The sequence below is a fragment of the Orbicella faveolata genome, unplaced genomic scaffold, assembly GCF_042242905.1.
Source record: "Orbicella faveolata isolate gen_17 unplaced genomic scaffold, um_ofav_v1 contig_47, whole genome shotgun sequence".
Taxonomy (NCBI): domain Eukaryota; kingdom Metazoa; phylum Cnidaria; class Anthozoa; order Scleractinia; family Merulinidae; genus Orbicella; species Orbicella faveolata.
Window position 1 is genome coordinate 16,092,501 of NW_028301577.1, and position 117,500 is coordinate 16,210,000.

Below are 117,500 nucleotides of genomic sequence, written 5' to 3' on the forward strand. Positions count from 1 at the left end.
ATGCAGTTTTACACAGATCGCCAGCTGATGGTGGAGGTGTTAAAGACAGCTGAAAAAGCAGGCTTCAAAGCTGTTTTACTTACAGTTGACATTCCAGTCTATGGCCAACATAGAAAGAGAGCGAATTTCTTTCTTCCCGAGCACTTGAAGTTTGCGAATTTCCTGTCTTTGAAAAAGAAGAAAGGACTTCGAAATAACAGAGAGCTGAATAAATATATAAGTGATACCGCCGATAGCAGCGTTGATTGGGAGACGTTTGATTGGCTTCGTTCCACCACGTCACTTCCGTTTGTCGTCAAGGGAATATTGACGGCAGAGGATGCTCACCTCGCTGTACAACATGGGGCCCAAGGGATCATGGTGTCTAATCATGGAGGGCGGCAGTTAGATTGTGTCCCGGCCACTGTATGTGTACTAATTGTAAAGCTTTCCCAGTTTCTTGTTATTATTGTGAAATAGTAACGATCACAATGAATCCTTTAAAACTGTTTTGACAGATTGAAGCGTTACCCGAGATAGTGGAGGCGGTCCGAGGAACTGGAGTCGAAGTGTATATGGACGGTGGCGTGAGACTGGGAACTGATGCTCTTAAGGCCCTTGCTCTGGGAGCTCGGGCAGTGTTTGTTGGACGGCCAGTCATCTGGGGACTTACTTACAAGGTAGAAAAGTAATGAAATGTTTTTTAAATGAAAATATACAGCTAAAAGGCACGTGCAATTATGTAGTTATTTTGTTTTTTAGTTACATAGAATTAATGCTTTTTACACGTCACATGTATTTTAGTTGCATAGATTTAAAAAATATTTGTCACAATTAGATTTAAGAGAATTTATTCAGTCGAAGTATCCCGCCTCAATTTCACGCTGTATTTAATTTCTTTCAGGGAGAGCAAGGAGTTTTTGAAGTTCTTCAGATGCTCAGGGATGAGCTGAAAGTAGCCATGGCTTTATCAGGTTTAACAAATTTGAATTTAGTTAACAAATATATTGATCGAAAAGGGCACTTTCGTACGTTATGCAGTTTTTTTAAACCCTAGTGAGCACATTTAACCACAGTAAACACGAGACTATCTTAAAAAGGCAATGGAATACAATTGTTTGATAACTATTTTTATTTGTCATGAAGTTGGAGAGGAGCTGAATGTTTCAGTTTGAAAAAAAAAATTGTCGGTGAAGTCAGCAATATGTGGCATCAGTCGTGTTGTTCCTTTTTTTCTTAGGATGTGCGTCTCTCAAGGACATTACCCCCTCGCTTGTGACAAGACATACAGCCAGTCATCTCTGAGTGCCGGTCATTCCACCACATCAAGTTTTTAGCAACCATCTCTTTTACTGCAAAAGATTGAGGATTTTGTGCCTGGATGCCAAGTTCCATTACACTTTGTTAACAACGAAATCTGGAGCACTTCAGCTTGATTTCGAATTGGTTTTTACCAAAAAGTAATTTTAGATAGTTTATTTCCGTCATATATATGGCCTAAAATTTCCGCTTCGCCTAAAGTGCGGCGAAGAAAATAAAGGACGTCCAAGTTTTTCTTTTTCATATTTCCACATTATGCACTTCACTGTGGATTCAATCAAGCAAAATAAAGAATTTTATGTTTTTCTCAGTTAGTGAGCGGGCGAAATTCAACAAATCCTGCAATCTGATTGGTTCCGGGAGCGGGCGGAATTTTCCCATCCAGCCCGCCAGACCTTTACAGAAATATCCAGATATTTGGGGGGATATTTAGAAGTTTCCGAGATATTTAGAAAATATTAAGATCTTTAGAAATTTTAGGGATATTTAGAAATGTTTACAGCTTTTTTTGGCTGAGCCCTGTGTTTTCCTCGCTATTCCCTTGAAACAATACTCAGTTCTATGCCAGAAACATCATCGATTTCCCCCTCAAAAAAATGTATTCCACATCACTAACAGCGCTAACGCAGCAATTTTTAAAAATGGTGGATGCTGGTAGCATCTAAGCGCCTTAATCTCCCCAACTTCCACTACCGCAAGAAATTTTTGAGAATTTTTGCCTAGGTAATTCAAAATCGGTTTATTTTTAACAAAAAATGAGAGATATTTAGAGGGTTTCTCGAGATATTTAGAAAAATTTTTGTGATATTTAGACAATGTTTTGAGAAGTTCCAGAAAGATATTTAGAGGATTATGCGTGATATTTGTGGAAAGACGGCGGGCGGAATTGTCGTGTTGATTTATTTTCGTGAACGAATTGCCGGTAATCGCCTTTTTTACACTTCTACCGACGATTAATCAACGCAAGTTTACCTCTGTTCACTTTTCAATGACAAGGAAAGTCGCGCAAATTCAATTAAGCGTTTTCAAGTTGTGAGAGTTTGTTTGGTTGTTTGCATCTTGGCGCTGTAATGGCGCGTAATCCTGTGCTTCTCTCGCAGTGCAATTTTGAGTGAAAAATGTCTCAATTAAGGCAAGTTTGCTCTATTTCTGTGGAATACACTTGACGAATTTACTCGCTTTCTGCCGTTCCATATATCGTAGAAAAGTCTGATTTCAAGTGACTCGCAACGACTGACAGAAATTGTTTTTGTAGTACAACTTCAAACTTTGCGCAGAAATAATTCCACATTGGCAAAACAATTTTGGAGAACTTAACCGGTGAGCTAAATGCAACTAACATAGAGAAGTTCGAAATAAATCTGTTCTGAGTTTCTCGCTCGTTGCGAAGATTTTCTTACGAATCGTTAGATTCAGAGACAAAGTTGCGCAAACAAACCCATATATAATTAAAGCCAATTTACTGCAGGAAAAAAAAAATAAACATGTTATTTGCCGGCCGGAGGGTCCGTATTGGGAAAGACTGCGCCCTCTGTCTTGAGTACAGGGCGATTACTCAAGACCTCGGGCACAGTTTTTTCCAGTATGGACCTCCCGGCCGGCAAATAACATATATATCCTTCATACACAACTTAACCGTTTACTTGATAGATCCTAAAAGTCAGTCATTATGGTCACCTAGGGCTATGTATGGTTGAGTATGGCGCTATTAAGTGCTATTTACGTCCCCTCGGGGGGTGTCCTCCCAAACGTTTTTGGTGCGTTATAAAGGGCTATATATGGCCACGTAGGACCTTGCACATGCGCAGATTATGACACTGCCCCTTTAATGAGAAAAACGTATCAAGAGCTGTTAAATTTCTCATCGCTTACTTTTATTTCAACTCAACAAATTACACCAAATTGTATTTTTTCATAACATGGGAAAATCGGAAACTAAAAAAGCTATTTACATTTTTACAACGCTTAAATATGATTTTACTCATTTTCATGTACGTTTAAATGGCGTGCTTAACAACATGAGCAGCTTCCACTACAGTAGGACCTGACCGCTTGACACGGGGGTCAGACACCGGTACAGCCAGCCTGAAAATGGGAAGGAGGGTACGTTAGTACAGGGAGCAGATGGAAGCTAGATTCCGTACAGGAACCACGCAACTGAGGTGGTGATACAGAACACCAAATCATGGAGCCAACACCTAAAGGCAAAGGAGATGTCTGTGCAACTATGTACTTTGATTTACCATAAGTGAATCTAATCGTTGCCGTTACTGTTTTCTCTTTTATCGCTTGCTCTTCGTCTTGCCTAAGATTTAATTCCGACGCAGGTTTTTCAGAGGATGGATAATGTAACTGGATAATCCACTAGCCACTGAATAAGCTCGAATGGCGCATTCAGTTTTGTCAACATGTTACAACTGGATGGTAAATTATTCCGGTTGTGGATGGTGCTATACACCTTTGTAACAAACAGCACGAGAAGTGTACGATTTTTATTCACCAAGCGTCTCATGAATTAACTTCAATGCGACACTAATGCAATAAAGCTGAGTGCTAATTTGCAAGGAGGAACATCAAATTGATACCTTGTAGCTGAAGGCTGCTTTTCTCTTGTAACCTATCTGGTAATTGATATCACTTGTGTAGCAGGAAAGTGTTTCCTTGGAAGCTTACCTTACATTAGTTTTGCTATTGACAATAAACAGTGGGTTGTACTGACTAAGGATCTCATCGTTAACTGAAATACCTGAAAATCAAGATAAATACTTCAGAACAAAAACCACACGATTATTTGACTTCAAAGAAATCAACGGGTCTCCACTGGACACATTGTCGATTTGTTGACAATTTCTACTTAAACATTGAGAAAAAAATCACGATATAGTAGAAGTAATAATAATTGCAAAAGTATAACGATCGTTGTAGAACTATTACAGAAGCCAAGAAAAAACAGAATAGAACAAATTAAAAAGAAATAATACTCCAAGACTACTTATACGGTTAACCTCTTGGGGTATAGACATGAACCGCCATTGACTGACTTTCATTTTTGCCTTCTCGACGATAACGATTAAATTTCAACTGATATTAACAACAAACTGTACTCAGAATGTCGGGATGTAGTATGATACCATACGTTAATTACATGCAAGTGATACAAAATTTAAATATTTTTTTAACCATAGCATTAGAATGAATGTTTAAAAAACTACAACGTGTGTAAACGCAAAAGTTAAGGATGACAGTATGTAAAAGCGAAAGTTCTGTTGTAACTAATTTTAAGAAACATGGGAGACACTGTTCTCGGGAATCGTATGAACTGTAGAGAAGCTGGGATCGGCAATGTTCATGTACTTACCATCTAGGTACTGTTTGAGAATAGCTCTGAGTTGCTGGTTTTCTTGAAGAAGGGTGTGTTTCTCTTTATCAAGAGCTAATTTGTCGAGTAAAACCTGCCAATTCAAGAAATACATTGACGAGTTAGCATAATTTTAAAAACTACCGATGTTATTCTGCATCCAATTGTTAGATACAAGGTAACCTGATGCGAAGTTTATTTTATGGGTAATTTGATGATAACCTTTGTTTAACCATACCATAAATTTAACCTCATTTGTTTTCTTAGCTGATATGACTACTCTGTTGATGACTTTGTATATAATTTGGAACATTTAGTCCATGCTCACAACGAAGCATTGAAACTTACATGGTACAAAATGGGGCACTGACAGACAAACAGGATTGACCAACAGTTGTCCTACCTTGTTGTATCTCTTCCAAAAGTTTTCTAGAGCAGAATACTCATGTAGAATCTGAAATAAAATACGTAAAAGAGGATATCTAAGACATGGTTAATCTCACAGTGAATTGAGCCAGCCACCTGCAGAAACATCTTACACAAACTCTATATATTCGCCATGTCAGGAGTTTCAAACTCTCGAGGTGGTGAATGATTACCAGATGGTCGGTGACCCCCTCTTTTTTCCTAGATCACTTCCTAGATCATTTCGTTTATTGATTTTCACCATATGTTGAACAACATGAGAAGTTAAAAATATTTCGCCTTTTCTGCTCTCGTGTGGCCGAAATTTTCATTTTAATGTGGACGAACAAGGCTAATATGTATGCTTTTTCAAGGCCTATTCTAACTTGAAGAACGACAACAGCTGCAAAAGATTACTTAATATACTTGGCTGTGCTGAATTGAGTACGTTTTCACTAAAGCTTCTAAACACGCTGGTCTTATTTCGAACGCGAGCATGGCGAGCCTCTTCCCCATTTTTTCCCTTTTTGGCAAAATTTGATCTTTGCCCTACTGCATGGCAAGTTTTAGAAAAATTGGTACGTAAGAACATTTTGGGCGCGAATGTCCTTGGGCCCCACTCCACTCTCCCTTTGATTTCACAGACGAGCAAATTAAGTCAGATTGTATTACCAGTGCATTTTTATTGACCAATTTAGCCACAAAAAATGAAATAAATCCAACATTGATCCATGAACCAGACAAAACTGGCCGGCACTAACACTAAAAATCGCACTAAATCAAATAAGCCCCGCCCCTCTCTCAAATGAGCTTAAATAAATACCCCAAGGATCTAAGGAGGATCTAAGGATCTAAGGATCTAAGGATCTAAAGCTCCAAGGATCTAAGGTAGCTCTTAGCTGACAAGAATTTGCCTTCCTTTCATCTTTTCTTTTCGTTTCTGGTATTACTGTTGCTCAAGCTCAAGTGTTTCAGAGGGTGGTGGCAAGGGGAAGGGAGGGGGGGGGGGGGGGGGAACGTTTATTCACCTCAGCCAGTGGTTCGGATGGAGCTTCCTGCATAGCAGCGGCCACATCATCATCTTCCTCAGGTGCTAAAGAGGATGCATAAAATGGCAACACCTTCTCTGTCTCTGTTTCCAGTTTCCGGCACATCTCGGCTAGTTTAAGGATACTTTCGCCCTAGCAAAAGAATGAGGAATTTCAGCGATTTAAATAAGTGGCAACTGACATAATTCAATATTCTTCTGCTTCAGCCCGGTATATGTTTTACATGAAAGGGAAAAGTGAAAAAAGAAGTTTGCTATAAAAAACATTTTTTTGTGTTTTAACTAGCATTTAAGATCGACCGCTTGTTAATACTTAAAAATTGCAATTCCATTTGACTGTTAAAATGCCTGTTTTTAGATAGTTACCTTATCATTAGTGCGTTTAAGTTCTTTTATGGCTGCATTACTTTGAAGTGTCAGCTGGGTTAAACGTGATCTACAAAATAAGACAACAATTTCAAAGTTAGTAAGTCTAATTCAATGGTACTGTCCGTGGTGGTGTGCACAAGGTGGCCACCACCAACACAATATTGAAGCAACTCGATTATGTAAGGTTTTCTTTTTTGTTTTTCAAAGCTCTGTCCTAAGAAAACAAAATTTGGCCACCCTCTTGTGAAAATTTCTTCCACAGTATAGGTCCCTAAAACCAGTATTATCATATGTTATATTTGAAAGCACTCCATGTGGTATCTCAAAGCAAAAGGACATTACTACTCTAAACTGCTCTGACAGGATACACTGCAAAACATGCCAGTCCATTGCATCACAGCTAGAAGCCAGGCACTCTAAATTCCATTGTAACACAAGTGACATGATGTGTGGAAAGAGTTCATATTTTAGTGCACGAAATGCCGAAAAAAGAAACTAATTTCAGTAACAACAAAAGCAAATAAAAAGTTCATCATTAAGTTAATCAACTTTCACATGGCAAAAATTAACAAAACTGTTCTTTCATTCTAGTTTAATGATATGTGACCAATGCAGTCAATGGGGTTCCAAGGTCTTGGCTAGTTATTTGCATAAAACTGCAACACACTTTTCTTTCTTTAATTATTAACCATTATTATTTCACCTCTTAACTGCCTGTAAGTACATCCATACACACCTGGGCTGGTTTGCTCAAAAGCTGGTTAACGCTAACCCAGGATTAAAAGTTAACCGAGGTATTAATGTTTTTCACCTCTTGTGTTTAGTGTAGCTTGATCTCAAATATTCTAACCCAAAACTGAAGGACAGACAATGTAATCAGAAAACCTCACCAAAAAGTTACAAAACTCAAAGCAAAATTCTCGCTAATCCTGGGTTAGATTAATTGGGCTTTGAACAACCTGGCCCGGGACAACATGAGCTGGCTAGCTGTTAGAGTAGTATATTTTACAACAATCACTGACACAATTTGACCAGACCATCACAACATGTGTTCTGCAGTGGGATTAGGATCTTTTGGTGGAGTGAGAGAGAGGAGAGGATACTTTGCATGATCTTGTGGGGATGATGAGTAGTCCTTCATCTTTCTTAGGGTTAAGTTGGGTGGTTTTCCCTGCCCCTATGCAGTAATCTGAGTTCACTTTCATCAAAAAATGACTACTGTCAGGCTGTCAAAAAGTCATGTATCAATAATGGGCCTTCTGGGCACTACTGGTACTCTGACATAAACTATTGAATCCTTTGAAACTCAAACACAAAATGTGTTTCTTTAAACCAACACTGTACCTTTCCAAGTCTCTCATCTTGTTCATTTCAGCTTTTAATTCATGAAACTGGGTTGCAACCACCTCCCTTTGCTAAAGAAAAAAAATTGAAGACTGTTGTGTGTTACCCTCATTAAACAAAGCTAATTTATTTATTTATTATTTTATTTAACCTTAATGTTCCTTCTTACAGTGAATCTTCATTTGCAGACATATGAAAACGTACCCTTGAGACTGAGGCAATAGTCATCTTGAGCAAGAATGTGTCAGAATTTCTTTTATAAGGATACTTTGGTCAAAATATGATGAATGATTTGATTGTGATAGCAAACTGTGACCTATTACTGAACAGATGCATGGGAACAAGGAATCTATTTGTTAAACTTTGAATGGCTTTAGTTGCAGACATTGCAGAGTTAGTAAGGCCTGATTTCCATTTACCACATTCAAATCAACTAGTCATGTCACTGTGATAAAAAATGAAATTACACTGCATTCATTTCAGCTAGTGTGCAGGATTCCTCAGTTACTAGTTTTGTATTGGTATTAAGTTTTAATATATCTCACCTCCTTGATAAGTCTGTTTCTTTCATCACATTCTTTAGCATTACTTGCCATTTTGGCTTTCAGCTGTGAAATGCTGTCCTGAAAAGCAGGTAGATTTGTTTTAATGTGTACATGTAAATGTTTGGTTGTACAAGGTAAACAATCATGCATCTACTTGCAATACACAATGCTAACTAATCCATGATTTAATAGGTTCACCCCAGCTGAAAGTTCAAACTTTTTCAGACTGATCTATATACTATCTATTTCCCTTGTTACAGTCAAATAAGACCAATGAGCTAAGAAATGGACAGGTCATGGAACAAGTGACCTTTTCTTTTACATTAAAGAGACACTGAACCATTTCTTAATCAACTCTAAAGTTATCTATTAATGTGCAATACATGGACAATTGTTCTACACACTGGGCTATACAATGTAGTTGCCCTTGGAGGATGAGTCCACTCCTAAGAACAGGCAGCAGACAAGGCAGCAGACAAGACTACAACTTTTTTTCCTGTGAGCCCTTGACCCTTTTGAAACTTGCAAAAGAAGTCTGTGAAGGCTAATATGGCTTGCTCAATAAAGTCATGACTGTGAGACCCCTGAAATGTAGCCAAAATTCTGCAGAACACAGCTTTTTTGGTTACAGAGTAGAGAATGCAGTGCTACCTAGAGGCAGTAGAGGCTGTAGAGGCTCAGAAACTCTACGCTAAAATTCTATCATTTTTTGGGACACATTTGTTAAGTGTTGTTATTTTATTTAATAGGCACCAATCATCAAAATGATGTTTTAAAATTGCAAGTCTAAGGATGGACAACTTTTAGTTTCAGTCCTTATGTTCCAGATTAAGACTAGTATATAAAAAATATTATGATACCCGAGTGTATGGTCTCACCTGTATTCTCTGTAGCTTTCTCATTTGGGTTTCTATTTCATAAGAACTCTTCTCATCTTTTGCTTTGAGATTTTCAAAGGCCAATTTTCTTTCCTCTGTTGTTTCATTGTAATTCTTCAGAGCCTATCAAATATTAAAAAGTGACAATAATTTTAACTTATGATTATCATGTAAACCTAATAAAAAAAGTATTACAAGGAACACCGATCAGTAACTTTACAGCAAACAAATTTGTTTTTTTTTTCTAATTCTTACTTGCTGAAATTGCCTCCAGAGATCCTCCACTGTACCTTCCAATTGTATTCTCAAAGCATGCTTCTCTTCAAGATTCTATACAAGAAAAACAGAATGAAAGGTTTGCTAAATGCTCATGAATGAAGATAGAGAAGAATGATAAATAAAAATACAGGAAAAAAGCCTTAACCATGCTGTGACTGTGTGAGAGAGAAATAATTACTGCCAGAGAGCATATCTTAAAACTGTTGTTTATTTGTTAAATAATACATTACTTTATTCTTTATTTCATCTCTAAGACTTTGAAAATCTTGTTTAGCTTCATTTTCTAATTCATTCCACTCTTCCTCCATTGCAAACATGATGTCCTGAATATCATGCATCTCCCTCCTCTGCTGGTTTACTATCTTCAATCTAAAAGAAAGATATTTTCAAATAATATATAGCTAAATGTATATTTATGTGTTAAGGAGAAGACCTAGTGGATAATGTCTCTTGAGACGGTGAAAATTGTGAAAAAAAACCCCAACCCTTTCAAGATGTAAGAAATTATCTTTTTTTGTAGGCATGGCTCAAATTAGAAGTACCAATTCTACAACAAGAAATTAAATGAACTAACAATGAAACCACAATAACTCCACTGGTGGTCATTTTAGTTTTACCCACTAAAAGGCATGATGGGCAGCCTGAGGGATGCCTTAGTGAGTTTATAAATTTTAGAATTTTCATAGAGGGCATGAGCCATTTACCTTTGAATCCACTAAGCTTACTGTGTACCTCCATATAACAGGATGTCTTGAATGCAGCTTTATAGATGCAGTGTGTGTGAATGAGATGTAACTAGTACACTTTGGTTATACAAGTTATTTGGTTCATAGTGGTACAAGCTAATCCTTGTATATTCACCTTTCAGTGTCAAATTCTTCTTTTAAGATCTCTTGTTCTTGATCATACTCATCTTGAGCCTCATGTAATCGTCTCTGTTGTAAATCTTAAATTAAATTTTTCATGAGTAGTTTTTTAGCGGAGCTCTGGCAGCCCAAACCGCCAAGCAAAGCCCCATACTCATATAGGAAAGAAAAGGAAACTCATGAGTTGATTTCCTCATGGTTATCATGGCTAGCAGTATTGCTCATGGGCATGTACGCATGACGGCGACAGTGATGACAGAGTCGCGCAACATGGCAGCCATACTCCAAATAATAGGTTGACAGAGACATGCAGCCTTGGTTTACCATGTACTTCTTTGGTATTGGACATCCATGTTATGATCACCTGACACCTGTTAAAACAAGGTATCTGCTGACCAGTATCATGTGACCATATCACGGGCTCAAGTTTAGAGCTCATCAAGATCACGTGTTTTTTTATGAAGTTGACCACTGAGCAAGTGCTGGTTTTCAATGGGATCGCAGGCTTATGTCAGGTTAACTTGTTGAAAACAGGGCAGGATTGTTCGGAAGCCGGTTAACACTAACCCAGGATTAAAAGTTAACCGAATTATAACTTTTTCTTCTATACAAATGTTTTTTGCTGCTTTGTTTTGTGTATATGGTGATTATTAAAACTCAAAACAGAAGGCCAAAAAATATATAGAAAACCTCACTGCAAAGTTACAAAACTCAAATCAAAATTCTACCTTTTCCTGGGTTAGCTTAATTGGGCTCTGAACAACCCGGCCCAGGAGCTTCGCTTTTAGGCAGAGTGGCCTAAATCTATGTATTATGAGAAATGACTGTTTTAGTGTACAAGGCAAATCTAACCACATTGGGTAATCCGGTGTAAATGCTAACATTATTATAGTAATCGGTCTGATACTATTCAAAGATATCTCAGTCTAGACAAATTGTTAGATAAAACCATCAGAAGGGAAAATACTAGTCCTGGCTAATACATTCAAAAAGTGCATGCAACAAATTGAATGCATTGTCTTCCCCCCCCCCCCCTCCCCGACCACCCATCCCTGAGTAAGAATATTTTCTGCACCTGTACAATATGTGAGAATTTTAAGAGCTGACTTCACTGCTATGCTTGAAAATACTACTTTCAGTGCTGCAATCAGTGATAGACATTTTTAAAAGGGTTTTTGTAATTGGATCTGTTTTTCTCTTATAAATTTCTGGTGGCTTCTGTCCACCTGTCAATGTTTTTTGTTGCTATTTTTTTTCTCTTTACAGTAACTGTATATAAATATATGTAGCTAGGTATACATTACTTTATATCTCTATCATGTCACAGGGGCCAAGCTACAAATTATGTATAATAAGATATAAGTTACCAATGTACTTGATAAATATTTATTAAGAGCCATTTTATCCATGTGCATACATTTACCTATTAGCCTATCAACATTTTGTAAGTGACTTCTGAGTGCCATTTGGTATTGCTCCTCAGCTTCTTCAATATCCTTAACCAAAGACTTGATTATAGCTTCTTTTCTATCTATTACCCGTTCAAATGTCTGACTCAGTATCTCTATATCCTTCTTCAACTCCTGGGATTTAGCTGTGAAAGAAATAGATGGAATCCAAATTAACAAATGGTAGCCAGGGTAATGGCAAATGTGTTGTTCCCACTAAGTGTTTTTTTAATTTGAACCCCCTTCCTCCCCCCAGTCCCTCTGGAAATTCATACTTTTCTTTTAAACATTAAATATCCGGCTTTAGAGACCCACCCTCTCTCTTGCACTTTCCAATAACCCTCCTTGGGTTGGGCATGTATGGATATTTTCTGGAGCCACACAATGTTATATTGTAAAAATGCAAGACTTTTTATATGGACAAGGTGTAGAACATTCATACACCAGAAGCAAAACAAACATGTTGTGTGTTGTTGCACATATTAATTATACATACATACATATATTAGTAATTTGAAAGCAAATTTACCATCATATTTAATATGAAACAAGTTCAAAGAGTAATGTAAGTTATTTTAGCAAGAGGTTAACCAACTAAGCACCCTAAGCACCCTTTGAACAAAATATTCTACCCTCATGCAGTTATATAAATGCTTATGCAAATCTGTGGTTTAGCACTTTAACCTTCAGTAACAACTTTTATAACCCAAGTGTAGACTATCCAATCCAATGGACCATCCCTCAGTTTATACATGTTATTTGCCAGACAGGAGGTCTGTATTTAGAACAACAGTGCTCAAGGTCTTGAGTACGGCCTAAGGCCACAGGCCGATGGTAGGACTCAAGACTCAAATACAATGTGTTTATTTTTTTCTTTACGTTATTGCTTTCAAAACAATTCAATTAACGCCATTCAGTTCAAATGTGGCGCATGCATGCGTTTGACATTTCGGGCACAAAAAGCAATACTGTTTGCATGGAATCCATAGTTGTATGACTCTTTGTTGAATGTTTACCTTTTTGTTGTTTTATGGCATAACAAAAAGCTTGAAAAGTTGCCAAAGTTGGAAATTTCAGAGCAGTCCGTAGTCGGGGTCACATATGAGAAAATCCGGACAGCTGGAGCATGCATGATTAGCCAATCAGATTCAAGGATTTAGGATAATTCTGGATGCTGAGAAGCTGGAAAAAATAATTATACCAGTTATCATACCTTCTCTCATAATGACTCTCCATTGGTTTTGTAGCTTGTTTAAATTAAATTTTGTACTCTTTTCTTCCTTCATTAATTTATCCTGAGAACGAAACAAAATAAAACTGTGATTTTTCTTACATTAATCTAATCACATGATAAAGTATATCCTATGAAAAAGAAAACAAAAATATAATCACTGTGCTACTGTGTAACAGCTGGGAAATCTGTTGCTTTCAGCCATTGCTTTTATAGTCACCCCAAATAGCACAATAGTGCTAAATACCATGACACTCAAATAAAGTGTTTTTTTTTAATTTTATGTACAGTTGGCTAGGCCAAAACATTTAGCAAAAACACTTTGCTTATTGTTTTGCTATAATTAATACTTTCTAGGCAGACTCAACACTGAATCAACTGGTGTTAATTAAAATATTTAGCATTATAGGAGGGTTCCCTATATTTTCTTCATGACGCGTGAATGGGTGTTTTCTCTTTGCGTGAAGCGTGAATGAGGATTTATTTTTCCATGATTCGTGAATCTATATTTTTCCGTCCTCAGGAAACTGGTTTTCGATTTTTTCGTCATCTGTGAAAAATGCATTTACTTTCGCGTGATTTGTGAACCATTGACTTTTGTGAGAATAGTTTTTCACATTTTTGGAGATTTTAGCATCATAAATGCTCGTAAACTACACCAAACTGGATGTAAAAAGCGTGACGGCCTGCCTTTCTCGACATCTCTCGATGCGCGTGAGGATGGAGGACTGAGAACTAACCACAGCAACAGTGAACCAGGAGGGCCTAGAATCTAGTCTGTCACGCTGTGTCACACACGCGGGTATCATGCCATTTCGATCGAGAAAAGGCAGAAAATGGAGGGTTCTGCGGAAAAGGTGAATTAATCTGTCAGTATCCACACTCTATCCAGCCTTAACTGATGTCTGCTCAACCATCGCTTCGATGTCATAACCGAAATATGTCAACAAAGTGTTAAGAGTCCCTGTCCATAAAAATGGAAAATAACTCGGCAAGGGTCGAAAATTCGATTTTGCTCATATTTTCATGGTAGATAGGCTAGGGCATGACAAAAACTACTGGATAGTTTTTTTGGCAAAATATCCTTTTATTTCAAAGAAATATGCAAATTACCAACTTCCGTTAAAATCGTCATTTGACGCACCATTTTCTTAAGCAAGTTTGAGAGCCTCGCATGCAAAACCACATCATTCTTCCGTCTTTAAAACACTCAAATATTTTTGTCCAATGTTTAAATGTGTACTGGGTTGGTTTTAGGGAATGTTGCATTGTCTTTTTGGGTGCAAAATAATAATTATTAAATTTCGAAGACATGGATTTCATTCACTTAAAAGTACTTCATGAATATAATTGATTTTCACCATGTGCAAAACCTTCAAATGGATTAAGCTTCTGGTGGTTGAATCGCAGAAGGATGATCTACAGATTCCTGTAAAAATTTCTTTGGGCAAATGATTGTGAGCGACGCGAGAGCTTTTCAAAGTATGTCAAAAATGCAAATATTTGACCATCCGTCGTCAAATTTCAATTCACGGGTTAGACGTATATTTTAGCATGCGCCACATGACTTGACCAATGTTAAGTTGAAATAGACACAGAGCTGATAATTTCGAGATGTTCTAACCTTATTTGCTGTAAAAGGCAGGTCCAAAGCCGATTTGACGTGTTTCTCTCACCATTCGTTGCACCTAAAGTAGAAGTTTGCTTTTGTTTACATAACGTCCGATGTACATCGCCAACTGTCAAATTATTTAATTGTCGAATACCATGAATCTGTGACCCTCTTTCGACACATATGATTACCACTGCATCTAAGTCAAAAACGGGTAAGTCATTTGTAGATAGTTGCTTGCTTTGCACTACACCAAAATATTACGTTTGATCATCACGGTTTGATGGCTTGAATCCTTGCTTGCAGCGGTTCCTTTTTCGTCACACAATACTGTCATCCCATTTTAGGGGGTAGGGGTAGGACAATTTCTATCCTAATACATAAGGCTCCGTAAAGCTGGGAACCACTGGGAGCACACAATCGTGTTGAGTAGGAAGAGATTAAATTAAGAAATGAGAAGAATGAATAGTTTACCATTGCCCCTGTTGATATCTTTTACTCGACCACCACTACCTACATGGCCTGCGTAATACTGTAACGCTAAACTCATACCTAGGTCTTTTCGCGCTGTGCAATTATTTTTGATTTACATGTGATACAGTGGGCTACCCCCAGGGAAATGGGTGGTGACCGCTTACTATGGGGCTAGCTGCTTAAATAGAGGTGTACCCTGAATATTTAATTTTTCACTATTGGGTTATAAATTTCTTGGTGAATGTGGAGTCAATTCAAGACAATCATGATAGACGTGTATCTGAATTATCACTCGTCATGCACCTTCAATTTTGGACCCTTATCTACCATCGCCCTTTCCAAAACAAAGTGTTTAAATTTTGGGTGGCCGCTGAATTGTCTTTACCCCTATGATAGGGGTAAAGACAATAGTGAAACCCTTATCGGAACGACCAAATGGTGGCCGCGGAGGTAACTGGTGAATAGGTGTTTTATTTACAATATTTTACTGACAATAATTTTGGACTGTATTGACAACAGTCCTCTATTTTCTGTTACAAACATACTGATGCCTCACCACTAGGCAAACAAAATACGCCAAATAAAATGGCATGGCCAGGGCTATGTACTCACGTAATTACTAATTAAATTTAGTCTGTTTTTCTCATGAATTAGACACGTTGTGATCTCCTATTTTCATTTCAACTAGTTCTTGCTTCATTGATCTATAATTTGTTTCATGGCGATTTTTTTAAAATTCTAGTGAGTACTGGCACTAGCTTTATCAGCTGTTGTCTGAAACATCAAAACGTACAACAACCGTGATTTGGACTGAGGCCACGTACACTACAGAATACGATTATATAAATATACACATATTATTATATATATGAACAAACAGATGAACAATGATTAAATTGTTTCATTTATCCTGAGAGTGCTCTATACAAAATGGATCAAAATGTGCAGCATATGCTGTGACAGCACTGCGTGACGAACAAATAACGGCTGTAAAATTGTGCTGCGCCGACACGCTTATCAGTAATGGTCAGCAATCGATCAAATGTATTATTTTGGTGCAGTGCAAAGCAAGCAACTATCTACAAATGACTCAGCCATTTTAGATGCAGTGATGTTCATATGCGCAGAAAGATGGTCACAGATCCATGGTATTCGACGAATAATAGGTTGACAGTTGGCGATGTACATCGGATGTTAACCTTGTGTAAACAAAAGCAAACTTCTGCTTTATATACGACGAATGGTGAGAGATCGACTAGAAACACGTCAAATCGGCTTTGGACCTGCCTTTTGCAACAAATAAGGTTAGAACATTTCAAAATTATCAGCTCTGTGTCTATTTCAACTTATTATAGGTCAAGTCATGTGGCACATGCTAAAATATACGTCTAACCTGTAAATTGAAATTTGACGATGGATGGTCAAATATTTGCATTTTTGATGTACTTTGAAAAGCTCTCGCGTCGCTCACAATCATTTGCCCAAAGAAATTTCTACAGGAATCTGTAGATCATCCTTCTGCGATTCAACCACCAGAAGCTTAATCCATTTGAAGGTTTTGCATATGGTGAAAATCAATTATATTCACGAAGTACTTTTAAGTGAATGAAATCCATGTCTTCGAAATTTAATTATTTTGCACCCAAAAAGACAACGCAACATTCCCTAAAACCAACCCAGTACACATTTAAACATTGCACAGTACTAGTTGAGTGTTTTAAAGACGGAAGAATGATGTGGTTTTGCATGCGAGGTTCTCAAACTTCCTTAATAAAATGGTGCGTCAAATGACGATTTTAACGGAAGTTGGTAATTTGCATATTTCTTTGAAATAAAAGGATATTTTGACAAAAAAAATATCCAGTAGTTTTTGTCGTGCCCTAGCCTATCTACCACAAGAATATGAGCGAAATCAAATTTTCGACCCTTGTCGCGAAATTAAGAATTTGTCTGATTTTTACAGGCAGGCACTCTTAATATGTCTTTTGGATTCTTTCTTTTGTCTTCACGAAGGTAGCATTTGCATAGTGACTTTCTCTCTGAGAGCCCACTTAAATACGGCTCAATACGGACACCCCGATAATACGGACACTTTGGCATGTCCCCTTGGTGTCCGTATTAATGGGGTTCCACTGTACATGCATAATACCCAAATCACAAAAGATCTAGACATGCTGACGAAGAGAGAGTCTGAAATTATCCATATATGGCCATGTGCAGCTATATCTACTGTGGTACATTTCAGTATTGCCAGATACATTTTTGTAATGATTGTATTTGTATGTTGTGCGAAACTTGAATAGAATTTGCATTTTTAAGTGAAACATGATTTAGCCTTTGCATTTTCGCGTGAAACGTGATTGCTTACTTTTTTCTGTGAACGTGAGGCTGTTTTTCGAATTTTCCGTGATGCGTGAAAAGGCCAATTACTTTTGCGTGAAACTGTTTTCAGAAGAGGTATAGGGGACCCTCTTATAGCAACAGACAACTTGATTTGGGATAATAAATTTGTTATTTACAATCCAATCTTAGGCCCTACTTCAAGACCAATGATTTAGCTTAAAATGGGAGGAGCTGAAAAATGTGCAGTTGACAATATTCACTACACAAAATTGAACAGCTTTATCTTGAAACTTAGTTTAAATATCGTGTTTCAATATTGATAAGGTTATCCAGCTGATCACAAGTCCACAACGTACCTTCAAAAACTGTGTCAACATATCTTCTTTTTTCTTCTTCATTTCTTCTTCTGCTAACCGTTTCTGCTCCATGTACAGAAGCTTCTCTTCTTCAGTCATCTTCGCAAGTTTTTTCTTGCCTGATTTCTTTTTCTTTGGAGGCATATTCTCTCAGAAATTGTACCAAACTGGAAAGCTCGTCAAGATGGAGGTTGAAATCGTGATTGATAATGTTGCTATTGACAACGCTTCCGCTGGACATTAGAACAGTGGCTCAAAACACTGCTGAATCGGTAGTATATACTTCATGTGAGAATGCCACGAACCGGCGTTCTCCTCGCGCTCTGTCCCTCTGGCTCAGTTCGCTCTGTATTAGTAGTTAATAAAGGCACCGAACAACATGAATAATGAAAACGGGAAAAGACGAAAAGTTGGAGTTGTAGGATATGGACACTTAGGTGAGATATTTTTAAGATATTTGTTAATATTTCCTGTAGAAGTCATGCCATGTGACGAGGCAGACTACCGTACTCTGGTCTACTCTTGCTCGCGTGATCGCGCCGTATAACTTCCAAGATCAATGTAAGATCTACTGGCCAGGTTAATTTCCAGCTAACTCCATACTAACAGTTTGTTTCAGTTTTGAAGGTTCTTTAAAAGAAAATTGATTCATAGTTTAATTATTGGGGTGTGTATCTTTCGCTTCCCTTCCGTCCAGAAAAATGGTCACGCGGGTCACACAAACGTCTGTCTGCAAAATTGGGGCAACTCTATGGTATAATTTGTTATGTCTCTGCAAGTCCATGGTTGTTTTTATAAACACTGTATTTTAATTTGGTTTAGATTGTTGGCATAAAATAACCCAAAAAAATCGGTTGGGAGGGTTGAGCCCAGGATCGAAGGGGGATGAAGTCCCTTGTAAAAAGGCCGGGCGGAGGGGGTGGGGGTGGGGTCATCGTACCTTTTAGGGTTATTAATGGGATTTTGGTACCTCTTAGGGTGTTCAGCCTCAAAAGGTGCACAGTGGGAGCCTTTGTGGTTCCTTTTAGGGTATTGGGGCAAAAAAATATAACAAGAGATAATGTGTTGTTTTAGAAAAAGTACCTCTCGGGGGTGAAAAAAAAGTCAAGCCACACAATCAAAACAGGATTTTGTAACCTCTTAGGGATTATTTTCAAAATTTCCAATGAGCACCCTTATCCTTTTTGAGTTATTTTTTTGTATAAAAATACCTCTTAGTCGGCGCGTCAGGTATGTTATGGATGGGTCAATTGGTGAGTGAGTGAGTGAGTGAGTGAGTGAGAGATGTATGTATGTCACACCAATCAGATTGGGTCTGCTATAAACAGCCAATCAAATTTCTTGTTGTAAAGGTAAATGGTATGGTATTTATTCTTCTATAAAAGAGGAGGAAGTATTCATATATTGGGTTTACTTCAACATTTTCTGTGGGTTAGGCTGAGGATTTTAGTTAAATGAACGAGATGAGCCTTGAGGTTTGAAACAGTTCATCAGTTAGTAGTATGCAAATGAACGGGATATTTTCATTTTTAGTTACAAAGGTAACTTGATACTTCTGCTTTTCACAAGGAGTCAATTCAATCAGAGGTCACAAATCGTCGCTTCTAGTTCTTAGGACATGTTTTAGAGGGGACGAGACTTCAGATTTGAAACAGTTCTAACGTTTACAATAGTAAGTGCGGGTAACGATTGTTTTGTTCTTGTTGCATGCAAATATAACGAGATATTTTTCTTTTTAGTTACAAAGTGTAATTTGACACTCTTGTTTTTCACAAGGGAGTAAATTCAATTAGAGCGGATGAATCGTCACCACTCTTTCCCACGAGATGTTTGCTATCTTTAGTAACAAATGGTAACTTAACACTTTTGTTTTTTATATGGGAGTAAATTCAGTTAGAGCTGACAAGTTATCGGCTATTGTTCCCAGGATATTAAACAAAAAAACTTTCATTTCTGGACGGTTTTTACATCTCTGCAGTAGCAGTTTAATAGTTTTATTTGATGACATTCATTTCAGTCCGATACTTTTACATGTAAAAAGTATGAAAACTGGTCAAATGTTCTTTGAAGACTGCGCAGCACCAATTTAAAGTGCAATTTAATTAAATCAGACTTTCAACGTGTCAGAGGTTTTTTTCTCTTTCTGTCTATTTTCAGTGAAGTTGTGTCGTGTTGTGTTGTGTAAAAAGGGTAAACATACGACTCGTATAAAATGCGAAAGTCTCTAAATTAACTTGAGTATTTTTGAGCAAAAATTCCTCTTGGGGGTTGGAAGGGTTGTGTGATCGGTGAGTCAGGGAGTTATGCATGTGCGCGTGTCACACCAATCACAGTGCAGGTTGTATCAAAGAACGAATCAAATTGCCTGTTAGAAAATAAGATGGTATCTACATTAATCTGGAGACGTGTCAGATTACTTTAGTTTGTTCAGTCAAACATTTTATGGGTTACTATTTAGCTATCTTACCATGAAGGATGTAACATCGCATATACATCATAAATTCCCAGTTTGTTTCTTGCTGTATATCACAACCAAAAAAACTTGTCAAATTAATCAAACCGTTACTGTAAACAGCTCCATGAATGCTCCTATCTCCGACACTTCACACAAAAAAACTAACTCTTGCACGCCTTGTGTGCCTATGTTTATATTGAGGGGGGAGGGATTGGAAGGAATGTGCTGTTGAGGTCTAGACTAGCAAAAGGCTCTTTAACACTTAAAACAGGACATCATTTGCATATGATTTTCTTCATTGACTGAATAAATGCTTTTACGTTTTATTGAGTGGATTGACTTTAACATAAGATTCCAGAATTTTTCCTGAAATTCATGGGGATATGCAGTCATCTGGGAACAATTAAGACATTTTTAAAACCAATTAATGGAAGAAATCCGTTTACAGATAGAACAAAAGTGTTAACCACTTATGGTTGACTGTATGTTTTTGTGAGGTCACCGTAGTTCACTGGATGTTTTATATATTGTCAAGTTTAGAGACAACTGAGTTGTCTCAAGTGATCTTTTTTACAAGTACAAACCTGTAGCTTTTAGCAAAGAGGCAAAGATGATTGATGTTTGTAAAAGCTCAACTTTTTCTCAAGTGGGATCATTGATATTAGCCCATGGGCTTAATGAGAGGAATGCATCTTGTAGGAAAGAATTTTGGGTCTGAGATTTGGAGGTTTAGGTTCTGGAGGGCTTATTTTTTGGTGGGCTTATGATTGAAAGTTTGTGAGGTATAGTCTGCATACAATATAAAATGCTGACATACTCTATTTTCAGGACAATACTTAGTAGAAGAAATACTTCAAAGAAATGATCTAGAGCTTAGTTTTGTTTGGAACAGAACTTTGGAAGTAATCAGGGGCAAAGTAGAGGATCGTTATATTTTGGAAACTCTGTCATCATTTGCAGAAAGGTACCTAAATTGTATTTAGACAGTGATGTCATTTTCAACAGCTTAAATTATTGTTCCAAAGTTGAAGTGTCAACCATATTAATTTCACTTAACCAAGATGCTTAATCTATCATAACACAGGATATCTGTTAGTTAATTGTAAAACTCGGAAATACAAATAAAAAATATATATTTATGACCCCCTCTTTTTGAATTTTCTGGATTCAGCCCTGCTCACCTTCTGTTGCCAATTTGTTTGGCCTTGTACCTGACTAGGGTACCTGTTCACAGTCTAGTTAAAGTTAGTATTGATTGAAACAAAGGTACTAGAGGTTTCCTTGGACCTTGGGGTCCAATGTTTATACAGGGCTCCAGATTTGATTGTAGAAGTTGCACATCCTTCAATAACTGTGGATTATGGTGAAGTTTTCCTTGATGTTGCTGATTACATGGTATGTGACAGGAAAATGAAATCTGGACAAAAACCTTGTACCAGAATAATTTTAGGTATTTTAGAGTTCTTTTTACTTTTTTTGTAAAGCTAAAGATATATCAAATAGTTGCCTGAAATAACACTAAGTAACACGGGAAAATAAATTTCAAAGTTCAGAGAAATTGTGTCAAAATAGGTAAATTTCATTATCAGTTTCATTTCACCAGTACTTTTAAGTGTTTCATATGAAGTTCAAAATTTGTTTTTGACATTTGGTGTTGTTAGAAATGAATTTTTTTTTTTGGAGAAGATAAAATAGTCGAACAGAAGTTTGCAATAGGACATAAATAATCTCAGTACAAAGTTTTTGTCTACTTGTTAGTAGAACATGTGGTGAAATCCTTCTTAGAACTTCTGGTGGAATTTTTCTCTAATGGGACATGTCAGTTTAAATGTGAAAAAAAGTTGTTGTCAACTACCTGGACTGTCTCTGGAGACAAAAAAGAAAGTCATGCTATATTTACTTTTTTGTGCTACTCCACTGACAGAATTTACAATTAATATCCACTTGCGTATCAGGCTCACAGTATAAATGGCTCATTTAAAAGTTATCAGGCTGGTATGAATGGCTCATTTTGGATGCCTTGTTCTGGTAGATTGGTTCACCAACTGCCTTGGCAAACTTGGATGTTGAAAACAAGCTGAGACAGAAGGCTTCCAATGGTACTCATGGCATTTACATACCAAGTGGAGCACTTTGGGGTGGCAATGATATCAAGAAAATGGCAGACAGGAAAACATTAAAGGTTTGGATACTCTGCTAATAGTTTTGATATAACAAATTATATGACCTGATATAACATATTTGTAGCTTCATCTGGAAGGTGTATTAAACAGTGGAATGTATTATGTTTGCATATCAAGTCTGCTACCAAGAATTGCATGGTCTCTGTAAATTGTTTTGAGTTGTTTCATGAGATATCGTTGACTGACATATTGACAACCCCAGTCCTGGTATTCTTTTGTTGAATAATGCAGTTGACTACACTATCATTTTTCAGGGACTGAAAGTGACCATGAAGAAACATCCATCTTGTTATAAACTGAATGAACCTCTTAAGGCAAAGAATGCACAAGTACACTCAGAACCTGTGGTCCTATATGATGGTATGTATAATATGCAGAAAACACAAATTAGAACATGAGTGATCAATGCCATAACTTGGTTTTGAAACAAAAATTCTTAGAGAGGCTTAACCTTGCAATGCTTTCAATCTCTAATTGTTTGGAGTCAACACTTATAGAATGAAATTATTGGCATATGATTGTTGTTTTCCAGCCAGATTGATCACATGATCATACTAATGTCCTGCCTGTTTCCTGAACCCATAGTTCACTTACTCTCAGTGTATCAGGACTTTATAGTTCAGTTGCTAGAGCACTACATTTGTATCATTGAGGCAATGGGCTCAATTTCTATAATAATATTGTAGCCTTGAATTTTTTTCTAACAGGTGATGGGTCATCAGCTGATATTTATTTGGATCAATACTACCACTCTTAATCAGTTGATGCTAAAACAGTAATATTGTATCAAAAGAATCTTTGATCATATTGGTGATGAAGTAGTGGTGATCTTCTTGACATATTACTAGACTGTCGGCAATCTGTTTTTCTCTCAGAATGAGGTCTGGATTATGAGGCGAGACATTACAGACTAGAAGGGATCAGGATGAAAAATAAGTGCGGCACTCTTGTCTCATTCCAGCCCCTTTTCATCCATACTGCCCTTATGCATTTGTGAATTCTGCGAGGACTTCCTGCGACTACTGAACTTCAACCAGAAATGGCACAAGGACCGGGTTGCCTAGCCTCGTTGGTGATACCAATAGCGGCAAAGCGAGTCTATTCCTGACAATCCTCGCGTTAGTTCATCATACCAAACTAGCAACCGTTAGGTTACTATTGGTAGGTTACTGTCAATAGGTTACCGTTGGTAACCTATTGTGTCACAAAAATGATAACAACGTGTTTACCAATGATTGGGCAGTTTTTTGATGCCATGATTGTAGCATCAACTGATAAAGAGTGGTTATAATGACCCATGAAAATCTAAGTCTGAAAATTGTTTTGAGCCATAACTCAGCATCATATATTAGCATCAGCATGTGATCAAATTGAGTATATAGATGACCTGTGTGTTGGTGTGCCAACAAGTGTTCTTTATGTTTTCAGGACCTATCCGTGAACTTTGTTCGCTAGCTCCAAATAATGTTAATACAATGGCAGCTGCAGCCCTTGCAGCTCACAATCTGGGATTTGATAAAGCACAAGGATGTATTGTAGCTGATCCAGGGTAACATAAAAACAATATTTTGCCTCTCTGTCATATTGATTATTAATGGTAAATGGATTGGAGCAGTTTTCACTTGACTATTAAAATTAACTTTAAAATTAACTTAATGGTTTTGCTTTAGTATGCTGCACAATTGGCTTAACAAAATTGTGCACCATTTTGTCATCCAGTCAGAAGCAAACCAATATTTATCACACATGTTTTCTTGTGCTTCACATCAGCTACATATATTTGCTTTGAATTTTGTTTGGCTCACTGTATTCCCTGTGTGCTTTGTGCTTAACCACAGTGCTTGCTCAGTGACGGATCCAGATCTTGAGCTAAGTGGGGGAGGGGGGTGGGCTTGCTTGCCCTGCTGGCTTTTCCTCCCTGTGTGAGTTTTTTATTTTTTACCCAAATTAGGGGGGGGGGGGGGGGAGAGGGGGATTGGGCCCCCAGGCCCCTCCCCTAGATCTGCCACTGTTACTTTGGTTTTGGTTCCATGACTCTCATTTGTAAAGTGTTCTAACAGCACTATCCAAGAGCATATTAACCCGATGTGATGTAAAAAAGCTATTTACTGGTTGCTGGTATTAGCCATTAGATAGTTTATTTCATATTTGTGGTGTGTTTATTGTAGTAATGATTTTTAACATTTGAAAATGTGTTAGTCTCAATGCCCATATTGTGGAGGTGGATGTCTCTGGACCTGGAGAAGAACAAAACCAATTCACAGTCAAGACAGTTCGTCATAATCCTGCAAAATCAGGGGCCATCACAGGGAGTGCAACATATGCATCATTTCTGAGTAGTATGCTGGGTGAGTAACATTGTTGATATCAAAACAGTTAGTAAATACGTTAAGGTTAATATTTCAGCCACTCCTAAATGGTCCCAGATGACTTACTTAAGATTTTGTTTGCTAAGATTTAGTGACTATTTCAAATTTGGTGTTTTCTTCAAATTTTGGCATAAGGTTAGTGAACTCAATTGAAACTACTAAGTAGCTTTTACATTTGACTGGACAATTATTTTTCGACTTCGCTGAATTTGCTAAAGTCGATTGTCACTAAAAAGGGGGAAGTGAGATATGTTTTTGCTTGCAGTGAGAAGTTCTAGTTATTATTCGTTTGCCCTGTTGGAAAGCACTCTACGGTTACCATTACCATGTACCTTCAAGTGTGTCTCCACATAAAATGATGTACTGCATCAAGAGTACAAACCCCCCAGAATAAAACTAATAATTAACATAGAATGCTAATCACTCAGCATTTTCTTTGGTCAGTGACTAGTGAACACGTTCTTGACCATTCAAATCCCTGTGTTAGATGCCATATTCCAAAAGTCAGAATGTGTGCAAATATCTCACTTCTCCATCGATGTTTCCCAGGATTTTTCTTTTAAGATAGAAAAAGTCCATCATGTAGACTACATCTTTTAAGTGAAGAATAATTCTGACCTTGTGAGGAGAACTGAAACCTTAGGGTTTGTCATTTCTCTTTGTAACTTCACTTGTCACTAACTTTATTTCAGGAGCACACAGTCAAGGTCCAGGAGTGCATCTTTGTTGACATATCTGTAATAAATGTATGTTTTTGGTAATAAAGTTGTAAATTCTTTACGAAAAATGGTCTAATTCTCTTGTGCTTGCTGGTTGAATATTATTATCGTCCGCATGTTTTTCTTAAAACAAAACAAAGAAAAATACAAATGTCGTTAGACTGTGTTTGTATCTAACGTATGGATTTTGAGACAAAAATACTACTTACGTCCACTATGGCGTTCCTCATCTGGGGCCGGATGGTAAGTCGGGATACCATGAGATGCCTAATGTACCGGGCCGTGGAAGGGCAAATTGCCACACGGACATAATGTTGCGTCGCCCTCAAATATCACTATACTCATTTCTCGGATTTTACGGTGCGAGTTGTGGGTAGCCGTACTACGCGTATAGAAACATTACGCCAGTTTTACTGCCATTCAGCCTCCCCTCCTTCCCAAGCTAAGGAGCCTTTAATGTTTTCATCGCAAAAAGTCAGCTAAAAATTCTTCCAAGTCAGCCGTAAATAAAGCTAAATTCGGTAAATAAAGCTAAATAAAGGACGATATGTAGGGAAAAACGATAATTCCAAATGATATTTCACGTGGAGAAAGAGAAGGAAGAAGAAAACGAAGAAGAAGAAGATGATGATGAAGAATGTGATGATGATGATGATGATGATGAAGAATGTGATGATGATGATGATGAAGAATGTGATGATGATGATGATGAAGATGATGATGATGATGATGATGATGATGAAAGCGAAGAGGATAACGAAGAAGAAGAAAAGAGGCTTAAGGAAGGGAAGAGGAGGCGGAAGAACAAGCAGAAGGAATAGAGGTTCAGGAAGGGAACGAGGTAAAAGAAGACAAAGGGATGGTTAAGATGGCTAAGAAAGAGAACGAGGAAGAAGAAGACAAGGAGAAGTGCTTGGAAGGAAAAGAGAAAAAGGGACAACGGAAAGTGCTAAAAGAGCTATCGAAAATCAATAGAACACGTAGAAGACGGAATATCCTAGCAGGATGACTGTGCAACAAAATTGTTAAAGCTTTCGTTAAAAAGAAAGTTCTTTTTTTAACGCGTTATTTAGAAACTCGACTTTTTAATCCAACCCGGTAGACCTTCTCAAGTCCACTGTTTTGATATCATGTTATCTACTCAGTGTATCTTCATAAATAAACTAAGTTTAAAACGAAAAAAGTGTGGTAACTATTTTTCTTAGCAGCCTCTCCCTCTATTAAGTTCTTCTTTTAATAACAGCCTATCTCAGGGCTACAAATACAAATAACGCCCCTTGGATTATGAGAAAGCCTAAACAACGACGATAGTGACATAGCGTGTCTATCGGTTAAAAAACCGACTACACCTGAATATGTAAAGATAGATTAAAATTAGCCTTCGGGGTTTTACATGTTGTTTTGCAGAGGAAGGCTAAAAATGTACCGTGATGTATAAACGATGTGCAGAGCCCTTGTACTATTGACTAATTGTACTTTTGTGTGGTTGAGCTGTCCATTACGTTCTACGCCAGCCCCCCCCCCCCCCCCTCCATCCCCACCTTATCCCAGCTTTAACGTGAATTTTTGTAAATCTCAACCAAAGGCAGGAAAAAGCCTGTCATTTTTTTTGCCCTGATTTCTTTTCCAGCCCTCTTCTCCTTCCTTCAGCCCCGCTTACCCGGAGCCGCAATTTCTCCAGTGATGTAAACTCCAGTAGCGTTTTCCAGGCGTTCAGTTAGTTGGGGTACAGCGCGAAAAACGGCGCGCTTCTGCCTTTTTTTTCGCGCTGTTCACCAGCTAACGAAACGCCTGGAAGAGGCTAAAACTTCAGTAACTTCTGTCGAAAAATACCAGGACTAAAACCAGCTTCGAGCCGAGAGAAATCACTCAAATAAAGCAATCCATATTTCATACAACAACAACATCTTTTATTTAAACATGGTGGGTTTTAAAGCTAATATAGCGTATGGGACCGTGTAAAAAATGTCAATAGGATAATAAAAAATTGTAAAAATGCAAAAACGATATGAATAAAATCAATAAAAGACCAAATCACTGTCAATTTGGAGACCCATTTGCGGTGACTCTTCACTAAAGTTCAAGTTTCTGAGGGCGGGAGACTTTTTCAATTTGTCCTTTTAGCATAATCTCTGGCCCTGACAGTGGATGGTTCTAAAAGATTCCAAACGATGGATCCTCTGTATGATATAGAGTTTTTCACATAATAAGTTTTAAAACGTTGTACGCTAACACGATGTTGATGACGGAGGTCATACTTAGACTCTTTCCTATGGATTAAATGTTCCAAGCAGGATGGAGTGTGTGTGATTATAAATTAAGGTGGCTATTTTAACCTTATAAGTGTCGAATAAAGAGTCCCACTTAGCTATTTTTCTTACATCTACAGATGGCATGTCGCGCGGGAGGTTATATATAACACTGCCAGCCCTGCAATGTATGGATTCCAAAGCGTTAAATTCGTTCTTATTTGTGCAACACCCCCAAATTGGTAGCGCATATGTAACCGTGGGTAAAATAACTTTAACATATAGATGTAAAGTCGAATTTCTATAGGTAAAAAGCGACTGCGTTTGATCAGATCAGATTTTATTGTTAGACATGCGTCTGTATATGTAGTTAACTCTGACAGGATTTCGAAATTTATAGAGACAGAAATTTTATAAAACCAGGAGCGATAAAACATAATTTAAAAATTAAACGAGACTTACCTGTAATTTGAAGTTTGATTGGAATTCTACCCGTCACCAAGCATTGAGGGATTACATGCCCTCCCTTCTCAAGCCCTCACCCTTATTTTGACTCCACTGCACACATGGTAAGTGCTTTAAAAACTGAGTTCGCGCGGGCGCAATGCTATCTCATGTAAGCCCTCAATGCGGTGACGGAATAGAATTGGCTGATATTCCGCACCCCATACATGGCTTATAATATAAGATAAATGCGCGCCTACTACCTCTCTGAACGAGTTACTTCGTTGGTTCTTGAAACAATAGTTACAGGTAGTAACAATCCCTCAAACCCTAGAAAACGATGGAGGTAGTGCTAGCAACCCGCGTCTAATTAACAATTAGACCCGTAGCCCGCAAGGGCTACGGGTCAATAGCCCATGAGGCGAAGCCGAATGGGCTATAGACCCGTGGCCCTTGAGGGCGAAGGGTCTAATTGTTTTAGTATCACCCGACTAGTCGGACAGAAAAGGCAACAATAATGTTAGCAAATGCAAGTTGAAGAAATATTTATTTGAGAACAGGGAATAAAACGAAAGAAAGCGTCAAGCTCGATCGCGCCAATTTCGCTACTCGAGGACTATTACTAATAGTCCTCTAGTAGCGTAGCCAATTAAAATGCAGGATTTGCATTAGTCCACTAGTTGGGTGATACTAATAGACCATAGTCGTATTCTCGGAATTGGACTGGAACTAGCTTTCAATGGAGGCTCATGCGGAGTACCTTCATCTAGTTTCCCCTCCTTCCACCACACACAATAGAAAACTCTGTACACCGCAAATGAGATATTCACGGTAGCCATGACAGAACATTGCAGTATGGGCATCCTTGGAGACCCAGGACCCGGGGGATACTCTTCAAAGTTCTATACGGGGAGGCTTTTACCTTTTCGTCCCACTCATATTTATTCTCGCTTATGCGGTGGGATGCTTCGGAAGAGCTTCGGGTCCAACGAAAGCCAGCCGATAACGTCGATCGCTTGACCGAAACGTCGCCATTACCATTTCTCGAATTTGGCTCAGGAACGGGAGCAAATCCGAGCAATTTTAGAAGGTCTGATAGCATGAATAGATTAGACATATATGCAGGTAAGATTTACGAATAACCTCAAAGAATAGATTTATTACTTCGCCGTGTCTTGATTGTGATCGCTATGAGTTTAGTATTCCATACTTAGGAAACGGGGCGGTACGTAAGCCTAAGACTTAAATTTGAAATGTGAATGCAAGTTGGAATTCTCCAAGTCCCAGAATGCATTATACAGGACTCTCGTTAGTTATTGTCATAAAATGTATTTTGGACTTTCAATGTTCTTCCACGGACTACACGCAGTGACTGTTTTCAGTCTTTTATGTGTTGTTGAGTAAGAAGCCACTGAATTCAAAACAAGCGAGCGAGATAAAATGGCCGTGCGTGCAGGCGAGGCTCAGTCGCTCTTTCCTGGAAGTCTGTCAACGATGTTAGGCTTTGTCAAAGACTTCAGTTTGTAGAGAAAGCTGATAAACTCGAGCGTTGTTTATTCAGGTTTCAGTAAATATTGTCGCGAACCAGAAAGTCCTTCCAGGTTTATTAAATAGTCTAGTACTAGTGATGTACTAGTGTGGAGGCCATGATACGGTTCGTCTGGGTGAGCGGGAGACTGGGGTCTGTGTGAAATAACCCAAAGCCAAATATTTCTTCATCTGGTACCACTCAACTCAGTCAATAAGTATTTTATGATGCTACCTTTATTGAGTTTGCTTCATTTGGAAAAGTCGTGAAAATGAGACAAAAGTATATAAGAGTCTAAGAGTCATGAGTGAATGAGTCATGAAAATATGCTCTGCAGACCTGATCTGCTCTGAGAAACAAACAGTTTTCCAAGAGTGAAGTTCATGGTAAACTGTGACCTTCGAGGGACAGATAATATCCAACAACAAATATCCGATCATATTTGTAAAGTCAAATAGGCGCTATTGCATTTATTGTCCTTCAAATAGTTTTTGCATTACACAAACCAAGGAATGTCATCCAGATATTCCCCAGTTTTAGTATGTGATGCATTTCAACTAGTCACGAGCAAGTGGTAATATTTGATGAACAATAACATGGCTTAGTATAGACCACCATTAGTGTGAAGATATCATTTGTAGAAACCAAGATCTTGGTATAACTGGAGTGGCTGCCTTCTCATATGACGGATCAAAATTTTTATAAAGCTGTAGCACCAATAAGTCATTCATTTTTCTTTCTTTGACTGAAGCTTAAAATATCAGATGAACTGGGGTCACATGTACAATTTACCTTATCAAATGTAAATCTCAATGAACACTGATCTTTAATTTCGAGATTGTTGATACGATTTTTGTCTGCTATATTTTTCATGAACTGTTTTCCTCTAAAGATGCTGTGAGCTGGTGAGTAAATTTATGCATATTTGTTTGTTTTTAGTGCTTTTTCTGACTAATAACTCCAACTAGTAAGTTACACTATATGTTTCTACATGTGAATCACATGGTAAAGGCATGCCACATTTTTAGGTCTCTCCCTGTATAACTTCTTCTCAGTTTGCTAGATGATAACAAAATGCAAATGCATCTCTGATAATTCCAGATATGAATAAGTTATTAATACCTTTGGAGCGAAAGGAATAACAGATATATACTTGAGCTATTGTCCTTTGTGTTATACAAATATGTTTTTCATGACATTTCATGACACCTTTGCTTATTTGTGTTTAATTAGAATGTTAATGAATTTCTTGCAAAAGAATATTAGACAAAGTATTAACCACTGATTTATAGTATTGAGACTTTCATGGTAAAATCTGTCAAAGATCCTAAAAAGTAAAAATCTTTAAAGAATCCTTGAAGGATTCTTATGAGGATTTTAGAAGATGAATGATGATTTTATCATGAGCAAAGATCCTAGCAAGACCTGATGCAAGGATCTTTTAAGATCCTCAAGAATTTGGTACTTAAGATTTTAATACCATGATCTTCACGATCCAATAATTGATTGAAGATCCTGCAAGATTTTGGAAGATTCTTGAAGATTGTTAAGGATGGGTCAGTGCAAGAACCCAGTAAGATCTTTTAGTTTAGGATTGAAGATGATCTCCAAGGACCTTATGGTTGCAAAGATCTTTGTTAAAAATATGTCACCAGAGATGGCCACTCATTCATAGGTTTAACTTGGTGAATCACAATTCACTCAGCATTTTCTTGGTGCAAATCTTTTAGGTTAGAGGAAGCTGTTTGTGAGAGTCAAAAAAGAGACCATGTTAATCTTGACATGTTGATTTGCAACTGTGAAAATGCATCCCATTGTGTTCAGATGCTCATACCAATGGAGGAAGATTCACTTAAGTTGGTAAGTACTGTGTGTACTATAGTCTCACTTCACACTTTTTTTTTACAGACTACGTGGCCACAATTTTGTTAACAACTGCACTCTGCTAGCCTAATTACTGTCTACTACAGAATAGATAGTTAGTAGCTTAGCCAATCAGAGAAGGGCATTCGTGATAGAATGCTAGTAAGTTTATACTTAGTCAGTGAAAGTTGTTTTTCATATTACTTGATTTGATATAAGAAGTGACTTTGTACATAGTATTGTTAATAGGGTAATTATTCATGCCAGTTTTGTTGTACATGTAAGCTGTTTTCATAGCAAATCAACAAAATTTTACATTTGGAAAGTTTTGCTGCATATGCCAAAATGTGAGATATCAAATGAACATAACAGACTGCAAGCTATTTTGAAGTATGTTTGCATGGTTTCTCAGGTTATGAATTCTGTGAAAACAATTCTTTAATGATTTGAAAGGATGAGCTGGGTATTCATTTGTGAAACTATTGAGGTGTAGATGTATATAAAGCTGAAAGTGAATTAAACATGCTGTCAGCATACCTGTCATTTTATACTCATTCAGAGAGACATAAGCAGTTCTTTAAATCTGGGGTTTTTCCATGCTATTTATTTTCAGCGTAGAATTCTGGGGGCGGGGGTACTCCCTCAAAGGGTATGGTTTTTCAGCTGTTTTGGTCCCAAATGGGGTATCAATTTTGACCATTTTGGTTTTAAATGGGGTATGGTTTTTGTACTCTAGTCTTGAATTGGGTATGTTGTTTAGAAGAAGCTACTTTTTCATTATTATCGATAAGACCGGAAGCAAAAGCCCTTCAAACGTTATGTTTAGGGCAACTGTGTTGGGCGCAACTGTCATAAGCAGGGTATCGCATTTTTGGTCAAGTCATAAATAGGGTAGGGAAAATCACAGATTTTGGTCATAAATTGGGTAAGGGTTTTGGGAAGTGGGCTGCACACCCTCATCAAATTTTTCTCGGAGTACCCCCTCCTGCCCCCGTGTGGGTAGAATTATTAGGAATGTGGCTAACACATTTTTTTTTTAAAGTCCAGACAAAATTTATGTATATATTCTTAGGGAGCTCTTGATGAATTGTCTGTCTCCCTTGAAAGTTGTCTTGAGACACTTTGTAGCAAGAAAAGGCAGCTTGATTGTGGAAATACTTCTGACTTAGGTATGTTGATGATAATTGATTTGCAATCATCAAAATGGTCTTAAGTTGTAACTGACCTTTTACTTTTTAGCTCACCAGAAAATCTTGTATGTAAGTTAAGCCTCTCCTTTGACATTCATCAAAAATGATTGCCAACGTTATGTACTATTATTGTTTATTGCAAATGCTGAGTACTCAGATCATAGTACTAAAGGCGTCCATGGTTGAGTGTTGATCAATACCCCTAATTGTTACCCTCAGTCAATACCCTCGATCGACCCTCAATTGACCCTTGATTGACACTCGATTGATGCTTGATTGACACTCCATTGACACCTCAGTTGACACTCAATCAACATCTCAGTCAACAGTTCATTAATTTTCAATCAATTTATATGAGTCAGCCGACATTCGACCAGCTATCAACAGACTGTCAATCAAGTGTCAATTGAGATGTCGATTGAGTGTCAATCGAGTGTCGACTGAGTATCAATCAGGATATTAATTGTGTGTCTATTAACATGTCAATCAAGTGTCAATCGCAGGTTGATTGATGGTATCGATTGACACTTGATCACGCATGCCTTTAGTACACATGATCTGGATACTCAATGGTTTGCCGAAACGTCTATAAAAAGCATTAAACCTTTTTCCCTTAGAAATGGATCCAATAAAGAGTGAAAATCATCAGTGTAAAAGGTTAGCTTATTTGGTAACAATATTTAGTTCTTCTATATAAAGTCTAAGAGATGCAGTTGAATACTGTTACCTTCTTTTACCATGAAAAGTCCATCACTGTAGCTGTTTCTTTCCCAGAGAAAACAAAAAAATCTATTTTTGGATTGAAAACCCCACAGTTAAGTTAACATTGTCATTGTTGTCGTTGTAAGTCTTGAGTTAACAGTGGAGGTGCATCAGGCCATGCTATTCCACACTATATTGATAGTTTATATTCATCTTAGTATTCTACCATACTTTTTTATTGAAATGGTTTGTAACTGAGTGTCTGTAAACAGTAAACAAATATTTCATTATGCAATGTGTAATCTTGTGTGTGCTTTTTGATCTCAAATAATTATTTTGTAAGGTTTCAATGAGCTGTTCTCTGTTGAACCCCTCCTCACCCTCAATAGACATAGCAAAGCCGTGATTTCTTAGAGCACTTTAACAATCCAAGACGTTGTAAGTTTGTTTTGATTACCTTAGGCGAAAAATTGCAATTCAAGACACAGTTGTTCAGAAGGGTAGTATTAAATTTTGTGATGTTGTGGGGCTCAACGATGCAAAGCAAGCATTGAAGGAAGCCATCATTATGCCACTACAGTTCCCACATCTGTTTACGGGTAAGATATTGTCTCAGTTCATTAAATGGAGACAACTGAATTTTCTTGTAACCAGTACATAATAGAAAATAATGTAGAAGCCTAATCTATAAGAAAACCCCAATTAGTGTACTGTTAAGCACCTACAAATACTCGATCTTCTGAACCTATGATGTTTTAAGTCCTCCTTGGTTAGTTTGTTTTGTAGTTATGTTTTTGATTACTTTTCATGCAGCAGTCATCATCTATTAGAGGCTATGATGAAGAAATGAAATGAAGAAACAAAAACACTATTAATAACCATATTAATCCCATGCTTGCTTAGTTCATTTTGTCTGTTGCGGATCATTTGATAGGTGGCCGACAACCTTGGAGAAGGATACTACTGTATGGACCACCAGGAACAGGTGGATATAAATGATGTCTATCATAGCTAGTAAATATAGTAAAATAAAGAACAGCAGGGTACGGTAAATCAGACTGTATCGAGGCATGTGGGTAATTGTGTTCCTTTCTTCCTCATAAACATTAAGAATGATTATATAGAATGTCATACAATATCAACAATATATATATTTTTTTATATCTTTCATTTAAAGAAAAAACCACTTCTGTGGATCACTTTATCATGCCGTGTCAAATTTAGTAAATACAGTACTAGTGTATGCAAAGTTTCATAAGAATCCTGTGGACACTCGACACATAAAAATATGGGTCCCCAAAGCTATTTACTTTGCATACTCACTAACTTTGGCAACATGAATTGAGTGGTGAGGCTTACTTTTTGGTTAAATGAAGAAATCGGAAAAGGGTGACATCAGTAAAAAGGTCCGTTGAGATTCAAGTTTTTACTTTATTTACAGGTAAAACAAGGTTGGCACAAGCAGTGGCCTCAGAGATCAACTCTATATTTTACAGTGTGTCCAGTTCTGATCTAATCTCCAGCTGGGTTGGGGAGAGTGAAAAGTATGTATGACAAAATAGGTTTACATGTAGGGTGCTGATGAACATCTTTATCAATCATTCGATGTGCACTGGCCTACAAAAGGATAAACAGAACTTTACCTGAATACATGAACACATCTTTAAGGAAAAACTCTGACATCCATTCGAGAAGTACTAGAAATTGTAATTTAAATTTATTATGCCCCTCTCACAGAAACGCCTCTGAGGGAGGACGCACTTTCGCCGTCAGAACTATTAAAGATTGGAACAGTTTACCCCGGTCTTTAAAAACAGAGAAGTCCGTTAAATCGTTTAAGGCTAAATTATGTAATACTATTCTTAACTCTCAGAAAACTAATGGAACTTTTTAACTCTTATTATTCGTAGTATGTTTGAAATTGTAAGTCCAGTTTATTATTTGTAACCATTTTTAATAGTAACTTAATTAAGTATTTTATTGTAAATAATATCGTATTTTAGCATTTTATTGTAAATAATATATTTTTAGCATTCTGATTACTTTTAAGCTGAGGGCCCCAAGTTTATCAGTAACTTTAGTTACTGTCACGGGTCACCCTCATTAAATAAAGTCTTTCACTTCACTTCACATCATTACAATTCTGCATGCAAAGTTACTAAGGTCACCCAAAAAAGTGTGGAGACAATCCAGTTACAAAGCCTTGCAATCAGCAGTTGTGGTTTACTTTCAGAGCTGTTTGGAACTGGCATGGTAAGAACTCCATTCCCAAGGGCTCCTCACTTTCTGTCCAACTTTTTTTTTGCTGGTTTTTCTTCACTTAAACTTTTTCTCGCTTCCTTAGACTATAGTAGTCCCTCTTTTGCTTAGTCCGTCGAGCGAGACCGGAAATAAACCACAATTCACAATCCACTCGGCTATCACCCGATGGATCAACAGCTACTTCGACAATGTTATGATGAAATTCATCATCAATAACAGGACAGATGCATGAAAAACTGATGTCAATTTGTTAAGTGTTATTGGAAACAATTCTGACATTGATACTGTGCTTTTATTTTAGACTTATTAAAGAGTTATTCCATAATGCAAGGAATCAGCAAGTACAATCTGTGAGTATAATGTCCTTTTACACTAACCGTTGTTTCAAATTCAAGAGATTAAAATACAATTCCTTTTTTTTCAATAAGATATCTATTGTTTTAACTTAAATGACTTGAGGTCTCGGCAAAAACAGCTGGTTATTAAGATCAACAATGAGCTTTGTAACAATGGATTTGAAACTTCTGTGTCCACAGTATGGGGATACTGTAAACCACGGCTTATAAGTCCCCCTCCCCCCGCTTATAGGCCCATCTACCTGTAAACAGAATATTTCTTTCGATTATAAGCCCCTCCCAGATATAAGCCCCCTCTGATTTAAAATGAAAAGAATTAGATTTGAAATGAATTTAAAGCTTAATTTAAAACTAGTATATGAAACACGTATTTTGGTGAACACTGTGGAGCTCATTTCAAAACGGTTTTTTCATGTCGCTTTTAGGTCCTACTGGTTGTAATCCCTTCAGTTTATAGGCGCATGCAAATCCCTCTTATGACACTTCACGGTGCTGTTATTTGTGATGTGGGGATTTTATGAATATGGTTTCCCAGGAACCAGGTGATCTTACTAGTCCGAGATATGAAGGTGTCCGTATTATGGAGGTGTCTATAAGGAGAGGTTTGACTGTAATAAAATAGATATTCATTTCCTTTCATTTTATAGGTAATATTCATAGATGAAATTGATAGCATCTGTAGAAAAAGAAGTTCGCGTGAAGAAGAGTACACACGGAGAATAAAGACTGAGTTGCTGAAACAGGTCAGCAGAGTTTGTTATATCATTTAAAGCCTGATTCTCCTGAGTGCAATAATGCTATATGTAGTTAAATCTGAGAACACTTGATTTCAAGAGCCAAGGTTTGTATGCCACAGTACGTTTTTAAGAACAACAAACGGCTCCCGGGAGGTACTCCCTTATTTGGTCTATACGGAGACGTGCCGCTGGACGGAGTATTGTTTTTTAACCTTGCTGTCCTGAACAGGGTATACGATTTTACTCGCCTCTGTCCTAAACGGGGTCAGAACCTGTCCTAAACAGGGTATGGTTACATGACCTATACAAGTTTAGCCTGCGAGCAGCCTCATCCCACGCGCGAGCGACGAAGAGCGAGTCGGTGAGCGAAGCGATCCGGTTTAAATTCCTTTAAATATGAAGAGGGTGTGAATTTTGTCTAATAGGGTCTTAAAATAGAGGGTGTTGTCTTACACAGGGTAGGGTTTTTAGAGTATTTTTTGTCCTAAACAGGGTCAGGATTTCAAACCCTTCAGCGGCACCCCTATACCCAGACATGGATCAGGTACCCCCCGGTTTTGTTTTCCCTGTTTCTGATTGACGCCCTTGTTTTAAGATGAACTACATTTATGCCTTTGCAAACGATGGAAAGAAAATTAATGTTCAGAATGATATAGTTTCGATACATACTGGCTGGGGTAACTTTACACTGTTAACACTGTCATTGGTACTAAATTTTGACCTAATTCTAGAGTTTTGTATTGGACTCTTGGACTGTTTTCGTTTTGAAATTTTTTGGCTAAGTGTTTGTTGTTCTGTTGATAGATCAAGTTAAACGAGACATTTTGTTAGTGTTTATGAGCTCATTAGGGCCTGTTTAGCCAGTACAACTTTGTCGCATGTGACAAGCTTATGTCTCGACTTGTTTCGTTTAAATCAAGCAACTTTGTGACGACTGTCGCACACGACACGAAGAATGCCCTGACATTTTGAAACATGTCACAAAACCCTACGATAACCGCAGAGTCAGACCATGTCACGTTTTACCGAGATAGTTATTGCTACTATATTCGAGTGTGACTATGGACTTTTGGTGTTTGTTGCTAATGCAATATGACAAATCTATAGAGATTTAGCCACCATGCATGTGGTCACACTTGATAGCATGATGGAGTGTTTCTCTTGGTACGTTTAACAGGTTGATTGACGTGAAATCAACTATGCCATAAGGACTTTCTCAAATAACATCAGCAGGTGACATACATTGTGTGATGTAACTGCAGTCCTTTGAACACACAGCCTGTCTATGATATAATTGAAACTTGTCGGATTTGTCTCTTAATGACCAAAAAAAGTAAAGAACTTTATTAATGTGTCAAGCTTTTAGCCAGCCTATGAGGCTCACTAATCGGGGTCACATTCCAGATCGAATTAGATTTGGAGTGTTGGTTTTGAGGAGGGAGGAATTAAAACCAGAGAACCCGGAGAAAAATCCTCGGAGCAACGCGAGAACCAACCCTCTAATGACGTGGTGGCCGGCTAGTAATCTCACCCACTGCACCACCCTGCTTATCCCGGTTGACCACCCAACTGACAAGACTCTTTTGAAAACTGTAGATGGAGGAGGCTGATCACAATTCACCTCGTCAACACTTCATTCTGCTGTGTGCTACCAACTGCCCCTGGGAACTAGACACTGCCTTCCTAAGACGATTTCAGAAAAGAATATATATTCCACTACCAGACAAGTAAGTTATATGAAGCGGATCCTAGAATTTTCTAACATAGATCATGGAATCTCGTCATGGAATAGGCACAGTTCTAATCTTCAAAAGACATTGACTATCTTTTCGCTCGTCCATCTGACTCTTTCTGAAAATTGCTTAGTCTGTACTATAAATGTAGCGTTGCTGTGCTAATTGTCAATCCACGGCAGTCATGTTTGTTCAGTAAAAATGAAAACATGTTTATCTACAGGTGCAAATTATGTCCATTTTAAACTTGTTTCCGGCTTACAGTTTTTTTTCAATGTCGCTGGTCTGCGTCTCTCTGATAAAACGAAGTAGGCTTTGCTTCATTTTGTTTTGTTCCGCAAAATTAAAATCCTGCTCAAGAGACTAAGTGACAACTAGGCATTTAAAGAGTTGTATAATTGACTTTTTACAGAGAGGCACGCATCACACTGATAAAGATGCACTTGGCAGCCACCCCTGCATCACTGACCATAGAGGACTGGTGTTTGCTAGGTCAGAAAACAGAGGGTTTCTCAGGGAGTGATCTGTCAAACTGTACTTCAGACGCCATGTTTGAACCAATCCGTGAACTTGAGAAAAACGCTCACTGGAAGCTTAATGAAGGTCAGTAACAGGAACATGGTAAATTGTTGTTAACTTGAGAAGTGTGCCTGCAAGTCGAAGAATAGACGTCTTTAGCTTGGGCGGTTTGTTTCCCATTGTAGACCACTGGAGAATTTTTCTTTTATCCATCTTAAAGGGTTCAGTCACGGTATTTTGAGATATTTTGGCCACATACAAGATTACCTTTAAATGGTAGGAAACCTGAAAATAACAGTTTAATGAGATATAAAAACAACAAAGAGATAATAATAAACCATAACGGAACAAGGATGGCTAAGGATGGAGAAGATTAACACGGATTACAAACGACGAATTTGAAAAATTGAGGCTAAACTTTTCAATATACGCAAACCGTGACTGAGCTCCTTTAAAATTATTCACTCATATACATGCGACTATCTAAAAATTTGAAAGGAAGAATTCTCAAGAGTATCATCACGTGGTCTGCAATGGGAAAACAAATCGCCCAAGCTAAAGAGTTGTGTTTGCGTAGCTGTGTAACTGAATGAAACCGATAAAACTTACGAATAGCCCTGTAAACAGCATCAGAATGGGTAAAACGGAATTACAAATACTACTCGCTTCCAGTAAATAAACCGACAAACTATTCGTACATACTTCTTATCCGTACATTGACATCCGGTTTGACAGACGTTTCTACAAAATGGAATAATAAACCATTTTTTTCATATCCTCAGGCCGGGACTGGACTGGAGCTAGCTTACAATGGAAGCTATTGTGGGAACTACCATAAGAAATAGTTATATTATACGACAGTTACATAATTATATGATAGAGTTTCCGCATCATCCGCTATTGCAAACAGTAGTTCCGGTTCAATTTGAGAATACAAAAATTGCACATCTACGAAAAAAGATTGCCAAACCACGGGTGGCGAAAAGCAAGAATTTTCAATTACTCCTCAATGGCATTAGATATATAAGAGAGATTTTCAGTGCTATTGTTGCATCTTCATTTTAACTTTTAAAAGTTGTTGTATATTGTTTCGGGATCTGTTATTCCTTGTGATTGTTCTTGCATTTTCCAGATCTGAATAACGAATCTAGGAAAAGATAAAGGGGCTTAGGCCTGAGGTTACAAATATGTTTTTTTTTTCAGATTTGTTTTATGTGCCTTGCCAAGCGATCGACGAGAACTGCATAAACTCATCTATGAAAGATCTCCCACCGGGAAAGGTATGTTGACTGTTAGAGGCTGAGTGTGTCGTCCACTAGAAAGCAAATTGTTTCATTTCGATGCGGAAAGTTCACTAGGAGAAGTTCAATGGCCGTAATTCAATCGCACACTTCTTTTGCAAAACTACGATTCAAGTTGATAAGGGAAGGGGGTGAGTGGTTGGAACGCCGGAGAATCGGGTGGCTGTTAACACCTTTTCTCCGGCAAGCTTGTACAGCATCAAAGAAATAGGGAATAAACCCAGTTTGTAAAAGTATCAAGTTTCGTGTCTAGTTCTTCATTTAACTTCGTGCTGTAATAAAGGGTATTGCGTTGGAATTGGCTCCTTTTCTCATTGAAAACAACAACAACAACAACAAGAACAGCAAAAACAAATAAAAAAAAGACTCGTGCTGTTTACTAGAGTCTAACTCTGACTCGTCTATTTTTTTCAAATTTATGATAGTTGTGCTAATTTGACGAGGGGGCCTCTTCGGTCTGCGAAAGAATATCAGGCGATCATGTATTCGTTTGTTGTTTTCAATATAGATTCAACCTCGCCCCGTGAAAGTTGATGATTTCCTGAACATATTGTCACACCATACCAGCACTGTAGCAAAGGAAGACCTGCAAAGATTTGAACAGTTTACCATCAATCTTGGGCAGAGAGGATAGTTCTCAACAGCAAACCTGTCTTGATGGTCTGTCACAACAGGGCGTTAAATGAGTGTCCCAGTCGGATTGGAGTCCAGGGGCCCGTTTCTAGAGGGTCCCGAAAAGTTCTCGCACCCGGAAAGCCGTAGCAAAATCTTAAAACTTATGATTACAGCCGCGCTGTTTTATTCACAAATTCTTCATATGAACAGAGGCTCTCTTCACACAAGAAGTTTCAGGCACATACACACCTCTGTTTTTAGGGTTAGGCTTTGCGGAAAATGGCTTTGCGGACCCGAAAAGTTTCCGGGGCTTTCGGGAAACGGGCCCCAGGTCCATTTATCTTTCAGTGAGACTGACCACAAACAGTCCTTTGCGCCCTTTGAGATCCTTCAATCCAACTTCCACTATAACACGGATAGTGTTGGAATCTTGATAAACTGATCATATTTTTACCAAGTTTATTTGGATGAAATGAACGAAATATGAAAGTGGTAGTATATAAATAAGAATGGTACCAGCGTAAAATAAAACCATATTTTACCTTCATCTTTGATCTTACATTTATATTGAGTACTGTCAGCGTCCCTCTCGCGGAGTTTTCAACTAAGAATAAAGTTATTTACAGTGGAATTTACTATGTACACAATTGTCAAAATGTGCCGAGGTTTACCAGAAAAGTAAGCATTCCTTTGCGCGTTTATTACTCCGTGGAACGCGGCCTGAAAAGACGGAAAGCTCAACTTGTCAAACTGGTGTTACTCTTCTTTCCATAAATAAAGTGATGTTGCCAAACTTTGAAGTAGATAGTGGGCAATAAAAACTACAATTTTATTCTGTGAGTTCTGCATTTTTTGCTTCACTGAAAGATTCCGGCGAGAAACAAATGTTAAACAAATATTGGCTCCCTTCTATCGTCCAAACGAGGAGGTACCGAGAATCTGGTCTTTGGTCTTTTATTTCTCGGACTAACTTTTGTCTAGCGCAATCTTCATCTCTGACTTTTGCTACTTCTACTTCTGCTACTTGACTGACAAAAACGGCGCACACGCACTTAAATAGAATATCGGTAGCTATGTGTGGGCCACACGGGACGACTGACGTTGGAGGACTGACCTTGGAGGACTAAACTTCTTTACAGGACACTAACCTAAACACTTTCATGCGACTTCCAGAAGCGAACGATAAAGTGCAAAACCCAAGCAAGACCTTTCGTGGGAGATCCAGACCAAGGCCAGTAGACAAACCCAAACATGACCACCGATGGGGTATTGTTCAGAGCTTAGTGCTCTCCACAGACCTTACGATAAACAACTTGAAGTCACAAGACTCTCTGTGTGGGCAGTCGAGCCCTAGACACAAGACTAATGTGCATTTTGGCCACAAAATGATAAAAAAATTGATGATCACGAACCGAAAATATAGTAAAAAGCTGCGTGTAAGAGCCTAGTAGTTTACGAACCTATCTTCTTCATGGAAATTAAGAACCTAATTTGGAACCTTCTTATAGCCTAAATCGCCAATGACTACCTCAAAATACAAGAACCTATTTTGCCTGACTTAAAAAAAAAATGTAGGTTCTTAATACACGCGGGTTTTTATTGGGCTCAATTCTATAGAGATTATTGAATTTCATAACGCAAACGTTGACTGGGCAAAAAACGAGTTGAACTTTTCACCATACCGCATTCCGTTTTCCTGTATTTGTTCTTCAGTATTTGCTTGTTTGTTATGTATATATTCTCGAGCACAGGTTATTTACTAAGTAACTGATTGAGAATAAAAAGTTTTCTACAATGCCAAAAGAATGATACCGAATGTGCATGGCTGCATGGACAAGTGTATTTGATACTTTTGCGGAGAAGGTCCGCTTTTTTGGAAACCCGCCTCAGACTGAACGCCGAAGAGCGCTCAGCAAAGAACTCTGGGACTACCGTGATGTAGTTGATGACGTCATATTGACGGACTGTTGATCGGCCATGTTGCCATATTGATCACAATTGATTGATCAGTGTTCACTCCAATTCAATGTATTTTGAAAGTACTTTTCGTAGGATGATAGGTTTTACACGTTTAGGTTACTCCTGACCAAGATTTGGACAATGTCGGTGTTGTTTGACCCGCATGAAGTCGGTATAAATGGTCAGGCGAGTTTGCGAAGGGTGCCGAAGATTAGAAGAAAGGAGGATGACTTACTCGTGTTCGGATACGCGTGCAAGTTTTTTGAGAACAGCGGAAAGGGTGCGTTCTTTGATGAAGAAAAGAGTCTGATACCATGGATGGGCGACGAATCCCTTCTTATCGACAGGTCTGTTTAATATTTGGTAGATTAAGATTAAATAAAACTTGCTTGTTGACGTTGGAACCACGTTTCATTTGTTGTTTGTTGTTATTGTGAGTGGAGGAATACTCCTCAGTTTATTTCAGAACTGCCATTTGCTGACTTACCCTCAAAGGGTATTGGAGATTAAGCTGTGAAATATTTTTCCCGGAACTTAAAGAGTAAGACGATTAGAACTTTTGAAGTTCACAATATTTGCCAATATATGGAGTCAAGGGTATGAGGTCTTTTTAGAAATACATTTTATATTCCCCACTGCGGCGAAAACCTTTGGAGCGCTGTTGGCAGAAGTTAGGAATTGAACATGGTAAGTTACTTGTGTCGATCAGGACGGGAAAAGTAATGCACGTAAGTAGTGTAATTTACAAAATTAAATGTTAATTTTGTTGCTCAATGTACCTGATGTTGTGAACATAATTTTCATGTTGATATTTTATTGTAAACTGGACACAAGGGGGAGAGATTTTAGAAACATTTCATCTGTGAATGAAAACTGAAAATTATTATTGTCATAATTAGACGCATTAGACAGTTCGTTTTGTACCAGGTCAACTGCTGGCGTTGCATGTTGGTATAACCTGTTGACAAGTGGTATGTGGCTTTTCAGGTTTGACGCACGTCTGTATTTTACTGACAAGGCTCAGTTTATACATAAACCTACTGAAGTGGCACCGTCCCTCACTCCAGAGGAGGAGGAGATGGAGAGACACTGTGATGAAGAAAGGTACATAGATCTCCATCGAGACTCTGCAGAGTATGACATACAACAGGGTAAGATCCAGCAAACCAAACTACTTATTATGTTGATACAGAAATATCCATACCTTGTCCAGGGACCTTCTATAGCTCTGGGAGAATAGTATATGAGAAAGTTTACCATTGCTGTAAAACCTGCCATTTTCTTGTGCTACTTTAATGACAAAATGACTGTCCATTTAGTGATCCTCAAAAAATCTGAAAATTGTAAAATGTGTTGTAATAATAAATATTTTTAAGTTCATATTCATTTGAAAGTATAATGACATGGAAATAGAAGTACTCTTTAACAGTCATGGTATTCTCTCTATTCAGAGGAGGAAATGAAACGTTTCCAACAAGAACTCCGTGAAGATGGTGCATATAATTCAGTGGCATTCAACTATCAATACAGTGCTCCAGAACATCACTTTCAGCATCCACAAACTTCTTCCACTTACAACCCAACTTGGACTGAAGGTATGTGAATATATGTATCGGGGGGGGGGGGGGGGGGGAAGGAATCCCATATAAAAAGGATAGGAGTGCCCTTTGGAAATTTTGAAAAGAACCCCTAAGAGGTACCAAGATCTTATTTTGTGAGCATGGCTTGAAATTTACCAATTCTAAAACAATACTTTGACTTACACTTTCATAAAAATTATTCTTAACAGCAATAAAGATGATTACCGTTGTAAATGAAACAAAATTTTTAAAATAGTTGATTGTCAAATATCTCCTGACATCTTTTTTTTTTAGGCACAATACAATAGAAGGTATTGCAAAAGCTCCGGCTGGAGACCTTTTGAGTCTGAACACTCCCACTTTGTGGGAGGCACGTTGGCCTCATGGTTAATGCGCTTGACTCTGGAGTGAGTGGTTTGGGTTAGAGCCCTAGCCTGAGACATTGTGTTGTGTTCTTGGGCAAGACACTTTACTCTCACAGTGCCTCTCTTCACCCAGGTGTATAAATGGGTACCAGCGAATTTAATGCTGGGGGTAACCCTGCAATGGACTAGTATCCCATCCAGGGGAGAGTAGAAACACTCCTGGTCGTTTCATGCTACTGAAACCGGATAAGCTCTGGCCTGACGAGCCACTTGGCTCGTATGCAGACTTTACCTTTTACCTTACTCTAAGAGGTACCAAAATGGCCTTTTTAACCCCTAAAAGGTACAACAAGCACCCCTGTCCGTTTTATATGGAGTCCCTACTGGGATATGTATTATATACATTTGTCAAACAAATAAAAGAGACTTGTTTCTTCTTAGTGACTGGGAGAAGAATCTTGAAATGCAGGACAGCTTTTCCTGCACCCCAATGCTTTCAGTAACTGCCAAGGAAGCTGGTAGAGTTGAGGATAAAGTAGTTTATAAGCTATTTGAGCTGCATTTGAAAGAGAAAAAAATTATAATAGTATTGTGCCTCTAAAAATCAAATAGCCATCAAACATACAATGTGCACTAAATAGACATTGTTTATTATACTGTTGTGTTCAGAGAATTTAATTCCTTTTTCCTTAACTCCGTAGATTTCTTTTTGCATTCGGTAGAACGCAGTTCTAATCGTGTAATGCATAAAAATGCGAGATCTGTGTATGTATCTATCTATCAGGGAACACAAATGTGGCCCCCCAACAAATTCTTCAGGGGCGAATGACATCATGTCCATGTTTGTCCATGTGCTTTCTTTCGAGTGTTGTGCAATATTGCGGACTTTTGAGTGTCAAGGAAGCTTATTGTGGACTCTAGCGGATACTGAAGTTGTTTATTTAAAGTTCGAAGTCAGTGTTAATGGCATTTAAAAACCTTGTAGACATGTTTTCACGAAATGTGTAGGACTTTTCGGATGTACAGAAAGCTGTAGTTTGTGTTGTGTTGTGTACCCTCTTCTCTTCAACTGAAATCAATACTGCTTTCTGCTGACTAAATCAAAGGAGGAAATGAGTTTCACTTCGCTGGCCTAGATTTCTATCCGCAAACTACAGTATGTAACGTAAACCCAACGAAAGTGTTTACATAGGAAATGAGTTCGACTCCCACAGGGTTGCTTTGGTACACAAACATATGCTCCTTTGCACTGTTTCGGAAATGAAAATGCCCTGTAGCTGTTAGCCTAAGCCAAGGCATTTCAAAGTCATGTTCGTGAACAAAATAATTTTCCTAGTTTTGGTACTAAAAGCACGTCGTCTCACATACCGACAGAACAAACATGGCTGGTGTCGATTTACACGGTCAGTATAAAACACGCACTGCGGACTGCAGACTACGGACTACAGACTACGGACTGGACTGCTCAGTCTGGGCGCCGACTCGGGTGTAAAATGGGGATTGCGGACAAAATGCGTCCTCCCGATTGCAGTCCATGTTGTTTACTTACCGGTCGTAACTAATATTACACAATATATGTATAAATGAGAACAAACCCTCTCGTATGCAAGTGCTTTGCGATCAATTCATTTGTTTTTGTCCTGGCTGCTGAAGGGAGGCCAATTTCACGCCTGCCTAACAGCTCAGGCACAAATGCTTTCCCTATAATTTTTTTTTTCATACCAAGCCTACTTTGGGATCAATTCATTTGTTTTCACCCCTGCTGAAAGGAGACCCGATTTCATGCCTACCTAACAGCTCAGGCACAAAATGCTGTCCCTAGAATTTTTGTTTTTTAACATACCAAGCCCACCAAAACTCGAACGTACTCTTTAATCTATGATTACTACTAGTTGTATGTGTAATGTTCATTCATTTTTCACAGGATCAGGTTTATACCAAGCTCAACAAGCTGGCCCAACTCTTGCACCAAGTGTCCAGGAAATGAACTCATCTCCTCCTCAACCACCTCCATTTCAACAACCAGAGCCTTTTGTTCCCCCAGAAGAGCTGGAAATTCCTCCAGAAATGGAGATTGTAAGTATCACAGGTTCTAACAGCAACTTTTCATTTAAAATGCCCTCAATTTTATATTGATAATATCGTTTTATCTGCTAATGTGTGTTGATGTTTATTTCAGCAGTCAGTATCATTGTCAGAAAGACATTTTGAGGACTACATGTACTACAATTTTCTGTTTGTTTGGTTTTCTTTCTTGCTAGTAGAAACTCCTTTATGACAGAAAATGTACACATAATAATGTTGAACTTTTTTCTTCTTACTTTTTCTCAACTCAAAAGTACTCACTCATTTCAATTAACCACTGGAGATAAAATGTTAACCATATTTTTGTGGGAAAAACCAATAAATTAATGTGGTAAACGAATCAGCTGAAACGTTATTCATTGCCATATGATGATATGAAATCTATTACAATGATTGTAAAGGAATCAAAAAAGAACATTGCACCACGATCAGAAGAGAGTTAAGCAACAAAACATAATTTACGGCATGAACATTTAAAGGATAACTGAGAAAGCTGCACTAATGAATGCATTTAGAAAAGATAGCACAGAAGTGTTGTCATTGAACAATGATAAAAGGAAGAAAACAATTTCTGGAAGGAAATCCATGTTGCACCAATCCTGCTTTGAAAGTCCAGGAATCTAAGCAAGCCTGAAAACAATCAGTTCAATTTTTCCTAATCTAAAAAATAGAAGTCTAAAATATAGGTATACATATCCTAGATAACTGGGTGTCGATAGTGTACATAGCTATACTAACTTGTCAAGACGGTCTCTTTCTTCAGTAGGAAATCCAGTACATACAGTAAGAGATGCTCATGAATGGCAGAGACTTCAAATGCAAATGTAATCTCATGGACAAGTGTTTCATTCAATTTGCAATGTACAGTATCTTACAGCTGTACAATGTGTGTGCTCCGTTAAGACTACTGAGTCACTAGATCTTAGTTCTTTTTTGTAATATCTGTTTAAAATATGATATGGTAAATGGGTATGTACAGCTGTAATGTTTTTTTTTTCAAGTGAATCATTTGTTACAATTTACAGTATTGTCTTTTTCTTACATTTGGAAAAGGCCTTTTCTTTTAGTGGAGACATGCAAAACTAAGCATATGAGATTGGTTAATTGTAATAATGGGGTTGTAAGGATTACTCTTGACAAAGAAACTTATATGGTATATTGTATTCATACATTGCATGTTTTCTCACTAAAAGTGGGGGCTTTTTTTAGACTTTGGAGCTTAAGAGGGATAAACTTTTAACAGAAATTCCACTTACATTGTAAGTGAAGCTCAAGTGTTGAAGAAAGCTTCATGGCCAAAAAATGTGAACATGCTAAGCTTTCTTGTCATTGTGAGGTCACATATTATTTCATAGAATCATGCTATTTACGAAAACACTGTAGTTTCATTTTGTATAAATTTCTAGCTTGCGTTCCTTCTTTTCTTTTTCAAAGATTTTGGTCATAATAATTATTTTGATACATTGGAATCCATTCGCTAAAATTTGAACTGATTATCTCCTGAAATATAGAAAAGAAGGCCAATGTAAGTGTGACTTGTGTCTTTGTTCAGTTATTATAACACAGTGGGAGCAGTGGACTGATAATAATATATGTTTTTCCTTTGTGTTTGTCATGTAGCCTGAGACAGCCAAGATGCAAGCTATTATTGAAAGGACCGCTGTGTTTGTTGCTAAGCAAGGGAAACAAATGGAAATCTTAGTAAAGGCCAAGCAATCAGGAAATCCTCAATTTGACTTTCTCCTCATGGACAATTGGTTGAACCCTTATTATAAACATGTCTTGAAATATGTAACTGAGGGAAAGTACATTCCAGAAATACCAAAACAACCATCGCCTGAACCCCAGGAAGAAGCAGAACAGACAGAGAGTGAAGATGAGTCTGATGGAGAGTATGAACTGCATCCATTGTTGCAAGCGTCACTTCATAAGAAGGTTGTAAGGTCACAGCCATCATCCGCTTCATCATCTCCATTACCAGATACTCTTGGTAACAAGTTTAGTCGTACTTTTGCTCTAATAACGGGATCGTCATCATCAGATGCTGCTCCACAGGAGCATGAAGGCAGCTATCATTCTCATTACAATGAAGTGGATGAAGCATTTGATTACAGCATGTGGTATCCACAAGGTATGCACCGCTTGTTGTGTTTACTTAAAGGCAGGATGAAAACCATGATTAGTTTGGAGGGCTTTTATTAAGGGCCAGACACCAGACAAACTGACTTGCCGTGGGGATGATTTTGCCCACCTGGTTTGACAATCTAGGGGAAAGTTTCTCTTATAAAGAAGTTCAGTTCAAAATGTTTTCGCGGGCTGAGAAAACCAGTTACCCACCTGCTGTAAACATCAATGAAACTCCTGAGTTTGTGGGTGAAGGTTCTAAGGAATTTCATTTTGTTTTCTTGAATACAACTTATTTGACGTTTGTCATAGAAAACGTAACCATATTGAGATTTAAATTCGTAATAGCTGTTCATAACTTGTTAATGTAAATGTATATATCTAACCGATTTTCCAAAAACATGCCCGCTATTTTGGTACAAAGTCTTTAACACGGTTTTCATAAATTCAGACATATATTGGCACGGAATGTCCTAAACTGCTCAGGGATATCCCTAGTTTGACTCTAAATGCTTTAGAAAGATCGACAGAAATTAGACACGCTCGTTTTTCGACCTTTCTGGGTCATGCAGTCTTGTTCCCTTGAAATATATGTCTGGATTTATGAAAACGGTGTTAAAGACTGAATCGGGTGTTTTTTGATTCATTTGTTTTTTTTTTTTCATTTCTTTGTTTGTTTGTTTTTTTTTTTGTGCTTTCGCTATGACAGCAGCTTGTAAATCTTACCTAGCAAGAAATGTAGAAACTCCTTGTCACATGTTTCATTTATTTAGGTATTTTTTTCATTATTTATCGACTCCCCCTCTTTTCAATTTGCGTTAAGTTTAGCCCAGGCTACACTCGTCTGAATTCAGTTCGCGCGGTGACTCTGACAAGGAGCGACCGATTAGTGTTCTGTGTTTGCTGTCTAAAGGAAGTCTGCCCGAGGACATCATTAAGTCCAATGAAGACCCAAGTCTAACGATTTGCTAGTGAGCGTCGTCCATTATCGTACGTGAGGCAGGCCTGAGGAGATGTGTAAACTGTATGGGTCACATTTAGTCCCCTAACAGTAGGCTGTTTGCCCTGTGGTGATAATGTTGTGCTTGCTTTAGACAGCAAAACTCTTTAGCCACATCGATTTAGGGCTTAGACGTGCAATGGACTAGACATCTCTAGCTGCTGTTGGCGTCATTTGCTCTGAATTTTGATGTAGCTAAAGACTGTTGAAAAAAAATCTGAAAAAATCTGTTGAAATCTGGATGTGCCATTCCGTGCTCGACAAAATTGAAGTACATCTGGGACATTGCTATTTGCGAGCAAAACATGGCCACGAGGAGAGAGAAGAACACGAGTTCAAGCACTGATCATGAGTAGAATTTCCTTGTTTTATCAATTTTAGGTGTTCTCGGCTTAGCTAAGTATCAGAACTGTCTGTGATTCGTTAGCGCGGAAGAAATTTATTTGCGTGCTTTCCGGGCGATAATTGACGTAATAACAACATGTTGAGTGTTCGCTTACTGCTAACTATGGCCTAGTTTGTTTGAATTTCACTCGATTCTCGATGCAGGAAGCTCTTGTTCAGTCCATTTAGGATGATACAGGCCTTTAGAAAGCAATAGATTGGCTCTCCGCCACGCTTTTGATATCTGTACATTCGTGTTGATTTAGACTCCAATTTCATGTTAAAAGCACTCTTAATTAAATTGTACAATTCATGATTCAACGAAAAGACGGTGAATTTAGTCTTCCTGGCCTCAAAAGGCATACGGGAGAGTTATTTGCTGCTATTTGAGCTACGATAAGCCACGTGGAAAGCTAGCTCTAGGACAGAATTGTAGCAAGATTATCAGTGACAAGTCAAATTCTATAGCTATGTTTTTGCAAATCGGGTCAGATATTTATGTAAAGCTAGCTAGCCTTTTCTTTTGAAAGTTTACAATTGCAGAGTTTTAGGAAGTATTTTTGGCTTAATGGTTACAAGGCTGCTGCCTAATGGGCGCCCGGTGGCCTGAGGCGCCTAAGTTACGAGTGTGGGCGACTGAAGTTTTGTTGAAGGAGCCCTAGTGGGCGTGTAAACATGGAGTTTTCATTCCCATCTAATCTGTCCGATGACTTCAATCTTCTCATGAAATCGGCCAAAAGATCATTCACACAATAAATTAAACGGAAAACAACAGCTACTCTGGTCCTGTTTTGCTTTTAACACGAGAAATATGGGCCAAAACACGGCAACAGTCTCTCTCCGCTCACAAAACAACCGAAAACAGCCATAGTTGAAAATCGCCCTACAATGCATTTAGACTATGAGTAGTCCCTCTTTCGCTTAGTCTGTCGTACGTGATGCGAAAGAAAACTGCGAGAGAAAAATGGCCGCACGAAATCCTGGAGGCGAGGAGCACGCAAAAGGAGGGACTACCACCTAAGCCCAAGAGTTTGAATTATGCGTTGCTCTCACAACGCAAAAATATGATTGGCTTATGTTAGGAGCGTTGACAACGTGTTGTCAACATTCGAGATACCTGTGACGTCTTGCAGGAATGTTTTGGAACCGGAGCAAATCAAAGCGGTACCAGAGCAAATCGAAGCGTTGGAATCGCGCTTCGCAAGCCGTGATGTTCTTGCGAATCTGCCAACAGGCGCTTTGGAAAGATTTAAATTTATCCAGTGTTTTGTTTGGCAGAGCTTCCTGCCTCCACCGCGACTGCGAGCGTGTTAGTGATTTCGCCGCTCAACAGCATCGTCTAAGTCAGCGAATATAAATTCACTGAGCTTGGCCTTTCTGCCATCCATTTGAAAGATTGAACCGGACTCTCACTTGACACTGGACATTCACCTGAAATTTTCCGCTGTTATCGGCAAACATTTCACTGCAGTTGGATGATCTCCTATGTATAATGTATAATGTATAATGTATAATGTATAATGTATAATGTATAATGTATAATGTATAATGTATAATGTATAATGTATAATGTATAATGTATAATGTATAATGTATAATGTATAATGTATAATGTATAATGTATAATGTATAATGTATAATGTATAATGTATAATGTATAATGTATAATGTAAATTCTCGGTTGAAACCCTGTTGAAATTTTCGCAATAACTTTTAGACGCAGCGAAAATCGTTACAACAGGCCTCATTTACCGTCTTCTTTTTAAAACTTCTTTGACAGTTTCGCTGAACGAACACAGAACGAAGATATACTTCTCACGGCATATGTTTTTGCCTGGCTACTTGAAGAGTAGAGTAGAGCAATTTTATTCAGATCTCCCGGGGCTATTGATAACAGGCGATAATAAGAGGACGTCAAGATGAGAAATCCTACACCGAAAAATCACTCGGCCGTGAAAGGGCAAACTCTTGGGCTTAGGCGGTAGTCCCTCCTTTCGTGTGCTCCTAGCCTTCAGGATTTCGCGCGGCCATTTTTTTCTCGCGAATTTCTTTCGTGTCACGCACGACGGACTAAGCGAAAGAGGGACTACTCGTAGTCTACAATGCATTGCAAGCTCAGTATTGAATAAATGCACGTCATGTATGCGAATGGATTGTGTCTCTGTTGATGCCCTACTGATTCCAGTTGCAAAATAACTACATTGATTAACAAATATTTTTGGAATTGGAGTGGTGCTGCTGCTGACATTATATTTAGATTTGAATAAGGATAAATTCTTGGGCTTTTTTTTTTGTTCAATACTTTGGAAAACTTCACTTAGCTGTACTGAATGAATTTCTGTAGTTTCTGAAAGGATATTTATGACTTAAAAGTCGAAATATTCAAGTAGCTACAAGCCAGCAAAAAGAAAACAGCATTGCAATTCTTTTTGCATACCAGGGTTTTATATTTTAAATTACCAAACCAATTGTCATGGCTCCGCCCAATATACGAGAATATATTTTCTCCAAAGCAGCAGCCAATATAATGCAGTAATGCTGCCTAAAAAATGCTCCTTTTGTTTATACTTATGTCCCTGAAGCCTGGGGAAGGAAAGCACATTTCAGTGAGGCTAAATTCAAACGCCCCAAATGCATATTTCATTTTTATTTGTTTTCATTTGCAGCTTGCATTTCATGATTTTTTTAGAATTGCTAAACTCAAAAACGAAAGAGGCAATATAAATTTTTGTAAAAAAAACTGCAGCACTTGCATGGATACACCAATTATTGAATTTGCTTAACCACAAATAGTATTCTCTCTCAGTGATGACCTGATCACTTTGCTGAACACTTTATTTCAAAAATTTGATTGATAAAACAGACCATATTAGTGTCTCATGGAAAATCTCTGCCTCCGGACCCCTCCCCTAAATTTCCAAATTCACTCCACCCCTCCTCCCCGGTCTTCCCCAGTCTTGCCAACCCCCCGGATTTACCACGGCAAATTTATTCTGGGCTCCTAAAAAAGTGGCTTGGGCTCCTAACTTTTGAAGTCAGGAGCCCGAAGGGCTCCTTAAAAATTTCCTTAGGCAACAGCCTTGGGTTAACCTCAATTACCTGCATCCTGTGGGACTAACAAGGACAGTCTTGATAATAGATAGTTTAGAGTGGCATAGATTTGAAATTGTCCTTTTGATATGTTTGTTGCCTGAGTCATAAGTTATACAGTTGAGGCCTTATTAAGCAGCCACCCATGGGGAAATGGGAGATGGCTGCTTGCTAGTGGTTCATCAGGAATTAGCATGACGCTCAGTAGAAATTTCAACTTATTCAAATACAAACATGCTTTAAGGCGATATGGAATCATGTGAAAACAGTAATTTAACATTTGGCCACTTAACAGACGTTTGACTCTAATTGCATTGGGTTATTTTACATTCCAGATGATATGTATGGACACTATGTGTCATCTGCCGGTTACTCGTACCACCCCCCCATGGCACCGATACTGTCAGTAGCTGACATGATTCCACCTCCTCCCCCTCCACCTGGAGAAGGTCCCTTAGAAGGTATGGTTTGCTATCGTCATAGCTATGTAGGGTTGTAACTAAGAAGAAAGTCTCCCAACAAGGAATAACAGTGAGCTGAAAGGCCACCCAATGTTGGCACCTAATGGTAATCAAGTTGTAGTGGTGTCTATCTTTTTAAGCGACAACTGTAGAGGATGACTGTTTATCCCTGCTTTAATTAGTATGGCAGTCTCTGCAGTGAATGTAGCCTAGTAGTGTACCAGTAATTATTACTTTGACATTAATTTATGAAACAAATTATTTTTGTGAAATATTCCTTGGAAATATTTTCTGTAACTTGCAGAGGAGTGGTTGGATTTTGGACCATCAATGCCTCCTTTGCCACCTCCTCCCCCTCCACCAGTCCCTCCAACATTCTTTGTGCCCAACACAGTTGAAATAGCTGGGACTCTGCCTCCACCACCTCCTCCTGGAATGTCTACGACCTCTCAAGTGGCAGATGAAATCATACCACCACCTCCTGACCTTCAACCAATTGTGGATAAGTTGGCAAATTATGTGGCCAAGAATGGTCCTGATTTTGAATCAATCATCAAAGCTAAGAATGATCCGCGGTTTGAGTTCTTGAATCCATGGAACAGCCATTACAGTTATTACCAACTCAAGAAACGACAGGCACTCAAAGCTGTTTCACCGCAAATAGAAACAGGTACGGTATCAATCTAGGCATAGCAGTGATAAGTTTCACACAGTAGTTTGTTTTGTTTGTTTGTTTGTTTGTTTGTTTATAGCTTTTGTAGTGTACATAATTTGAAGTGGAGGCATTTGTAAGACATAAAAATCTGTGGCTGAAACAACAGTTGCTCCATAGGTAGAAGGTACTATAATGACTGTAATTGTCACAAGAGAATGTGTCCATAAAAAATTTGATGCTTGCATGGTGTATTAGCTTTTTCATGCCCTGAGCTTGCATCATTGGTTTTTGGTGCACACCTGCATGTGATCCATTTTTATATTGAAATTGTGCTAGCTATGGTATAATGTGCATTTAGGGCTGATGCTCCTCTTAATGTTTGTCCAGAGTAGTAAGGTATGTACTTGTTTTATTTTGTGAAGTTCTTTTTGGAGGTCTTTCTCATCCCACGATGTGTTTTTTACTGACAGAGAATGGCAAGAATCAACCTGAAGCACCCAAAGGGCCAATAAGTTTCTCAATAAAGTCAAAGGATACAAAGAAACCCAAAATTGAATATAGGACAAGTGTTATATACAAACAGAGCTATGAGCAAGGGCAGAGTGATGAGGATGGTGATGAAGCAGACACAGAAACTGAGGGCAAGGAGACATTTGATGGCAATGAGGGGAAATCGAATGCTAAGAAACCGGAGTATGCAAATAATCAAGAAACTAGTGAGAAGTCAGCTGACGACTTGACGCAACAGATGGACTCGATCAAGGCTGCTGAGAGAATTGGTATACACATGTTAGACAGTTTTCCTGACTTAAATGTTTCTATTTTACAGCTTTTCATTAAAACAGGAGGTTCCTTAATTAATTCATTTTGCATTTTTGTAAGAAATAATCATTGTCAATATTTGGCTTGCAATTGCATTTATCAAATTTTGGATACTTTCAGGAAGGTTGAGAGCATGAAAAAAAAAAGGACTTGAGAGTGATTCTACATGTAGCTCCAAAAGTACAGTCTAAACTTCACAAGTGTAGCCACAAATGTGAATGCACCTACAAAGGCTTTGACCTTAAATCGTTTACAAGATTCTTGGTATTTACGGTTCTGTGGCTTTCTACCTGGGTCCCTTTGAATGTTTGCTATGCTTGGCCCAAATGCACCACAGATGTGCACCTCCGACTGGTTGAGATTTGTTAAATGTTGAGAGGATTTTTTTAAATTCTTTGTACAGCTCAGCATCTGGAATCTGAGTCACGAGACAAACAGCTTCAGCTGGAAAGGAGAAGAAAAGCATCACTGTTTATCAGCATGTTAAAGAACACCAACCCAGGAGATGAAACTGAAGCAAATAAGTATGATGATTGTTCATCAGTATCAGCTGGTTTATGGTAGAAATTATCGTGCATTCATCATTTTATGTGTATACAGTCGAACCCATATATAACGGCCCTGTATTAAGTGGCCACCCTCTATTAAGCGGCCAGTTTTCAAAGTCCCGATCTGTCACTCATACAAACACTGTATTTGTTACGTGTATTAGACAGCCAACTCTATTAAGCGGCCGCAGGGTGGCAGCCCTATGTTTGTCTTTTCTTTGTTATTTTTACCTGTATTATGCGGTCATCCTTGAGCGGAAACTAAGCCACATGTCATTTTATGCGGTATTTTCTTGTTTGAAATGTGATCCATCATCACTGTAAAACATGTACAAAGCTACTGTAAGCTGATAATCGCCATTAAGTATCGTTAACGCTTTCAGATGTCCGCAATGCGCTGAAGTACAATACCATATCACGAACGTCATTAAAATTGACATTACACCATGCCCAGTGAGTATTTTTAGTGATCCTATATTAAGCGGCCAGTTCCTCAAGTCCTGAGGGTGGCCGTTATATGCAGGTTCGACTGTACTTAAGTTTCTTGTATTTAACCAGTTTTCAGCGATTGATATGTAGCTCGGTGTAAGAGCACTTTACCAGTATTGCAAAGGGCATGCGTTTGAAACCTTTGGAAGCTTGATTTTTTTGGTAACTTTTTAACAGGCAAGGTTGCAGTTTCTTTAAGCACTGTTTGTTCAAAGTGAAATAGATACATGTATCTCTAGGACAAATTTTTTGCTAATTAAGAAAATGTTAATTTTTGCCAATTTTCAAAAATAACTCAAAATCTGTGAAGTTAATTTTTATAATTGCCAGAAATTTGAGGTGAAAGCTGAAGAAGGGTCATATGGGTAGAGCACTGTCATTCATTTTGTCACATAAGATGGTTTAACACTTACAGTGTGACTACTTGAACTGGGCCACCTAGAAGAAAACTAACCAATCAAAACGTAACAGTGAACTGGTAGATTCTCGAGACGGCAAGCAACGGTTTGTTTGACGTGAAAACATAAACACTATCGACTCCTCTGCATTATATACACTCTTAGGATTCAGTTCTTGATGGCGAATTATCATAATTATAAATCTCGCTTGAAAAATTTAGCTTGAAAACTCGTTGCAAAGCGCACAAAATTAGGATCCAAAAAAAAACAAAAAAAAAAACCAATGGCAGTGTTTCCTGATGTTCACAACACCTTACACTTTGTCGGGTTTTCAATGTTGTTAAGATCTATTGTTGGTATTCTTCAATGTTATTGGTTTATTTAAGAAAAAAAAATCGCTATCCTTTGTTCTCAAGTAACATTCCGATTGGTGAACTCTTTTCCAAATGCCCCGGTTCGGGTAGTCGCACTGTAGGTTAACAGTAATTAGTGAAGGAAAAAACATCATGGAACCTTTTACAGAGTTTAAAAGTCGGGCTTTTTTACTCCCTCAAAACTGTCCTTAAGTTGAATTAGTTCAGCACGGCAATAGTGCAACGCTTGGAACAGGCCTCAGATAGCGACAAATCTTCGAGTATGAAGAGCGTGAGGTAGAGCGGCGCACGCTCGCTCCTTGTGCTGACAGTGACACTACTAACAACTACGAGGGACTTTGAGAAAGTCTAACTTTTCTTGTGCATTGTGTTATGAGTGCATCTAGGCTTACAGCTGTACCATTCGTTGGTTACTCTAGACACAAATGTGTGTAGATACATGAAGTGAGTAACCTCGAGAAAGGTTTGTTATTTAATCACAATAAGCAACATCTTGTATATACTAATACATGTAGCTCAGTATTGCTGAATGTTTTCACAACAGGTCCTCCAGTTCTGGGAGTTCAGCACAGGTTAGGAAAACCAGAAAATTTGTGGAATCAAAAGGAGAAAAACGGTAATTTGTTGTTTCTGTAGTCTTAAAACATTTTTAACAGGGCTCTGTAAATACATACGGAAAACTTGGGAAACGATGTTTTTGTTCCTAGAGTACCGTAAAATCCCACATGAAAACCCTGGGCTTAGATAACTTTATCAGGGGTTTTGGGTGGGCTTGTAAACGAGGGGGGGGGGGGGGGGGGGGTATATCGGGAATAACAATAGCGTTTCGGAACGACGAGATAAAAGGTATCTGAGAAACGAATTAAAGCTAAGATACCATTACATTTAGAGCTATTACCATATTATTATCCTATTACCCTATGACTTTCGATTAAAAATTTTGATGTTTAAAAAGAAACGCAAAAGGAATGCACTTGCACATTAGATGGGCTTATACCCGGAGGGGCTTATATCCGGAATGATATCTTTCTTAGCAAATAGCAGGGCTTATATCCGGGGGGGGGGGGGCTTTAACATGGGATTTTACGGTATATAATGTAACGCTGCAGAAGGGATCATAATTTTGTTTCTAGCAGTTACCTACTTTGAAGAAAGCATAAGTATATTTTTGATGTGTTCAGTCGAGAGATTCAGTTGATAAATGCAAAGACACGTAAGCATGTAATGAAACCTTTGTTTCAGTTAAGGTGGCTTACTACAGTTTTTTGGAGACTAGAAGCACGCGCTACCATTGCCTGCCAGACGTCAGTATTAATCGCGCGTGCACAAATGACGCAAGCAACCCTAAGAAGAAACGAAAACTACTTCAGCACTTGAAAGGCGTTAGATCGCTTCAGTATACGTAGCAATAGTTTCAAATTCCGTTCAGACATGTGTTTAAGGCTAGGGCCAAAAATTTATGACAAAAAGACTCGATAAACAACCGGTAAAATTTTCCTTAAGTACTCTTGCTTTCTCCCGCGCGATACATGGCGTCACATGAGCGCGCGCTTAAGTAAAGGGCATGCGCAATTTAATTCTCGTTTAAGGTTGTAAAAGCCAGTCTTTGATTGAGGATTGCTCAAAAACCCACCGTGCAGCCTATGATGAAATTTTCACAGTCGATTTGTAGGGTTGAATCACGTTTAGAGCCAAAATTTAAAAAACAATCTGTAAGACAGATTTTGAGCTATTTTTGATTTCACATTTTCTTAGTTTGCAAAAAATCTGTCTTACAGATTTTTATTTTACTTTGCATGAATGTTAAATCAGAGCCAATTTCTTATTCCTGAAATTTTGAGGTGGGGTCATACTGGTAGATTTTTAGAAAAACGTGATTTAACCTACCAGTGCCCAGTCTCCCCTTAGGTACTCGGTTGTTCATTTTTGCCATTTGTTGACGTTTAATTGTTCAAGTTTCACATAGAATGGTAAAAGACTGAAGTAAACAGTAAATAGAGAAAGGAACAACGTCTTGGAACATATTTCAAGAGTTAGGCTGTTATAATCCAAAACTGTAGTAAGCCACCTTAAGTCTGTTTTGAACAATTAAAACTTGTTTCAGAATCAGATGACAGTCAGTCCAGGAGTAACGACGATAAATATCTGCAATATTTTTCGTCAGTGGATGAGATTTTGAGGGGGTCGCTAAACTCTGAAAGGATTAGCTAGTGTAGTTTTCTTTGCTTTCCAGTGTTATGACCATTTTTGTTTCACTAGGTCCGACTCCCCTGCATTGAAGAGAAGCCGTGTTGACGATGATGATGATGATGATGATGAGTCAGTGAGTGGAGGAAGACTGGGTGTGCCATCACCTGATAGTATCCGTGTTACTCAGGTTAGTGTTGATATGTTGTACTATAACTGGTGTCAAACACGTAATTACGCCAGAAATGGTAGAATAGCTTTGTAGACAGACAGACAGACAGACAGACAGAAACTTTATTAACGTGTTAATGCCTCGTAGCATCATCAATCAGTGAAACTATATCGCACTTATTAATCTTGTTTTGTTCGAGGGTGAACAGTAAGCGATTGCATTGGCAGGGGTATGTAACTTATTCTTCGTGGCATTGAGCTCTAAAGTGTATTGGTAGTGCCGATTCCTCTAGAGCGTTTATTTGTTAAACTTATTTTATAGAGGATCGTCAAGATTTCAGATGATGGTTTCCTAAGGCAGATACCCTGCCTTTTAGCGAGGTATACTTGTCTGATGTAGTGGTATCGCAACGGTATGCACATATATGGAAATCGAGAGTTATGCCAATCTTATTGCAGGATTTGATGGCAAAGGTGTTGGCTGCTTCCAGGAACAAATGACACAAAGGCGGGAGTTATTATAGAGTTGTGTTGCACACTGTGCTTGGACCACAAGACCACATGCTTGAGCGAGGTTACAAGCGTCATGTGACTCGTTATGTCACGTGGTGGTCTCATCTGTCCTCACCCTCCCAGAGTAGGAAGGAAAAGAAGCAACACCAACAGCTTCCGGTCGAACGAGGGAAGCTGGGTACGGGAGACTTTGGACTAGCTTGGATTTTATATTTTATTTGTGAAAGTCACTGACTGTAATGATAGGTTTGCTATTTGTCTTGTAAATATAAAGGAGAACTATTTGTAAAGTATTAATTCTATGTACTTTTGTAAATAAACCTATATTTTTCTTGGGTTTACACAGTGGTGTAGAAAAACAATTAAAACAAATGACGCCTAATGATGTGGGTGACCTGTCTATAGGAAAAAAAAAAACACGATTAGGGAGTGCTACTATGCTATGCTGTAATGTGCCCCTAACATTTTGACGATGCTAAGCCCCTTCCAGGTATAACCACGACCTTTCTTCAAAAGCAAAAGCCGTTTCGATAGTATATAAAGGGAGGAAAGGCAAGTCAAATTATGAGAACAGGAACGCGTGAGCTAGTCGCTGAACGCTCTCCTGCATCAAGACAACTGGGGACGACTCGGTCACAAGGAATCAAAACACCGTTGTCAAACATTGTTTATTCCACAACCAGTTTCATTTCGATTTTCCGTTTTCAGGGAAGGTTCAACAACCACTTTCACTTCTAAGAATATGTTCTCAAGATTGTATTCTACTACTAAGAATGTACGTTGTACACGTAGCGGAACATGCACAACACTGGAACAAAAACGTAAATAACTAAAACTATGATAAAATGGTAAATACGAGCGACTGGTTTAAGACCAAGGGAAATTAGTTTTGATGAAGAGGTATCCGTACCACTTAAAATGAAGACTAAAACTCTCTTGGCCTTACGGTTACCAATAGCCGCCATAATGCTGCAGGGGTATTTTGCAGAAAGCCGAATGCACTGTTTTCACGCATGTTTTGCTTGCGGTTAGCTTTAAATTGTTGGAAAGGACGAAATACAATATGCTGTCCTTTCCAACAACAACAACAACGAAAAACAGGTGACTGTAAGCGAACAGGAGTGAAACTAACCGTAAGCAAACAGTCCAAACAGTGTACTCGGCGTTCTGCAAAGTACCCCTCCCGGCCACAATGGTTTTCACATGACAATGTAAATTAGCCCTGCTGTCAACCAGGGACAAACCATTGAACTTCTTTACAAGGAAACCTTTCCTCTCCATGGTCAAACCAGGCAACCAAAATCACCCTCACAGCCGGTCAATTTGGCCGGTGCCCGGCCCTTAATGAAACCAATGACAAACACCGGGACTCCGTCAATTCCGCGCAGACTAACAGTCATCATCCGATTGTCGGACAATAGAAAGCTATTTTTGACCTTTTATTATTAGTTTTGGAGTTTCTATTGTCTGACTACTCTGAATTTGTTGTTTTCACAAAAGATCAAAGCGAATTCTATTCAAGTGTTATATTTTAGAAACTGAAACCCATGTTTTTGTAGTCGTTTGCCCCTGCAGAAATGGCATGGTTTATCTGGCAGGCATTAGTTCTACGATCTGAACCATCATGGCGGCAACCTGTTGATTGGGCCGGTGGTCTAGATGTGTGACTTTCTTGCGATCGTCATGGTTTCTCTCTCACAAGTATTGGTAAGTTGCCTATGTAGTTACCAGGCCAGCTCAAGAACATGCAGTGAAGATACCAGGCCAGCTTAAGAACTCTCGGCCAACATTCTCATGGCTTGGATTCGGATGCAAGTTGGAGATGAGAGATGGCTTCCCGCAACAATCCTGGTCACGTGGGCTTCAAGATTATTGCAATGTTCATTAAAGTTAATCCACAGACAATCGTCAGAAGCCAAGTCAGCTCGCGCCCTTGTCATACGGTGGTACGCCTGCACCAAATGTGACAAGATCAACAAATATTGTTCGCATTTCTCAGCAGGAACATGATTTGTGGAGTGTCGCCCTTTTCTTCCTAACACAGCCTGGTATGATTCCTCAGATGGGCGGAGGGCTGTAACTTCGTTGCCCTTTTCTCTGAACTGTGATTCCATGGCCCGTAGGAATTCTTTTGTTTCTTTATTTTCTGCCAAATCGATCGGTTTTTCTCCGCGATCGTTTTCTGCTTCTAGTAAAGGTAAACCTGTCACAGATAAAACGAACATTCAGCACAAGACCAGTGGGTTTCTTATGTTTCTTCAGACAGCATAGCCTGCGTATCAAGCATTCTCCTTTCGAAAACGCGTACGTTTCCTGCATTTAACATTGCGGCGACATATTTTATACTCTCGCACTAATTTTCGCGCGCCCAAAATCTGGGTAACTTTTTCGTTTAATTCCGCACGGGAATTCTTACTAGAGGGTCTCAATGGGATTTAACCGTCAGCCGTAAAAGCCACTACCCCATTGGGACCCTCTGCTACACTGGCTACAAACGGCCAAAAGAATATAAGCAGCTGAGCATCAAAACTAACCTCCTGCTCTGACCAGCAGCTCCACTACTTGATAATGATTGTTGCCCACTGCATCATGTAAAGGAGTTGTTCCACACAGAGGAGCAGACAGCACGTTCAGCACCTGAGTGGTGTCTATTATCACAAAACAATATTAAACAAGGCTCAGCCTGATACACGGTCATCTGAATTAAACAAACATATTGAGAGTTTTAGCGGACGTTTTATTGGCAGGTTAAATTTCATAAGCAGTTGAGTGGAAGCTCAATAGGGAAACACCAATCCTCGTGAAGACACTTCCCCGCGCGGATTTCAGTGTTGGGTAAGCCTGAGAACGACTTGTAACAGCATTGAACAGAAAGTATCATCACTCAGAAATGAGGTGCGTCTACGTCATCAAATGAAGGGCTAGTGGGGTGGGGTGGGGGAGAGGACTGCTGAGGCTTAACCGCAACACTGAGTAAGGAACAGTCAATACTGGTATTTAATGCGATTCACAACTGCGGAGTCCGAAGGTTTCACATGGTCAGCATCCTTTTAAAGCCTTCACTCCCAGATTAGTCTGTTGCGTAAGTCTCTAGATGAAATCTTCGTTTGTGACTTAAATTGAACACTCTTTGGAAGATAAATGGTTTTGAGGTGTTAGCAACACATACCATCTCCAGGTTTTATTTCATAGACAAGCTGCCTTGCTTTCAGTAACTCCTGAACACAGCCTGTGTAGCCATGATTACAAGCCTCATGCAGCGGGGTCCATCCAGCATTGTCCTTCATGTTAGCGTCGGCACCTGACGCTAACAGCTGTTTGACCTTCACAGCATCATTCTTGATGCAGCTTAATTGAAGATTGGTTTCGCCTGGCGAGAAATAACACGACAAAGCAGTAAAGGAATAAAGATAACCTGTTTAAAACACTTAAGTACTTAGTTGAAGAAATTTGACTGTTTCAGAAGATGTTAATGAAGTGAAGGAAAATGTGCAACATATTTATCTTGTCAGCCAAGCACGAGGACCGTATTGCCTTGTGGGTCTTGGCAGTACGCACAGAGAAGTTCTTCCTGCATGGCCTTCATTAAATCCTTTTTTCCGCGTGAAATCCGAGCTCGAATCAAGTGCCCGATATATAACGCTCAGATGGATTTCCAGCAATAGAGTCAAAATTAAATCTCTACTCCAGTACTACGTGGCACAACTTTGTATTGGCAAATGTCAATCCGGAGGTCCTGGGTTCCAATTACGCCGAGATCGAAGATTTTTTCTTTTCCTCGTGTTTGCCCTATTTCCTTCCAGGGCTACCGCTCAGAGGGAAATAACTGAGTTATTTTCTAGCACTTTAAATTATCTCAAATGAAGAGAAAATGAGCATGGTCTCTTGCTCAAATGTAATTCTATACTTTCCATCTAAGTAACAATAACTCCCGTTGACCAAAACAGCACTCACTGGGAACTGGTTAGCTCTTGAATAATTATGAATGTACCGTTATGTGGGATACGTTATATTCGTTACGTTATGTATACTTATACACGATACGTTATTTATAACGTGACTCATACACTTACTTGGACTCGGACCTGACTGTGACCCCAATTTTTCTCAGACACGGATTTTGCTCGGCCAACAAATAAACTCCTACCTCCCGAGTATACGAAGAATATTTTGGACCAGCAATAAAAGACTGATTGACCGATATTATCTACTTGTCCTCTCACTTTTCTAGTCGTGTAACATTAAGCAGCCAAACTGTAATTCTGAATGCATCGTTCTTGATTTTTTCTGCCGCTGCCGGCTCAGTTACTTGAGATTTGGGCTGCACAGTGGAAGCGACATGTTTTCTGACATTCGTGATGGAGTAACCGTAAGGTTTAAAGCATTACAAAAAGGAAAAGCGCATGGTGTACCTTTCATATTTCGGCGATGGATCTGTCTTCTTTGTCGGTTGACGTTCCTAAAAACAGGTTGCAAACAAAATTGACTACCAATAACAAACTGATACTCTTAACAGAGTTACCGAGTGCGGGATAACAAGTCTTACTCCCACAGGTTATTTTTAGTTATGAATATTAGGTCATTTGCTTAAAATGTGCTCCTAGCCTCGTTTAGACAGAATAAGCCATGTGCCTGTTTCAACACGAGTCTTCATGCAAAACCTTTCATATGAAAATGAGTTTGATTTACATGAAAATGAACATATAGGCGGAACACAATATATATATATGTGTGTCCATATGAATGGTTTCGCGCGAAGACTCGTTTTGGCACAGAGGAAAAGGCAACTCGGAAGTGACCCACTCCTTTCAAACTTTTGTCAGACCAAACTGTACTCTTGTCCACAAAGCGACCTGCGAAAGCCGCGCGCGGAGCGACAAAAATATTGGCGACGCTCAAAACCCGTCCGCGGAAAACTCGATGAGCTGAGGAGGAGCTACAACCGAGAAGGACTGTTTGCGACTGGGTTTGTATCTCTGCTACTTGTCTGTACTTACAACATGACGTTTTGACATGAGATTGGCTACTTTGAAGTAAATTAAGATCAAACCACTGCGCTAGGCCAAAATTATTCAAAAGGAGAATTTTTTCGCTTAAATGAACGTTCATACAATGAATCATGCAACTATCCATGACTATTCACAAAGAAATATTTATTCATGTTCACTATTAGAAGGAGCGTGAAGACTTTTCCAATTGTTTTCTCGGAACATACTTTAGGCTAATGGGTGTCTTCAACGAGTAAGAACTTAAGGGTAATTTGCGTGATTTTCTTGCACTTTGGACAGCCCAGTCTGGAGCCCTACATCACCAAGAAAATCCTCGGAGAATTCTTAGAGTCCTGAAACGTTAACGATTACTGCGATTCTTGTGTGTTTACTCAGTAATTTATTTCATTATTTACAAAATCTAGTACAGCCTCTTAGCACTACCCCCAGCCCCTCCAGCCCGACATGGTTTTCAGTGCTTTTAATAGCGACTTTCTAGAAAAAATTCCGATTAGCAAAATATAGCTGAATCCGCTTTCAGGTAACACTTTTACACTGGACGCACTTCTAAACTGAGATTCACGGTAACTGTTCAGAGAATGACAAAGGCAGTATTTAAATGTCAAAATGTTTGATAAATGGCTGATCTTATAGATTTGTACACAGGTCGAGCTGCGAAAGCCGAGTTTGAATGAGAAACATGTCAGCCTAGAAGGACTTGAGAAAGTTACTGATCATATGACATTTCACGTCACTAATACTACCCTGGTCAACAATTAAACAAATTTACAATACTAGCATTATTAATTTTTGATACAATTATTGCATGCCAGCCTAGTCCCAAACATATTAGATGAAACCAAATTGTTAATTTCAGTAATTTTTACAATTAATGCTCATTGTTTTGGGGCTAGTCCCATTAGAATCGTTTCCTCAGAACACGGATGAAGGTCAGGTGTTGTTGAGCGGGGTCTGTCTCGGTGCACAATCCTGTTCTTCGAACAGAACACTGTACCAGCTCCCTGGTCTCTTGACGGCGATGCTGCACCACTTGATCCATGTCTGCAACTCGTCTGCCAGCTGTGGGTTTTATTCGATCTCCTCTCGCTCTCTGCTTCTGCTGTTGTTTGGTAGCGCTTTGATGATTTTCAAGGCTCTGTTTGTTCTCTCTTGGGTTTTGTTGTGCGGACGCCAATGGCGGTTTCAAATGTCTGCCACTCGTTCCCTTCTTCCGTGTGGTTTTCCTTAGTGTTGTTCCAGGAACTGCCAACGTAGGAAGTGCTCCGGCCTTCTGCTTCTGTTTGATAGTGCCTTGATGCTTTTCGGTGCACTGTTTACTCTCGCTTGGTTCGTGTCGTGCCAACACTGTTTCTGGTTGAAGGTGTCTTACATTAGTCTCGTTCTGTGGTATGGTTGTGCTAGTCCCGGGAACTGCCAGCGAGGTGTGTGCTAAGCACGGCCTGTAGATCATGGTGTCACCTTTGAGCACAGCCCGCCCTCTACTCCTCTCAGCGTTCTGTTCGGCATCATTTTGACGCGCTATGGGCGGTTTGGCTGTCACCGTCTTAGCTTGTTGAGGTTTTCGTTGTTGCCCTTGGATGTGTGGGAACTGTGAGACCTGACGCTCTGAAGTTCCGTGGCGAATGATAACGGTGTGTTTGATGTGGTGAGGACGAGCGACACGGGCCATTTTGCTTCGAGACCGCGACTGTCTGGTTTGCTGTTCGTTAACTGGTGGCAAATGATTCAAAAGCGTGTTGGAATTCTTGAAGGGAAAAGGATTTTCACAGTCCTTCTCGAACGACTGAGAGGCAACTTTCGGTGGTTCTTGTTGTTCAGCTAATGTTCGTTCACCAAAAATGCGTCTATTTCTCCTTTGGAAAACTTCGCATGATTCCTTCACCGAGAGTGGTTTGGCTTGTCGACTCATTTTTGTGTAGAACTTTGATGTTTTCTGGTTAGTTGAATCAAGGGATTGCAACTCTGTCAAATGTGTTTGCGGAAGTTTGGTATATATGTATTTTTATTTAAACACAAACACGTCATCTTTTTCACTTCGAGAACGTCGCGTTTCTGACGTAACTGCAAAAACTGGCGCAATAAAGTAATCGTCAATTGGATTGTTTATCTTCAGCTGAATCGAGAAACATTGCTTGTAATCACGGAATCATTTACCAAACAATGGACATACCTCTATACATTTTATATTTAGTGCCTTTTGAGTTTAAAGAAATACCGCTCTTTATCCTTCTGCTGCAGTGTTACGGCATTTTGTTTGAACACAAACAGAAAATACATTTTCTAGATTTCTCGCTAGCTTCTTTGCTGGAATTCTCTTTAGATCAAATTTTTCTTAAGGGTCAAACTGCTCGTTAGTTGTTTTGATGTTTTCTTCATTGCCCATTTCGCAAGCTACGTCTTTTGTTTTCATCCTTTTACCGCATAGAATTACTGTTTTGGAATTAGTTGTGCAAGGAAATAAAAACAACATTTACTGTAACTAGGTAATCAGTCTATGTTTCTGACGTCTGTCCTCGTTACTTAAGGCTTCGTCCTATACTTAACCTTAGCATACCAACCAAATACTTCATTACTTGCGTGAGAAAATAAGAGAATAACATCAACTGTAACTAGGCAATAAATCGATTTTCTGACGTCTGTTTACCGTGGCATAGCAACCAAATACGTAATTATTAGCGCAAGAAAGTAAGCGAAGAATATTAGCTGTAACTAGGTAATCTGCCGATGTTAATAAACTGTTGGCAGCCCATCTTATCTAGTTAGACGGGCGTTTATCCACCGATATGAACGCAAAAGGGTCTCGTACCAATCCCTTCTAGTCTGAAATGGATGAAACGTTTCGCCTCAATCCCTGCCTGATTTCGAGAGGAAAACAGACTACCAACAGTCTAAATGTTACTGACGTCAGTAACTTACCCCCAGCGGTCTTCACTTGAGTGACAAGTGTCGGTCAGTAAGGTCAGTCGGTCGTCGGTAAGATCGGTCCTTCGGTCGGTCTTCGGTAAGGTCGGTCGTTGGTTCGTTCACAATGTATTGTACTCACCCAATGGCTTGGAGTGGTGTTGTTCCTTTTCGCTGCGTTCCTTTTACCGCAGCAGGTTTAACAGAAGTGTCTTCAGTGATACTTGTTGGGGTGGTCACGGGCAACAGAAAGAAATAGCTTGAAACCTGAGAAGTAAAAACAATTTGCCACTTACTTTTTACACCGGTAAACTGTGTCCCCGATCAAAATTTGCGTTAGAAAATTCTTGAAATCTTTAATTCTAGGCCGGAAAGAAATAGAATAACTAACAACAACACACAAAGAGCGACACTTTATTTGTAACATTACCGTCGGGTGGGAATAACGGCACTGCAGACGAGCGTTCTCTTCAACTTCATTATAACTTGGCAAGCTGAGGGAACACAAGTTACTGTTCATGGAAGGCGCGCACACTTAAATTTCCAAGTTGGCCGGTGGTAATTTCTTCATTAATAGTGGTACATAGGGTGACACTTAAGATAGATAACGTACTAAGTATTTCACAAAATAAAGCTTACTATTTTCTCAAGTGACAGTGTCTTGGTGTTTACATGACGTCTCTCCAGAGGCACTAAACGATCAATGTAGTTACCCAGGAACTTGTCTGTCACATGCATTCGAAGCCACGTGGGTCTGCACGTCTCCAGAAACCGCTTCAGGGTAACCTCGCTTCCGTGCAGCCCTCCACAGGCCAGAAACAGCTCGGTCACAAAAGTTCGCGAGCGTTCACTCAACCTGGTACCCAGATCTCTTTCACTACACTTCATGGAAACGAGGTCACAAAGAATAAAGCATTGTGCTACTATAGCAACAACACTTTGAAGAGTTTGCAACGCAGAAATCTGAACGAAAAAAATGTGACAAGGTTAAGTCTATTAAGCAGGGGAACACTAACATCAATCTTTATGCCTTGCGAAATTTTCCATGTAATGCGCGAACTGTGAACTCTCGCCGATTAACTCAGTGAAGCATAACCCATTCCGCGAGCGGACACGATGAACCAAATCCTACGCTGGGATGCTACCTGTTTCGCACTCACCGAGTTCGCACCCCTGAACCCATTATAAACTTTCTATTTCGATTTCGCCTTCACCTTCAATGGATTAAAGAAGACGAAATAAACTTGTTTCGTATGATTTTGTTTGATTATGCCCAATGTTTTCTTTTTTGCCGGGTAAGGGAAAGATAAATTTTAAGCACTTGATCGCTATTTGAGTCGATGAGGGTGCGAAACCTCCAGCTACCCTGCGCTGTCCTCAACTACAGTTATGTCCCGCAAGAAAATGGTGTTCTTTATTCCATATGTGGGAGGCGCGGTGGCCTCATGGTTAGTGCGCTCGTCTCCGGATCGAGCGGTCCGGGTTCGAGCCCTAGCCGCCACCCAGGCGTATAAATGAGTACCGGCGAACTTAATGCTGGTGGTAACCCTGCGATGGACTAGCATCCCATCCAGGGGGGAGTAGAAATACTCCTAGTCGCTTCATGCTACAGAAACCGGGATAAGCTCCGGCCTGATGGGCCACTTGGCTCGTATGCAGACTTTTATTCCATATAATAAATCCTTTATTGACCAAGCTTTTTTGTTCAAGGTGGCTGGATACCGTAAATTGTCGTTTACAATCCCTAGGCTTATACAACTTCGTAAGGGGTGGGGGGCTTATAATCTGAGGAGGGCGGATTGTAAGCAGCAGTAACTTGTTACTTCTATTCTCAACGGTCATTTCTGAAGATGTAAGTTGAAACATACGAAACGTCAAGTAATATAGTTTTTTGTTTTCCAACAATCCGTTTTATTGTCATGTTTATCACCGCATTTTGTGTTATTTCTTAGAATACTCGCGTCTGATGTTAAACAAACCAGAAGGGAAAGAGAGTTGGAAGAAAAAGAAAAGGGATCAGAGACGTAAACCATAAAACAACCAAAAATCTTCAAGAGTGATCTTGCGGGATCATTCGGACAGTGCCTGGTCCAATACTGAGAGAATATTGGACCGGCAATGGAGCAATCTGATTAGCTCATTTCAGTTATCGACCCTGTGAACTAACTTATTCGTGTGAAGGTGAATTAATCAACATGACACGAGCGTGGGACAAAGAAAAATTCTGAGTTCCCGACAGGAATCGAACCCATGACCTCCCGAACACCGGGCGGGCGCTCTATCCACTGAGTTACGAGAACTCATGGAGAGCAAGGCCATTTAACTGAGTTCAAATATGATAGGTGTCCTGCATACTGCTAGGATCAACGCTATCGAATTCATCGTGAGTAGTGATAAGTTAGTAAAGATGGTAAATTTTAAGCTCGGTAATGAAATGTGAAGGTGAATTAATCAACATGACTCGAGCGTGGGACAAAGAAAAATTCTGAGTCCCCGACAGGAATCGAACCCATGACCTCCCGAAAACCGGGCGAGCGCTCTATCCACTGAGTTACGAGAACTCATGGAGAGCAAGGCCATTTAACTGAGTTCAAATATGATAGGTGTCCTGCATACTGCTAGGATCAACGCTATCGAATTCATCGTGAGTAGTGATAAGTTAATAAAGATGGTAAATTTTAAGCTCGGTAATGAAATGTGAAGGTGAATTAATCAACATGACACGAGCGTGGGACAAAGAAAAATTCTGAGTCCCCGACAGGAATCGAACCCATGACCTCCCGAACACCGGGCGGGCGCTCTATCCACTGAGTTACGAGAACTCATGGAGAGCAAGGCCATTTAACTGAGTTCAAATATGATAGGTGTCCTGCATACTGCATACACGATAACTTATTCGTGTAATAAATCTTGAACGCGCTAGGTTAATAAACCCATAATTTACGAGTTCTTAATATATATTATCTTTCTTTTTCTTTAAGCATTTTGATTTTCAGACACAAATCATACATTCAGATTACTTATCATCCATGTAGGATTTGTGGTTTTTGATACGATGATCTACAGACGCGGCGCGGGAAAAATCTCGCTGAATAGAGCTAATCTTGGCGTGCTCCTAGATATTGGCTCCAGTTTTTTTTTTTCAAACCATGTGTAAGTATTTTCGACCACGATATTACATACTATTTCGTATCGGAATGTCCACTCACGGATGAGCCTACAATACCTACAATACATAAACAGACTTACAACTCGCTCTGTCGGCTTTGCTTTCTTTCCGATTGATGAGCATCTGTCACTCACCTGAGATGGATGGTCACGTGATAAACAAGCTGTGCTCCAAGTATTCCCAAATAGCTCGCGCAGTCGAGTGTTGAAGCAGACTGAAGATGGTCCCGGCCAAAACATGCGCCACAGAAGAGAATCTTTCAGGCAATTTAATTTTTCACTGGGAGTTACTGAAACGCTAAACGAAGATAAAAGAGTGAATAATTACCACGGTTGCCATGGAACTATTTTCGCATTATTTCGTGTGAGGGCTTCATAAAATCGTGATACTATACAGAGACAAGATTCAAATAGTTCACCAATTAATGAAGATGTAAAGATCGCTGTCTGTTTTCTTAAATTTTTGCATTTGTCGAGCTCTGCTGCTGGGTCAAAAAACTCGTCCAACATGTCAGTCAGAAGCAAACGAAACCCAATGGTTACTTGGCTAAGTTGGCAGGTTTTTATAGGTTCGGGACCTGTTACCGTCTAGTTCTGATAGGAATGAATTGCGATTACTCAGATATGAATGCCAGTTATGACAGACTGGGACATAGCCTTGGCTGTACAAAGTGACATACCAACTGCTTGTACGTTCGTAGAAATCTTGCTCCAGTAAGGTGGTCGCAAACCGAAGAAGAAGCAGGCTGTGCTCGTCTCTGTTACTAAAAATCAAAGAGAAATTCAAATTGTTCAGTCCTCGTGAAGTTACAAGCACCATCGCGACTCCTCCCTGGAAATGCCGCACACAAACCAAAATTATGTTATAAATACCCTCCGTCTCATTTTCTATTACTTAAAGTTTGAAGCCACAATAAGGCTTAAATGGGTCATGTGGCAGCTCTCGTAAGGTCTCACAAAAATGGCTCGATACTCTTTCAGGGAACAATAGAACAAACAACGGAAACAATACCCCTAAAACAATAAGAACTGCTACAATAATAAAACAATAGCAACTTATAAGAGCTGTTACATTTCTGGTTTAAATAACAAGTACCCTAATGAGCGTAAAGTGACTTTGTTTGTTTCAGTCTAATGAGGCCATAGAAATCACCTATTCAACATCGTCCTAGGGATGAAGGGAAACTAAAACATAACGTAATATTACAAAAGAGAATTTGCAGTTTTATATATTTTTTTTTTGTTTAAGACCTTCACCTGCAGATTGTTTTTATGAATTCCCAACTGCCTCCCCCTTGTGATATCCCATCGACACTCGCGTGGAAGCCGAGCGTGGACTGGTAGAGAGAAGGGTTCTCGGATGGTTTATGCAGTACAAGCAGACGTTGAAGCAACAGGAACGCTTTGAGAGCCTGGGCACGAGACTGGGTTTTCTGTAACACAACAAAGGTAAGAGTGAAATACTGTGAACGTTTTAAAAAAGCGAAACTTACCAAACGCTGTTTTGATCAGAAATGCGCTGTCTTGATGAGCAAGTCGTGAAAATATTGAAAGACTTTGACGTGTAAAATCATAAAATAGCGTTTCCCCTTTACGAAATTTTCAGAGCTTCTTAGCTATATTCAGTGCTTTTATTCTTAACCCAGAGGCGAAATGTTGATTTTGGTATACGCAGATTGTGTTAGCCATGCAATAAATAAATAAACGAACGAACAAACAAACAAAAACTTACTAAAATACAACCCAGTCACTTAGGACAGCAGTGACCACGCCAAAGAGCAATTGCAAACATTGATTATTGTACAATGATTTATTCACTTTTGATTTTGTTACATTAATTATGTGAATTCTAACGTGAAAAGGAAAGTGGAGTTTACCAAAGGGAACGACATCCAAAAAATTTCCAAACTGACGGCGTAAAGCCAAACTTAAGCGCAACTCACGGTAAGTCGACAGCTGATTCACACACTTAATTGTAATTCAGTTCAACTTAACTCTGTCAACATCTGGTTATTCTATCGAACTTAATTCAGTCGTATTTGTGTCTAACTTTGAATCCTCCTCTAGATGTTGCGCGTAGAAGTGCGTTTATCTTGATGAAACTGTCCAAAAATTAACAGGCTATACATGTAGATCAACTACACACCAAAGTCTGGCAGCGCGTCTCAGCTTATCGTGCTCCTAAATCTGGACCAAAGGTCGAGTTAAAGCCGTGCGAAAAGTCAAACTTAGATCCTCAACTGAGTTTGACACGATGATAGTGCGATGTTTGGATACAAACAATCCGAGCAGCAATTGATCCATTTGCTGAGTGCGTTCTATATCACAAGTTAAAAACAGATTTAGGATAGCCACAACTACGGTGAAAATTTGGCTCATTTTCCCTGACTTTTCGGTGAAGTCAGAATTGTCGCTACACAAATGTCTTAGTCTAAAGAATTGAGAATAAGGAATGGAACTTTTAACATGGGCTGGGTGAAACTGAAGATGATTGAAGAAAGTAACTTTGAGAGTCGGTGGGTAGATCTGCAGTGAAGACCTTTACCATTGATGGAGGCATTGAAATCCAACAAAAAGGTTGAAATTTTAGAAATTGTTAATGGGTATTTGAGAGCTGGATCACACTGAAACACGACGCGAGTATCTGAAGCCGAACGTGAGAGTGGAATGCTTTGGACGTACGGAATCTCAGATGCCTCGTTTTGCGGGGAAGTAATAATGCATAACATTGCTCAAACTAAAACAAATTGGGATCAATTAAGCGGCGATAAAATATCTTGTTGCACTTACCCACAGCAGGTTTTGTGTAATTGTGTGCAGAAGAGATGGGGGAGGGTACCTCTCAGATGTCATGAAAGAACCAATAACATCCAGTACTGTGAACTTGTGTGATGCTTCCAGATAGCCTTCAATTGAATCCACAATGTACCCAGGAAACTCACTGCTGACACGCACCTGCTGCAGTATTAATCATTTACATGTTATATTGAAATAACATACATGCACATACTAACCCTTTAACTGCCTTATTATATGTCTAGCTCCGGGAGCGGGAAAGATGAACCGAATCCTGCACTGTGATTGCTTACCCGAGCAGGCAAGATGGCGCTATCTTGACCGATTGGGATTACCGGCTGTGTCCCAAAAGAAAACAGTATTTTCCATCTGATAAACCCTTTATTGACCAAGCTTGATTGGTCAAGATGGCTGGATATTGACCTCGTTCTTTCTTGCGTGTTTATGGACCTTGACTCTGTCTCGGTCCATAAACATGCCAAAAAAAAGAACTTGATCAATATCCAGCCATCTTGACCTAACAAGCTTGGTCAATAACCTATATTTCCAAACTGGCAGAAACAAGGTGTCAATTTCAGTATCTGGACAAAGTAATTTGATTTTGGCATATGTTTAATCTGTAAGGTTTTTCTTACTGCCATTGATAGGATTTTACAGACAGTGTATGCAAAGTGTCAAATGCATGGTTGAACGTGTGATAACAGCAAATCAGCAATGTAAGTTCTGTTAGCACTGTGTTAGTCGGCAGATACTTTAGTATCCCTCTTCAGATGCTCATCCTGCCAAAAAGTTCCACAAAGACCTGAACAAACAACCAGAGACACTAAAAAAGGATTTCTGTCAGCACTGCTTGTGTATAATTAGTCGTTCAGTACAAAAATTTTCAAAGGATGCCTAAAAATGAGCATGAAAAAAAAAGTCCATCACAAGACTTTAGGACTAGTGGTAATAAAAGGTGTACATGTGGGAAACAAGTCTAGTACAAATCACAGAAAAGTACCTTACCTTGTTTGTATTTGAGCCATTTAAGCGGCATACTGCTCTCCACCTATCCACACAGTCACTTAACCCCACCAATTTGCCATCCTAAAGAATATTAAATGTACAAAGAAATTATGAGAGAACTTTAAACAACTTATTAAGAGCAAGGTGCTGACTTTGTTGCAGCCTGTAAGCAGTATTTTGTGCTAAATAACTTTGGGTATCCACTTTTCCTGGGATAGGAAGACTGAAATTCCAGCACTCATTTCTAAGACAAATAAATTGCTTGATAACTTGATTGAAAATTACTACCAACTTGAGCATGAATTTGTGTATAACTGTACAAGAATATAACATTTATACCAGTTTCTGTTTCTTGTTTGGAGATTCTGAGGCACATAAGGGTTCAGAGGATGCCTTGGACTTTTTGCCAGTTAGAAGGGCACTTTTTTCTTTTCCAGTACATGTACAAAAGAATGTCTTTGACTTGTTAGACAGCAACACAGGGTCATTCAATTTGCCGATGCAGGGAGATGTTTTTGACTTGTTGATGCTTGCCATGGTGTCATTTTCTTTTCCTACACAAGGGAATGTCTTTGACCATTTGGAAGTTGATTTGCTGCTGCCATTTTCCTCTCCAACTCCACACTGAATAGTTCTGCCCAGAACAGGAGTATTCTTGGACCTGCCGATGGTTCTGCGAAGTTTTTCAGTCGTTGGGTTATTGACTGGTGAGCTGTAGGCTGTTATAAAAAATGCCGCAACTGGAGGAGGGGGATCCTTGTGAACAAACAGGAGAACATCACATGTCAGGACCCAAACTACTGGGCCCAAGGAGGTTCAGCTCTTCTAACTAACCCAGATTGATTTATTACAAAAAATGCAAAGTTAGCAATGGAAAAAGTGCACATTAAGACAGGGTAGGCAGAGTTCTTGATAAGAACCTTGTGAGTCTTTGGGCTCTAACCTTAAAATTCCAAAAGTCAAGTCACTATATTTGGAACCTCTTGTAAGCGACCACTTCTCGTAAGCGACCATGACAACCTTTAGAACTAAAAGTTCGAAATTTTCTTTTGTTTCTAACCTCCCTTAAGTGACCACTTGACAGATAGTAGAGTGATAATGGGATAATAAGGTGTTGTAACATTATCACATTCCTGGGTAGTACCAGAGATGGAAATTTCTCAATGACAAGTACCGGATTTTTCTCAAAATTGACTTTTAACACAAAAAACCTTTAAAACATGGGGTCTCTGCAGCTATCATATGCTAATGAGGCAAACTTTTGACCAAATATGGTCTAAGCTCTCATAAGTAATCACCTCCTGTAAGCAACCACCTAGGCTCGACATTTTGGGTGGTCGCTTACAGGAGGTTAGACTGTATCTAACAATAATTTTATTAGATTATGAGCTCAAGAGTTTAATCATGTGATAGTTGATAGAACCTGAAAGTGAATAACTTTATTGTTTTAGAATAAATCTACTAGTCGTTCAGAACTTTATCTAAATCCTCTACACAGACGATGCGAAAACACAAAGAAGTGGCCGCCAGTTTGTTAACAACTGCACACTGCTAGGCTACTCACTATCTCCAACAGGATAGATAGTGGGTAGCTTAGCCGATCAGGAAACAGCTGTCATGATAAAACACTAATAGATTTATAGTAAAGTAAAGCAGAACTCACAGGACAGGTCTTAATGCATCAAAAGATTTGTGTCTCACCTGAAGTATGAATTCTGGAATATAATCAGGTGACAGACATTTGACTCCCACACTCTGAAGAGCTTGCACATCTTTTTCCAGTGCTTTCTCCACAAAAACATGTGTGAGCTTGGAAGCAAGGCAGGCAGAGTATGGGGGCTTTCCACTCACTAATGTGGCATGACCCACTTCTAACAACCTAACAACAACAACAAGGGAAACTTAGTCAATGGTTTGAACCCAAGAGTATTGGTAGTCTGTGTAGAGTGATCGTCCAGGGGTCAGAGTGAACTGTTGCGGGTGACTTTTCAGAATTACACTCACACAGACGAGCACACTATACAATCAGTCTACTAAGTTTTACACTGTCTCCAAACCAGTACTTTTTTGTACTCTATAATAATCCCAACCATTCTAGGTGCACTAATAACATGGTTGTTTATAATTTTTCCTGCCAACAGGACATTAAATAAAGGTATAGAAACTTATCTTCGCCCTTAGCACTTTAACCCCAAAAAAGGATCAATAAAACATATGAGTGTTTCATCACATTTTAAAACACTTCAAAGTTTTGTATTTTCAACTCTTTTCTTATCGTTTAGAAATGTGATAAAATATTGTGTCTTGTATTTGATATATTACTTGAAGATTCTGATCAATGTTTGGTGGGACAATGAAGTGGTAATAAGCTAGAATGCAATGTACATGTACTTCTTGTACGCTGCTCTTTTTTTAGCATCTGCCACAGCCACCAATGCTTTCCAGCCCTCAAAAGGTCCTTTGTTTTGCTGCAGAAATCTCCTCCAGCGAGGTGCCAGCAGATGAGCAACCAAAATCCCTTCAGCTGTGCACTGCTCATTCCACTCATACAACTCTTCATCTAACCATTTTCCAGCTTCTCTACTATCCTCTATGAAATCTTTCCTTAAAATCCACTTGCCTAAATAAAATGCATACAGGCAGTTTGCAGTTTGACTCACATTATTAATGGTGAAGGCACAGTGGCCTTATGGCTAATGCACTTGCCTACGGATCAAGGGATCGGGTTCCAGCCCTGGCTGGGGATATTGTGTTGTGTTCTTGGGCAAGACACTCTCTCTCCGCTCAGGTGTATAAAAGGGAACTGGCAAATTTAATAGGGGGAGGGGGGGAATTGATATCATAATGTAAATAATGCATTACACACATCATTTTCCATATACACGTTACCTGATGCACAGCCACAAAGAAATTTTTCACCTCGATTTGGTTTTCCACAGACAACATGTGTGCAGCTCCTTACAAAATGCTAATTGAAAAAAAGACATAAATATAAGTTGTAGTTTACAATGAATTGAAGATCAAGATGACTTCTAACTAGTTCAATTTGTCCTGGACTTTTTATAATAATCTTAACAAAAAGAAAACTAAAAAAACGTAAATTACAGATCAAACTGTAACATTCATTTTCATTTGCCATGAAGTTTAAGTGGAATAAGTTTAAAATCTGTTTCATTCAACTCTGGATTAGGTTATGAAATGCTTTCAAGCAGCTAGGATAACTTCTATTTTCTTGGTATACACACAAACCTTTGGGCGAGTGTGTATGCCATGATAAAGTGTTGCACAACTATAGTATACCATGTCATTGAAAATGCAGTGGCCAGCACAATCAGTGCAGCACATGATGGGAAGTTTGGGTACAATACCGTCAAGCATACAACAGCTTTCTTGTATTCTGATTGGCTGTATTTTCTATGGCATGGTATAAATAATAATATAAAATGAACATGTGATGAGTTCAGATCAGCAAAACATAAGCTTATGTTTCAAAGGCCATAAAAGTTCCCTTGACCCATGGATGCCCTATCTTGTTCCCCACTTCAAGCAGAGTATTAATGCTACTGCCTTTACTCTACAATAAAATTTCGTCTCACTTGGCCACTCACTTGGAGTTGCAAGCTTAAGTTTGTTAAGCCAACAATAGACACACTCCTTCCATGCCTGCCCATGCGAGGGCACGCTTTCAAACTCAAATTTCTGATTCCCAAAACTCATTTTAAATCCAGCTGGAAAATCGGAAATAACTGATACAAAAGTCGGATTAAACGACAACGAGGGACCACAACAGATAACGAGAGTTATTTTGGGGACAGCTCTCACACACTGCTATAGCTGATGCTCTCTTGTCGATCGATGCATGGTGAGTCGACGAGAGATTGGTTTTGCTCGTTTTCTCCCGCAAATGGTCAGTTTACATCAAATCCAGCGTTCAGCTCGTTCACTGCGCACTTATGCTAGCCTGTGAGAGTAGGGAAAACTCTCATCACTCAAGTCTCCTCCACTCTGGTTGTCGTTCGATCCGATCCAAGCGCGCGCACTAACACCTTGTCGCATTATCGCAAATCAATGTCTACAACTCGTATAGCTTACAGGCGACTCATAGTATGTTCCACCAAGCTCCTGAATCCACTGAGATAACTGCGTTTTCTCCTCCGTGGTAAATGACGATAGTAAAAAGTGAAATCGTTTCTTCACAACTCTCTTCTCTGAGAATGCCGCCATGTTGATTACAAGCTTTCGCGCCAAAAGTTGTCAAAGGATCGTTCTCTAAACCCGCTCCAGTCCTTTAACCGTTTGGAACGCGCGCCACGATGTAAACATGGCTTCTAGCTGCGATGCAATAAAAGACAGGAAAAAACAAGATAACAGCCAATTAGTGAACTGTTTTAGGGCCGAAATCATCTTAAAGAGGAAAGATGATAACAGTGTACTTCTCTGGAAATGCAGCAATGATAGTCAGTGGGAATTACCGCGGTTTATTCTAAAAGAAAATGAAAGTTTTCGGGAAGGGATTCACAGATGGTCTTCAAGTCATCTGGTACGTAAAGCTTCTTTCAGTATTAATGTTTTAGTTGCTTGTACATTGTTTTGTTTGTTGTTGTTTATTCATTGTGTCTTTCTTTAACCTTACATGCCCCTCAAATCATGTATCACCACCACAACAGCTAAATATGATATTTCGAGTATTTTTGTAAATATTATTAAAATTGAAAGTAACGAAAATGTATTATTCATGTCATTCATAATCATTAACATCTGTTTATATTTATACAGATGTTTCTATTTAAAATAATTTGCCCTGCATGCATCACACCATTCTTGTCTGAAATCCATTTAGTCAAATTATATGAAGAAGATATAGCTGACCACTTTCAATTCTTCCTCAGTTCTGATTGGCTAGTTAAACCAAAGCCAATAAATGAAATAAATAAATAAAATAAAATAAATATGTTCCAGGGGAGCTTCAGGACATACCAGTATCCACTGTTCTGGCAGTACGAGCAACCTTTTGTTTCTACATTATTCTAAGACATGGACATCTGCTTGAATAGCACCTGATTTCCCTCATCAGGACCTGATTTCCCACAAAACTTACAGAAACTGACAAACATAGATTTTAATTTCAGTACCTAACTAGTACTATGTATCCCTGGGGTGGGTACTCCCGGAAAAATTGGGTGGGAGTGTGCAACCCCCTTCCCAAAACTCTTACCCTATTTATGACCAAAATTTGCAATTTTCCCTACCCTATTTATGACCTGACCAAAAATTTTATATTCTATTTATGACCTGACCAATCAATACTCAAATCAATGCTCTGTTTTAGACATACCTTAAAATAATTATTAGTTCTCTAGTTCAGACCAATGTTAAATTGCCATAAATGTAATTTGTGAAGGGCTTTTGTTCATGGTCTTACTAATCATGATCAAAAAGTAGCTTCTGAAAAATATACCCAGTTCATTAGACTAGAATGTAGAAACTATACCCTATTTATGACCAAAATGGCCAAAATCAATACCCTATTTATGACCAAAACGGCTGAAAAACCATACCCTTTTGGGCCGCACATACCTATATAGCTCATATGAGAGATTACGCCCCCCCCCCCCCCCCCCCCGGATGTATCTCTCCTCAATGGCTGGCTTTTTTGTCTTTTAATGGCTATATAATCTCCTGGTAACAGCAGTGGTCAGTAAATAGATTCCTAGTTTTCACAATATGTAGCAATATTATTAGTGGAAGAGATTCAGCAAAATATAGTGATTTGTCTTTGGTGAGCAGATCAAATTATTATTTGCCAAATAGTAATTATTGATCTTCAAGATACTGACAAATCATGATATTTTGTGATAACTATCATTTGATGAACAAGTTTTATTTCATTTTAAAATTACTCTCTGACAGCCCAGGGATGCGGTCTGACATTTTTTCACACAAGAGCTTAGTTGCAATTACACATTCATGAGCAGAATATTATTTGCAGCATACTGGTTGTGTAATGGATCTTTTATTAACCAATTAAGCTTGCTTTGGACTCTATTGGAAGAATATCAACCATCTGACTTTTCTGTATGTGCAGTATGTCACTGTGTTTAATCTGTATTAATATTACAAAGACCTCGATGGCTGATATTCTCTTGGTATAGCCTTCATATGTGGTTAATAAGATACATAAATTTAGCAATCAACTGTTAATCATGGATGAGAACCTGAGGCTGATTGTGTTTCAACTTTGCTTTTTCAGGGTGGAGATGTTCAGGTCAATCTTCATGGTGTAGCTGGCATCAAGCATTGCATCAATGACACAGGCAGAATCATGATATTAATGCTTTACGTGTCTTGCTCTAATTGTCAGAACCTCTTTTCAGAAACAGATAAAGAATCAGAAGATCATTCTGTTTGTAAACTTAGCAACTCAAACAATCAGCTAGTAAGTGCCTGTGGATCAACCTTTAAGTGGTTCTCCAATTGTGAAGCTTGTAGTGATGCTATGAAAGGTGATGTCTGTAACTGGGTGAAAAAGGCTGTGAGTCAAGGTAGAAATAATTTTTATTTTTATTTGTAAGGCTTGTGCTTTTTATTTGTAATAAATATTACTGGAGGTTGCATTCAAGGTTACACAATAATCTTTAATTACCTATAATGTAATGGTTTTCCCTTTTGAAATTTGAAAACATACACTCATCACCCCCTTAGCCTTGGCCTATCAGTGTAGATGTCTCTTCTGTCATGCAGAGGACAAGAAACAGGATGCCTGCATGTAGACTATCCCCTTTTCCCTCCCAGTTGTAGTGTTGTGTTCTGTGAAAACATATGCCTCCTATTGCAACATTGCTAGTGTTTAGTGGAGAAGGTGATTGTGTAGTTCCAGAAAATATCCATACCTCCCCCACGAAAGGGATTTTTTCTAAGACCCCCTGACCCCTCTGAAAATTTGTATTAAGCTTCGTACATTTTTTCTTCTTGTCAATACACTATATTACCTGACCATTTTTCACTAATTAATGTATGTGTAATTTTTTTGCATGTGTGTGTGTGCTTTGTGTGGTGCTACATGTGTCTTTTCTTATTTTCTCTTCTAATCTGACCCAAATAAGTAACTGCTTTAATCATTAAGGATGGGTGCCCAGTCTTGTTAGCCCATCAAGGCTATTTCGGGCAGTCAAGTACTCATTTTTATTTTAAACTTATTTTTTGTCACACTTAAAGTTTAGGCAAGAGTACAAATAAAGTTGTTGTTGTTGTTGTTGTTACAGAACCCCCCACCCCCAGGAAATTCCAATCCTTTCTGAGGGGGGAGTATGGATATTTACTGGAACTGCACATTGATATAATTCAGAAAATGAAGCCATTGTATAAACTTTTTCCCGGGGGCTTAAATTAGCTTGCTGAGAAATACAGATAATAAGTTATAATGCCGTGCAGTGGAAGGGGTTTTAACGCGTGCAAAACAGGGATTGAGAAGACCTTTTGTCCAATTTTGATCTGGTGTAATTTTTCCTTTTTTGCAGAATTGGTAGTTTTGGAAGTTTCAGAGGAGTTCATTAACCTTTCAGGTGCAAAAGAGGAATCAACAGTCAACAGATGTTATGAAAAAACTGTTACAAACAATGCAAAAGTTTCAAACAGCACATGTCCTTCTGGATTGCAGTATCATCCAAAACTGTGCAAAGTATCTATGGGCGAAAATGTCTCTCTGGAGCATGGCAGAGTAACAAGGGAACAGAATTTAGGAGGCATAATTTTAAATGACAGTAAAACTTCTCACAGACCTCATAGGGACAGTTTTGGTTCTGCTATGGAAAAATTAGTGGAGTCAGCTCATTTTGGAAAACTAGGTACAGTTATTTATAATAATTAAAATAGTATGTAACCATGTACTAAAGGTAAGCCCTTGCACCAGGAAGTTTGCTGCTACTGGCAGCTAGGCAACTCTTTGCGCAGTGAATAGCTGGCATCAAGAAGTAGCGATCACCCTTCCTCTGGTCCCTACTTTAAATATTTGTCACACGGGTGATGCTGCCAGTGGTACAAGGCTTCAACCGGTATAGCTCAGTGGACTATAGAGGTACAAGAGTTACCACACGGCTAATTGATGATGATTCCTTTGAAGTGAACCTGAAATACTTAGCAGTAACTGTAGCAGAATTTGACCAGCTAAAAGTGACAAGACTGCCAAACACCAAGTAGCTGCAAATCCAACCGTGACTAAAGTTGAAAGTGTAATAACTTCACTGATTTTGAGAGTAGTACAACTTAAATGGAATGCTTTTCAACTGAGACATGTTCTTAAAAGATGTCTAACTTTTAAGTGCTTGTGCAGTACTTTGTTCTCAATAGTTTGTTCTTGTTTCACAGAAAAAGAATTTCTTAAAAGGAAATTTGAGAAGTATTGTAACAGAGAAAATGTTGTTAAACTTGAGGGGTTTTCCTTGCTTATGGAAGAACTTGGGATGACAGAAGGATACAAAGACTTGTTTAGGTAAGACTGAACTGTACGTTGGCATTTTGTACAATGGGCTAACAAAGTGATTACTTATTCACATGATGTCATCTAAAAGTTGGAAGTTAAGGTAAAGTCTGCATGCATATGAGCTAAGTGGCTCATCAGGCCAGAGCCTATAACAGTTTCTGTTGCATGAAGCGACTAGGAGTATTTCTACTCCCCCCTGGATGGGATGCTAGTCCATCGCAGGGTTACCCCCCAGCATTAAATTCGTCGCTACCAATTTAATATACACCTGGGTGCAGAGAGGCACTGTGAGAGTAAAGTATCTTGCCCAAGAACACAATGCAATGTCCCCGGCCAGGGCTCAAACCCTGACCGCTAGATTTGGAGAAGAGCGCACTGACCATAAGGCCACCACTCATAATAAATTTCTTCTTTTGGGCACTTGGCATCCATGCATGTGATTAATATGTTGAGTACATTATAATGATTTAAGGGTACTGATCAGTTAATGTACTGTAGTTAGAGAATTTAGGGGCAACAGATTGTTAAAGCTGAGACTCGCCAAGATACTGTAACCATTGTTTGAAAATTGGAGACTGTGACTCAAATGAAATTAGACTCTGAGATAGAAAGAAACCCATAAAAAAAGACTTGCAACTCATCACAAAATATTCCAAGATTATTACTATTGATCATTTCAAAAGTTAACAAGACCCAAGATTTTCTATAGGTACCATTTGACACTGCTAGAATCTACCTTGAGATCCATGCTAATGAGCTTGTGCAAGGTTATACAGGTGTTATAATGGTGTTATTGTATTGATCCTATGCTTTGATACATGTATGTTTATCTTCAGAGCATTTGACTTTAACCATTGTAATCAACTGACATATCAAGAAGTCCTCTTTGGAGTTGCAGCCATGGATCCTTCTACGCCTCATGGGGGGCCATCTGGGGAACTGCGATGCAGATATATTTTCAGGTTCTATTCTGCTGAACAAGAAGCTTTTCTTTCCTTTGAAGAATTCAAGTGAGTTGTAGTTGCTGAGCAGTGCTAGTAGTATAACCGTAGTAAAACTAAACCTGTTCATAATCACATCTGGCCGGTCACAGAAGTAACACAGTGAAAAAATTGGAACTTGAAGAAGAATCATAGAACTGGTGCAAACTGTGGGAAAAATAGGCAATTTGTGATTGGTTTTGGTTTTGCCCATGTTCATCTGGAAGAGAGAATGATCGCTTTGTTTTAAACAAAATTCAAATTATATGGTGCTCAGCAGAAGCAACAACAAACAGTGTTCAAGAAAAGATGTCAAAAAGGCAACAAAGATTAAGTCCAGCAGGTGAAAGTCAAGATATTATTCATTTTAAGATGAATGAAGTGGGTTATAACTGTTTCTGACTCCCAGTAATGTTATTGTTTTCTTTCACTGTACAGATTAATGATAAAAGATATTCAGCATTTGAAAGGAGGGAGTGTAAAAGACTCAGACATTCTACAGGAAGCAAGGAACAAGGCCAAGTATGTGAATTTAAACTTTAAACTTTAATACATAGATTTAGGCCAGCCTAAAAGCCTAGCTCCTGGGCCAGGTTGTTCAGAGCCCGATCAAGCTAACCCAGGAAAAGGGAGAATTTTGATTTGAGTTTTGTAACTTTGTGGTGAGGTTCTCTGTATATTGTTTGTCCTTCTTTTTTGAGTTTTAATGATTACCATATACACAAAAGAAAGCAGCCAAAAACATTTGTATAGAGGAAAAAGTTATAATTTGGTTAACTTTTAATCCTGGGTTAGCGTTAACCGGCTTCCGAACAATCCTGCCCTGTTTTCAACAAGTTAACCTGACATAAGCCCCTGATCCAATCGAAAACCAGCACTCGGTGGTGATGAGATGTAAACTTGAGCCCACGATGTGGTTATGTGATACTGGTTAGCGGATATCTTGTTTTGACAGGTGTCAATTGATAATAACATGGATGTCTAATATCAAAGAAGTACACGGTATGTCTCTGTCAAACTATTATTTGGAGTATGGCTGCCATGTTATGCGACTCCGTCGTCACCGTCGTGCATACGCGCCCACGAGCAATACCGCTATCCATGATAACCATGAGAAAATCAATTCATGGGTTTCCTTTTCTTTCCGATATGATTATGGGGCTCCGCTTGGCGGCCCTTTGAGCCGCCGGAGCTCCACCGCTAATATATTCATCCTCTCAGAGGTTTTTCAGAAACTATTTACAGTAATAATGAGATTTTAAACCACATCAAATGAGTTTAATACGATAGTGGTATGTCATGGCAATTTAGTGTGAAATTTCGTGTGATATGGAAGTGATAAATAGTAAATATTTTGCACAAACATCAAAGTCAGTCAAGTGGGTGAATGTTGGGTTCTTTTGATAACTTCTACTTCTTTTAAGTCCCCCACTGGAGAAAGGGTTGCTAAATATATCTTAGTTCTATCTTTTGTACCTACATGTTTGACTTGTACACAGTCTTTACTCATTGCAAATGGTTCAATTTCCAGTCATTTTTTGCACCCACATTCCTCCCAACGATTACAGATAATGGATGTTGAAAACCTTGAAAGCTAGGATAGGTTTTGTTGATTAATTTGGGTTTTTTTTTTTGTTCTAATTGTCAGACTTTTTGGATCCGGCTACACAGACAAACTCCCTTTGGTAGAGTTTTTAGAAACAGTGGGAAGCCTGAAGTTCCGTGGAACATCTGTGCTGTTCCGTCTGCCTGTGTCAATCATCAAACTTGCTCAAGATGAAATGTATCAAAGTCTAACTGAGGACAAAGGGGCACTGATTACCAGGTAGATAAGTGCGCATGCTCTATGATTATACAGTCACGTGAATTTCCAGGTAAATAAACATTGCAAGCGGAAGTGTTAAACTAATGGTAACAGGTGTGAGCTATAGAGGCTGGTTGTGGCTCTGACAAAATCGTTTTCTCTAAGAAACGTCGAAGTAAACCAAACAGAGCATTTAAGTGCGCGTGCGGAATTCAAACTGTATGATACATGTGGGAAGTATAACTTCTTTAGCTGTTACTGCAGTTGAGTCTGTGATCAAATACTCCTTTGTTTAAAGAGGCATAGGTAAGAAGCGAAAGGGTTGTTTGTTCATCAAACCGCTGATAACTGCAATAACCACAATTTTCTGATGTTTTTGACGTATGTGTGTATTGCAGATCCAAGTCCCCAGTTAAAAAGAGACGGAGTAACGAAATAAATGATACTATGGACTTTCAAGGAAACGGCTTTCCAATTGAGTAAGTAAAACTTTTGCACATAATAAGTGACTTTTCTGTAATTCTGTTTTGTTGTTCAGCTTTGTGAAAACAGCAGTTTTTTATGGACTTTCATCTGTCTTGTTCGAAGCAGCATTGCCGTTTTGATTTAGCGTTTTTAATTTGAAGCCGCGAGTTATGTTTTAATATTACGAAGGAGGAGATAAACTTAGAGCTTAATTAAATAATTTGTCCACCAGAGAATGCTAAAAATTTACCAATTTACGTCAGGTCGGTTTTCCACCCCGTTGGAAAGCTTTTTGACTGGTCTGAAACTGTAGTGACTGTCACACAATTCTATAAACAGAAATGGCGATCGAAAGGAAAGGAAAAGTAGAAGAGAAAATAAACGGAGAGAAAACCTCTTTTGGATCTCATTGCCCCTTTAAAGTAAAGTAAAACTTTATTTAAACAGGGTAGCCCGTTCAGCTCAAAGGCTTGTATCCATAGGGGCCCTGTATAAATAACATCAGGTTAAAAATACAAATTTATGTACACAGATTAAAACTTTATAACTATACGTTAAAAACTAAAACTACGTTGAAAATCTAATTACAATACTAATACTAAAATACTAATACTCTTTCCCTCGGGGAAAGAGAAAGATGAAGGAAGGAGGTGTTGTGGAAGGTAATATGTGATATTAACAGTTCTAGTATGTTCATTCATGCACTTTCAGAGCCTTTACAGAAAAGTACGAGCTTGCTACTCACACGGTTAAAGTACGTCGAAGTGGAATGCTGAGTGACGTCAGTGTATTGTGGGATATGAATAACAGCAACATGGTAACAGGAAGTGCTCAGAGTGAACTGGTGACTAGTAAACTCAAGATAGAAAGGCTTCCGTCAATCAACTGTTTTAACAAGGTGTGTGTGTGTGACTTCACTTGAATGGTAAAGACCTGCCAGATTTGATGATTGTGGCCTATCGTCTTATGTTTTACGACTTAAAACCTTGAAAATGACGGTGAAATCGAGCATTACAGTACGCCTTTTTCATACAAATGGGGTAAGGTAAAGTCTGTATATGAGCCAAGTGCGGGGTACGAGCCAAGTGGCCTATCAGTCCGGGACGTATCCCGGTTTCCGTAGCATGAAGCGACTAGGAGTATTTCTACTCCCTCCTGGATGGGATGTCAGTCCATCCCAGGGTTACCCCCCAGAATTAATTTCGCCGGTACCCATTTATACACCTGGGTGGAGAGAGGCACTGTGAGAGTTTAAGTGTCTTGCCCGAGAACACAACGCAATGTCCCCGGCTAGGGGCCCGTTTCTCGAAGGTCCCGAAACGTTTTCGCACCCGAAAACCCGTAGCAAAATCTTAAACAGAGGTTCTCTTCATTCAAGGAGGTTCAGTCGTACACACCACTCGGTTTTTAGGTACAGATCATCCTGAAAAATGGTTTTGCGGGTCCGAAAAGTTTCCCGGGCTTGAGGCCACCGCGCCTCCCACGATGGGACTACAGATGGGACTACACTTTATTTTTGTCACATATCAGAAGTCAAGTTCTGTTTCAATCGTGACCATTATTGACTTTACGTTCTCAGAATTTGCTTCGTAGCCTTTTGTTTAATGTGTTTCGCGTTTTTATCAATTTTAAACCCGGTTTATATGAATTCTAAGCCCCTTTATTTAACCCCGTATGTAAAGAAACTCAAGGAAGTCTATTTTAACATTTGTTCGAACGTTGTCCTGTAGTAAACAGCATCTAAGTGCCGCAAGTATTTCGTCGATAAAAGAATCAGTCCGTATCTTGTATCTGAGAAAAATTCGTAAATAGGGAACTTTTAAAAAATGGTTAGTTTACGGTGTAGTTATTTTTCTGACTTAATTTTGACATTTTTTCAGTTCCCCCAATCCCACTCATAGGGGCTAAAATTAATTTCCGTGTGTTTTTATTTTTTCTCTTCCATGAAAAAGCCGGATTATTCTTGTTTCCGGCTCACAAGCTGAACAGCTGTTAATAATGAAGACATTTTAAGTTCTCCTCTCCGCTTTGGAGTATTCCAGGGTAAACATCCAAAATAAATAGGCTTCATCAAGGTCATCAAGGCCTAGGATTGTAGTAGACCATACACCTAACTGATAAACAGCGTGCATTTGCGCTGATTAACTTCTTAAACTTGCGATACTTTTTGTAATCACCACAATTTGTAAAATTGCAAATCACGTGAGAAATTTCCTCTGTCTAGGGTTGCATTTGGCGTAATTACTGCACCATTATATCTAACTTGTATAGTTCAATGTTTTAATAAAGATGTTTTATACTATTTAATTCTCAAGCAATCAGATGCCAACCAAATGCTGTCAGCCCTGAGGTACTTCGAGCGGGCGATAAAAGTGACCCCCAACAGTGGTAAATCAGGGGGGCCCAAGGAGAGCTTCAGCTGGGGGTTCGTGGAAATGGCGTCCCTAGGGAACTGTCTGGTGTGCATATGTCGGACCCTACTGGAGATTATTCAGAAGGAGCCTCGACTAATAAGAGTCAAGTCACCCACATACATCGTAGGTCAGTCGCATCTCTTGTAATTTGACTTTCAGTTGAAAGGATATAAGTTGGTTTAGATTTGTTTGTGCTGATCAATGCGTTTAATTAAACTGCCCGGGTGAACTTCCAAATACGTTTAAGAAAAGATTTTTTGCGAAGTCCCCAGTCACTGCATCTCTTAATTTTGCCCTCTGTGTCTTTTTTTTTTGGCAAGATTTAACTGTAACTTAATCCGAAACAAAATTGCGTCAAAAGTTATCACGACACAACGATACTTAAGTCAAAACCTCGAAGAACGGTATTCATGATTCATTGAGTAAATGAAGGCCAGTGTAAATGACCCCGAAAAACTGTTGGGCTGAATATGTAATGACAGGGTCCTATTTCCAAACAAAATATGAAGAGTTATCCCTCGCTACTCATTAGCTCATTAAACGTTTTGTTTGGTAACGTTCTCGTGGCCGGTCCTGGTTAGCTCAAGCCTTCTAATGTGCCGAGTCACTTTAGTGGAAATACTTGTAATTTCATGTAATAAACTAACCGGAACTTGAAGTTAGTTATAACGGGCACCAAGCGCGGGAAAACACGCAACCCGCGGCAGAAAAGCCGTGTTAGGCAAATAAAGATTTGATCGTGGTTTTGCTCTTATTTGGCATCAAGGTTCTAATCTCTCAGTTTGTTTTCTCAGGTGATCTTCACGGTAATTTCCATGACTTGGTCTGTTTTGAGAAGGTTTTGTGGCGTATGGGCCCAGTTCTGACGCCTGCTAGTTTCATGTTCCTTGGAGACTACGTTGATCGAGGGGAGAATGGACTAGAGGTAAGTTTACCCGGCAGCGTGGGGCCAGCCCGGCTCCTAATTTGCTCGTGGTGTAGTTTTTTCTAGACCCATGCCCCTACTCAGCCAACTCCTCTGGCAGACCTCACGCCGAGCATATAGAAGACCATTGTCTCGAGGGATACAGCCTGTAATCCCAAGAGGGCAGAGACTGGGCAAGATAGTTCCATCCTGCCCGCTTGGGTAGCTAATCACAGCGTAGGGGGATGTTATTTTACCAGCTCACGGAAAATAAATATAACTGATAGAATTTTTAAAAAATGGACAACAACTTTAAGTTTAAAACAAGACATGTTTCGATCGTTCAACGATCATCTTCAGTTGTGAATTCGTTTACAAGTTCGGTTGAATTAATACAAGCAATGGGGTATAAGTAAAATAGAATATTTAACAAATTGACGTCGGTTTTTCATGCGTCTGTCCTATTATTGATCATGAAATTCGTCTTAACATTGTCAAAGTAGCTGTGGATATAGTAGGTAACAATGCTCTTTCTGTGACGAAGAAAAGGTTGCTTTGGAATCTGAATGTTGATGAACGTCCATCCTGTCTGTCTGTTTGTCCGTCTTTCTGTCTGTCTGTCTGCCTTTCTGTCTTCTTGCCTGCCTTTTTGTCTGTCTGTCTGTTTGCCGTTCTGTCTGCCTGCCTTTTTTTCTGTCTGTTTGTTTGCCGTTCTGTCTGCCTGCCTTTTTGTCTGTCTGTCTGTCTGGCTGGCTGGCTGGCTGGCTTTCCGTTTGAATAAAGAACATTGTCCATCCTGGGCCATTCTATCCCAATCTTCCTAATCTGTTTAATCACCAGTATGTATAACCTAGAAGATTAAACTTCAACTTGTTTGTAATTTCATGGTGATATGATGTAGTCGTTCCCTGCAGGTTGTTGCATACTTGTTCGCCCAGAAAGTTCTCGCTCCATCAAAGTTTTTCCTGATTCGCGGTAACCACGAGACCAGAGACATCCAGAAAATGTTTACCTTTCACAGGTAATTTAAAGCCGGGCAGAAGACGTGGAACTTTGTATCTAGAGACTGTCTTTGGACCTGTTAATATAAAGAAGGGTGGGGCAGAATAAGGTGACAAGCAATTTGCTGTGGTTATTTCTTCTAAGCTTTATCCTTGTAATATGAAGACTGGGGAGAATAGATAAGCCAGTTACTGATAAGCCAGTTACTGTAGAAACCCGCTTATAAGGGCGTAATTTTTGAGAACCTGTTAGGCTCAGATTTCCACTTATACACTTTAACAAAAGAAACTCTTGTAGCGTAAAATTTCAAATAGGTTCGTACTTTATAGAATTTATTCGTAAATCAAATAGATATGGTTTGTATATGTTTAGATTACAGTCATTTAGATATAATTATACGCATATTTTTCTATAAACCATAGACGGTACCAATATTCTTCTAGCAATAGAAACATTTGTTGTAAAGAAAACAAGAAACTGTTTTAACCTTTTGAGGATAACTTGGAAAAATGTAGCTTCTTATATGCGGGTTTTTACTATAAATGCCTTCGATATTGACATTGGAGAGAAGTTTTTGAGAAGATGTTATGATGTAGTAACATTAACACGACGTATTAGTCTTGTAATAAGATTAATCATATAGAATGAGACCCTGACTTCACACGGAAGAAGTTAACTTTGACTAACCTCCGGTTTTTTTTTCGGGTTCTGCTTGTCAGTGAATGTATACAAAAGTTTGGCGCTGAACTGGGCGAGGAGGTGTGGGAAGCAGTGAACGCCATTTTTGATGTTCTACCACTGGCTGCCATTGTAGACAATAAGGTAAAACTTTCATCCGCTTGATGCATAACTGAATGTAGTGTTGATTCTCTCTAGATTAATCAAGCCTTGAATCCACCGATTTTGGTTACATGATGTACGTAAAAAGTGCTCAGAAAACTCGCGACAACTTCGATTGCGTGCGCAAAATTAGGAATATCACATTTATCTGCATGTAATTGACCTGGGCCCGTTTCTCGAAGGTCCCGAAAAGTGTTCGCACCCGGAAAGCCATAGCAAAATCTCAAACCTTATGATTACAGAGCTGTTTTCTCAGTTCACATATTCTTAATATGAACAGAAGTTCTCTTCATACAAGAAGTATCAGGCGAGTACAACTCGCTGTTTTTAGATAGAGATTAATGAAAAATGGCTTTGCGGGCCCGAAATGTTCCCGGGGCTTTTAAGACAGGGCTCGTCCGTTACAGATTGTAAAAAATATATGTCTGCTGGCTTCTACTTCGTGCACTAGACACAGATTACGTAAAATGAAAGACACAAAAGACAAGAAACAATATCGAACCAAAATGGTATGACGTACGAACAATTTGCTGTCATTTGTACATGGCTATCCCAGAATAAAATCACGTGTGTTAGCACTCTCAGGGGAGGGGGAGGGAGAGAGAGAGAGCTATTTTTATGGTGTTATCTTCCAGTATTTTAGTTTAATTGCCAACTGTGACCACTTGCTATATTTGACTTTGCTCATTGTAAACTCATTACTCCACTATCGTTAATTAGTCATTCAAGGTAATTGGAAAATTTTACAAATTCTGCCGTTGTTTATATTTGCAGATCTTTTGTGTTCATGGGGGTATTCCGCTGCCCAGTCAAGGCGGTGGGCTTGTCTCTTCTATCGACAACATTCCCAGTGTTCTATTCGATCCGGAGAAGCAAAGTAGCTTGGCCTGGGAGCTTATGTGGGGCGATCCTTTACGGTACTTACCTATACTGAAAAATGAAATTTTAAAAAATACTTAATTGACTCAAAAATCTTGCTATCTAGCTTAAACGACATTTGGTAATTTTGAAAATTGATTCAAAAAGTATTATTTTCTCATGATTTGTGTGAGCCTTAAAAATATTTAGTAGAAGGCGTTCCCTTGAATCCGCCGCTACTGTCTCATGAACATGAGTAATGGCGGCGTGCATATCCTTGTGATACCCCGGGAAACAAACGTTTCCCTCTGTGGCGTAAACAGACCATGACAGGGGCAGTACAGTGTTGAATTTGAAGGTGTTTCTTATCTCTACTTTCCTGTGGCTTTTTGATGTGGGAAATTGGCAGCAGTGGTGTTGCCAATGTCACCTGTTAAGAATTCCATTTTAAAGTTGTTCACGTCTTGTCACTCGTGGAGAATTTCGCCAAAACTGAGGAGGTGGCTCTACCTCCAGCTTTCGCGCGGCCATTCTCTTACTCGAGTGTTTGCATCTTGTTTTACTCGAAAAGCGCAGGAGGAATGATGAGGGAACTTTCATAGTCTGACCTCAGCATGGTGGGACTCGTGTTATCCGCTCGCATCTTTCATGCACCCTTTTGTCGCGTTTTAGGCAATTTTTAAATGACTTAGCCATTTTGCAACAAGTAATTTAATAAACAGCCGCTTTGTAGCTGCTTTCAAATCATTACTTGAATAAAAATAAATATCGAACACTGGTTAAAGCACCTTCAAGAAATAATATTTCGAATTTGATTTTTTTTCCAGGATAAATAAGCTCCCTTTCATTTTCTCTTTAAAAATTATTCATTGTTCACACTAAACAAAACTGAAGCAACTAGTTATGTCCTTATTTAATAAGGTTGCTAGGTAACCCGGTATGATTGACAGATTGGGTATATATATATATACACAAACAATATCGAGTGAAAAGTGTATAGTATGTCACGTGATGTAACTGTTCAGAGCAAGAAAAAGAATCATTCAATCCCTGTGCTCTTTAATGAGCATCATCCTCGCTCGTCAATAAGTTAGACTGGAATCCTTCATCATCGTTCTCGCTGTCGCTGGTCGGTGACAGAGGTCCTTCGTCACTGCTTGGTGTCCCGGTACGCTTTGGCTGAGTGAGTCGCTGTAGAAAGTCACCATCTCCATTTAAGGCTTGTTTACTATGATGGATGCCGTACATGAAGTAAATAGCCATACCTTCAAGCACACAACATATTCATTAGATTGCGTTGTGCACATTCAAGAGTTGCAAGGTTAAAATATTAATAAAACATCCCAAATCTTTGCAAGGTAGTTTTCATTTGAGTAGCCACGCATCAGGGTTTTGCACTCAAACCTGAGGGTTAATATCTATTCTTTCATTTCAGTGGTCACACACTAGATTCACATTTGAACTATGGACACGTAGGAATGAACTGGTAACTAGTTTGAGTCCCCAGTCCCCACCCCTACTCAGTGTGCTGTGTCACTACAAGCATGCTTTCTGTTCACAGCTAACACGTTTTTGTCCAATCATCACCCGCGCAATTTCTCCAGTGAATCGGGTTTGTGTTCTCCACGAGAAAAGAGCGAGAGATAGTCGAGCTAGTCAAGATTTAAGTTATTTATAACCTTTGTCTCGGATTTCAAGATCTTATCGACTTGTAGATTTTGGTAGAGCATGGGGAAAAAGTAGCTCAATTCCTTGTTTTTAGTTTGGCTTTGCTAAAGTTTGAGTCATGTTCTTTAGACTTAGCAGAAGTGTTAAACATGCAAACTGTCTATCTCTATAAAGCTAGGCGGAGATTTGGGTCAACTTGGTGGTTTAACACAAAGTCACTACAGCAAGAGAAAACAAAACACATACCAATAAACATCCAGGCAGCAAACCGGGCCCAGGTCCACCGAGACAAATTAGTTAGCAGATAGATATTTGTAAAGATACTGGTCAGTGGAACAAACGGAGTGCATGGTACTGCGTGTATAACTCTCATCTGCCTGGTCGGCAGCAGGAACAGTAACACCAATGAAAGGACACCAATAAGCGCCATTAGACAAGAGACAAATATGACGACAGGATTCTGTTGTGCGATGTGAGGCAAGCCACTGCCAGGAGATACGGTCATACAAAAACCGTAAACGGAAAAGAGAAGGCAGGCTGACGCAAGCCCCGCCATGCGATGTGTTTCCTGGTTTGGTGTCTCCCCTAGCTTGGGGCGCAAGTCGTTTTTAGTTCTTTGGCTTGTTAATGATTTAGAGAATCGTTTCTTTATCCCACTACTTAGCTTTACACAGCAAGTGGCAGTTTCGTCATCTGTCGTATCGTCCTCTTCGACATCGTCCTGAAATTTCGACGAAGAAGGTCTGTAGCGCTCAAGTAAAACAGCTAGCGATACTGCAGTGTAGGCCATAAGTGTTCCTATAGACAGCATCTCAACCAGGTCATTGAGATCTAGGAATAAAACAATTCCTGCCGCGCTGATGCCGAAAATTAACGCAGCTCTTAAAGGGATCTGAGTTCTGTTACTGATCTTAGCTAAACTTTGAAATAAAAGTCCATCATTTGCCATGGCGTAAATTAAACGGGTGCCGGCGTAGGTGAAGGTGAGTATAGCGGTTGACATTCCAAAGAATCCACCGATGGCAACAAAGTATTTGCCAACTTTGAAACCCGTATAACTGAATGCGTCAGGTAGCGGACTGTAGAAACTGAGCTGGTTGTACGGAATAATCAGTGTCAATATCGCTGCAGTAATCAGGTATATGAACACACCAATGTACGTGCTCACAGCATTAGCGAATGGGACGGCTCTTAGAGGATTCTTCGTTTCTTCACTGGCGGAGTTAATGATGTCGAAACCGAGAAACGCAAAATAAGAAAGAGATGCGCCTTGCATGATGCCATCGAATCCGAACGGCGCGAATTTTTCAAGTGTCTCCCAATTAGTTGTGTCCATGAAGTAGAATCCAGACACTACAATAAACAACACCACCAGCAGATTGATCAGAGTCGCAAATCGCATGAACAAGGCTGGTTTTCGTGGCCCTGTGGCAGCCATAAGAGCGAAGAAAATAACGATACCAAAAGCTATGAAATCTGGAAACCGTCGAAACCCTTTCACGGTCCAATTAGCCACATTTTCCGTCATGAAATCTGAGATTCGATCGCCGCTAACAGAATTCACAAACTTGCTAAATTCATTTCCCAGCAGTGCGCTAGCGAGAACGTTTTCCAAAATAAGGTTCCATCCAATTATAAAAGCCCATATCTCACCCAGAGCGAGGTATGTATACAAATACGATGATCCAGTCTTTGAGACTCGAGCGGAGAACTCGGCGTAACACAGCGAAGACAAAATAGCTGGGACTGCTGCTATCATGAGAGAAATCACAATGGCTGGCCCTGCTGTATCTCGAGCGATTTGTCCTGTGGCTACGTACAAACCAGGTCCTAACATGGAACCCATTCCCAGCAAAATGACATCCAGGACAGTCAAACACCGGTTGAAATATGTGTCTTCGTCTGTTAGATCGCCCTTTCGCGAGCGAAAGACAAGTTTTAAAAAGTTTGCACAACTCATGTGGACTGCCTAGTGACTGAGTTTTCACCTACACAAAGAAGGCGAGGTTATTAAATTTGTTCTCCTGAATGTGGTCCCATTTGTTCAAACACCTCTTTATCCGGCGATCACTTGGTGTGTTGTTGTCAGTATAGTAGTCGATTCAACCGCTTGTCTGCATTCTTCCCTCCAAATTTTGTTACTCAGACGACAGATTCTCTTGAAATTCTTCGAGCGGAGAAAGAAACATTCAAGGGTACATCTCAAACGCTATAATGCTCCGGGACTTTCTGGTCTTCACTTGGTGTCAAGCAGAACTGAAAAATCCCGTTCCGTCTCTGCTCCACTACACCCATTTATTCCTCCTCTACAACTATGCAAAAATTAACTTTCAAATTAGCTATATTACGTGTCACCGCTGTTGTTAGTTCGCTTTGTTGACCTTGTACAAGCTCGACCGCTATCTGTGTAAATATTCGCGGGAACGTTCTTTCATCTTGACTCACAGGCTTCAGTTGAGGCGTTTGCATTGTCACGGAAAAAGAAATGTTTGTTCTACCAAAAAAAACATTGACTTGTTGTTAAGTAACTTAAGGGAAGGGAAGCGAAAATATCTCTTGATTGAATCGTATCTATTGTTCAAAATTATATAACACCCTTTTATTCAAATTAGGCGGCAATAACGTAGCATCTTGATGGCGTTCCATATCATTAACCAGCCTCAAGTCTTTCACTTGCTGTCAGTTATTTTACAATCGACAGGCAGTTTTCATTGTGATGTCATTGCACCTCAACTGTTATTCTTTCCTTTTCTCTTTATTTCCGTTTTGATCCTGGTGAGCTGTAAATAACAAATGTCACAATTAGCAAACAACGTCACACGCCTCGGTATCTTGAATACAGTCACTTTGCTGAAACGGAAGTTCAATACTTTAAATGAGTTTCTCAAAGCTAGAAAATTTCTTTTCAGGTTTTGTTGGTGTGAATCTACTCCAATTCCTAGGTCGTCATTATGTGCTTTCCCGAATTTCTGAGAATTGTGCTGAAAATTGTACTCTCTAGAAACTGCAGTGGTTCAAGGAAACAGACATCTCTTTCCGAGCGCTTCACTTCCTTCCTCTCTGAAAGGGAAGTTTCGTCTTTGTCCTCGAAAGTGCATGGGTTCACAAGAGAATAAACATTTTGTTTTCTTTGTTGACGAGCCGTTGGTCGTCATTGGTTAGCTGTAGAGTATTGTTTGTTTTTTTGTATCGGCGCTTGTGTACCAGCACACCAGGACAGGACTGTCGTCTGAGAGACGAGCGGAAAAATTCCATACTGTAGTGTCTTAGATTGTGTGCTTTATTTAGCGAATCTAAGGCTATACGAATCTGAAAGGGATTTATTATTAGTATGTATTTTTTGGACTCAAAACTTAGACTCCTCTTACAAGAGTGGAGGGACTAAAAGGCTCCGCAGCGTCATGAACACCGGGCGAGTAGAATGAGCGGTTGTTTTCACAGCCGAGTTAAGAAATAGAGATTTAAGACTGAGGTTGATCTGAAATTCTTGTGTTGTAGGTCAGAGGACGTTAATCCTGAAGTTGTGAAGGAACTGAAGAGAAACGAGGGGTTTGTTTTCAACCAGAGAAGAAGTACCGCTCATTTGTTCAGGTGGGTGTGACGCGTGGTGACATTGTTAAATGACATTTTCGAGATCGTAATTAAGTGAATTTAAGGAACTTTAAGACTACGTTCCAACTGTTTATCGAAAATCCTCTCTCTTAATTTCTGGATTATATTGTCAAATACCATGCACCAAGTACACAAATGAGCTGGGATGAAAAGATTTTACAGAGCCAAGTAGAACAAGTGTTTTGGGGATCAGGTACAGCATCACAAGAGGGTCTATTGTACTCTGGCGGTTTGAGTGCCGTTTTGCGGGTACATTCACATTTATATAATAATAATAATAATTGTCGCGGCTAATCGCCGTCGCAAAGTACAGCAACGACGCAACTCAACAAGGTCGAACCGAAAGCATACATTGGCGCCTCTGGCAGCCGCTATACGGTCCATGTGTGACCTTGGAGCACGGCTTACAGCCAGCTGGAATCAGCTGTATGTTGGTTTTTGCTGAGGGGGAAAACCGGAGAACCCGGAGAAAAACCCTCGAAGCAGAGAAGAGAACCAACACAAACTCAACCCACTTATGGCGTCGGGTCCGGGAATCGAACCCGGGCCACATTGGTGGGAGGCGAGTGCTCTCACCACTGCGCCATCCCTGCTCCCCAAATATGGCGATGTGCGTTGAAGAAATTATCGAGCGTTTGCGGGAAACCATAAATTTAGCTCGCGGTTTACGGTTTTTGCGTGTTTTTGTGGCGGTCATTCAAACAGAGTTAAGAGGCTGACAAGAAAGCCGTCAAAACTTGTACTTTTACTGCTCGAGTAATCCTTGTGAACAGCCATAAGACTGAGAAACACGACTATTGAGCTCACATATCGTAACAAATTTGCTACGTACTGTTAAAAGATCGGTTATGATAATCGTTCTACTAGTAGGCGGTTTCTGTTTTTAGAAGAATAAAGTGTTTAATTATAATTATAATGGCTCTATTTAATATGCCGATAAACTGATGCGTACCCGCGATCCTTTCTCGGTAAGCGCCCGCGCGCGAAAGATAAGCATTTATTTACGTTTCTCACGTCGCTTTTGTCAGCATTAAACTGAAATTGTCCTCCAACCATGAAGGTAAAATAATTTATACTTAGGAAAAAATGGTTTATTTTGTGTGATGAATTAAAAACGCAATTTGCCGAAATCAGTTCGCGAGTGGTCCATCTTAGTGGTTTGTCTTACAAAATTCGGACTGCTCAGGGAACCAATCAGAGTTGTCCTCTCACCCAGGACCGGCTCAGCGATATAATAAGGTGGTTTACGGAAGTGGATTACAGATCTTCAAATTTGATGTAGTGAAGGATGCCAAGAAATGAAAGCTGTCATTCTGGTGAAATCGTGAAGCTTTTAGTTAGCTTTTGGAAAAAAAAAAAGTTTATATACAGTTATTAAAAATTGAATCATTCGATTGTGTAATTCAAGAGTTTTTATTGGCTTAGCCATCATGGTATATGAGCCATTATACCATGTTCTACAAATATGGTAAAACATGCTAAGTGTGCCCGTATTTTTTTTGTTTTTTGGGAAGGGGGGCGTTTTTATTTCTATTTCAGTTTAGTTTTCTATATTTTGGAGGCGTTTTTGATAAAACAATTATTCCACTCACACTTGCTGGATAGAGATGATTATAGCACACTGGGCGCTACGCGCCTCGTTGGATATCTATCATTTCATTTCCAACGCGCGCTCGTGGAATGATTGTTAATTATACTCTGCCAAATATCAGCACAAGCGTTCTATGATCTTTATCTGCCATTTTATTTGATATTGTTATTTAAATATGAAGCAATCTGAATTGATGTGTTGATGTGGTCATAATCAAAGCATTCGGGTCTTCAGATTCATATGAACATAGATACCCACAGAAGCTCAGCTTTATATAATTTAGCGTAAAACCTTGATGAGAACGTGTTCTGTAGCTTTGTAAGTTGAGTGTTGTTTGTCATTATGCTGTTCTGCTGTTTCCTCGACGTTCCACTGGCAGGGGCTGGGATAAGGAAATGGTAAGGGGTACGACTATAAACTACACGGACTTTTATTTTGAAATGGAGAGTTCTGCAGTATTTATGAGAAATGGTTGTAACCCCTTGCATAGCAGGATGGGAAACAGCTAAAAGAAATTCCCTACCTGTAACCCTGACTTTATGTCCATAGAAATCCTCCCAGGAACTCTCATCTTTTCTTTCCAGTTTTACTCCATTCTCCCTTCTCCTCCCCGGTGAAAGACACCTGGAATTGAGGAGCCTGGTCACGTGGATAGATGTTGTTTCGTTATCGGCTATTTCATAACTCTTTTGGCATTCCCCAGGGCATTGTTTCATGCGCCAAATGATTTGCTTTACATGAAACACCGAACACGTGTTGCCTGCAATCTTGCGTTGGCCCCAAATCAGTCCATAGCTTATACCCAGTTCTTTGTTGTTTTGTTTTCTAGCGCGGACGCCTTGGACGCCTTCTTGAAAAGGAATCAACTCACCCACGTAATCAGGGCGCATGAAGTACAGCAAGCTGGTTTTCAGGTTAGTACATAGAAGTAATTTCTTTACCTAAACAGAAGAATCACGTGTTCTTATTGCTTAAGGTATGACACTAATGACTCTGATAAAGTAATGGGAAGAGAATAGACTGGTGACCATTTCAGCCAATTTCTAATAGTGCAGGCGTCAATTGAAGGCACGACTTCTTCATTGTCAATCTTAACAGCCAGAGAAAATCTGTGGACGGATTTGAGAAATCGCATTCTCGACAGCTTTTTCTGGATTTAAAAATAGGCTTAAGAAAAAACAACCAATTATTTCCCTGTCAAGCTTAGATTACAAGAAATCCCGCAATGTTGTGTGTGCACGCGTTCGTGTACTAATAACGGGAGAAAATTTGTACAGCTTCTGCAATAAGGATGCGCAGTGCTGTCCTTTGGATTTATCTTAAGCCCCTTCTCCCTTTTTCCTATAACTAGGCTTCGACTTCTTTAGAACTTTGGACGCTTTGGACGCTATTCAACCAAACATTCCGGTACTTTCGAAACGGCAGCAAATGGTACAGACATTTCCTTGGAAAGTTTCCGGAAACTTCGAACGCGAACCTTTGGAAATCCCGGGAGGAAATCAAATTGTCGGCCGTGGGGATAGTGGTATACCAATATACCTGAAAAGGAAAACCCATTATACCCCAAATTACCCCTCAGATTCATGCGGAATACCAAAATTTGGAAAAGCGTGATATACTTTATGTCCATAAAAGGCCCAATTCTGGCGTCAAAATACCGTATACTCTATTGAAAATCCCCCTGTGCACTGTATATCCAAAAAACCTGGTCGACCCTGAGGTAAGAAATGTTCAAAAATTTGGTTATGTCTGGTCAGGTTGTCCTCTTTTCCGGAAATTCCAGAAAATATTGCTCCATTCGCCACTGGAAATTTCTAGGAATTCAAGCTGGAATTTTTGGCGAAAGTGCTCTGCATTTGCAAATCTAGAGAAAAGATTCGGAGATGTACTTCTACAAAGTTTCGCTCTTGCTTTCACTGTTATTACTTACCAGGTTCAACAGAACGGCAAACTGCTGACTGTGTTCTCGTCGTCGCAGTACTGCGGGGGTTCAAATGAAGCGGCCTGCATCCTGGCACATCAAAACAAACTGCGCACAATCCGACTGGATACCACGTGACCAACATTACACAGTTTGCATAGGTACCCAAGTTCAAAGAATAATGGATACTGCCCCGTCGTTGAGTTTTGAATTGTTTGTGGGTTTTATTTAAAGAATAATATTCAATAGAGTGAATTATTTATCTAAAAGAATATTATTGCAAATGATGTTTAAATTAAGGTCGCATTTTTAACGTCAGTGTACCTCTTAATTATAGTTAAAGTTGTAAACTTTATTAGGCACTGTAACGGCTGCCTAAATGATAAAATCACTATATAGTCGTTTTTGTAACATCCGAACTGAAGGAAACGTTAGAAAATAACTTAGGTATGAGAATTTTACAAGAGCAATGATTATCGACGGTTAAGATTTGGACTGGATACAAATCGTGTTCTTGGTATTAGACTGGAACTAGCTTGCAATAGAGACTCATGCTCATTGCCTGATTTCAAAGCGAAAAGGACTAGGTAAGAGTCTGTAAATTATGGGATAAGCAACTATTGATCCACATAGTCGGAAAGAGCACACCGAGATTCACAAAATCCCCAAGTTTGGTGTTAATCAGGCTAGTTTTGACTGAGATACAGCCATTTAAAAACGTCAAAATTAACAAAGAAATGTTTGGTCATCCGGACACACTCCGACACAGCGTCCGGATGGCCATACATTTCTTTGTAAATTTTGACATTTTTAAATGGCCGTATCTTGCTTACTGTTGGGTCTATTTACACTAAACCCGGGGATTTTGTAAAGCTTGATCTGCACTTTATGACTATGTGGATCAATAGTTGCTAATCCCATAATTTACAGACTCGTACCTAGTCCTTTTCGGTTTGAAATCAGGCATTAGTTGCAGGCTAGTTCCAGTCCTATACCGAGAGTACGAATATGGTCTTTTGCAAGGAACTAGGAGGAACTTGCATCGGAATTAGGAGCAATACAATCAAAATTGCCTTATTTTTCCTCTCAGAAGTTTTGTTTGTAGTTAAAACTAGGACTTAAAACGCGTTTAGAGTGTGTAACCTTTTTATGACATTTGAGATAGGTTTGTACTGACTTTAAACTCTCTCACCGAAGCCAATCGAATCTGCACATGCCCGTTGTTGTAGCACAGCTACATTATAACTCGACCTTTATTTTGTCGGTGTTATATTAACGTTTCGTTGTATCATCAGTTTTACAAGTTGTAAACATAAAAACTAATTACTGCGTCCCTTCTCTACAACTCACCTCAGGACAATGTCTAAAGAGAAATAATGACATTCCCAGAGTTAGAGATTTTGTGGAGGAAAACGCGGCATTTAGATGAAGTCTAAACCGATTGGAGCATAGTTAATATAGGAAAATGGTTAGGAAGGCCGGTAAACATCAAAGAAGCAGACAAACAGGTTAAGATTTACGTTGGAAGGCCCTTGACCCTGCAGGTCTTTTGTTTTATGCTCATTGACTATGCATGAATTACATAATCGCAGTGCTTCTATTGATTAGTTGCATGAGCACACGTAACCAACTTTTGTATTTTGCCAGGTTTTGTGCAGGGTCAACCCCAAAATAGCCAACAAAAACATACAACAAAGAACTTTGCCAAGTTTCCTAACCATCTCCCTCAATTCACTATGTTGGAGCTACAACGTGATTTAAGAAAACGTTCCTCAGTCTGAACAAGCTGAAGTTGCTTTTGAATTAGTGATGTTCTTTGTAGGTCACTATTATTAAAAATAGAACGGGATAGTTTATTTTCAAAGTAACTCTAAGCGGCTCAAATTCCGCAATAAACCAAGTTTTTTTCCCCAAACTGTGTCTCTTTTTCATTCTCCCTATAGAGATAAAGCTTTAGCGTGTAACCGAGGGGAGATCAACCCCAGCGTACAAAAGGTGGGGGCTAGCACATAACGTTTCGGATTTTTTGTGATAGCGAACTTACGAAAGCATTCACCATAGGCAATGAGGAGGAATGTTCAGCTCCTATGGAGGATTGCACGGGAGGAATGTCAATAAAAACTGTAACTACGGCCGAATATGCACAGGTGATTATTAGAGACTTACAGAGTGCTTATAAGAACAATGCTCAACAGAGCTTACCACCTATCCTCCACTTGGGAGTACTTCTTCAGCGAATGCGCACGTTTGAAAGATCTTTTCCTCAAACTACAGTACTCTGCACATCTTGTTGACTCCACCATTTCACGGTTTTTGACCTCGGTGACAAATGCTACTGAAAGCAAAAAAAAATCACGCTAACAGTCGTATTGACAGTACTAGGATTGTACTACCGTTTAAAGATAAAAAAAAAGACAACTACGAGGTTTGAGCAAAAAAAGAGGAAAAACATTACAGCCGGTATTCACGAGCAGAAAAATTGAGGACGATGTGAAGATGCGCGAGGGAAAGCCCCCGCTAATCAACCAGCAAAGCGTTGTGTATTTATTCCAGTGTGGCTTGTACGATGTAAGCTATGTCGGCTACACTCACCGGCACCTATTTCAACGTGTTGCCGAACATCAGAGCTCAGCCGGAATCGGAAACCACATCAAGAAGGAACACGAGGCATGGAACCTCAAAGACCATTTTACCATCTTAAAGAAATGCAGGAGTAAACTTGACAGCCTGACATATGAAGTGTTATAGATCAGGGATCTTAAGCGAGCAATCAATACTCAGTCAGACTCAATCAGAACAAAATTGTTTGTTTAATTGACATAGTTTCATAATAGTCAGTTTTTCCTGTGTTTTTTTTTTTGCCACCTTGTGCGCATAATTGTTGATCTATTTATAACGCAAGAACTAACCTTCACATTTACTTGACAATGACATCCAACGATGTCGAAACGTCGTTTATTTATTTCGCTACTCTTTAGTTTAAATGACTAAACTGTCCTTTGGAATTGCAAAAACTAGTTGCATTTAAATTTCATTATTACTAAGACGCTTCAGGTAATCAGCCAGATGTTTTGGGCTCTTGAAATCACGCACTTTGATAACGGAATGTTTAAGATTTCCTGGAAGGAACTCATTTAGTTGATCTGTACTCATCACAACGGGAACCGAGCCTGCATTCCATGCATGGGTTAGTTGATCATCGACAAAGTAATCACAGTCCTGATTAAAAAATACCAAGGTAAACTTGTAGTTTCTGGCCAGTTCAGTTTTGCGTTGTTTAAACATGAAGGTCGTGCCGTTTCCTTTAAAATACTTCGCTTCCAGGCCCTTAGCGTTCTTAAGACAGGCTCCATAAGAATCGACCTGCACAAACTTCATCAACTGTCTCATGTATTCTGTACGCACAGGCTCACAATGTGTGAATGCTGCCATGATGAGCCCAGTTTTATCTTTAAAAGGAATCGGCGGTGTTAGCTCGGGCAACAAAATAGAAGGATCAGGAAAGTCTGAATCCAAGCGATAGCTTTTTAATACGTTGAATTTAGACATAAAAGAGGCGTTGGTTAAACAGGGTGTGTACACCGGATTTTCTCGTGTTTGTAGAATCCACGGCACAGATTCTATAGGAGGAAGCATGTGTGGATCTCTAGCATGGACGACAAAAGCGTCTGCCTTATCTGCTCGAGATATATCGCTTGTTACCTCACATGGTACTGGGCATTTATCCTTCTTCCAACTTTTTCGAAGATGTGTACCCTTTCCAAAAAATGTTGACCAGTAAATGATGAGCCAAGACTTCGTGGGGCTATGTAATGTGTAATTCACTTTTCGTCTTTGTGGATTCTTCATGGCAGGTTTGTAGATGGAAATATTGCGATTTGAAAGGTTGTTGTTCTGCAATTGCCATAATAGCACCAGGATAACAAACATGACGGAAAGTAAAAACTTGAAACCGAAGGAATTAGTTTTCATTTTGTAGTGTTTAATGTCTTCGCATCTACCTGTTAAAAAAATACGTTGTTATAAGTAACAGAGGGAATTCAACTCACATGGGTATAGAACCTGCTGACGGTGATCTCAATAGAATGACATCACTGATTAAGATATGTATCCGGTTGAATAATAATAATAATAATAATAATAATAATAATAATAATTTATTTCTAGCGCATTACATTAAAAAATCTCAATGCTCTTACAGAATAAAAATGAGAGAACAATAACGAAACCAATATAAGGAAAATATGTTAAATTACAATGGATGATAAAATACTAAAAATGTCTGAGGCGTTCAGTGCAGCACATTACTGAGAATGCAAGGGCCATTTTTAGGCAACGAGCCGTGAAGGAGATATATATTAACCCTTTGACTGCCAACGGCGCATATACGCGTACGGAGTGGTCGTGCTCTTTGTACCAATTGTGACGTCATCAATTTAAATGTCGCCAGCTATTCTTGATAAGCAGATAGTAGAGCTAGGATAGATCTATCCGCACAACGGGCGGTTTTAGATATCGACTGCATTCTGACGTAGCAAATTGAAAAACAACGTTATCAGTTTTGGTAAAAAATGGTGGCAAAATGGCCCAATATACCTATGTTTGATCAGGGTCCCATTTTCAGGCTTTGTACATAATCAACACCCAACTTTTATGAAACGCCTTTTTACTCTCGCTACCTTTTGCGTTTGATAAAAGGTAACTCTCGCTACCTGTTATGAAACGCAAAAGGTAGCGAGAGCAAAAGAGCCGAGAAAAAGGAGAGGAAAGGGGCAAGAAAAAAATTCGCAAAATAAAAAAAGGCAAATTCTAGCTTATGCGCGTGCGCCAAATTAAAATATTGTACATTTTCGTACCTAATCTTGGGGAAATCTATCTTTTGGTAAAAAAAAGCAATAGCTTTTTCAGCAAAACTGAGGCCCATTTAGCGACATGGCAGACATTCCAAAAAGAAAAACGCCGTTCTTCTTTACTTTGAAAAGCCTTTCAAATAAGCAGCAATTATTTTTTACTTTATAGGCACTTTAAAAACGGCATTTTTTTGTGAAAATTTGGCAGTCTAAGGGTTAACAGAGATGTGCGTAGGTATTGTAGAGGAGTGAACGGACCGCCCAACCATCCGGGTGCTATCGAGCTTACATAGAGAAAGAACAAAGTTTTCGCTGCGAAACAATTAGGAAGCACCTACCGTCAAACCAGTCAAACTAGTTTCTGAGAACCGTTGAATTCAATGATTCCTCATAGCGGACACAACTTGTTAGAAAATTGGGCAAACTGGTTTTAATTTATTTTATTATCAGGAGATAAACTAGAAGCGGATAACCTCTTTTATCTCCTTTTCGCTTTCCTATGGGTTTGTGAATAAACAGTTATTATTATTATAAGGAATTAGTTTAAACATAACGGAAAATAAAATCAGTTGAACGACTAATTGCTGCATTCAAAGGAAATACCAAACAAAAATTTTCATGTAAATGGAACAGAGTAATAAGCAATTACTCAATACGTTCAAACAATGCTCAAGACACTGTTTTCCAAATCGCTCTTACTAATTAAAAGTTTCTCCATATACTCGAATGCTGCCCGTTATAATACTCTGAGTTATTGAGAGCTACTCCGATTTGAAATCGCTCTGAGTATTAAAATGCTACTACGGTTAAATAATTAGATACTGCTCGTTAAGGTGGCCGAACACAGTTTTCAAGAGCCTATGCCTAATTCACCATTACTTTTAAGCTATTTATGCTTTGGCGCTCGTTTTTTGCAAGAGTCAAGGTTAGCCACAGAAAAGTTTATTCTCGCATTTTGGCTAAGGTGTGTGCTGTTGCCATGGCAACGGGGCTGGTTAAAAACAAGGCTTAAAAAATGGTTTTTGTTTATTTAAAAAAAATCCAGTCGTTAGATTTTTTTCATCTTTTGCCCACTACGAATTGACATTAAATCCCTTCTGTCAACACTGTTCTAATAAAATTTTGACATAGGCGATTTTCGTAATTCGCCGTAAATCGTTTTCACCGCATGTTCTGTATTATTAAAAATTCCCTATGTCAAAATTTAGATTTTTTGCGATAGATCCTTCACGTGGTTTCTGAACTATTTTTTTGCCAAATTTCTTGAAATTCTAACGACTGGATCGTCAGAAATCCACAAGTTTCTGCAAAAGCAATCGGTCTCAATTTTTCGAGCAACTGCGCATGCGCTGCATTTAACTGGGTTCTTTCGGTAACAAAGAGAAAGCTGAGAATTGCTGGTTTCTTTGCGTCGTTACCTTTTCTAACATATCTTTGTAATAAAAGACTAAAGCCATCGATACACTGCGTTCAATAATAGAGAAAAAATAGCACAGATAGTGCGGGTGTTGAGTAAATAAAATGATCGCTCTTTGCAATCCTTGTGCGCGCGCTCAATTGCATCAGCAAAAGCGCGCGCGAAAACTGTGTTCGGCCACCTTAAAATACTCAGAGTAATTGGGAGCATGCTCGGATTTGAAATCACTCGGAGTATTAAATAAAAGGTTACTAGGGCGATATACTCGAATACTGCTCGTTAGTCTACTCTGCGTAATTGAGATCTACTCAAATTGAAATCGTTTCGAGTAATTAAAAGTTACTACGGCGAAATACACTCTCAAAGTCCAAATGTTGTTCAAAAGAGCAATATTTTGTTGGAAACCTAATTAAATATATGTGTTATTTGCCGACCGGGAGGTCTGTGTTGGGAAAAGCTGTGCCCGAGGTCTTGAATACGGCGAGAGGCTGCAGGCCTGGGACCGTACTAAAGACCGAGGGTACCGTTTTTCCCAATAGCGACCGACTAAGACCGACAAATAACGTGTTTATTTTTCCTCTCTACGGTCAGTTGCTTTGAAAGCACCTTTTGTGTGGAGTTTTGAATTAAAGCCGTTCATCTCAAATCTGGCGTACGCTAGCGTTTGACATTTCGGGCACAAAAAGCGCTAAAAACGTTTAAAGAAGTTGACACAGTGTTGAATGCTTACATTTTCCGTTGTTTTGCCGTCTAACAAAACGCTTGAAAAGTTGCCAAAAGTTAGAAATTTCGGAGCGGTTCGTACTCGGGGTCCGGATCAGAAAATCAGGACCGCTGGAGCGCGCGCTATTAGCTGTGCAAGTGCATATTAACCAAAAAGAAATACTTTGTGGCTGAGTTACACTCATTTTATAAAGAAATCACACAAGACGTATGGGTTATTGACCAAGTGTGAGGTCAAGATAGCTGGATATTGGCCAAGTTCTTTTTTTGCGTGTTTATGGACTGAGACGGAGTCGAGGTCTATAAACTCGCAAAAAAAGAACGAGGCCAATATCAAGCCATCTTGACCGAACAAGCTTGGTCAATAAAGGATTTATTATATGGCTTTCGGGGAAAATTTTCTTGCGGGACATGGCGGGTAGTCACGAGCGGGCAAGATAGCTCCATCTTGCCCGCTCACGGAGCTAGCCATGTAATAAGCGTACTTTTTGCTAACGTCGTTGAATGCACTCTAAGTAATTTAGATAGTCTTGTAATATACTCAAACGGCGCGGGGCATTTTTCAACATGCTCTTGGTGATTATAATTTACTCAACGTGAACAAATATTGCTTTTCGAATATGCTCTTACTAAATGATTAGAAGCTACTCAACGTGCTCAAATATTGCATGCTCCGAATCTAAGTTAATACCTGGAGCCATAATGCTAATACTTAAAAAATGCACGGAGTATCTAAACTGAACCGTACACATAACATTCAAATAAAATTGACTTAAATGGTCCGTGTACCGATCCAGTTTCTTAATGTTTATTTTGTTTTCAAATCAACATCTTTTGAACGACAATGATCAAAAAACTTGTTTCTAAAAAGCGTGTTTATAAAACTAATAATACCATGTTTGTTTTATACAACATTCGTAGACAACCAACACCAAAACACGTGACAGTTTTTTTAACGGGACATGACGAATAGATTCCTGTTAATGACAACTACAACCAGGAAGCGGATTGCAGATATTAGATTTTAACACATCGTATTTGGGACATCCGTATACTTCTAAACTGATACTTGGAAAGTTCAGTTTTTGTAATAAGTCTTGTTCAACGTATCCTCCCTTGTAAGTAACGACAGGTTTATCCTCTGTGTTGGTCTCCTCCTACAAGTTCCTTATCAGCTTCTTCCAGTCGATAGTACTCGTGGGCTTTTTCTCCCTGTCGGGGTTGATAAATCAATCTGTGCACCGCATTGTTTTTCACGTAAGAAACTGTTTTTCTGTTTCCGAGAGATAAGTTACACCACGTAGGCATTTTATTGTTTTGGCAATGTGAAAACGCTCTATAATAGACAGAATTTAAGAGTGGGATGTGCCAGATAGATGTCAGGGCACTATGTCACAGGAATATCAGCCCCGCTCTCCCCTGTTACAGTCAAAGCCACCCCAGCTTTTCAGATACTTTATAATCCACGAGATGTATTCAATTTAATCCTCCTGAAGAGCAAAAGAAACAGAGCCGCGTGGAATATAGGACAAGATTACTGTCATACCTATCTTTCACATCTCAACGCGATTAACCCGATGAAGCTGACAACAAAATGTTGCTCCAATCGTACATTCATACGAGACCCTTATGATGTCATCGGCGTCCGAGTTGTCTTGGCGATACTTAAAGTGATAAACATGACTTGGACGTTTGTGACTCGAAACCTGCTAATATGGATTGGCTGGAAACAAATTTACATAGACTTCAATGCGGAAAAGTGTAAACAGGCCGGAAATGACAAAGCAAATGAGAAAAAGACTTTCGAACAGCTCAACAACGCTGTTTTTAGTAGAATGAGGGAAATTGTTGCTCAACATCAACTTTAAACTGAATTGGAATGGAAATATCTACGCGGGCTTTACAAACTCGGCACTGTTAATAAAAGTATTCATTTTTTTATTTCCTCTACGACAATAACAAGGCAGAGTTTGGATCTCAAGCAAACTTGTTAAGAGGTCAATACTCGTGCAATATACACGGTTATGACAGGCGAAGCAAATTTTTTGATAACTTCTCTGAATACTCGAGAGACCACGTCACTTCATAAAATATACACTGAATGCTACTCCATACTGGACAGCCTTTTCATGCAGTTATGTGTAACGTATTTTTATCTTAAAGCGAATGTATGTAGCCTAATACGTTTGTTTTTGCTTTTTTTTATTCACTGAAGTTTTTATCAGTCTTGTTATTGACCTGGGAAGGTGCTGTGAATAAAAGTAGGAAATCACGGCGAGACCTCCTGATGAAGAATGAATATCTATTGATACGGGCCGGACAGTTACAGTTGTCTTCTCCGGTGGAAGGAATGCCGACACTTCTTCGGATTAGCAGTCGCCCTTCTCGACGGAGATTCTTGCTACGCCGTTTGCCAGCAACCCACTCGAACTTCCTGGCAAATTCACATCAGAACTGTCGTTTTGGGATGTTTTCTCCGAGTCCAGCTACATGAGCTGTGATTGGTCAATTTAGCGATGAATGGAAAGGCTTGGTGAAGGCAGTGCCTTTAACACTGAAAGACATGCTTTGAACTCGGGTCAAAAATTAACAGTAAAAGACGAATTTAAATTGAAAGTTCAGGAACTGCTGAAGACAAAAAATTACTTTCAAAACTCTAGATTTTGTTACCAATTACGGCTGTGCTTGGACAAAGAGCTTGTAAACCTAAGTGAACGTGATACTTATTTTATCAGCGGCATCGTTTCAAATAGAAAAAAGGCTTGTCGAAGCTTGCGGTAAGTATCGCAGTGCGTTCGAAATCAGGGCCGGGTTGTTCAAAACTCGGTAAAGTTAACCCAGTGTTAGCGAGAATTTTGATTTCAAATTTGCAACTTTTCAGTGAGGTTTTTTGTTTATTTTGTTTGTCGTTCAGTTTTGAGTTTGAATAATTTCAAACTGCACAAAACATAAACACTGAAAAGCATTTTTAAACCAAAAAAATTGACTTCGGTTAACTTTTAATCCTGGGTTAGCGTTAACCGGCTTTCTAACAACCCGACCCAAACAGAGAGTATGAGGCCAGACGCTTTAGACGAGCAGGGACTGGGACGAGACATGTTCGGGTTGACGGATAAACACTGGTCAGACCCTAAGACAAAAGACTGTCTCTCAGTAGTCTAATTTTGATTATTCCACAGTTTCCCTATATAAACCGTACGCTCGTTAGTTTACGTTCAATCGGCTGATTCTTCAGCGAGACAGGTGTTTACACAGCAGCTTTAGACTGTTGCCGGCGAGACGAATATTTGATAAACTTTAGACAGTTGATTTATAAGTCGAGCTTCACTACACTACACGTAGCGGTATCATAAGGCTACAAGTGGACTAGAACTTCATTAGTGCTCACATGAATGTATAAATTATCTTAATGTATGATCAGGAGCCATAATCGGGGACGGAGACCGTAAGCGCGCGACATTTCTAGTATTGTGGCTGTCCCCATGATATGGGACAATTTCTCTATTTTTAGAACAAATTGTGCCATCGTGTGCTGCACACGCGCGTACATGCTGCGAGGATTTTTGCGGATGTAGCGCCGGGAAAATGGCGTCCGAAATTCCCGAAATGTTTTCTGCTCTTGGCCCTTTTGGCCCACAACTCAAAACGTTTATGTCCGTTGGAATTTCGCTTAAGTATTTTTGTCCTAAGCTGCTCCAATTTGAGTGAAGTAAGGCAGTGTCGAATTTGGGTATGTCTGTACATACTGCTCAGTTTTTTGTGTGTAAAAATCCAATAAATTGTTTGTTGTCGATGAATAAGAGCGCCCGCCGATGCTTGTTTTGTACAGTCAGTAAACATGACAAATTGGACTTCCGCACTTTCGTGTGAAGACCTACATCGAACTCATACAATATCTATATAGTTTTTAGATATGTTTAAGGTTAATAAATGTTTGAGAACATATTGAAAGCTTAGCTGAAGATATGTGAATACAGCAGAAACAATCAGCAAAGTTACGATGACGCTTTCTTTAATCAACTCAAATAGTGATTTTGTTGGTCGAGTTATCAAAACTCCTTGTCTATTTTGTTTTCGCAGTGTAAAATTTCACTATGTTGGAGAAATACACATGATGTTAGTAGCCTTTTGGTGTTGCTAAGATTTGTTGCAGCATCTCAGCACAAAAGATAACGAAATAAATCTTTCTCACGATTTGTTGACAATTGAAAACACCGACTCGGACTTGAAAGTGCACGACTATGCAAATGAGCTACTTGTTCGCGTCAGAATTTCCTTTCAAAAACTATTGCAAACTCGCCAGACAGGCAGAAACAATAAGAAACTATCAAAAATAGGTTTTAGGTTATGATTAAGCATTGCTTGAGAAACTCACAAATTAACTCGATACGAGTAGAGAGTTTTCTTACATAACTTTTCTTTACAGAGCAAACGCAAAAGTTTACACATACAACTAGCGTGAGCAGATATTATTCCTTCACAGTGCGAAATTGAAGTCTTGTTTTCGACCCTGAAAAACTCACCTTTTCCATTAGCTCAGAGCATAAAACTACATATAAGCGCCCTGGTTTTCATTCGCTGCCATCGCTGTGAAAAATCCGTAAGAGAATCTTGCAACTGTCGCCATTTGATCCCGCAACAGGACAACATCCACACGAGAGCCCACCTCATGCGCGTGGATCTGCGCGGATATATGTCGTCAGGGTGACGCAATTTGTTCTACTAGAAGCATGTCACCCAGAACTAGACGATATGCTTCTGGTTCAGGGGCGGGGGAAAATTAACTCGGCAAAACCCACTGTGATCAAATGACTGAGGGAAACTTATACAAAGAGGAATATTTGTATTTTTGATTATTCAATAAGAGTTATGAATAATCATGTAGGGTCAACTTTCACTCGGCCTTCAGAGGCTACATTTTCACATGCAAACACTTGATAAAGTTGCCTCAGTGGGGAGGGTTATCTCGGGTACCCGCGACCATATAAATGGGACCTGTGTTGCCTCAAAGAACACCCCCACGATTTTCAAAGGGGAAGGTCCTTAAACAGCACCTTAACTTAGGGCTTCCTTGGCAGATTCCTTCTGATGGCTTGAATTTGAATAATTGATTTAATTACTTTTAAAGAGTACTAGAACTTAAAAATCTTCCTCGAATTTCGATCCAGCGAGACATAAGCTTCCATGCCATGAATCAAGTTTTTACTGGGCGTTTTAAAAGCACTCACCAAAGAGAAAGAGACTGATGACCCCAAAGTACCAATACATATGTACTGTATCTTACTGAAAACAACAATCTTCAACGAAAGATGTAGGAATGCGGGATACTGACCCTCAGCATGCGATCCAGCTTGTCTCTTCTACCAATACACGTGAGCCAAGAGCAACAAAAGCTCTGGTGACAGCGACTTTCGGAGCTAAACGGCTTCTGTTAATTATGTTCCCGTAGTACACAGTGCAAACTATGGCCAGCAAATACTTCATCCAGGTTGTTGTTAACATTATAGGCTACTGCACTTATTGTTATCAGTAAATCACGAACAACGAGAACCAAAAGTCGGAACAACACCAGTTTTACAAATGTGTAAAATTCGCCCGACGATGACGGAAGGTTCTCCGTTATTTTGCTTCAAAACAATAATAAACTTTTCTCTTTTCCCAGAATTTTTGCTTAAAAACTCGAAGTAACGTGTCTGCAACATCTTTCCATCCTCATTATAAAATGAAACGAAATTGATGGTTTACAAATAGAAGGAAATCGTGAGTAATCGAAACGCCATTTTCTCGCTTTGTGAAACGAGCCGGGAAGCGCAGTTTAAACCGGATGTGACGTCATTTTTCGTTGGATGATGCATATACGAAAATTTCAGGAGTCTTTTGCCCCGCCCCTGCTCCAGTTCTACAAATAGAAAAATTGTTCCATTTCATAGGTGCGCGTGGATCCCAAGACTTACGGTCTCCGTCCCCGATTATGGCTCCAGTTCAAACTCAGAACAGAAAGCCAAACAATAAACACAAAAAATTTCACTGCAAAGTTACAAAACTCAAATGAAAATTCTTGCTTATCCTGGGTTAGTTTAATCGGGCTTTGGACAACCCGGCCCAGGAGCTCCCGTAAGCGACCACCGAAAATGTCAATCCTAGGTGGTCACTTACGGGAGGTGGCCGCTTACGAGAGCTTAGACCATATAGCTGGTTTTCACATGACGTCACTAAAATTCGAACTACAAAACTATTGATCTTCCTGCGATTTTACTTAAATGATGTATGAGAGCAGCTGAAAATTAATATTCATACAAATTTTCGCTCCGAATGGGTTCTTGGTTTTGTGATACACTACGCTTGAATTGCTAAGCTTTTGTGTGACGCGGCATTTGCATGACGGCCTAGAGAGCTGTCATGATGGTTAGAAAAGTGACTTATTTCGGGGAACTTGGCTATCTGAACAGTTCATGTCTTAAAAAAAAGTATTATTTTAATGTTTTAGAGTTCCTCGAGGGATAAATTTACGCGTTTGTAGCAAAACTCAGGCCTAGTTCAGACGTCGTGCTTCTGCCGTGCCGAACTAAATTCAGAAATTAAGTTCGACAAAAGCACGGCAGAAGCACGGCGTCTGAATCAAGCTTTTGAATTAAGTTCGGCAATTAATTAAGTTCGACAAGCTCTGCCGTGCTACACGACTCTGGCACGGCAGCGATTCAAACGTCGTGCTTCTGCCGCGCTGAACAAAGTTCATAAATTGTAATATTGTATTTTGGCGAGATTGCGTTCCCACGGGGAGTTAGCAGGAGAATTGTTACGAGGCATCAGTGTATCCTGAATTTGGTTCGACTCTGTCACGACGTCTGAATCAAAGTTGTTTTCCTGCCGTGCTACAGTCGAACCCAATTGCAATTTAGTTCGGCACGGCAGAAGCACGACGTCTGAACTGGGCCTTAGTGACAGATGTTTCTGTTGGTTTCCGGCAGCCATGTTGGTGCCCATACGGATGGGCACCAGCACGGCGTCTCCATACAAATCTCTATAAATTTGGGTACGTAAAAAATTTCTTCGCATATCTCGCGTAAGAAAAATTGCTGTGACCAGAATTTTGGCGAGAGTCATATTTAAGTTCTTTCATTTCTCAGATTCTGGACTTTATCTATTGACCGGTTTTGATTTTTATTTTGATCTATTTTGAATTGCGTGACACTGAAAACCAGCAATTGGGTCAAAATTTTGCTTCATTAGCATATGGTAACTGCACAGAGTTACACCATGTTTTAAATGTTATCTACTCATGTGAAAAGTCAATTTTGAGAGAAAAATCCGGGACTTCCCATTGAGACATTTTCCCTCTCTTGCACTATTCAGGAATGCGAAAATGTTAAACACCCTATCATCCAATTGGTCACTTACGAGAGGTTAAAAACCGTAAAAATTTTAAACTTTCAGCTCTAAAAGTGGTCGCGGTCACTGAGGGTCCCCAGTACGTTTGGCGGGATGCGGGATTTGGCTTTTTTCCCCCGTGATATTCGGGATTTGAGCTGAAAACAGGGCCGGGAAGCGGGAATTACAATTACGAGTGGGAGTGGGATTTAGTGTTTTATGGGCTTAGGATGTGGGATTTACAAGGGGAACAGAGCGGGATACGGGATTTCAATTCTTACGTGACGTCATAAATTGACCAGCGCAAAAGCCGCAAGTTGGGCAGAAATGAACCTTTTGTGCGTATAGCTGTGTCAGGTTTCAAGTAACGTGTAGCAACGGCTTTGTACACTGTCAGGTTCTGTCAAACGTATCCATTATCGCTTGACTCGTTAGTATCATGAGACTGTATGAGGTCTTTGAGTCCTTTTGCGATCCTCTGACATGAATGACATCTGTGCATTTCCCACATCTTCGACGCTTGCGAAGGTAATCTTGACCTCTCCTCTCCCCACACCCCCCCCCCCTTGATCCTTTCTAGTTTTCCTAGTCTTTCAACCTTTTCTAGAGCGCTTGTCTTGTTTTGGCCAGGATGGCCACATTAGATGGCGGTGACAATGATTTATCGAACGAAGTATGAGACATAAAACATATTGCGTGGCCATATATTACAAAAAGGATGTGCGAACGGGAATGCCTTCATTCGGAAAGAAAATCTCTGAGCCCAGATTTCAAGGAAAGTGAAGACCCTGAAAGATTTGAAAGAAACTATCAAGTGTGTTTACTGGCCATGTCTTGAATATGGGAATGAAAAATATTTTTCTTTCAATGATACGTGGACAAAAGAAAACAAAACGGTAAACAGTTTACAGAAAGAAACATTATAATCATTAACTTTGTGCTTACTTATCTGCTCCCCATTGAATCCTTTTGTGATATTTTATGCGATATCTATTTGTAAAAAGTCTGTGTTAATAATTAAATTAATCATTAATTTAACAAATCAATAATTAAAGCAGAAACGTCTTTAAAAAGTAGGTGGGATCGGGATTTCCAGGCAGAAAAAGGGCGGGATAGCAGGATTAACAGGAAAAAATGGGCGGGAAAGCGGGAACTGAGAACCGTATTGTGGACCCTCTTTTTAATTTTTGGCACGAAAATTCTTTCCAAACCTCTCACCGGTTTGTAGTTTTTCTTACGTGTCCGATGTCGCCCGACCTCCGCATGGAAATAAAATGTCGAAATTGAGGCCTGAAGCGTTTACGTAAGATTCAGCGATAACAACTGGGAGCTGGGGAAGGATTTTGTAAAGATTTGTCAAAAAAAAGAAAAAAAAAATGTGTGGGAGAGGGAGGAGAGCGCAAGCGCGCGCTGGATGACGCGTATGGTACATGACCCAAC

At 39.2% G+C, this 117,500-nt stretch overlaps 9 protein-coding genes across 9 annotated transcripts in view; 5 read left to right on the forward strand and 4 right to left on the reverse strand.

Moving 5' to 3' along the window:
- The window catches only part of LOC110040928 (2-Hydroxyacid oxidase 1-like), an 11,229-nt gene extending 9,620 nt beyond the window's left edge, over positions 1-1,609 (forward strand). Inside the window, exons 3-6 of the mRNA XM_020746188.2 lie at positions 1-405; positions 498-659; positions 884-953; positions 1,220-1,609. The exon at positions 1-405 is cut by the window's left edge and continues 101 nt beyond it. Of these exons, the coding sequence (XP_020601847.2) occupies positions 1-405; positions 498-659; positions 884-953; positions 1,220-1,284 (702 nt within the window). The 3' untranslated portion in view covers positions 1,285-1,609. The remainder of the gene's footprint in view (positions 406-497; positions 660-883; positions 954-1,219) is intronic.
- A 1,542-nt stretch (positions 1,610-3,151) lies between these two features.
- LOC110040930 (dynein regulatory complex subunit 2-like) lies at positions 3,152-18,093 on the reverse strand. Its single transcript, XM_089280316.1, has 15 exons — positions 17,856-18,093; positions 13,053-13,134; positions 11,815-11,985; positions 10,387-10,471; positions 9,756-9,894; positions 9,502-9,576; positions 9,247-9,369; positions 8,369-8,446; positions 7,824-7,894; positions 6,477-6,546; positions 6,091-6,243; positions 5,061-5,111; positions 4,658-4,751; positions 3,973-4,045; positions 3,152-3,384 (listed from the first exon to the last, which is right to left on the reverse strand). Exons 1-15 carry the CDS (start codon positions 17,997-17,999, stop codon positions 3,297-3,299), a joined length of 1,497 nt encoding a protein of 498 aa, XP_089136442.1. The 5' UTR covers positions 18,000-18,093; the 3' UTR covers positions 3,152-3,296.
- A 32-nt stretch (positions 18,094-18,125) lies between these two features.
- On the forward strand, positions 18,126-25,649 carry LOC110040919 (aspartate dehydrogenase domain-containing protein-like). Its single transcript, XM_020746180.2, has 8 exons — positions 18,126-18,292; positions 21,139-21,274; positions 21,621-21,705; positions 22,343-22,492; positions 22,748-22,853; positions 23,922-24,042; positions 24,693-24,841; positions 25,555-25,649. Exons 1-8 carry the CDS (start codon positions 18,235-18,237, stop codon positions 25,590-25,592), a joined length of 843 nt encoding a protein of 280 aa, XP_020601839.2. The 5' UTR covers positions 18,126-18,234; the 3' UTR covers positions 25,593-25,649.
- A 5,458-nt stretch (positions 25,650-31,107) lies between these two features.
- Positions 31,108-41,885, forward strand: LOC110040938 (uncharacterized). Its single transcript, XM_089280390.1, has 13 exons — positions 31,108-31,136; positions 31,533-31,662; positions 32,738-32,834; positions 33,473-33,512; positions 34,020-34,156; positions 34,492-34,542; positions 34,999-35,101; positions 36,121-36,169; positions 36,823-36,918; positions 38,509-38,639; positions 39,058-39,248; positions 40,368-40,444; positions 40,974-41,885. Exons 1-13 carry the CDS (start codon positions 31,108-31,110, stop codon positions 41,097-41,099), a joined length of 1,257 nt encoding a protein of 418 aa, XP_089136516.1. The 3' UTR covers positions 41,100-41,885.
- Positions 41,886-43,030: 1,145 nt separating this feature from the next.
- LOC110040926 (splicing factor, suppressor of white-apricot homolog) lies at positions 43,031-60,667 on the forward strand. The gene is made up of 12 exons (XM_020746186.2): positions 43,031-43,386; positions 44,027-44,190; positions 44,491-44,634; positions 46,909-47,060; positions 48,690-49,200; positions 54,003-54,128; positions 54,433-54,798; positions 55,254-55,562; positions 56,009-56,129; positions 57,959-58,030; positions 59,674-59,791; positions 60,232-60,667. The coding sequence occupies exons 1-12, from the start codon at positions 43,181-43,183 to the stop codon at positions 60,271-60,273; spliced, it is 2,331 nt and encodes a 776-aa protein (XP_020601845.2). The 5' UTR covers positions 43,031-43,180; the 3' UTR covers positions 60,274-60,667.
- A 272-nt stretch (positions 60,668-60,939) lies between these two features.
- Positions 60,940-79,388, reverse strand: LOC110040922 (SMC5-SMC6 complex localization factor protein 1-like). The gene is made up of 16 exons (XM_020746183.2): positions 79,257-79,388; positions 78,054-78,132; positions 77,556-77,784; positions 76,866-77,043; positions 75,504-75,920; positions 75,165-75,245; positions 74,154-74,321; positions 72,621-72,796; positions 72,044-72,127; positions 71,499-71,661; positions 68,835-69,158; positions 68,338-68,462; positions 64,698-64,744; positions 63,455-63,655; positions 62,820-62,933; positions 60,940-62,488 (listed from the first exon to the last, which is right to left on the reverse strand). Exons 1-16 carry the CDS (start codon positions 79,386-79,388, stop codon positions 62,055-62,057), a joined length of 2,952 nt encoding a protein of 983 aa, XP_020601842.2. The 3' UTR covers positions 60,940-62,054.
- Positions 79,389-79,436: 48 nt separating this feature from the next.
- Positions 79,437-103,617, forward strand: LOC110040923 (uncharacterized). The gene is made up of 17 exons (XM_020746184.2): positions 79,437-79,704; positions 81,415-81,706; positions 82,682-83,008; positions 83,529-83,652; positions 84,480-84,653; positions 85,062-85,145; positions 86,272-86,448; positions 86,826-86,906; positions 87,604-87,790; positions 89,208-89,433; positions 90,101-90,231; positions 91,125-91,231; positions 91,932-92,034; positions 92,827-92,969; positions 98,077-98,169; positions 100,611-100,695; positions 101,715-103,617. The coding sequence occupies exons 1-17, from the start codon at positions 79,486-79,488 to the stop codon at positions 101,838-101,840; spliced, it is 2,679 nt and encodes an 892-aa protein (XP_020601843.2). The 5' UTR covers positions 79,437-79,485; the 3' UTR covers positions 101,841-103,617.
- On the reverse strand, positions 93,606-96,910 carry LOC110040924 (high affinity cationic amino acid transporter 1-like). The gene is made up of 2 exons (XM_020746185.2): positions 94,825-96,910; positions 93,606-94,175 (listed from the first exon to the last, which is right to left on the reverse strand). The coding sequence occupies exons 1-2, from the start codon at positions 96,536-96,538 to the stop codon at positions 93,970-93,972; spliced, it is 1,920 nt and encodes a 639-aa protein (XP_020601844.2). The 5' UTR covers positions 96,539-96,910; the 3' UTR covers positions 93,606-93,969.
- Positions 103,618-104,493: 876 nt separating the features above from the next.
- Positions 104,494-113,433, reverse strand: LOC110040918 (GDP-fucose protein O-fucosyltransferase 4-like). The gene is made up of 2 exons (XM_020746179.2): positions 113,216-113,433; positions 104,494-105,703 (listed from the first exon to the last, which is right to left on the reverse strand). Exon 2 carries the CDS (start codon positions 105,672-105,674, stop codon positions 104,727-104,729), a length of 948 nt encoding a protein of 315 aa, XP_020601838.2. The 5' UTR covers positions 105,675-105,703; positions 113,216-113,433; the 3' UTR covers positions 104,494-104,726.
- Between the last annotated feature and the right edge of the window lie 4,067 nt (positions 113,434-117,500).

What these genes read in the sequence shown, in the direction of transcription:
- LOC110040924 (XM_020746185.2), bottom strand. Translation starts at nt 96,538, where the DNA reads ATGAGTTGTGCAAACTTTTTAAAACTTGTCTTTCGCTCGCGAAAGGGC. An exon ending in TGCTGCCTGGATGTTTATTG is followed by an intron (nt 94,176 to 94,824) that starts GTATGTGTTTTG and finishes GTGTGCTTGAAG; the next exon opens with GTATGGCTATTTACTTCATG.
- LOC110040918 (XM_020746179.2), bottom strand. Translation starts at nt 105,674, where the DNA reads ATGAAAACTAATTCCTTCGGTTTCAAGTTTTTACTTTCCGTCATGTTT.
- LOC110040922 (XM_020746183.2), bottom strand. Translation starts at nt 79,388, where the DNA reads ATGGCGGCATTCTCAGAGAAGAGAGTTGTGAAGAAACGATTTCACTTT. An exon ending in TACGAACGTACAAGCAGTTG is followed by an intron (nt 71,662 to 72,043) that starts GTATGTCACTTT and finishes ATCTTCGTTTAG; the next exon opens with CGTTTCAGTAACTCCCAGTG. An exon ending in CCATCGCCGAAATATGAAAG is followed by an intron (nt 63,656 to 64,697) that starts GTACACCATGCG and finishes ATTTCTCGCCAG; the next exon opens with GCGAAACCAATCTTCAATTA.
- LOC110040926 (XM_020746186.2), top strand. Translation starts at nt 43,181, where the DNA reads ATGTCGGTGTTGTTTGACCCGCATGAAGTCGGTATAAATGGTCAGGCG. An exon ending in GAATCCCTTCTTATCGACAG is followed by an intron (nt 43,387 to 44,026) that starts GTCTGTTTAATA and finishes GTGGCTTTTCAG; the next exon opens with GTTTGACGCACGTCTGTATT. An exon ending in TGGAGAAGGTCCCTTAGAAG is followed by an intron (nt 54,129 to 54,432) that starts GTATGGTTTGCT and finishes TGTAACTTGCAG; the next exon opens with AGGAGTGGTTGGATTTTGGA.
- LOC110040930 (XM_089280316.1), bottom strand. Translation starts at nt 17,999, where the DNA reads ATGCCTCCAAAGAAAAAGAAATCAGGCAAGAAAAAACTTGCGAAGATG. An exon ending in AAGATGAGAGACTTGGAAAG is followed by an intron (nt 6,547 to 7,823) that starts GTACAGTGTTGG and finishes CTTATTTTGTAG; the next exon opens with ATCACGTTTAACCCAGCTGA. An exon ending in AATAGCAAAACTAATGTAAG is followed by an intron (nt 3,385 to 3,972) that starts GTAAGCTTCCAA and finishes TCCCATTTTCAG; the next exon opens with GCTGGCTGTACCGGTGTCTG.
- LOC110040938 (XM_089280390.1), top strand. Translation starts at nt 31,108, where the DNA reads ATGGTAAAATCTGTCAAAGATCCTAAAAA. An exon ending in GAAAATCATCAGTGTAAAAG is followed by an intron (nt 33,513 to 34,019) that starts GTTAGCTTATTT and finishes TGATTACCTTAG; the next exon opens with GCGAAAAATTGCAATTCAAG. An exon ending in TCACTGGAAGCTTAATGAAG is followed by an intron (nt 39,249 to 40,367) that starts GTCAGTAACAGG and finishes TTTTTTTTTCAG; the next exon opens with ATTTGTTTTATGTGCCTTGC.
- LOC110040923 (XM_020746184.2), top strand. Translation starts at nt 79,486, where the DNA reads ATGGCTTCTAGCTGCGATGCAATAAAAGACAGGAAAAAACAAGATAAC. An exon ending in GGAAACGGCTTTCCAATTGA is followed by an intron (nt 86,907 to 87,603) that starts GTAAGTAAAACT and finishes ATGCACTTTCAG; the next exon opens with AGCCTTTACAGAAAAGTACG. An exon ending in GTCACCCACATACATCGTAG is followed by an intron (nt 89,434 to 90,100) that starts GTCAGTCGCATC and finishes TTGTTTTCTCAG; the next exon opens with GTGATCTTCACGGTAATTTC.
- LOC110040919 (XM_020746180.2), top strand. Translation starts at nt 18,235, where the DNA reads ATGAATAATGAAAACGGGAAAAGACGAAAAGTTGGAGTTGTAGGATAT. An exon ending in TTGATGTTGCTGATTACATG is followed by an intron (nt 21,706 to 22,342) that starts GTATGTGACAGG and finishes TTGTTCTGGTAG; the next exon opens with ATTGGTTCACCAACTGCCTT. An exon ending in ACCTGTGGTCCTATATGATG is followed by an intron (nt 22,854 to 23,921) that starts GTATGTATAATA and finishes TTATGTTTTCAG; the next exon opens with GACCTATCCGTGAACTTTGT.